Source organism: Ahaetulla prasina, chromosome 4 (assembly GCF_028640845.1).
Source record: "Ahaetulla prasina isolate Xishuangbanna chromosome 4, ASM2864084v1, whole genome shotgun sequence".
NCBI classification, from domain to species: Eukaryota; Metazoa; Chordata; class Lepidosauria; order Squamata; family Colubridae; genus Ahaetulla; species Ahaetulla prasina.
In genome coordinates this window covers 62,809,614-62,953,792 of record NC_080542.1, presented here as the reverse complement: position 1 = coordinate 62,953,792, position 144,179 = coordinate 62,809,614, and positions in this window count along the sequence as shown.

Sequence of the window (144,179 nt, the reverse complement as noted above, 5' to 3'; positions counted from 1 at the left end):
TATGGACCGTCTATGGGGGCTTTTTGAGTCCTTTGCCCCCCCTGGACTTTTGGAGAGAGATGCCTCGTCGGTGGAGCAGCTTGGCCCATTAGGCGCGTGTTTCGTCCTCTTTGTCAACTTGAAGGACGATCACGGGCCATGTAGGCACCTTTTTACCATCTTTGAGGATGCCCATGGGCTGGCTGCAAGGGGATCTTCTGAAGACCTTTGGTCCCCAGCTGGGGGAATTGAGGATGGTCCTGGACAATCCTAGCTTGTCTATTGTAGGACTATATCCTCTCCCCCCCCCCGCGCCCATAGACCACCCCTCGGGACTGGAGATGAGGGGTTGGAGCTCTGACTGAATCATGGCGGTTTGTTCATCTACCGCCCAAGACCTATATCCCGTCTGTCTTCTACTCGGAACTACTGGTGCGTCAATTTCCATCTTGACAGGTCCAGGATGGGTCTGTTTGCCGGACTTTTATCATGCGGACATTTACAGCGGCTGACCTTCTTGCCCTGCGAGATTCCCTCTCCCGGGTCTGGCCCCCCACATTATCGAGGGCCCATCTTGAGGACGGGTTTTGGAACCCCGAGAGATGGCATGCCAAAAATAGGAGACTCAGGGGATTTTTAATTAATTATTTTAATAGGGTTTTAAGGGAATTTTAATGGGAATTTTAAGGGAGGTGGGAACTGACGGGTCTGGGTTGGAGGGAGGTAGTGTCGGGTGGGGGTGGGAGGGTTAGGGCGGGTGAGGGGGGTAGCCCGTCGGGAGGGAAACCAGTTCCAGCGCATGCTCGTGGCGACTATCAAATGGGTTCGGAGGTTATGGGGGGGGAGTGTGTTCCTTTGTGTGAGGGTGAGTCTATTTGCACGGTAAGTGGGAGGGGCAGATATGGTGGAAGGGGATCGATCGACATAGGGGGTCACGCGTTCGATGTCTGCAGGCGATCGCGTGCCCTGATCCCCCTGACTTCTCCCGTTCCCCGGATGGTCAAGACCCTCAGAGCCTGGGCCTTCGTCTGATGTTATGCAACGCACGGTCCGTGGCCAATAAGGCCCCCCTAATACATGATCTGATTCAGGGGGGTGCCACGGATATTATAGGCGTTACGGAGACCTGGTTGGGCACTGAAGGGGGTGTGCCCCTGGTCGAGATGTGCCCACCGGGTTTCCGTGCATTCCATCAGCCGAGGGCCCAGGGTAGGGGTGGAGGGGTGGCGGTTGCTATTAAAGAGAGTCTAGAGCCGAGGGAGACCACTGTACCTCAGATTGCCGGGTGTGAATCCCTCTTTGTGAGGTGGGGTCATAGATGTCAGATGGGCTTGCTGGTTGCGTACCTGGCTCCTTGCTGCGTGACAGCTGCCCTGCCTGAGCTCCTGGAGGTGCTTGCCGGGGTGGCAGTGGAGACCCCCAGACTTTTAGTCATGGGGGACTTTAACTTGCCATCTGCCGGCTCGTCATCGACGGTAGCTCGGGAGTTCTTGGCCTCCATGACGGCCTTGGACCTGACTCAAGTAGTGGATGGCCCCACTCACATCGGGGGAGGCACACTGGACCTGATTTTTGTCTCTGGTCAGTGGTTGAGAGATCTGGACTTAAAGGAAATAGTCATTGAACCTTTGTCATGGTCAGATCACTCTCTCCTTCGCCTGGACTTTCTGACCGCTACCCAACACCGCAGGGAGACGGAACCATTACGGTGGTACCGTCCCAGGCGCCTGATGGACCCAGAGAGGTTTCGGACGGAGCTTGGGCCACTTCCTGAGGGTCTGGCTCACGGCACGGCAGAGGAACTAGCTGCAGCCTGGGAACGGGCTGCGGCTGGGGCTTTACACCGTGTCGTGCCTTTGCGGCCTCTGACCCGGCGCAGATCCCAACCGGCTCCTTGGTTCTCCGAGTAGCTGAGGGGGATGAAACACCGGAGAAGACGCCTAGAGAGTTCCTGGAGGTCCAGCCGTTCAGAGGCTGATCGGACACTAGTTAGATCCTATACTAGGACCTACCTAGTGGCACTGAGGGAAGCGAGGCGTTCCTACGCCTCCTCCCTCATTGCGTCGGCAGATAACCGCCCAGCTGCCCTGTTTCGGGTGACCCGCTCCCTCCTTCACCACGGGGCGGGATGACCCGCTATGGGACGTGCTGAGGAGTTTAACAGTTATCTATACGAAAAAATCGTTCAGCTTAGGGACGGTCTGGACCAAAATTGTGGCGATTCAGACGGGGTATCTGAGGGCGGTCTTGGTGATGTTGTTTGGGATGAGTTTGACCCTGTGACTCCCGAGGACATGGACAGGTTGCTGGGTAGATTGAATGCCACCACGTGTTTACTGGACCCGTGCCCCTCCTGGCTGGTGCTGGCCACTCAGGAGGTGACACGAGGCTGGCTCCAGGGATTACGAGTGCTTCCTTGTTGGAGGAGTCTTTCCGGCCGCCTTGAAAGAGGCGGTGGTGAAACCCCTCCTCAAGAAGCCTTCCTGGACCCGGCTGTTTTAGGTAATTATCGTCCGGTCTCCAACCCGCCGCGCGAAGGTTGTAGAGAGTATGGTGGCATATCAGTTTCCCCTGCACCTGGAGGAAACTGTCTATCTGGACCCGTTCCAGTCCGGCTTCCGACCGGTTACAGCACTGAGGCGGCTTTGGTCGCGTTGGTGGATGATCTCTGGAGGGCCAGGGATAGGGGTTATTCCTCTGCCCTGGTCCTATTAGACCTCTCAGCGGCTTTTGATACCATCGACCATGGTATCCTGCTGCGCCGGTTGGAGGATTGGGAGTGGGAGGCACCGTTTATCGGTGGTTCTCCTCCTATCTCTCCGACCGGTCGCAGACGGTGTTGACGGGCAGAGGTCACCCGCGCGCCTCACTTGTGGGTGCCGCAGGGGTCGATTCTCTCGCCTTCTGTTCAACATCTATATGAAGCCGCTGGGTGAGATCATCAGTGGCTTCGTGTGAAGTACCAGCTGTACGCTGATGACACCCAGCTGTACTTTTCACACCGGGCCACCCCAATGAAGCTATCAAGTGCTGTCCCGGTGTTTGGAAGCCGACGGGTCTGGATGGGGAGAAACAGGCTCAAGCTCAATCCCTCCAAGACGGAGTGGCTGTGGATGCCGGCATCCCGGTACAGTCAGCTGAGTCCGCGGCTGACTGTCGGGAGCGAGTCATTGGCCCCGATGGAGAGGGTGCGCAATTTGGGCGTTCTCCTGGATGCACGGCTGTCTTTTGAAGATCATTTGACGGCCGTCTCCAGGAGAGCTTTCCACCAGGTTCGCCTGGTGCGCCAGTTGCGCCCCTTTCTAGACCGAGATGCCTTGTGCACAGTCACTCACGCCCTTGTGACGTCTCGTCTGGACTACTGCAATGCTCTCTACATGGGGCTCCCCTTGAAGGGCATCCGGAGGCTGCAGTTGGTCCAGAATGCAGCTGCGCGGGTGATAGAGGGAGCCACTCGGGGCTCCCAGTGACACCTATCCTGCGCAGGCTGCACTGGCTCCGTGTGGCCTACGGGGTGCGCTCCAGGGTGTTGGTGAACGTCTTTAAAGCGCTCCATGGCATAGGCCGGGTTACTTACGGGACCGCCTGCTGCTACCGAATACCTCTCACCGACCCGTGCGCTCTCACAGAGAGGGACTCCTCAGGGTGCCGTCGGCGCGACAGTGTCGTCTGGCGACACCCAGGGGAAGGGCCTTCTCTGTGGGGGCTCCCGCCCTCTGGAACGAACTCCCCCCAGGACTTCGTCAACTTCCGGACCTCCGAACCTTTCGCCGCGAGCTCAAAACTTACTTATTTATCTGCGCTGGACTGGGTTAGTTTCTTAAGTTATGGGTTTTTAATGGGTTTTATCTCCAAATTTTAATTGTGGCCAATTTAAATAAGTTTTTTACTAGTATTTTAATTGTATTTATAATGTATTGTGCATTTTTTACTTGGCTGTGAACCGCCCTGAGTCCTTCAAGAGAAGGGCGGTATACAAATTTAAATAATAAATAAATAAATAATAAATATTGCCCTCTTTGACCCATATAAGAGAGTCCATAATATTTATAATTACTTTGCTTTAATTCCCCATAATAACAACCCCTAATTTGCCAATTAAGTCCATCCTGGCCAAATTGCAGCTCCCTTCTTGCAATACAAAAATTACACCATAGCCCAGGCTCTTTTTCTTGGGATCTAATTATAATGGGTACAAAAATTCTAGCTTCCACTATATGCTCACCCATTCCTTGTGCCCTAATTTTTCCTTGTCCAATTTTCAAACCTTTTGGTATGAAGTTCAACATGAATCTGGTGGCTCCAGAATCAACGAAAATGATGTCTTCATTCTCTAGTCCAACTTTCAAATTATCGGGTTTCTGCAAAGCCAAACTTAAAAATTAGTCCCCTGACCCACCCACCCCAATCTTAAAGATTCATCAGTTGAGTTAGCTCCTCCTGTTCCTTTCTTTTAGGACATTTGTTTTCCTTCCTCCTTTAAAAAGGCACGTTTTTTTTTTTATTAGGGAGTTCAGAGAAATTTTCTTTTAGGGGTTTATAGACCCTGGTGCCAAACTCCTCCTTGCCTTAGACCTCTCCCAAGACTCCTTATTGGTTTCCTGATTACTCCTCCCCATCCTCTTTGCTGGCCTGTTTGCATCAATTGAGCCATCATTTTTATCTTACGTTTATCTGTCTCCTCTTCTCTCTTTGCATAAAATTTCTGAATCTTCTATTGTTTTAGTTTTCCATGTGTCAAATTTCTGTGATTTTATCCTAATGTCTTCCCATGCTTTCCTTACAAATTGATATTTCAAAAACATTTGGTGTCCTGGATTATCAGGGTCCAAATGTCTACTTTTGAAGTTTGCCTTTCAGTCTCTCTAGCCATTCGGTCAGTGTTTCATCCTTTCCTTGTTCTAATGACAATATCTTCTGAATATTAAGACTCTGAGGCACTGCATTTTTAATACTTTCTCTTAAGTTTCCCCTATAATCAGCCATAGCTTTCCTTTCTGCACTCCTGTTACCATCCCACCTTGGATCTGCATCAGGATCACAGCCCGTTCATTTTTTTGTGGAAACTTTTTCTTACCTGTTCTTAGCTGCTCACCTAGCTGCTCATTCTCATCTGGCATAAATATCATATTGAATATAGACTATATCTCTCTACATGAATATTCCATTGGTCCTAAAAACATTTCTATTGAGTTTTCTATTAATTTGGTCAGTTCATTCTTGAACTGTCTGATTTCAAAGGCTGTTAGACAGGCCTCCAGGTAACCCAGATTGCCTTCTCCCATAGGAACCTGTCTAAAGGGTGCCATAAAGATTTGTCCCCTTTTCTGTTGACTTGTGACAATTGGGGAAAAAAAGCTTCTGTCATGTTCTTTTTCATCTCCTTCTCTAAATCCTGGTTATTTTTGACTAATTCTTTGGTTTCCTTGGGTAGGTCCTCAAGTGCAGATGGCTCAACTTTGGACCCTATAGGTACAATATAATCTTCCTCCTGTTTTGGGGGCCAGGATATGGAGGAAGGTTGTCCAAGGATTCCTATTTGGACATCTGCATCAGATTATCTTGTGGTCCCACCCAAGCAATGATTTCTTCCTCTTTGAACTCTCATTGCCCATTAATACCCTTCTGGTAACTAGATACCTCCTGATATCTTACCTGTTGGGCGTAGTCAAAGTCCTCCTTTGACTTGGCTGATTTTCCCTTAGATTGTCTCTGGGTCAGCCTTAGGTCTCCAATTCCCCTTTGTTCTGACAGGGGCGATATGACCTTTAGGGCTGGGAAAACTTACCCAGGTACTCACTCCCCTTCGGATATCCCCAGCCGCCAATGTTGGAATGGATGCAAATTCCAAAGAACCCCCAAGGCTATTATGTGAAGACCTTTTGTTTCGTTAGTGCAATAAGCGGGGAGAAACTATCATAGCCTGGTTCCCTCCAAAGTTCATCATCTCAAATCAATATTTTTATACATTCCTGGCTACCCATAGCTGAGATACTATGAGGTTACATTCTTTCCAACTTCCTTCTATATATTTCCTGCTACCCTCCCCAAACATTAGACTGGAGGAAAAAGGAATAATCATGCTTAGGATTTGATTCCATTATACATTCAGATAGAGGCATAAAACTCAATAGGACTGCCAACAAAAGCTGCACTATATCATTATTTACTAGCCTATAATTGATACAAGATATTCCTTGCTACATATATTGGGCTTAACTTTACCTAGGAGAGGAATAAGATTATCAGGACAATCACAAAAATCTGAACAGATCCAAGTATGATGGCCTCAGAAATATAGAAAACCCTCAGAACAAATATTTTGCTAGAAATATTCTGGAGAAGTACCTCAGTTTCAGACCTGAGATGGGAATCTGTAGAAAAAGGTCTTTTCTTGGTACAGAAGTAATGCATGTCATGTAAATAGAGCATCAGGCAGTTGTAAACAGTACCTAAAAGTTGTTTATGGTTGACAAAAATGGGGGATTGAAGGAGCTATCAGCTCTTGCAAGAATGCACACACGTACCAAAATGTGCAGATGCAGCACCTTATACAAAACATATTGTCAGTTATTGCCTTATTTAGATAATATTTTTGGTGTAAAGGTGATGATATTTCAATTCAGTTTTAAACTGAACATTTAAACACAATGATGCAAGAAATCTTCATTAAAATTTATGGAATCTGCCTAAAGCACTCTGAAGTCTGCCTTTGCAGATTAGTTATCCAAATCTGCGACCAGATACTTTTAAATGTTTACTTGCTTGCCTTTTGAAAAGCTTGATTGCCATCTTGTGGTTATAAATTTCAACTACAGTAATAGTTTCCTAGTTAGAGGAACAACATACATCAAGTATAAAAACATTTAATACTACACATTAACCAGGTACAGTTTTATAGTTATATAAATATAAATATATAATTTATATAAATTTAATATAAATATAATATAAATTTATATTTATATAAATATAAAATTGTACCTTGTTAATGTGTAGTATTAAACCATCCATTGTATCGCCCATCCATTGCATGGATGATCACAGTATATCTCCTACCACCTTTGCAATTATTGTTCTAATTAACTGGGCCATCATAAATGTCAATTTGCAACAAATACTGCCTATTTTTATTTTACATTTTTCTTTATTAATTTTCAAGATAATATAGTTTATAGTTTCTTTACCCTAATATCATACAGAAGATGGCATATCTATGTCAGATAATACAGGAGTGAAGAAAAATGAATCTGATAAAATGTCTGTATATATTTGTTTGTGGTGTGTATTTCTCTTTCTTTGCCTTTCCCCCACAAAAAGAATTAGTATCATAGTATCAGATTGTAAACCCACATATTATATTCTCTATTAACGCTGTCATTTTTGAGATAAAATTGTTGGGCTGGGGTAGGGGTCTCCAAACTTGGCAACTTTAAGACTTGTGGACTTGAAGTTCCAAAATTCATTAGCCAGTCCTTTCGGGAAGTTGTTCCACAAATCTTAAAGTTGCCAAGTTTGGAGACACTTAGCTAGGGAACCCTACATGATTAATTCACAAGGGTGAATTGTGGTTGCTACTACCTTGATAATAAGTTAGGTTGTCCCTACTGGTTTTCAGGTTCTGGAAAATTTCTTGAACTTTTTTCTGTTGTTGCCCTTTTACTTTTATTTTTCTCTGTCTCTCATGATATGAATACATAGCATGTCTTTTTCTCCTATTTTCTTGTTAACATTGGTGTTATCTGAACTGTAAATAAAGTATGGTATATTTTAATTTATAGCAAGAAAGTATATTTTCTTTGAAAAGAGTATTTTCTATCCAGACGAGTTTTCTATGCAGAAGAAAGCTCTAAAAAGTAAGTGCTGTAATTCCAATATAGATAATCTAATATTCTCCAGATGTTTTAAATAACAATATCTTAATAGGAGATGGTTAGTCATATTAACTGGGATTGATGAGTGCAATGCCTTCACTCTACAAAATACTTTACAAGAGAAAGTATTTTTCATCTTTAGTCTTGCTCAGTGGTGGAAACTAAACTATTAAAATTCTTCCTAACCAGACGTGGTATTCAGCTGGTTCAGACCGGTTCGGGCAAACTAGTAGTGGAAATTTTGAGAAGTTCAGAGAACTGGCAAATACCACCTCTGGCTGGTCACTCCCCTGCCTGGCTGCTTGCCAACTCACCACTCACCCTAGCCCGTCCGTTTGCCACTTACCCCACCTAACCTCTCACCCTACTCAGTAACTCCTCATTTCACCTTTCCAGCATAGCACACTGTGTGGATCCTCACTTGTGTTAACCACACAGCCTCTGTGGCTTGCCTGCCTTCCCGCAGGGACCCAACTGAGAGGTCCTGATCTGCCTGACAGTAAGTAAACCTGCAAGTCATGGCCAAGCTAGCTGCCCTGCCCATCATTCCCAGCGTCCAGCTTGCCTGGTTTGCTTTGCTGCCATGGCTACATCCCACAGAGGGCTGTGACCTAGCTAGCTGCCCCCCTCCACCATCCCCAGAGCTTGCCTGGCTTGCTTCGCTGCCAGGTGGCTCCACCCCACGTGGTGCTGTGGCCTAGCAAGCTGCCCCCCCCACTGTCTCCAGCTTCCAGATAGATTGGCTTGCTTCGCAAGCTATCCATGTCACATGGGCTGTGGGGCTTGTGGCCTAGCTAGCTGCCCCCCCTTTTGAATCCTTGAATTTATTTTTATTTATTTATTTTATTTATTTTATTTTATTCAATTTTTATACCGCCCTTCTCCCGAAGTACAGCCAAGTAAAAAATCACAGTATAAATATTAAAAGAAATTAAAACAAACATATTATAAGGTGGCCAAATTTAAAACGATTTAAAATATTAAAATATAAATAACCCCAATAAAATTTTAGGCCAGTCCCGCTTGAATAAATAGGTGCATTTTCAGCTCACGGCGAAAGGTCCGAAGATCAGGCACTTGACGTAAACCAGGGGGAAGCTCGTTCCAGAGCGTGGGAGCTCCCACAGAGAAGGCCCTGTCCCTGGGTGCCGCCAGCCAACATTGTTTGACGGACGGCACCCTGAGAAGGCCCTCTTTGTGAGAGCGTACGGGTCGGTGGGAGGCAAATGGTAACAGCAGGCGGTCCTGTAAGTACCCGGGTCCTAAGCCATGGAGCACTTTAAAGGTGGTAACCAAAATCTTAAAGCGCACCCGGAAGACCACAGGCAGCCAGTGCAGACTGCGCAGGAGTGTTGTTACATGGGAGCAATGAGTTGCTCCCACTATTACCCGCGGAGCTACATTCTGGACTAACTGCAGCCTCCGGGTGCACTTCAAGGGCAGCCCCATGTAGAGAGCATTGCAATAATCCAGGCGGGAAGTCACGAGGGCATGAGTGACCGTGCATAAGGCATCCCGGTCAAGGAAGGGGCACAACTGGCGCACCAAGCGTACTTGGTGGAAGGCCCTCTTGGAGACGGCCGCCAAATGATCGTCAAATGACAGCCGCCCATCCAAGAGGACACCCAAGTTGCGCACCCTCTCCGTTGGGGCCAATAACTTGCCCCCCACAGCCAGCTGCGGCTGCAGCTGACTGAACCGGGGTGCCGGAATCCACAGCCACTCCGTCTTGGAGGGATTGAGCTTGAGTCTGTTTCTCCCCATCCAGACCCGTATGGCTCTTGAAGATACGACCTGGCTCTTGCCTTGCCAACAGCAAGTCGCTGCTGATTGGCTAAGATGTGAGCTGGGTCCCAAGTGGGAAATCTGAGATGTTGTCATTGGAGCAGCTATCTGACTGCCGAGTATATAAGAGCTGTCAGATGGCTGTTCCGGGGCTTCACACCAACTAGTTGCAGTTGTTTCAGCGCTAGTTGCGCTGTTTAATAAAAGGTTTAAACATTGCCGCCTGCCCTTGCCTCAGTTTGTTGTCCACCCACTCAGTATTTAATACTGGTGATGAAGGGTGGGATACTGAGGGACAAGGCACAATAATAAACTAAGAAGTCACAGCCCTGCGAGGATGGCGTCTCAGCCCACATTTTGCCTGTTCGAACCTGCCGCTGAGAACTGGGACACGTTCATCGAACATTTTGAATGCTTTCTTCAAGCCGGTGATCTTGCTGAATTGTCCAGCTCCCATAAACGAGGGTATTTTCTCAGTGTGTGCGGCCGTGAGGTCTTCGGAACCGCAAAAGCCCTCATAACCCCCCAGCTGTTAAGGGACATGCCATGGGATGTCCTCATGAACAAATAAAAGGACCACTATGCCCCTGCACCCTCTCGCCTTGCCTGACGGCATGCTTTCCGCCAGTGGCTCCAAAGGTAAGGGGAGTCTGTGGCTGACTATATGGCTTCCTTGCGAGTAGCTGCTGGACCATGCGAGTTTCGCGACCTGGACGATGCCCTGTTAAAACAGCTGGTGTGTGGAGTGAAAGACTTGAGACTCAAATGGCCCGAAAGGAAATAAGCTTGTCGGCAGCCCTTGACGAAGCCCAAGTAGCAGAGATGTCAGACAGATCAGTGAGTGAAATCCAAAGTTTTCACATTGCATATGCGCCTCCCACGGTTAAGGCACTTGCTGTCCACCATGGGGATTCTGACCAGACAGACTCCTCAGATGAGGGTGACAGTGTGTGTTGCCTCAAGACAGTGCCACCCAAAAGAGGGACTTTAGTGTCCAAACAGACTCTGCTCAACTGTGCCGGTTGCGGCGGAAGCCACAACAAGGCTGACTGCCATTTTAAAATGGCTACCTGCTGCCATTGTGGTAAAAGAGGCCACTTGGCTAAGGTGTGCCTGGCTACCCTATCATCCCAGGATGCCTGGCAGGAGCCCGCCAAAAGCACAAAGAAGAAAAAATTCCTCACGCATCATGAGGAATGCTTTGTGGTCAGCCATTCCTCTGCAGTTCTATCCAATGCCAACATGATTTACTTCGCAGTAAATCTTGAGGGCGCAATCTGCAAAATGGAGGTTGACATTGGATCCTCCAAGTCACTAATTTCCTGGGCCGTCCTGAAGCGCCTATTGCCAGACACATCGGGACGTCGCCTCAAGCCTTGTCCGATTTGGCTGAAGGACTACCAGGGAAATGAAATTCCGGTGTTAGGCTGTGACTGCTTCACAGTCAGTCGTGGCTGCTTCACTGGGCGCCTTCTCTTGATTGTTGTCAAGGGCAGTCTTCCTACTCTTCTAGGACTTGATTGGTTTGAGGCATTGGTTTGTCTTGGGCATCAATTCCATGATCCGTGACACTTTCGATGAAGTGACCCAAGTATTTGCTGATGTATTTGATGACTGGCTCAGTGAATATAAGGGACAACCCATCTCATTCAATTTGGACCCCCAAATCTCTCTTATTCAATTGAAGCCTCAAAGGGTGCCCTTTGCCTTGCGTCAGCGAGTTGACCTGGAGCTGGATAAGCTCATCTCCCAGGGAGTTTTAGAGCCCGTAGATCACTCTCCCTGGGAGACTCTAATTGTAATCCCCCTTAAGCAGAATGGATCCATCCAGATCTGTGCTGATTATAAGGGGACCATCAATTGGGCTTTGCAGGCCAATCCCTACCCGGTCCCTGTAGTGCAACAGCTGTTGCACTTGCTGTTACAGGGGTCCATTTTTGCTAAGCTCGACCTGGCTCAAGCTTATCAGCAGCTGCCGGTCAATGAGGCAACTGCAATGGCCCAGACCATTGTAACACACCGAGGGGCGTTTAAATGCAAACGCCTTCAGTTTGGGGTCAGCGTTGCCTCCAGGCTATTTCAGAGCCTGACGGAGCAATTGCTCCACGGCCTTAAGAATGTCATCCCTTATTTTGCTGACATCCTTATTTCAGCCTGAAGCCCCTCTGACCTACTCATGAAACTCAGAGCGGTCTTGACTAGGTTTCGGACCGCTGGTCTTAAACTAAAGAAAGAGAAATGCAGGATAGGTGTTCCCCGGGTGGAGTTCCTGGGATTCCTTATTGATTCCCAGGGCATCCACCCTACCCCCTCTAAGGTTGAGGCCATCAGGAGAGCCCTGGCTCTGACCAATAAGGGCGAGTTGCAGGCTTTCCTGGGCCTCCTTCATTTTTTTTTTTAAATTTGCCCCACAAGGCTTCCCTGCATCGACTTTTGGATGCCAGGGCTCCCTGGCATTGGGGCTTCCTTCCGTGAGTAAAGGAAGTACTCACGTCTTCCGCTGTCCTTATTCAATTTGACCCCCATCTGCCCATTTCACTGGCTTGCGATGCCTCCCCGTATGGCATCGGGGCTGTTTAAAGCCATATTCTGCCCAATGGCTCCAAGGCTCTAATTGCCTATTATTCCAGGACACTTTCCGCTCCTGAACAGAATTATAGCCAGTTGGACAAGGAGGCATTGGCAGTGGTGGCAGGAATCAAAAGATTCCATGAGTACCTTTACTGCGTTTTTTTCACTTGATCACCGACCACAAGCCCCTTGGCTGGTGGTCGCCAAATACCTCCTATCTTGTCACCGCGCATGTCCTGTTGGACTGAGTTTTTGACGGCTTACAACTACCAACTTCATTACTGACTGGGCAAGGTGCTGGAGCATGCTGATGCCCTCAGCCGCTGCCCCCTCCCCTTGCCCACGGTCGACCCTGCCCCCACCACCTCTTTCTTGCTTATAGACGAATGGCGCGGTTCCATCTCGGCCACTGACGTTGCTAGACACACCATTTTGGATCCTACCCTAGCCCAGGTCCTCGACTGGGTGCACAGGGGGTGGCCGCAATCGGCGGTGCCGGTGGAATTCCTGCCCTTCAAGCACAGAGAGCATGAGCTGTCAGTGCTGAAAGGATGCCTCTTGTGTGGGGAAGCCAGGTAGTGTCACCGCCTAAACTAAGGGCGCCAATTTTAAACAGCCTCCATGATGCCCACCCCGGCATCGTACGCATGAAGGCACTCACCCGCAGCTATGTGTGGTGGCCCAAACTGGACCAGGACATAGAGCTGTGGGTTTCGAGGTGCCAGGCTTGTCAACAATCCAGGCCAGTGCTCCCGGCGACCCCGGTCAGGGACTGAGAAGTTCCCTGGTTGCCATGGTCATGGGTCCACCTGGACTTTGCCAGCCCATTCTTAGGCCAGAGCTTTCTGGTGTTGGTGGATGACTACTCCTGTTGGGTGGAGCTGGCATGTATGCCCTCCACCATGGCAGAGGCCACCATTAGAGTCCTAGAGCAGCTGTTCGCTACCCATGGGTTGCCCGACATGGTAATGTCGAACAATGGACCCAGTTTGTCTTAGCACCCTTCCAGATCTTCCTGGCCAAACATGGAATTCGCCATACCCAACGGCCCCTTTCCATCCGGCCGCCAATGGCCGGGCAGAGCGAGCTGTGAGGGCAGCCAAAGAAGTTTTGGGCTGTTTGGGACCCACCAATTGGCCCATCAAAATTTGCCAGTATGGCGCAACTTTCTACCCTCGTCCCATCACCAAGCCCAGCTGAACTGTTCATAGGACGCCAAATCCGCACTATCCTGGATTGTCTCCATCCTACCTATAGCCCAGAAAACTCCCCTAACTATTTGGAATCCCCGAGGTCTTTTGCCTGCGGGGACTCAGTGTTTGCTCAAAACTATGGGTCAGCACCCAAATGGGTGCCCAGCCCCATTTCTGAACTAACCGGGCCCTGTTCTTACAGAGTCCACCTGGAAGATGGCCGAGAGTGGCGCCAACACATAAACCAACTCCAACGACGGGCGCCACTCCCCCAAGACACACAACACGATCGCTCCTTCTCTCAGCTGACCGAGGACCTACCTCCGGCCGAGCCTCCAACTTCTCAGCTGACCGAGGACGTACCCCTGGCCGAGCCTCCAAATTCCCTGGAGGGATGCCAACCCTCGACAACCGGAGCATTCTTGGCAGGGGATTTACCTGTAGAACCGGGATCCATGATGTCGACAGGTCCTCCCCTGGTGGTGACAACAGAAGCCTCCACAACTCCCCAGGAACCGGTGATGACTCCTCCTCCATTGGCTGCCGCCCCTCCACTGCGAAGATCTGGGCAGAGCCGACAAGCGCCTGCGTACTTGTCGGATTATGTGTGCACAGTCTGGGAGGGGAGGGGTGTTGAGTCTTTTGAGTCCTCAAAGATATGACCTGGCTCTTGCCTTGCCAACAGCAGGTCACTGCTGATTTGGCTAAGACGCGAGCTGAGTCCCGAGCGGGAAATCTGAGGCATTGTCATTGGAGCAGCCATCTGACTGCCGAGTATATAAGAGCTGTCAGATGGCTGTTCCGGGACTTCACCTCAACTAGTTGCAGTTGTTTCAGTGCTAGTTGCACTGTTTAATAAAAGGTTTAAACGTTGCCACCTGCCTCGCCTCAGTTTGTTGTCCACCCACTCAGTATTTAATAGTTTGGGAATGGACCGGATGGTTCTTCTTATCTGTAAGAAGTCCCATCCGGAAAGCACTGCAGCGGAGATCTTGCAGCTGATTCTTCCATCCCTTGCCGAGCCTTGGTTGCTTGCAGAGATGCTCCATGTGGTCTCCGGGTCAGCAGCTGCTGCTCTTGCTGGGAGAGCATCTTGTGCAATTTAGCAACTGTGAGCCACTGCTTTCCTCTAAGTCCCATCCGCTGTGGCACAGAGAAGCAGCAGCCATGTTGAATGCTACTTCTTAAGGTATAGAACTTATACCTTATGAAAGAAAAGGAGGAGGAGAGCTAAAAACTGGGGTGAAGGCCTGTTTCAAAATTTTGTTTTTTAATTCCTCTTGTTAATGCCAGAAGAGAATCACAAAGGAGAGATGAAGCGATAGTGCTAAAATGCAGAAATGTCATTAATTTGTATTTGTTTATAACTCTTGATCCCAAACAGAGATCCTCAGTCTCAGGATCTTCTTGCATTTTTTAATTATGCACTTTTTCTTCTTGCATTAGTTAATTCTTGCATTTTCCCCTTGGTTTCCCCTCCAGAAAAGGAGGAGAAAAAGAAATTATAGCTGTTTGATAGATTTTCATTTGAAAGGAAATGATTCTCATCCTAATTCTTCAATGGTTACATTAGCCTTCTTTCCCACTAAATGTAATAAATATTATTACAGAGACAGATTGGTTCAGTTGGATTGTTTGCTTCCAATTTGATTTGCTGCATTTTCTACTGATTACCCATTAATCAGTTAGTGAGTGTGATTTGCCAACTTTCTTTATTACTAGAACTAGGGAGACAATAAGTTTTTAAGGGAGAGCAGAGGAGATAAAACCACTGCTAATTCAGAATATAGTAATAGTGTATTTAATTGGAAGTGGGGGGTGACATGTCCATTTTTAGAAAGCTGCAATATTGTGTATTTTATAGTAGCTGACAAGATTCAAGGAATGACTTTGATGTATAGAATCTAAACTTGCTAAACACAAAAAGCCCACAATTTTTGAAATTGGGTGGGCAAAAAATGAGGCACAACCACAAATGGTTTTTTTTAAAAATTTGCATTTATATCCCGTCCTTCTCCGAAGACTCAGGGCGGCTTGCACTGTGTTAAGCAATAGTCTTCATCCATTTGTATATTTTTTTACAAAGTCAACTTATTGCCCCCCCAACAATCTGGGTCCTCATTTTACCTACCTTATAAAGGATGGAAGGCTGAGTCAACCTTGGGCCTGGTGGGACTTGAACCTGCAGTAATTGCAAGCAGCTGTGTTAATAACAGACTATCTTAGCAGTCTGAGCCCAGAGGTTCTTATAAAACTGTCTAATCAAAGGAATTATTTTTGCCATCTCTGCTAATTCAGCCAATTTCAAAATCCATTCTTCAACAGTCAGCATCTCTTTTTCTTTCCAGTGTTTGGCAAATACAATCCTCGCAGCTGTCACCATGTGAAGGAATCATACCCAAATTGTTTTTCAATTGACTTGTCCATCATACCTAAAAGAAAAGCTTCAGGTTTCATTAATATTTGTATGATAAATATCTTTTGCATTGCCATTGTTATATTTATCCAGTATGCTTTCACATATTTGCAAGACCACCACATCTGATAAAATGAACCTGGATTTTGACTATATTTCCAGCACTTAGTAGAAATCCCTTCACACATTTTCACTAGTCTATTTCCTGATCAAATACCAGTGATATATCATTTTATAAAAGTTTTCTTTCAAACTATCATTTAATATAAATTTTAGTCTATTCATCCATACAGTCTCCCATTTGTCTAGTATTATTTTGTATTCATTTTTTGGCCCATTTTACCATATACTCTTTAACATATTCAACCTCTAGGTTCAACTTGACTAACATTTTATATATTTAGAAATCAAGTGGTCATCTTCAAAAACATAAATTAACGTTCAGTTCAGATTTAGTTTCTGTGAAAACTTTATATTTTTCAAAAATTCTATAATAATTAAACCAATAACAAGCAAATCCTTCACTTATTAATTATTGTCTTTATCTTAAATTCCTCTTTTTCAATTATCAATAAGTCTAATATGTCATTCATTTACATTCATTTTTGTTCTATGTAGTATTTTATGAAGTGGTAGCCAAGTGATAGCTTTATCAGCTATCTTCTTTACGTTCTTTTATACTTCCACTCTACACATTCAATCAATTGCCTTATAACATGAATCCTAAAACCAGAGTTAACTTTTACTTTGTCATACCACAGATAGGCATACCACCGAAATCTCAAATCAAGACCTTTGGGGTCTAACAGCCTTGAAATTTATGAAAAAGGTTATTCAATCTTTTAACCATAGCAAACAACAAACATCACAATATAATCTAAGATCTGGTAAACTCAGACATCCTCTATCTTTAGAATCTTGTAGCAACTTATACCATATTTAATTCTTGGTTTTCTATTTTGCCAAATAAATTTAGATATATCTTTCTGCCACTGTTTGAAAGCGAAATCTTTAATCAGTATCAGTATAATCTGAAATAAAAATAATACTCCAGGTAGTACATTCTGAATTTCTTCCAATTAATTTCAAATCTAATTTTGCCATCTATCTAAATCCTATTTTATCTCCTTCCATATTTTACCGTAATTATTTTTGTAAATCTTAGAACTTTTCTCAGTAAGAGTCACTGAGAAAAAGGCCTTTTTCACAACTTTAAAGCTGGCTTTAAATTCCAATTTCTTCCGACCTTTCACATTTATGTTCTTAGTCAGCATTGTCTAGGTATTGTCTTTTATTTATTTATTTTTAAATCCACCATTTCGTCAAACATTTTGAACTTCCTTATAATATTCTCTAGTGGTCTTTCACATTCGATACCAAATCATTGGAAAATGCATGTAATTTGTAATTACGCACTTTAATTTGTAGTACTTTTGTTCTGTTATCTTGTCTAATATCTCTATTTAATGGTTACAACACTAGAATAAATAATAAAGGAAATAAAAGACATCCCTGTCTTGTTCCGTTTGGATTTCACATAGTTTTGTAAAATCTTTATTCACATGATCCAAGCTTTCTAGAGCGTATAGATGAACTTCAGACCCTGTATAAAGCCCAATCCAAATTCCATCTTTTCCACTACTTTAAACATAAAGCCAGTTCAAGTTGTCAAACATTTTTCTGCATCCAGAAAGATTATTTCAACCTGTTTATTGCTACATTGTTGTAAATATTCGATTATATTCAAAATTACTCTTACATTAACTTTTAGTTGTGTTTTAGGTAAGAAGCCATACTGATTTTCATGTATATAGTCCTGTAAAAAATTTTAAAGTCTTTCAGTTAAAATATATGTAAAGAGTTTGTAGTTATTATTAAGGAGAGAAATTGTCCTGTAATTCTTCACAGAAGTTAAATCTTTGGGTAGACTTAAAGAAATGTAGGCATCCTTCCAAGAGTCCAGTATAGGGTTCCCTTGTAGAACATTAAATACTTCATTGAAAAAAGTAGTTGATCTTCGAAAGTTTTATAAAATCCACTGAGTAGGCCATCTGGTCCTGGAGCTTTGTCTGTTTTAGCTCTTTTTAATTGCTTCTGTTATTTCAAAAGTTGTTGTTGGATTATTCAAAATTTGCTTATAATTTTTTGATAGTTTAGGAAGGTCTTTAGTTGTTAAATACTCCTTCGAAGTAATCTAAACAGATTTCTTGCTGTTTATATAAATTGATATAATAATTCCAAAAAAAGTCTGAATGTCTTTGATAACCATATAAGTTTTATTGCCCTGTTGCTTGGTCATCATCTTCTTTTCTGCCTGTTTATTTAATTTGTGTGCCAAACATCTCCCTTGTTTATTTGCATGTTCAAAAGGTGTTGTTTTATATATTTAAGTTTCTTTTCAATATATGAAACAGAAAAAAGAAATTTGTTGTTGCAATAATTTTAATTGATTAAGTATGTTAGAATCTTCTGGTGAATTCTGGAGTTTGCTCTCCTTCAGTTTAATTTATTGTAAATTATTATTTTTTTAAATCAATGTTCCTCTTACTTGTGTTGGAAGAAATGTCCTTCTGGGTTCAGTTTCAAGTGGGGAGACAGACACTGGAAATATGGTGGCTATACAATGTCAACTGCATACAAGAAAAATCTGTACAAGACGTTTTATAGATGGCATTAGTCACCTGAAAGACTGGCAAAAATGTTTAAAGATAAATGATCTAAATGTTGGAAATACCATCAGACCCTGGGATTGTATTATCATATGTGATGGACGTGTGTAGAAGCAAAAAAATACTGGGCAAGAATTCGTATGTGGTTGGAACAGATTTATTTATTTATTTATTTATTTATTTATTTATTTATTTACATTTATATCCCGCCCTTCTCCGAAGACTCAGGGCGGCTTACAGTGTGTAAGGCAATAGTCTCATTCTATTTGTATATTTACAAAGTCAACTTATTGCCCCCCCAACAATCTGGGTCCTCATTTTACCTACCTTATAAAGGATGGAAGGCTGAGTCAACCTCGGGCCGGGCTTGAACCTGCAGTAATTGCAGGCTGCTGTGTTCTAATAACAGGCTTCTAACAGCCTGAGCTATCACGGCCCTTTATATAGATGACGCAGCAGCATTTTTTTTTTGTTTACATTTATACATTTATTAATATAAATATACATTTATATTGATTTAAGATCTGAGATATTCCTGTTGGGGATTTTACCAGGGAATTATAGTAAAGAAAATGTATATTTGATTATTCATGTAATAATTGTGGCTAGAATTGTATTTGCATAGAATTGGAAAGGGGAAGAGATTCCTGCAGATGAAAATGTGATTAACAAAATATTGGAATGTGCAGAAATGAATAGATTAACACTTGCAATTAAAGGAAAGGAAGAATCTGATTATTACAGTATATGGGATTTATTTTATCAATGGTTAAAGAATAAATATGAAAGTAATGTATAATAAAGTTAAATAAGTTAAGAAGAGAAATGTTATAATAATAGATATCTTAAGTATTAAGCATTAATATTAAGATATAAATAATGAATATGGTGGTGAGCTTTAATTGTTACAGCACAAAAAAAATTGTACCCAGACGACACACTGTTTAATGAATGATGGGATGTTTTGTACTAAAAGAAAATAAAAAATTTAAAACGTGGTTGCATAGAAGTCAGAGAAAGAGACAAACAAACCAACAAATACCCCATCATTTTCCCTTTTCTTTTAAGTACCTTTATTTAGCCAAATTGGTTTTCCAGCTTCATCTTGTCTCTGAGCAAAGTCCACTTCTTTACACAACCTTTTTTCTTTTCCTTTTTTCCTTTGTCATGCCCAACTGGGAAGGCAATTGCCTCTTTTAGTCCCAAAGCAAGTCTTCATCCGGGGAGCCTACTCTGACCCTCGAGCTACAGCTTCCCATGTTCCCCTTCTGATGTGGGGCTCATTTTGGCTCTGCCAGGTCCAGGCGAACTGAGTCTCTTAATGAAACAACTGCCTTGCCAGCAGTTTTCGTATCAAAAAAAGAGATCCGGGAGGACTCTGGTTCCTGTAGGGATTCTCCTGCCCAGCAGTTTTTTCATGAAAAAAATGATCTGGGAGGATGTTACTGCTCCCCGCAGTAAGTACAGACACCTCCTGTTACCAGCTTTTCCTCGCTCACAGTTTTCAGACTCAGGAGAGTCCTGAAGGACCTCTGTTTGCTTCCAGAGGTAAGGGCCCTTTCCTCTCATGGGCTTTGCTCAGTGACTTCCCCACTGTTTGTCTGAAGTTCAACTCTCTCATTTACTTTTCTATTCCATTTTCACACACTCTCTCTCCTTTCCCTAACAGAAGGTCCTGTGCTCTGGCATGGCCCCTATACTTTCCAGGCTTTCTTGGTAGAACACACAGAGGAAGCAAGATCCAGCTGTGATTATGATAAGGATCCCATCACTCACACACATGCAAGCATAGACACATTTCCCATGCTTTCCCATGCTTTAAAATTAAAATTTAGAGGTATTCACCTTCTTTCCAAGCAGCCTTTGAGCTCAAAACCCCTTTAAAACTGAGTTCCAAATGGCCAAGGTCCAGGAAAAATCCACCCACAGACTCAATGGGGTCTGTGCCAGCAATGGAGGCTTAACTGGGCCAGGTCCATTGGTTAGGTTAGCTTGGAGTCCCAAATTTGGAAGAAATGTCCTTCTGGGTTCAGTTCCAAGTGGGGAGAAAGACACTGGAAACATGGTGGTTGTTTGGAAAGAGGATTTTAATGGTGGACAGGATCACATGTCTTGAAGATGTTGGGTGAAGAAAAAAAAAAGGGGCAGAGATTCTGAGAGTGCCTGAGTTTTATTTCGTCTCTTGAATTTGAGCTTGTATTCTGATTGGTTGTCAGACTCCCATCTGACCATGCAGGGGCAACTCTGTAGGCTGTCCTGAGTCCCAGGCTGGGTTGAGTCTTGCTGGGTAATGTAATCTTCCAAGGTGCCATGTGGTGAGATGGGTAGAGGGCTACTCCTATCATTGTCCTGAGGGCCATGTCTTAATCCCATCACCATGGAGCTGAAAGGGGAGGGGGCAGGGAGCTTCAGGAAACTACTTTGTCTTTAAAAAACATTTCTCCTTTTCTCATCCAGGGAAACATAATATTCTGCCTTTTTAATATTTCCTAAAATATTTCATTCTTCTAAGAGAGGGGTGGGTGCTAACTTCCTTCACTTTTTTTATTGTATTATATAAAATGCCCTCATATAATACAGCTTTACAAGCATCCCAAACTGTTGTCAAATTGGTGCCCTTACCTAAATTATTGATAAAATAGTCTTGAAGTACCTATTTACATTCTTTAACAATCTGTGGTCTGTGCAAAACAGATCCATTTAATTTCCATTTAAAAGACTAAGGACCAAATTTAAGATTTAAAGACACTAGATTATGGTCAGAAAAAGCTTTTGGAACAATAACTTTAGTTGCTTTGTGAAGTAGATTTTTGTAATCCAACTCTACATATAATTTCTATATAATCCCACCAAAATATATTTTATTCCCTGGAATTCAATTTGCACAATTACATATCTGCCTTGACCGACAGCAAACAATAAACGTGGATATAATTGGGGTTTTATATATAAAACTATCATTATTTTTTCTTTGAATTAGAGAAATAAATTCCAAATCCAAGGTGTTATTTGTTAAATCCTTTTTGTCAGTCTCTTTAATATGAGTTTCTTGCATACATATTATATCATATTTCAAGTTTTTGAACTACATACTTCTTGCATACATGCTATATCATAGTTTTTCAAATAATGAAATAACTTTTCTGTGGTGAATTTGCCCCATTAACATTCCATGTCAAAATCTTGCAATCCATCTGTTATGAAGAGGAAGTTCCAGGGATTCCAGCTGAGGTTCTCATCTCCTTCTCCTTGATAAGCATCAGACTTTTTTTTTATTCTTTTCTTTCTGATCTTTATCTTTTGAAAAATAGTGTAATTACAATCCATGTTTTTTTCAAAAACTCTTGTGTTTTAAGGACTGAATTTAGTCTATACCCGTGATGGTGAACCTGTGGCATGTGTGCCACAGGTAGCAGTATAGCCATATCAGTGGGCACGTGAACTCAGCTCTGGCACGTATGTGTGCACCGACCAGCTGATTTTCGAGCCTTCTGGGCCCACCAGAAATAGGGAAACAGGCTGTTCCCTGCCTCCGGAGGGCCTGGGTGTTGGTGGGGAAGGCCCGTTTTTCTCTCTCACTTTGCTCCAGAGACTCTTTATGAGTCTGGGGAGGGTGAAAACGGCCTTCCCCACCTCCCAGAGGCCCTCTGGAGGCCAGAAATGGCCCATTTCCCAACTTCCAGTTGGACAGGAAGTAATGTATTTTGCTGTCCCCAGCCTCCAGAACCTCTCTAGGAGTCCCTGGAGGCTTGGGACAGCAAAAAACACCACTTCCTGTGCTAGGCATGCCAGGAGAGGGGGGGGGTTGTGGGGGGGGTCACACGTGCATGGGCGGCGCACATAGAATTATGGGTGTGGGCATGTGGTGTGATACCTCTCTGTCCCTACCTCCTGGCACACAATGGCAAAAAGGTTAGCCATCACTGGTCTATACCGTTGATTTCTAAAGGTAAATACAACCCCTTCCAGCTTATCCCAGAAAAAGCCAGTATTATTTTGTTTCAGGCGATCTGTCAGGGATAAATATTCTTTGTGTTTCCTTTATTTTGTAATTGGAATTTATCTGAACGTTTGCAGTTCTTTCCCAAAAACATTAAACGTTAAAAAGGAAGTTGATTGAACTAAAAAGTAATCCTCCTTTGCTACAAACCAGTGGTGGGTTTCTACTGGTTCACCCCAGTTTGGGCAAGTAGGTGGTGGAGGCAGTGGGAGGCTCTGCCCACCTGCCTGGATGTCATCATGGATGCTCTGTGCATGCACAGAAGTGCCACGTGTGCACTCCCGGTTTTGAACTGGTAGCTAAGGTAAGTGGAATCCACTACTGCTACAAATTTTTTTGAGGTTAGATCACCAGATAATAGTTGACACTAAGAAACCTTTTCTTATCTCCAGCTATCCTTCTGTAGCTTATCTTTCCAGTTTTGGAATGTACAGAAATAGGATAAGAAATTCTCCTACATTCCAGTCTGTAACGAGCCTGAATATAATTTCAAAAGAGAGAAAATAAATCAAAGTATCAAAGTAAATCAAATACAAAGTAACTATGTTAATTAACAAGTTACAAAATTCACGTCATGTGCCCCTCAATTGTCCCACCAGTTCTTGTTTGTGGGCAAATGGTATTTCTTGCAAATCTTCCAATGCACCCTTTTTGCTACGTTGTTTGTAATCAGTCTGAGCAATCATCTTGCAGCCGCTAACTAGGTGGTCCCCTATTTCTTCAGCTTCTTTGCATAGGTAACACTTGTTATCTGTTGCTGTGCTCTGAATTTTGGCTTTGTATGCATTTGTTCTTAAGTCATGATCTTGTGCAGCCAGAATTAGCCTCTCTGTCTCTTTCTTCAATTTACTTGCTCTTAGATATTACCAGATCCTTTTATTGTCTGCTTTCCTTGCTATTTGTTTTTTTTTTTTTTGTACTGGCCATATAATGGTTTGTCTTCTCATGCCTTCTTTCTGTTATTCATTGATTTTTCTTGGAGAAGAAAAAGTTTGGTCTCTTTAAACCTTCCTGGTATACTAGTTTCAGTGCATCTTCACTATCCTTCAGATATTCTTCCTAGGTTGTCAATGTATCAGTGTGGTATATGTTGAAAGAAAAATCCTGTTTGGTTCCAACCCGGGAGAAAGATGCTGAAAATAAAATGGAGGCAGATCTCATGGAAAGAAGGTCTCTGTTTATTTGGTTTTCCAGAAACTTTAGTGACAGCAGCATGTTTCTGAGGTGGCTGACAAAATGGGATTGGGATAGGTGGGCTTTTATACATTTTGGGGGGCTTTGTGATGGAGATGCCTGTTCCTGTGTAAGAATATGTCCTTTAATATTTTAATGCCTGTTGCCAGATTCCTATGGGGTCATGTCAAGATCATGGCTGGCTCTTCAGGCAAAAGAGAAAATGCAAATCCTGGGTGTTTGTCTGAGATAATTTTGTCATCTTGCTTGTTGTTTATTTGGAGTCTCTTTGCTTATGAATAGATTGGCCCAGTCTTTCTGAATGGATACAAAATCTTCATTCCTAAAGACCAGCCTCTTCAAGCTTCTGTTGCTTGTTGTCCTAATCCTAACCATATGGCAAGAAGACTGGAGCTGCTTTCTGCCTTTAAGAACATGTTTTTCCATTTCTCTTTTGGGGAAATACAATATTCTGTCTCTTTGAAATGATTACATATAAAGAACTTTTGTATGCTGAAGGAGGTAGATTGCAATTAAAATCATTACAGGTATTAAATGAAGAAGGGAGGAATTATACTTGGTTTCAATATGGGCAAATAAGTGCTAGATGGAAAGAAGATCAAAAAATTGGTATAATGCAAAGGGAGGAAAATTTAATAAAGCAAATTAGAAATCAGACCCACGAGCATATAAAGAGATTGTATAATGTGTTGCTTGAAATAGATTCGGAAAAGGATTTGGTAAAGGATTGTATGATAAAATGGGCACAGAATATTCAGGAACCAATAATGTTGGAAACATGGGAGAAAATTTGGGTTAGAAATGTTAAGTTTACACAAGCACAGAATTTAAGGAAAATTTTTATAAGATGTTTTATAGATGGCATTTAGATCCCAAAAAATTATCATGTATGTATCCTAATATCCAAGCGAAATGTTGGAGGTGTGATTGTGATGATGCTACATATTTTCATATTTGGTGGACTTGCAAGAAAATTAAGGTCTTTTGGATAAGAATTTGGTGGATTATTCAAAATGTACTGAAGAAGAAGATAAAGTTCCTGCCACAATTTTTCCTTTTGGGAATTATAATGGATTGTACAGGGATTGAGACTAAACTGATTTTGAACTTAATAACAGCAGCAAGACTGTTGATTGGACAATACTGGAAGAAAGAAGAGATACCTACAATAGAAGAATGGATATTGAAAGTTATTAACTTGGCTGAGATGGCTAAAATCTCAGCGTTTTAAAAGACAATACGCAGGAAAGATATTTAATTGAATGGAAAAATGGATTGATTATCTACAAAACAGATATCAGATTAAGAAATATCAGATTGCCTTTGAATAATTAGAAAGTTATTTTATGTAATGGGAGGGGTTGGGAGGCGAAAAGCTTTGGATGTGGTTATTTGGATTGGACTTTACCTTGTGATTGACCCGGGAAGCCGGGGGTGGGGGAGGGAGGGGGATGTTTTGTTTTTTTTTTTTTTGGGAGGGAGGGGGAAAAAAGGGGGAAAATGTTTTTGTTTTTTTTAAAACTCTTTCAATAAAAAAAAAAAAAAAAAACAATATTCTGTCTCTTTTAATATTCCCAAAATATTTCATTCTTGGAAGGGGGGCTCTCACACACATATTATTATTGTTACTGTCATTATTATCATTGTTAAATCCACATTACATTTTTACAAATCATATTGAAGTAACAAAAATAATCCAGTGGAAAGAATTAATACACATAAAGTTACGCAATACAGAACAGCCATAAGAATAAAACAAGAACAATGTTAGCAATTATTTAAGAATTATAAACAAAATTTCTAAAGTGGATGCTATTAATTCTTATAATTAAGGTACTGTATTTCCATACTTTTCTTTCTTCCATTTAAGAAAATTCATTAAAGTTTATTGTGCCACAAGATGGTGGTATGAATCCACACTATCGCAAACAATTTAGTATAAAACACAGAAGTAATCAGACTTGCTTTAGTATTGCAGAGGCTGTCTAACCAAATTATTTGCTACAGAAAATGCACACATTTCTATAAAGAAGATATAGAAATATTATTATGGCAGAAATATTATTCACAAGATTTTGCTATCTTTTGCCTTCATCAATATTAGGTTCTAGGAAAATGTTAGGTATTAAGATAGATACACTGAGGATCCTGCTTTTTGCAATATGAAATTTGCAAAATTAATTGCATGGTGTGGATGCAAAAACAAATTTTAATTATCATATTTTCTGTTTGCAATATAGCCCTATGTATGTCATTTACATGAAAGATTAAGCATTTTCTTAGGCTGTTTCTCATTTTCCCCCTTATACTTTAATAAAATTCCCTCTTATCTTTCATATTTGCAAGCTGAAGGCATTGAATCTTATTTAGCCTTCCATCGTTTAAAATTCATTCTATGCCTCAGTTTATTTTTGCTACCCTTCTATGTCTCATTTACATTTGTGACAGTAATTAAATACACTCAGAACTTAAATGGGATAGAAAAGCACTCCAATGTTTAGGAAAATATTATTATGGAAACATATCTTCATATATTTTGCTATATTTAAAATTCCACTTTAAGCAAAGTTGGCATTCCCACCCCCACATCATAAAAAACCCCCAGCCATTCCAAAATACTGTTGTTCACCTTGAAATTTAGAGAAATTCATTGAGTTGTTCAAGCTCTTCTATAATTCATGATATAGAAAGGCAGCATAAGGGAGAAAACAAAAGCCCCAAAAATATAATATAAATGGAGCTGCTGATAGTATTTTTGTACTGGGTTGCACTTAGTACTTAAAAATTCCTTGTAAATTATTGTACTTGTTTACCATTTTATATTTCAGTATTTTTATTATAGTAACTAACCAGAATTAAAGACAAAATACAGTAAAAAATAAAACAAGATAAAATATTACAATTGGTGATGGATTCATTGGTAGATAATGAACATATATTTTTAAATGTTTTGTATTAAATATAAATAATATGATTATTTTATGCTATTTGGGTTTTTATGGTTTATTGATTTTTTTTTGTTATGTTATTCTTAGAAAAATTTCCCTCAATGGGAGAATAAAACACAGCATCCATGTCAATAGATTCCATATGGTATGAAGAAGGATTTGTTAATCCCTGAGGAATGGGCTCCAGAACGAGTCCAAAAGCTTGGAAGTTTAAACCTCTGGTCCTCATGACTGACCTAGGATTTGGCAAGGATTTGTTAATCTCCAGGATATACCATGACTGTGAAATAAATTCACCCCATTTTAGGCCACAAGAGCAACTTTTCTTGGCACCACCCAAAACTACAAAACCATTATTGTGAATGGGGCCAAAAAAGGTACAAAAGGTATATGTTGAGCCTCTGCAAAATGTAGCAGTTGTATTGTGCTCTGATTCACTGGGTGCTTCAGACACTGCAATTAGATTATCTGGGGTATTTTTTAAACTCGATTACATAGAATCAGCTCAATAAAGTAGAACCACCAAGATTGTGCTGATCAGTGGGGGATTCAAATTTTTTTTAGTACCAGTTCTGTGGGCGTGGCTTGTTGGGCATGGGTGGGTGGGTGGTCATGTGACTCAGTGGGTGTGGCCAACTTGACATCACTCATTGCAAGGTGGGGCGGTGCAGGCAGGACAGTGCTGCAGAGACAGGGCCATTTCTAAGTACCATTCTTAGGCCTTTCCCCCCCCCCCTTGGGCTCACAAAATAAAAGCCCATCTAAAGAACGCCACTGCCTGCCGAGGTGGGGAGGAAAAGGAAAAAAGCCCGCTTGGTCTGTATCATATATACTCACCAGCACAATGAAGAATTTCTCTTCCAGCTCACTGGTTCAGACATTGGGAGCTTGAGGAGTAGATTGAGTACCCAGACTTGCTGCTGTGCTGCTCCAAACCCGGCTCTGGCTGCAGCATCCAATTTTCATCCACGCTTGTGCGAGGAAGCCAGGGAGCTTAGCGGCAGTATATTACAATTTGCATGCCTTAACAAGCCCGCTGGTGGCCTCAATGCACCTTTCTTCCCCACGGAAAATTTTAACCCGTGTGGGTGGGCACTGGGGGAGAGGGGAGTGTGGGCTGACTGCGCAGGGAAGGTTGATGCTTCCAGTGCCCATGAGGAACCCAGACTTGGAGCAGTTTTGGAACTTGTTAAGGAGGACTGCTCCTCCACCCCAGCCATACGTTTTCAAGCCTGGCTGCTTGGAGTGAAAAGCATGCAATATGCATTTCCATCTGCCATTTTTCAGGCCACTTTTTGGTCATTTTTTGGGTATTTCTGAGCCTTGAAAACAACTGAAAATGGCCAAAGTTGCTGCCTTTTGTCAGTGCGAGCAGCCTCCAGCCACACTTTTTGCCGGCCAGAACTGAGCCACCAGCAGCAACTGGAGGCTGCTTGTGCCAGCAAAGAGCAATGGCTGGAGGCTTCTCACACTGAAAAAAAAGGTGGCAGCTGCAGGCAGCTCATGACAAGGGGGGGGGCAAGATGCGGGATAGTGGGGAGCTGAGCGGCAACAGCTCAGCCATGGCTTGCCTTCCTCTCTGCCACCAGCAGCAGGAGGAAGGTAAGGTCACGGGATTAAGAAAAAGGTGGTCATGGGGGAGGAAGCGGGGAAATTGAGTATGAGCCAGGGCCTCTGAAGGAGGGGAAATGGGGCAATGTGTGGCAAAGGGCAAGCAGGTGGCATGCAGGAGGAGGCCCTGGGGCAGCCAGAACCAGGGACTGATGCGTCTCCCAACTCAAGGCAAAGGAGAGTGGGTGGCATGTGGGAGGAGGCCCTGGGAAGGCCAGAGCAGGGACTGATGTGCATCCCCCGACCTGAGGCGAAGGGAGAACAGGCAGCGTATGGACAGAAAGATGGCGATTGGTGATAACCAGGCCCAAAAGGCGGCTGTGTCCACCCCAAGACAGCTCTTCGGCTGAGCACCTTACCTTTGCAGGCAGCAGTGGTGATCAGAATGGGTGAGGTGCGGGTATCAGTTGGCCCATGTGGCTGGCAGGGTAGGCCATGATGAAGGCAGGCAAGCATGTTGGATGGTGGGAGGCAGCTAGTTAGGCCACGATTTTCAGGCTTACCTAGGCCAACTGGCCACTCAGTTGGGCCGCGAGCACCATGTGGGAAGGCAGGCAAGCTGGCTGGCCCACAGAGACAGTGTGATCAATGTAAGAGAAGAGTCAAACAGAAGCAACAGCTATGCCGGCGAGGCAAGATGAGAAGAGACTGGGCGGGGTGGGTGGGCAGGGTGAGCAGCAAACAGCAGGGAAGGATGAGTGGCAAGCAGGTGGGCAAGGCAAGCAGGTGAGCAGGTGGGCAGGGAAGGGGGAAGGGCCAGCCAATGGTGGGATTTTCTGGCTCTCTGAACTGCTCAAAATTTTTCACTACCCATTCACCCGAAACGGTGTGAACCAGCTGAATACCACCTCTGGTGCTGATCTAAAGAGGAAAGAGAGAAATGTCATACCTGATTAAAAGTCATCCAGAATTATAGGTTAGAATGGAAACAAAACAAAACAAGAAAAGAATGCGGAATTATTTGAGTAGTGTACTAATAAAAGTATGTGAACCTATCCATGAAGACATCAGGTGCTGAGCAGTTTGATTATTAGATTAAAAGATTGACAAACTTCACTCCCAAATAAACAGTGTTAGTTAGGGTGGTCCTGAACACCAAAAAGGCCAGTGAGATCAGAAGAGAGTGAAGTGCTTATTCTTATCATTACAATAATATCTTATTGTTTTATTGTTATATATAGAAAGGTTTGGGGAAAATTGTGATATACAGGGGACATAGCAGTTGGGGTTACCTAAGAAAGGAGAGTTAAGGGCTGGGATTGTGAGAGGTCTGCTCCTAAGGTGATCCCCTCAGAATGTCTGGGAATATGAATGAGAGTGATTAGAGGGAAATGACAGAACCCTTGATTCTTCAATAAAGGAGGTTCAGGGGAAGAGGTAATGTTTATCAGGGGGATGTTGGGCAGGATCATGTAAGGCAATAGCACAGTTGTGACGGGCAGGGCTTGTCATGGGAACAAGGGGTCTGGATGGGGAGAAACAGGCTCAAGCTTAATCCCTCCAAGACGGAGTGGCTGTGGATGCCGGCACCCCGATTCAGTCAGCTGCAGCCGCGGCTGGCTGTTGGAGGCGAGTTATTGGCCCCAAAGGATAGGGTGCGCAACTTAGGTGTCCTCCTGGATGATCGGCTGTTGTTTGAAGATCATTTGACGGCCGTCTCCAGGGGGGCCTTCCACCAGGTCCGCCTGGTCCGGCAGTTGCGCCCCTTCCTTGATCGGGATGCCTTATGCACGGTCACTCATGCGCTCGTTACCTCTCGCTTGGATTACTGTAATGCTCTCTACATGGGGCTCCCCTTGAAGTGCACTCGGAGGCTTCAGTTAGTCCAGAATGCAGCTGCGCGGGTTATAGAGGGAGCTACACGTAGCTCCCATGTAACACCGATCCTGCGCAGGCTGCACTGGCTGCCTGTGGCTTTCCGGGTGCACTTTAAGGTGTTGGTTATGACCTTTAAAGCGCTCCATGGCTTAGGACCTGGGTACTTACGGGACCGCCTGCTGCTACCACACGCCTCCCACCGACCCGTACGCTCCCATAGAGAGGGACTTCTCAGGGTGCCGTCCGCCAAACAATGCCGGCTGGCGGCCCCCAGGGGAAGAGCCTTCTCTGTGGGGGCGCCCACACTCTGGAATGAGCTTCCCCCGGGTTTACGTCAAATACCTGACCTTCGGACATTTCGTCGCGAACTAAAAACACATCTTTTTATCCGCGCGGGGCTGGCTTAAATTAGTTTTAAGAGGAAATTTTATTAATTTTAAATGGGGTTTTTAGCATGGAAATTTTTAATCTCAGGCTAATTTAATAAGTTTTTAAATGGTATTTTAATCTGTATATTGTATTGTTTTATTTTTTGCCTGTACACCGCCCTGAGTCCTTCGGGAGAAGGGCGGTATAAAAATTAAATTAAATAAATTAAATAAATAAATAAATAAATAAACCAGAGGGTCATTGCAGGGGGCCATTGCAGGGGAAGACACCCCCAGTGTTTAATATCAGCAATGTATTCTGGCTTCTGAGCTCATCCCGAGTCCCTGGCAGCATACCCCCAGAGCCCTGGGTTTGGTTGCCCCTGCTGAATGCCAGGTCAATCAATAATAAAGCTCCTCTTGTTCAAGATCTTATTGAGGAGGAATGAGTCAACATGGCATGAATTACCGATACCTGATTGACTCAAGAAAGATGGGGTTCCCCTCTTGGAGATGTGTCCACATGTGTTTTAAGTTTGACACCAATCAAGAACCTAGAGAAAGGTAGGAGAGGTGGGACAGCAGTCTCAGAGAATCTCTTTTGGCTTTCAGTGGCCTTGCTTACAAGTCTCTGATTGTGAGACCCTGTTTCTGAAGTTGGGCTCACAGGATCAGATAGTATACCAGCCTCCCTGTTGTGTAGCAACTTCCCTGCTTGAGATGTGGGAGGCTGTCTCAGGGCTAGTGGTGGAGTTCCTCCAGGTTCCCAGAAATTCCTGGCCCCTATGGCGGCCATGAACCTATCCCAAATTATTACTGGCCAACTGAGGACATTGTCACATACCAGATTTGATCTTCTTGTTGGAACAATGGCAATGGGACCTGGTGAAAATTGGACACTATATTCTCTAAAGTCCTTGTTATAAAGTATACTTTATAAAGTATAAAGTACATTTATACTTATTCTTGGCTTTAAGAGGACACTTGGTTTGCTAGATCTTATGTGAAGTTTGCTAGATCTTATGTGACTCCGACAAGACCTGTGTTTAATACACAGAATCATCTATTATAATGTCCTTCCTGTTAAAGACTACTTCAGCTTCAATTGCAATAATACAAGAGCAAACAATAGATTAAAACTTAATGTTAACCGCTTCAATCTTGATTGCAGAAAATATGACTTTTGTAACAGAGTTGTTAACGCTTGGAACACACTACCTGATTCTGTCTCTTCTCAAACTCCCAAAAGCTTTAACCAAAAACTGTCTACCATTGACCTCACCCCATTCCTAAGAGGACTATAAGGGGCGTACATAAGAGCACAAAAGTGCCTACCGTTCCTGTCTTATTGTTTCCTTTCATTATATATATACACTTATATGTTGTATAGTTGTTCCATGCTTATGCTTATATATACTGTTGTGACAAAATAAAATAAAATAAAAAATAAAGTGTTGGCCTTTCAAGATTTTATTGATAACCGCCTGTAATTTACAGGACATCGAAGATGAACTCCTTGGGGCAAATAGTGGGAATCAAACCACAGTGGCGGAGCTTAAAAAGAGCAAATGAATGCTCCTTAGTAAACTAGGTTCTCGAATGGTTGCTCTAAGGGGACTGGTCATCTGATCTGCATCCTGCCTGTGAATCTGAGTATTCTTTAGTAGTTTCACAGTAAGTAGAAGTGCTCACTATTAGGCTAGATAGCTACTGAAAAGAACATAGCATTTTGTAACGCTATTTGGTGCTAACCCAAAATTAATGATATTGGAATCTGTCCATCTCAGGATGAATGTTTTGGTTTCCTCATTGATGGATATGTTTAGAATAGAGCACTCAAATTTAATGGTTGGTAGACAGTTTTCATTCAGGCTGGTAAATGAGTGCTAATTAATCAGAAAAACAAGATATCATTGTTTTTACCCTAGTATAGCAATACAATCCATATGTTTATGTCTGGTAACAATAAAACAAAACCATACTTCTCTAACTTATTATGCTTTTTTTGGTAGTTGTTTTGGTCCCGTAGATGCCAAGGAACCATAACACAATTAAGAATTAATCATTTATAACCACTTTTAGGAATAGAGCTAGGGCCAAATCAGGTCATGTATAATGTATAAACAGTCGATGTGCATAATTTATTCAAGTTTGGTAAAGGAAGACATTACATACCCTTAAGTCTTGAGATGGCCACAAAAGGTAGGATAAAAAACTTGGCAGAAGGATAATATTTGCAATCAAGTTCATGAAGAACAGTTTTCATTTTTATTGTTATTAAGATATTTTGTAACATTTTATGATGACCTTTTGGGACAAATTGGTTGATAAAGGTCACAGGATTTTACCAATGAAATCCGGGGTAATTTGGCAATAGAATTATATTTCAGGTCTCTTCAGGATTAGGGAATCAGACAAGGTCATTGGTAAGAGTGCAAGGATTTTCTACTGAATGTAAAAAAAATAAATCTGCCCTCTTCCCTTAGCCAAATCAGACTAGGTATGTAATTTAAAAGAGAGATTGAGCATATTTTGTTTAAACTGATGATCTGCTATTTTCCTAGGTAGGCTCTTTTATAATATTTATCAGATACTTTTTTTTCCTCCCAAAGAAAAATAATAATTGATAGTGTTGATAGTGTTTTTATACCTTTTTTTACTCATTTTGTTGTTGTAATGTTGTTGTATGACTGTGTGTGCCATTAGCAAGTCAGTTTAGATTTTCTCTAAAAAAAAATTGAGAGGAAGCTATATATTCTTAACTTCTTACATCTACCTAATCTTCTCTTCAAATTATGATTGATTGAATGTCAACTTTTAATTTTTAGGATTAAGAAAATACTGATCAATTCTTTTCAGTGAGAACATGAGCTTAAAATAGAATCATGTCCCACACAAGTTCTGGCTGAAATTCAACACTGCTACTTACATAAGGCCTATGTCTATTTTTTCCTATCATTTTTGAAGGCTGATCCATCTCATTTCAGCTCCTGAGATTCTGAAGGTGGATTGGGTCAGGCTATAGGAGGGGTTGCATGCTGAATATAGTGCTCACCAGAAGCTACTCTAGTGCAAACAAAGAACATACCATGTCCCTTGTCTTAATCAGAAAATGTGCACTCTCTTAGGTTCTGAACTAACCATTAGAAATAAAGCTAGTAAGAGAAATAGAAAGCAGAAAGAAAGAAAGAAAGCTTATTGCTTCTGAGAGATGGGTATGCCGCTTACAACAAATGGGGAGAGTTTTCATTCAAACCAGGTTATTAAAGCAGGCATTGGAGAATCAGAAGTATGATAATCATGTAACATGGATATGTATGGAACTATTATTTATTATGATTGTATAGAGTTAACTGGAATGATTTTATGATTGTTTTTTGCTGTGTGGATTTTTATGTTTAGATTTTCTTATGTTTCTAAGTCACTTGGAATTATCCAGCTGAAGATGGCAAAAAATACCCCAGATAAGTAAATTATTTTTGGTAAATAAACCACATATTCATGGAGGGAATATATATTTTATTCCTTCCCCTTGAATCACTTTGTGGTTTAATAATGCAAGCCATTTTTTATTAAATCTGCCATCCTATACCCAACATTTGGAAAGCCAGGTTCTGCTTGTCACAAGCCAAAACAAAGGGTGAGTGATGAAGGAATAACACCTTCTTAAAAAACCTTGGTCCAGCCGGCCCAGCTGGTAGCACCTTCTAAGTTTTCCTATTGATGGTGGGTTTCAATTTTTTTTTTACCACCAGTTCAGTGGGCATGGCAGGGGAAGAATACTGTAAAATCTCCATTCCCACCCCACTCCAGCAGAAGGTTACTGCAAAATCCCCATTTCTTCCTGATCAGCTGGGACATGGGAGGCAGAGAATAGATGGGCCAGTCAGAATCTCCGAACTACTCAAAATTTCCACTACCAGTTTTTCAGAACTGGTCAGAACCTGCTGAAACCCACTTCTGGTCCCTATACCCTTTATAGGAGTACTAATACCTGACATTAGGTATAAAATGCCTTCAATGACAGATGGAGTACCTTACTCGTATCAATGGCAATTCCTGGTCAAATTTTGGGTCTCAATACTAGGTTATTCCCCAGAAGCGACGCACGTCGCCCTTGCCCAAGTGATGTGGGAAATTTGTGAGAGCTATCCACCTTCGGATGGGGCCCGCTAAAGAAGCCAGTCTCCAGTGGTGAAATGTAAAATTTGTTACTACCAGTTCTATGGGCGTGGCTAGGTGGGGGAATGTGACTGGGAAATGTGACTGGGTGGGTGTGGCCAACTTTTTTTTTTTTACTTTTAAAGGCGGAAGAGTCCAAAGAGATTGTAGAAAAAATGCTTTTAAAGGATTCCGACGATCCTCTCTGAACCGCATGATCATCAGAGGCTTTTTTTTTACTTTTAAAAGCATTTTTTTGGTTGAAGAAAAAATGCTTTTAAAAGTAAAAAAAAAACAACCTCTGATGATCGTGTGGCTTAGCTGGGCATGGGGGGGGGGTTGCAGGGATTTTTGCTACCATCGCTATTGGATTGGGAGATCTGGTCCGAACCGGGAGCATTTCACCCCTGAGCTAGTCCATCTATGTATTGTGACCATCAATATTGGAACAATAACCAGGAGAAGCTGAGAACTGGTTGAAGCTTTGAAGGCCTGCCATATCAACATTGCATGAATCCAGGAGATGAAGTGGAAAGGAACAAAAGCTCGAGAGATCAGCAAAGGATACAAACTATATTATAATGGAGAAAACAGCACTTGGAATGGCTTTGGTATTGTGATCAGCAAGAAGCATTTTTATTATTATTGTTACAATTGTGAAATACAAAAATGTAGATCAAAATGATAGTGGAAAAAATAAAATGAATTACAATGATTAAATGTGTATTTGCATTGCCAGCAAGGAAAGAGTCCAGAGTTTGGGAAGGTTCATAAGACCTTGTGGGCTATATTTGTAGCTTTTATTCAAATCAGCTCCACAGATCAGAAATTCTTCTTTCCTAAATGGTATTGGATTGGTGTTGTTAGTGTTGTGATGTAATCCAGAAAAAAAAATTAACTAGAAGTGCAGATAGTCCTCAACTTACGTCCACAATTGAGTCTAAAAGTTCGATTGTTGAGACATTAAGTGAGTTTGCACCATTTTATGACTTTTCTTGCCATAGCTGTTAAGTGAATCCCTGCAGTTGATAAGCTAGTAAGCTGGTTTTTAAGAATCTGGTTTCCCCATTGACTTTGCTTGTCAGAAATTTGCAAAAGGGGATTCACATGATCCTAGGATACAGCAAAGGTCATAAATATGAACCAGTTGCCTAGCATCTGAATTTTGATCACATGATCATGGGAAAGCTGCAAAGATCATAACTATGAGAAATAGTCAAAAGTCATATTTTTCAGCTTTGTAACTTTAAAATAGTCACTAAATGAACTGTTGTAAATTGAGGACTACCTGTATTACCTCTATCCACTTGTATTGATCTTATCCTTTGTTTTTACTCTCAAAAAAAAAAAAGGAAAAAAAAGGGGAGGATCCATTCTGAAATGTTTCCCATATTATCAGGGCTGACACCTTTTTCCATGCCTGCAGCTCTCCTTCCTGTCACCAGAAGTCATTCCCACATACCGTTACAGTCTATACAATTTCGTCCCAGTTCTTCCAGACTCAAAAACCCAGTTTTTGTAGGCATTAATTCGACATAAACAGTAAACAAGGCTGGCATTCATTTGAATAATTTCTTTTTTTACCATCACATATTTAAATGAACACATTTTGCAGAATATCAATACTATTAAGTGAATAGTTGCCCTTGGGATGTCTGATATGTAAGTAACATTAAGGGCCGGTTTAGCTCACGCTGGTAAAAGCCTGTTATTAAGAACACAGTAACCTGCAATTACTGCAGGTTCGAGCCCGGCCCAAGGTTGACTCAGCCTTCCATCCTTTATAAGGTAGGTAAAATGAGGACCCAGATTGTTGGGGGGGCAATAAGTTGACTTTGTAAAAAATATACAAATAGAATGAGACTATTGCCTTATACACTGTAAGCCGCCCTGAGTCTTCGGAGAAGGGCGGGGTATAAATGTAAACAAAAAAAAAAAACATTAGATAGTTTAGACGGATAGAAAATATTGAATACAACTGGTTCAGACAGCAATGATAAAAATTTATCATTACAAAGGAGATGGCAAATTGAATAGAAAAGCTGCAGAGTCATGATGGATGGCCATAAGCAAACAAACAACAAAAAAAACAAACAAATAAATATCGACCTATTAAATCCAACCTAGTTGGAATGTTTGGTCAGATGGCAATTGCTAGCTGAGCACTGCTGATTTCAAAAAGTTATGCAGTGTCAGGCCATGAGTAGTAGTTGAGTTAGAGAACACAAACTTAATTTGCTAATTTTCTGCAGATTAAACTTTTGATAAACAGCAGAAAAAGATTCCTAGTAACTTAATTAATGTAAATATTAGCCGTATCAGATAACAAAGAGAATAACAGAATTGGAAGGAACCTTGAAAGTCTTAGTCCATCTCCCTGCTCAAGCAGCAGACCCTATTTCAGACGAATCAGTTCAGTCCAGTCTCTTTATGTACCCACAACTTCTGAAGGCAAGCCATTCCACTGGTGTGGATCTAAATGTAGGTCTTTGCCAAGAAAAAGTTATCAGTAGAGATAAATCACTTACCTCACATGATTCTGAGTATGTTCCAAACTTTTAAGCCAGGGATGTCAAACTCGATTTCATTGAGGGCCACATGAGGGTTGTGTTTGACCTCAGGTGGCTGGGTTGGGCAAGGCCAAGGTGGGTGTGGCCAACCTGTTGTCACTCATATCAGGGGTGCCTGTGGGAGTCAGAGTGCTTTGCTAGCAAAAACGGGCTCCCAAACTCTGTTTTCAGCTGTGACGGCTTCCTGCAACACTCTGCCAGTGAAAACAGAGCTCAGGAAGCTCCCAAGTCCCATTTTCACTGGCAGAGGCACCATGGGCCAGTCCTTCACTGTTTTCAGGGCAACTCTGCAGGCCAGATCTAAGCATCCCATGGGCCGGTTTGACACTCCTGTTTTAAACAAACCAATTACTTATCTGTAATTTTAGTTCTTCAGGTAATTTGAGAGTAAATCAAAATATATGTCAACTCGTGAAGCATTCCTGACCTACTCTTGAGTTGCCATAGGCTGGGGGATGGGAAAACCGAGTCTCACAGCTGCATCGAGGAACTTGCATTTCAATCAAAGCACATTCTAGCGGCAATGTCAAGGTCATCTCCAGTGGGAAACACAGTGGCCGGAGGGAGTGACTTCTACAACCCGTGAAATTGCTTCATTGGGGAATGTAACTGATGACACAACTTGGGGGGAGGGGGAAACAGGGTCAGAGCCAAGGTGTGAATTAAGTGAGGTCAGAGTTGGCTTCACTTAGATCGTGCTGACATGAAGACCCTAATAAATAACTGGATTTCTTTTGAAGCTTTGCTTGATGCTCATGATTTAATTAGGGCATCGGTCAGAACCCTGACAGAAAGCCAACTCTCCTAAAACTAATCAAAATGACCTGAATTCCTGAGTCCTAGGCTCTCCATTCACTCCCCAACACCTGGGGTGCATGGAGAGAAACTCAGGCTACCATGACCCAGAGCAGGGCAAAACTTGCCCTCACCCAGGGAACTCCAGGAGCCAGCAGCCCAGTCGGAACTAACTGCAGCCATCTCTGGACATCAAAGCTGAGACGCCCGCTCCAGTGACCCAAATGAAAAGGGATGAGTATTGGTGAGAAAAAGTCCCTGAAGCGGCTGAGGTGGAGCTCCCCCACCCTAGCACCCAGGGTTGGGAAAAACCCCTGAACAAGCTAGGAAGAGTGGAATGGATGAGGGACTGGGAACAAGTCAGGCTCCCAAAAAGTCTGATGAAACCCTTGGGAGGAGCCTTAGAACAGCTGAGGGAGAAATTTGACTGAACCACCATTCGTGATGAGGGGCTGTTCTGCCACCCAAAAGAGATGGGGGTTGCAAATGAGCCCTTTGAAGTGAGGAGACACAGACAGGAATGCAGCCCCCCTTCTCCACCCACCAGAAGGAGAATGAGCGCGAGGCTGCTGCTGGTGGCTCCTCTGCATAACAGGCAAGCTGCCCAAGGCGGCTGCCCCCTCCCCTCTCTATGGACTAGAGCCAAAGGAGACTGCCACACACACCAATCGCAGACATACAGGGGTCAACATGATGAGGGAAGAGCAGTACTGAGTGAACCAGCCTGATTCAGGGAGAAATTCGATAGGGACTCAGATCAACTGGCTCTATTCCTTCTCTCTGCTACAGTCCATCTTGAGCGCTACGGACACCTTTACCCATTGCACAGAGCACATCCATGAATTCAGGAGAGTCGTGGGGAAGTTACCCCAGGGTTGAAATCTAATTTTTTTTGCTAGCTACTCTGTGGGTTTGGCTTGGTGGGTGGGTGTGTCCTGTGACTGAGTGGGCGTGGCCAACTCAATGTCACTCACAGCCATGCCCACTCAGTCACAACCCCCCCCACCAAGCCACACCCACAGAACCCAGTATGGAAAAAATTCTTTTCCCTTTCCCTCACCACCTGTTCTCCCTTCACCCAGGCCCCGGAGCCACCACCTGCCTCAACGGGTACATGAATGGTACATTCCCCAACTCTGGCCTTTCTCCAGAGCTGCTCTCCACTCACCACCCACTCGCCGCCCGTTCGCCCTTCGCTTTTGGTCAGGGGCCGGGGCCCAGGGACCCTCCAGCTGCCCACTCTTCCTTTGCCACGCGGCATATACTTATTTTCTTCCATCGGCTGGCTGCCGGGAAAGGCAAGCATCCAAAAGTTACCGGAGTTCCTCTCCTTGAATATGCCACCTTGTTCTATGTGCTGGCTGCGCAAGCACACACCCAACCTGCCGCTGATAAATAAATGAAATAAACGGGTGTGCGCTTGCGCAGTCGGTGCATGGAAAACACAGCAATAGCGGCGGCAGATTCAAGGAGAGAGACTCTAACTTTTGGACTCTTGCCTTTCCTGGCAGCCAGCTGCTGGAAGAAAGTAAGTATATGCTGCGTGGTGAAGAAAGAGCAGGCGGTGGCTCCGGGACAAGGCTGGTGTCGGGAATGGTGTATTCCCCGAACCGGTTGAGGAAGCGACGAGCAGGGGACTGTGGAGTGATTCGGGGGCATGGCCAGCAATTGCTACCGGATTGGCGAACCAGAACCAAACTCCGCTACCTACTCGCCCGATCCGGTCTGATCCGGTAGCATTTCACCCCTGAGTTACCCCCTTTGCCAGAGTGGCTATTAGTTCACTTTTTCAGAATGAGCCTGGATAAGCAAATTGCCCAAGTAACCACCTATCAGGACATTCCTAACCAACTCTCTGAGTGTTTCCAAGTAGCCATAAAAGTTGACTGTGGATTGTATCCCAATGACAATCAGAAGCAATCAGATAGAAGAACCAAGGAGAGAAGACAACCAGACTGGAAGCCATCTGGCCAATGCGAGGCCGCAGCAGCACAGTCCTCCCCAAGACCAACCCTCCCATGAAGCCAGTTGAAATGCTTACAGATGCGGAGGGATGGGCCACGACCCCAGTTCTGAAAGCCAAGTGAGACCCTAGGCCCTAGGTGTGCTGTTGACATGTCTCAAAAAGTCCTCCAGGATATAGAGATTCCTTCCCACCCAGCCATGGGGGGGGGAAACTCCAGCCAATGACAACCAATCACCAGATCCCTATGAGGATGAAGGTGAAGATGACCCAATGGTGAATGAACCAATCACCAATCCACCTCTTAGTCTTCCAATATGCCTCACAGCCCCCAAAACAGGGACCAAGGGTACTTTTCAAGCCCTAATAAACTCACGCTGCACTAGATGCTTGATTAACCTAACCACAGTCTTGAAACTGGGGATTAGAGTGAAGAGACTGGCCCACCCAATCAGGTTTGAACAGGTCGATGGATCCCTATTGGGGGGAGCCTATATTTCCTGACTGAACCAGTGAGGCTAAAGCTAGCGGACCACTGGGAAGCAATTTGATTCATAATAGCCCCTAGAATGACAGATACAATCATACTGGGGCTCTCTTGGCTAGACAAGTGGGGCCTGACAACTGGTGGCAAGAGGGCACCCAGAGGCTGAGGGTAGCAAGGGGGCCCTCGGACCCAGTGTGGTGCAACACATCCACTTGAGGTGGCAGAGGAGATAGTTTCAATACCTAATCAAGTGGAAGTGCTACCCCTTATCAGAGGCATCTTGGTTAAAGAAAAGAAACATCCCAGCTGACTATCTCATAGCTAAATTCCCTTTTTTTGGTATAAACATTTTGAGTAAAGTATTGTCAGAGTATATCATTTACAAAAGAAAAATAAAGAGAGAACAAAAGGAAATATTAACACACATACTGGTAACAATAGTAATAATGTAATAGAATAGTTTTAGCTAAATTTCTCTTTGTATTAGCTTATTTATAATTCTGTTAATTGTACTGGCATATTTATAATTATAAACCATCTTTATATTTAATTCATATAGAGCAACTATCTTCATCTAATTTCTACCTCTTATCTCTGACCACTCATAAAATCTATTCCAAATCAAGTAATATTCTTGATCTTCTTTGTATTTTATCTTTAAAGTCAATCTGTCCATCTCTGCACAGCCTAATATTTTCTGAATTACATCCTCATCTGATGGAGTGTTCTCATTTTTCCAATATTGTGCAAATACAATCCTTGCTGCTGTCAGTACATGCAAAACTATAAATATAGTCCCTTTATCAAAACCCTCTGGCATTATACCCTACAAAAATATTTCTGGTTTCAGATCTATATGTTGCTTAATTGTCTTTTCCAACCAAGTATGTATTTTCTTCCAATATTTTCTTGCTTTCATACAAGTCCACTACATATGATAGTAAGTACCTGGGGTCTGATTATATTTCCAACATTTGGCAAACATATTACTAAACATTTTTGTCAATCTTGCCTGTGGCAAATGTCACCTATAAAACATTTTATAAAGCTTTTCCTTATATGCAGTAGCCATTGTCAATTTATAGTTCCTATCCCAAAGTTTTTGCTATGTATCCAATTCTATAGTGTAACCAAACAGTTTTGCCCATACAATTTATTTATTTATTTATTTATTTATTTGATTGTTATACCGCCCTTCTCCCGAAGGACTCAGGGCGGTGTACAGGCAAATAAAAACAGACAAGACAATATTATATAAAATTGTTTCTTTGACTTATTCCTCGTTCATTTTAAAACTTAATAAATAATTATATATTTTTAATCAGTTTATCATCTGTCCCTAATAAGATCTTATCAAGTATTGTTAGTTCTTCATAAAAACCCATGTTTTTACATCTTTCTTGTATCTTGATTGTATTTGCAGATACGGCAAAATAAATCCACCTCTTGGTTTTGTAATTGTTGTCTAGTTTTAAGCTTATCATTCTCATTTAAAATGCCTTTATAAAATACAATTTTTTCCAAGTTAATAAGATTTGTATATAGCAATGCTTCCATTGTGGAGAGCCACACTGGTATTTTCATATAGTTTTGTAATTTAATTTTTCCCCATATAATGAAGCAAAGCATTCCTCACATAGTATCTTTGAAAGTATCTATGCATTGTACTCCTTCCATACCATAAAAAAGCATGCCATCGTAGTTGAAGATCATGTCCTCTAATAGTAGTAATCTTCTATGTTTCAAGTTTATCCATTCTTTAACCAATGTAAATACTGTAATGTATTTGAACTTTAGGAAGGAAGTTTGGGTGGGAACAAGCACGTTGCTGATTGGTTGAAGCTCCAGCTAAAACAATATTTAAAGAGGGGTTTTGCCTGTTGTTTGCTGCTGGGACCACAATAAACTAAAGAGCTGTTGTCACTCATACCATCTCCTGCCTCTTCATTGCCCGAACTTAACATTGGCGATGAAGGTGGGATGTTGAGGCAGTGAGATAGGAAAAGAGCTGAAGGAGTAAAGAATTCTTAAACCCAGCCAGTATCGAGAGCGGACACATAGCGATGTCGAGCTATACACCGCCAGCGCCATTTGACCCAGCCAAGGAGAAATGGGGGTCGTACATGGCTCGTTTCGAGTGTTTCCTCGAAGCAAATGAACTGCAATGAGTCTCAGATAATCGGAAACTTGCTTACTTCCTGAGCCACTGCGGACCAGAAGTCTTCGATACCGCCGAGTCGCTGTCGGAACCGACGCCGATACAATCGGTACCATGGCAAACGCTGCAAACGACACTGCGAGCACACTACGCACCGGTGCCATCAAAGTTTGTTCAACGGTTCGAGTTGAGGCAAAGGACACAGCGAGAGGGCGAATCGATAAGCGTGTACATGGCCGCATTAAGGAAAGCCACGAACCACTGTGAGTACAGAGATTTGGAGGACTCCCTACTCGAACAACTCATTTGTGGAGTCAGGGACATCTGACTACAAAGGCGGCTGCTATCCAAAAGCAACCTAACCCTGGCGATTGCATTGGATGAGGCCAGAGCACATGAGATGTCCACCAAAGCGGCGGAAACCTTACAAAAGCCGAACACGCCGAGTGCCGGGGCGAAAACAACGCCGGTCCACAGCGAGGAAGTCCAGGCCGAAACAGACGGTGAGGAAGAGGAAGAGGTTTTCCACACCGGGAGGTCGGAGAGAGGCGACCGGGACGAATGTGTGAGTTGCGGGGGCCAACACCAACGACAAAATTACAGGTTCAAAGACGCAATTTGTCGGCGGTGTGAAAAGAAAGGACACATAGCCCAGGCCTGTCGAGCCTCCCAACCGTCCCACCAGAAATTCAAACCGACCAATCAGAGCGCCGGAACAACGAAGCGGCCAGGGATTGGTCCATTCAAAAAGGGTGCGAAGTTAAATCAGACCACTGTAAGAGTGGGCCACCCATCGACACGACTAGAAAAGAAGATATTCACCAAGACATACATTGAAGGAGTGCCGTGCAAAATGGAGGTGGACACCGGCTCATCAATCACGATTATGTCTTGGGACACCATCGCGAGGGACCTGCCTGACATTGTGAAACGCCAGCTGCAAACCCAAAAGCTGAGAGTGCAAGACTACCAGGGAAACCGGATCCCTGTTTGAGGAGTTACGTCCGTCCGAGTGAAATATGGACAATTCAAGAAAACCCTGCCGATCACCATCATAGATGGAACCCTACCGAGTTTGCTAGGACTGGACTGGTTCAGAGCTTTGGGCATGGAAGTAACCGGGGTTCACAGCAGTGGAGTCAACCTGAAGGATGAACTGCTGAAGGAATTCGAGGACGTCTTCCAGGACTGCCTGGGCAAGTACATGGGGACCCCTATTTCGTTTAATTTGGATCCCCAGGTGGCCCCCATTAGGTTAAAGGCTAGGAGGGTCCCTTTCGCCCTTAAGCCCATGATTGACAGGGAACTAGACAAACTAGTAAACCAGGGAATACTAGTCCCCGTCGACCATGCAAAATGGGAGACACCCATAGTGACCCCAGTCAAACCGGACGGATCAGTCCGGATTTGCACTGATTACAAGGCAACCCTCAACAAAGCGTTGCAAAAGAGTGCATACCCCGTTCCCGTAGTGCAACATTTGTTGCACTCGTTAGGGCAAGGACAGGTTTTCGCCAAACTCGATTTGGCTCAAGCCTACCAACAATTACCAGTAGACAACGGTACAGCCGAGGCGCAGACAATTGTAACACATCGAGGCGCCTTTAAGTGCACTCCACTCCAGTTTGGAGTCAGCGTAGCCCCAGGGTTATTCCAAAACCTAATGGAACGGCTGCTACAGGAATATCGGGGATAGTGCCATATTTCGACGACGTACTAGTGTCAGCAGAGAACTACAGAAGGTTTTGGGCATTTTCAGGTCTGCAGGACTTAAGGTTAAACTTAACAAATGCCAGATAGGAGTTGAATCTGTAGAATTCCTAGGGTACAGGATAGACAGAGAAGGTATCCACCCCAGGGAGAGCAAAGTGCGAGCCATTAGAAAGGCTCCGGCTCCAAAAAATAAGACTGAGCTACAGGCATTTTTAGGGCTGGTAAACTTCTATGTGGTTTTCTTGCAAAATAAGGCAAAAGTAGCCGAACCGCTTCATAAACTGCTAGCAAAAAAAGCTGTTTGGTTGTGGGGCAAAGCTGAAGCTAGAGTATTCGAGGGTGTTAAGAATCTCTTGTCCAGTGATAGTTTACTCATCCAGTATAATGGGACATTACCACTAGTATTAGTTTGTGATGCATCACTCTACGGGGTAGGGGCTGTCCTCAGCCATAGACTACCAAACGGATCGGAGGCCCCCATAGCATATTCCTCCCGCACGATGTCCGCAGCAGAAAGGAACTACAGCCAACTAGATAGAGAGGCCCTGGCCATAGTTTCAGGGGTTAAGAAATTCCACGAGTACCTATTTGGGCGGGAATTCAAAATAGTCACGGACCATAGACCCTTACTGGGACTTTTAGCAGGCAACCGACCAACACCGGTTGCACTTTCACTTAGGCTGACCCGTTGGACCATTTTCCTAGCAGCATATTCGTACAAATTGCTCCACCGCCCGGGCAAGGATTTAGGGCATGCAGATGCTCTAAGTAGATGCCCTTTACCAGAGACTCAAGACCCAACCCCGGGAATACCCGTTCTACTAATTGACTCTTTGGACTCTGGCCCAGTCACGTCTAAGGAAGTGGCTAAGGCATCTTACAAGGATATTATCATAAGGACTGTGATCAGTTGGGTACAGAGGGGATGGCCTGCTGCGCCAGGAGAACGTTTCAAAGACTTTGCAAAAAAATGTTCGGAATTGTCGGTACAAGGGGGGTGTCTGTTATGGGGGGATAGAGTGGTTATTCCGGAAAAATTACGAGGGCATGTGTTGGAACTGTTGCATGTGGGCCACCCGGGGATAGTGAGGATGAAGAGTTTAGCGAGGAGCTATGTATGGTGGCCACTGATGGATAATGCTATTAGCGACAGGGTAGGGAAATGCCAAGCCTGCCAAGACTCAAGGCCACTACCCCTTACAGCCCCCATAAGGGAATGGGAGAAACCCCAGGGCCCATGGTCCAGGATTCACATAGATTTCGCTGGGCCGTTCCATGGGCAGACCTTTTTAATCGTGGTAGATGCCTACTCAAAATGGTTAGAAATCATACCTATGAAAACCACAACAGCTGAAGCAGTTAGCACAGTCCTGAGGCATCTGTTTGTAACACACGGGCTGCCCGATACCCTAGTATCCGACAATGGCCCACAATTCACGGCAACCCAGTTCGAGGGGTACTTAGCGGAAGAGGGCATCCGACATGTCCTCTCGGCGCCTTTCCACCCAGCAACGAACGGACTTGCAGAACGTTTCGTTCAGAGCGCCAAGGAAGCGCTATCGAGGATAAGTCCTGGAGATTGGCAAACCAAAATTGATACCTTCCTGGCAGTCCAACATAGAACCCCTTGTGTGGCAACCGGCCACAGCCCATCAGAACTATTGATGGGTAGGAAGCTCAGGTGCCCCTTGGATCAATTAAACCCAACATACAACCCTGATGGGTTTAGAGGTATAAGGGAAAAAACCAGAGAAATGACAACAGGTGACCCCGTATGGGCACATAACTATAGTGAAGGCCCAGCGTGGTTAAAAGGAACAATTATAGGGATAACCGGGCCGAAATCATATGTAGTAGACATGGGGGACGGCCGAGTATGGAGACGCCACATAGATCAATTAAGAAAAAGAGCACCAGAAACCAAACAGCCAGACCCTGACTACCCAATATTTGAACCAACAGCTAACTCAAACCCGAGGCGAGCGGAGGACTTATCTGAGTCCGAAGAAGTCCAGCGACGCCAACCGGCTCCTCCTGAACACAGCAGGGACGACTCTGCAAATAATCCAGGGCCGGACGGCCCGGAGGAGGAGCTGGGAGGAACAAACAGTCCCTCCGACCAGCTCGACTCACTCCCAGGGAATGAATTGCGCAGGTCAGAAAGAGTTAGGAGACGCCCTGTCTACCTGCGTGACTACGTGGAAAAATAACATGCAAATTCTATGTAAATATTGGTACAATGCATTCTGGGAGGGAAGGAGTGTAATGTATTTGAACTTTAGGAGGGAGGTTTGGGTGGGAATAAGCACGTTGCTGATTGGTTGAAGCTCCAACTAAAACAGTATTTAAAGAGCGGTTTTTCCTGTTGTTTGTTGCTGGGACACAATAAACTAAAAAGCTGTTGTCACTCATACCGTCTCCTGCCTCTTCATTGCCCAAACTTAACAAATACTGATGCCTGATAGTATAGCTCCCAATCTAGTAGTCCAAAACTCCCATTGCTTTTAGATTCCTGTAGCATTTTCAGTTTTATTCTTGCTTTTTTCCCTTGCCAAATATACTTCAAAATTGTTCTATTTAGTTCTTCAAAGTATTTTTTCTCTATTTTTATCAGTATCATTTATAGTAAAAAAAATAATTTTGGAAGTATATTCATTTTTATAGTGGCTATTCTCCCTATCAAAGATAGTTGTAACTTCTTCCATTTCTCCAGATCCAATTTAATTTGTTGCATTACTTTTATATAGTTATCATCTTTAATTGTTGCACATCTTGTTGTTAAATAGATGACTAAATATATAACTTTCTTTACTATCTGCAGATCTATTTTCTCTGTCAATTCTTTTTGTTGTTGTTTATCTGTAAGGTTTTTAATTATTACTTTGGTTTTTTCTTTGTTTATTTTCAAACCTGCCACGTCTCCATATTCTTCAATTTTCTCTATCAATTAAGGACCAGTTTCTAGTGGTTCTTCTAATATAAAAACTAAATAATCTGCAAATGCTTGTAATTTATATTTTTCTTTTTTGATTTCTTTTTTCTTTTATTTCTGGATCTTATCTAATACTTCTGGTTAAGATTTCTAGTGTTAATATGAATAGTAATGGAGATAGTGGGCAGCCTTGTCTCATTCCTTTTTTCATATTAAAACTTTCTGTCACATCTACATTCACCATCACTTTAGCTCTCTGGTGTGTGTAAGTTTTTGTCATATTTGTAAATTTTTCACTAAAGTCCATGCATTTTAATTGTTGCAACGTAACTTGCCAATTTACATTATCAAATGCTTTCTGGGCATCCGAAAAGATTAGTGCTAATTGTTTTTCACTATGTATTTCATAGTACTCCAATGTAACCAAAATTATTCTAACATTGTTTCTAATTTGCCTCTTAGGTAAAAACTCATTTTTATCAGAATGTATAAATTCAATCAGAAATCTTTTTAATCTTTCAGTGATTATTGAAGCAAATATTTTACAGTCTGCATTTAATAGAGATATTGGCTTGTAGTTCTTTATTTGTGTTAAATCTGAGTCTTCTTTTGGGATCAAAGTAATGTAGGCTTCTGTCCACACATCTGGCATCTTGGCTTCTAATAGGACCTCATTATACCCCTCTAACATTGACAAACTCAATGCATCTTGCAAGTCTTTATAAATTTCTGCTGGTAAACCATCTGGGCCTGGTGGTTTATTATTTTTTTGTCTTTTGATCACTTCTGTTAATTCTGCCATTGTTATTCTTTCATTCAACATATACTTCACCGTTTCTGAAACTTTTGGTAGATTAGTTTTTTCCAAGTAATTTTTTTTGTTTTGTTTACATTTATACCCCGCCCTTCTCCGAAGACTCAGGGTGGCTTACAATGTATAAGGCAATAGTCTCATTCTATTTGTATATTTTTTTACAAAGTCAACTTATTGCCCCCCCAACAATCTGGGTCCTCATTTTACCTACCTTATAAAGGGTGGAAGGCTGAGTCAACCTTGGGCCGGGCTCGAACCGGCAGTAATTGCAGGCTCTGTGTTCTAATAACAGGCTTCTCTACTGCCTGAGCTATCCCAAGTATTGTATTATTTTTACCATATTGTATTTTTTCATAGTCATATAGTTTCTTATAAAACTCCTGCATATAGTCTCATTCGTCCCATGGGTGCTCCTTCTACTTGTTTGTATTTTTGTCCATTATAGATGAAGTATGTGTTGGATAGGCAGTGGTTGGTCAGATCTAGGATGTGCTTGGGGGGGGTTATATTTGTTTTGGATAGCTGTCAAGGCTTCTTTGATTGGCACTTGGGTGAAGAGGGATATGACATCATATATATATATATTATACATGACCTGAGTATAACCCATAAAATCATCTGCTACAATGTCCTTCCTGTCGAATACTACTTCAGCTTCAATTGCAACAATACACGAGCACACAATAGATTTAAACTTAATGTGAACTGCTCCAATCTTGATTGTAGAAAATATGACTTCAGTAACAGTTAATGCCTTGAATGCACTACCTGACTCTGTGTCTCTTCCCAAAATCCCCAAAGCTTTAACCAAAGACTGTCTACTATTGATCTCACCCCATTCCTAAGAGGTCTGTAAGGGGCGTGCATAAGAGCACCAGCGTGCCTACCGTTCCTGTCCTAATGTTCCCTTTGATTGTATCCAATTCATATGGTTATTTCATGCTTATACTTATATATACTGTTGTGTTTGACAAATAAATAAATAAATAAATAAATATTTTTTCTTTTCCATTTGGTATTGTAATGTACCTTCCTCATCCTGCAATTTTCTATCCATTTCTTTGCTTTTTCATTCTTCAGTTTATAGGCTAACCATCTTCTAGGTTTATTAGCATGGATTAATTAGTATTTTTTTAAAAAAAATATATTTTGCTCTTTTTATTTTTTCTGCCAGTTCACCTTTTCCCATTATATTTAAATTATGTTTAATCATCTCCATTTGGTTTTTTAAGCATACCTTTTGTGGTTCTTTTTGTAACTCTATTTCAAGTCCTTTATTTTCTTCTTCCAAGGTCTTTTGATATTGCTTCTTTTTCTTCTTTTTCTTCATTATATAGATTATAGCTAATTCTCTAATATATGCTTCTGCTGTGTCCCACACATTCTGTAATGAAATCTACAAGTGACTACGTGATACTGGAATTCAATATAATGCAAACACAAGCAACAGAATATAATCCAATCAAGGTCTTAAAACTTAAAGGAGCTGATTTTAACAAATTCAGAGAGATCCTAAGCAAAATTTCATGGATAAAAATCAAAAAGGAGAAAACAAGAAGCATGGGAAATACTGAAAGATATGATCATAAAAGCCCAGTCCAACAGCATCATTAAAAAAAACACCTAGAAATCCAAGACGAAATCAGCATGATTGCACAAAGATCTCTCTGATAAAGTGAAAGACAAAAAGGATAATTACAAAAAAATGGAAAGAGGTATACATAACTAAGGCAGAATGTTGGCAGATAGCTTGTATCTGCAAAGATGAAGCCAGGAAAGCAAAGGCTCAGAACGAACAAAGTCTTGCAACAAAAGTCAAAGATAATAAAAAAAAAGTTTCTTACAACATATAAATAAGAAGGCAAAAGTCAAGGAAATAGTTGGTCCAAGAAACAGTAGAGAGAAAGCAGAACCGCTTAACTCATATAAAAATAATTAAAACACAGATTTGGGAACATCTAGAAACAAATAAAGTAATAAATAGTAACCAACAAAGGTTTGTTAAAAACAGATCATGCCAAACCAATCTTATTTCATTCTTTGACAAGTAAATGAGCAAAATGCTGTGGACATAGTATATTTAGACTTCAGCAAGTCATTTGACAAAATAGACCACAACCTACTTCTTGATAAGGTAGAAAAACAGTATCACCACCAGACAGTGCAAAGAAGAGCAACTAAGATGTTTAAAGGCCTGTAGACTGAAACATATGAAGGACGGTTGTGGGATTTGGGTTTGGCTAGTCTAGAGAAAAGAAGGACTAGTGGGACATGTATTCCAGTATTTAGTGGCTTCCAGAAAGAGGACAGGAATTATTTATTTTCCAAAGGACCAGAGGGCAGGACAAGAAACAACAAATGGGAATTAATCAAGGAGAGAAACAACCTGGAATTAAGGAGAAACTTCCTAACAGTGAGGGCAATTAATAAGTGAAACAGCTTGCCTTCAGAAGTTGCAGTTGCTTCAACACTGATGATTTTTAAGAAGACACTGGACAACCACTTATCTGAAATGGTATATGGTTTCCTGCTTGAGCAGGGGATTGGACTAGAAGACTTCCAAGGTCCCTTCCAGCTCTATTCTGTTTGATTGCTATACTCTGTGAATATTACCTTTCAACATTAGAGAAATAGGAATTCATGGGTCATGCAGATTCCTACATGTTTTCTCCCATCCCCAAGCATACATACTTCCACATTTTTAAAAGTTGTTTTGGCTGCATCTCATAATCAGAATTTTGTATTGTTGAAATAACATGGGCTACCTGCTATGTCTCTTCTTCTAGGATCCATCATAAGAATGCATAATTATTAATCCATCATAAGAAAGCATAATTATTAATTATGCCATCAAATATCATTTCATTTATAATGGCAAATATTAAGAGCAAAGTTAATATAAATACGTCAGTATTCATGTCATTGTTATTTTATGGTTCTGCTGGTTATGAACTCAGCTACTAGAAATAATGTAGATTCTGCCAGAGATATTTAAAAGAAAGTGGTGATACTATGGAGTTTTCTACCAGGTGTTTTTGGGCCCTGGACCTGCATCCTGTTTCTAGGTAAAGTGGCTTAATTCTTCTTGCAGAAATGATAGATAAAACATTTTAAAAGGAGGACTTTAGAAACAAATTCATTTTTTTTCTGAGAAAGCTTATATGCTTTTTGTAAAGCTGATCCTATACTAATAACAATAGCTAGACTTATGTACAGATTCATAGTGATTTATAGCAGTGGTCTCCAAACTTCCTAGCTTTGCACATCAGCTGTGGGGGGAGAGGGATGGTTCTGCATGAGCGGTGAGTTAGCATGCAGGTGCAGCTCACCTGCCATTTGTACAAATGGAGCTATGCTGGCCCACCGCTTCTTTGGCCCACTTCTCTACTCAAGGCCCGGTAGTGGGCTGCAGTGAAGGAATTGGTGACCCTGATTTACAGCACTCTCTAAGCAATTTACAGTGTCAGCATATTGCCTCCAACAATCTAGGTCCTCATTTTACTAATTCCGGAAGGATGGAAGGGTGAGTCAACTTTGAGTCAGTCAGGATCGAATTCCTGGCAGTGGGCAGAGTCAGCCTACAATACTGCATTTTAAGCACTTTGCCAGCATGGTTCTTCTAGTGCACCACCATGGCTCCTATGCTGGGAGGATAAGATCAAAGGCAGCTGCTGGATCATTATTCAGACTGGAAAACAGAAATCTAATGGAATTAAATTGAATGAAACAATTTAAAAGTAATTGTTGAACTTCATGCTCAAGTGAAATATCCAACTGATCTAAGGAGAAGAAAAATACTCCTTTAAAACTTGTGAAATTTCTCAAGGGGCTTTTTCTTATATCTCCACAGAGAGACTTAATATAGTAGGAGAGAATTTAATTCATTCTGGGATTATTTTGCAGTCAAAGCACATCCAGCAGATAGATTAGTTGAACTGTTATGCATAGAAATGTTAATCCCCTTTAGGTATATAAAACTGAAAAAAAATTGGCTTGAGATTCATGAATGTTTTCATGTAATGACAAAAAAGCGCTCAATATCTCTAAGGGCAGATTTAAAGTGCTAGATAAAGCAGTTGAGCACAGAGATGTTTATGTACAGAAATAAATGCTAGAAATTGTGTACGATGTTGCAAATCCATTTCACTTTCATTTTTTTCTCCAAAATCTCCACCAGAATTATGCTATTGTGTCATATCCGCCAGGAAGAAAGCTATCAAACAGAACATTATTACTGAAGGAAAATGATTTTTATTCAAACATCCAATGTTTGTGTACTCCCAAATTCTCTGAATGCCCATTAGATTCCTACAGGTTTGGGAAAGCAATGCAAAGCAGAGAAGGAAATTTTGTCCAAGCATTCTACTTGGCCTGCTCATTCAATAGGATACAATCTAAGATGTAAAGATTTTTTGGCAGATTTCTATTATTTCTTATGAAATGGAATATATCCCGTTTGGTATATGGCAGGGAGAAAAATATTATATATAAATATTTTAATTAGAAGATCTTTGGTACCAGTACAAAAAATACAATCATGCACATTCCTTAAGGTACACTGATGAGTGCTTACTTCAGGCTTATGGGAAGACATTCATAACAGAAAAACAGAGTAGGAAGGGACTTTGAAAGTCTTCTAGTACATGCTTTGCTCAAGCTGGGGGCTTTATACCATTCCAGACAAATGCCTCTCCAATCTCTTCCTCAAAATCTCCAGTGATGGAGGACCTACAACCTCTGGAGGCAATTCAGAATAAAAGAATAACAATTGGAAGGGACTTTGGAGGCCTTCCAGAACAACCTTTGCTCAAGCTGGGGATTCTATACCATTTCAAACAAATGGTTATTCAACCTCTTTTTAAAAAATATTTCAGTGTCGGAGAACCCACAACTTCTGGTGATAGAAGAGTCCACTGACTGATTGTGCTCACTGTCAGCAAATTTCTTCTTAATTTCTTCTTATTTCTTAATTAATTCTCCTTAGTAAGTTTCCATCAGTTACATCTTTTCCTGCCTTCAGATGCTGACCCCCTTCTTCAGTGTATCTTGGCCAAACTATTGATTCTGTATGCTACCTATATATATATTGTTGTGACCAAAAATAAATAAATAAATAAATAAATAAATAAATAAATAAATAAATAAATAAAATAATTTGGATTTGTGGGCAGAGACAGGGAATGGATACAAAGTTTGATTTCCAGGTGCCCCTTGTTTGGTTCATATGAGGACTGTGATTCTTGAACTTCAGGCACTACAGTTCAGATTTAAATTATGCATTTGTGTGAAAGAGAGAGAGAGTGGGAGAAGATTGTGCTGAGTGACAGACATTCAACCTGCGGCATTGTTATTAACAGCTAATGCCTGCATTTAATTCCTTTCTCAAAAGGAGCTTTTTCATACAGCGTGCAGAAAACCAAGGATTTTTTTTTGCACACGCGTGTGTGTGTGTTTGTGTTTGAGTTTGTGGGTGATTTTTTATTGCACCAAAATGGTTTTAAAATTGTGGCAGAAAATTCCCTTTGGCATTTCAGCCTATCGGCAGGCCAAAATACCATTGGCTGAGGGAAATGCATTTTGGCTATAAAATGAAACATCTTTCTGGAGAGCTGTAGATAAAGGAATATGCCAAATCCCTTTCTTAAAATTAGTGATGCCATAAATGAATTTTTTTGATATGAGCAAGGCTTCACAATCGAGATCAAAGAATAGATAATATTGCCCTGTGCTGCATTAGTGAGGAGACATGGAATATTGAATTCAGCTGTGGTCACCATGATACAAAAAAAGATGCTAGATCCTATAAAAATGCAGAGCAACAAAGATGATAAGGGATCTGGAGACTAAACTATATGATGAACTATGCATAGAGAAGGATTAGGGGTGACATAATAGATATTTTCCAGTATTTCAGGAAAAGTCACAGAGAAGAGGGGTTTTACTAATTCTCCAAAGCACTTGAGACAGAACAAGAAGTAATGGGTGGAAATTTATTAAAGTTCGATCAAACCTCGAGCTAAAGAAAAATTTCTTAACAGGGAAAAGACTTAATAAATGGAACAATTTGCCTCCTGAACTTGTGGATGCCATTACTGGAGATTTTCGGTAATAAACTGGACAACCATTTGACCAGGATGGTTTAATGTTTCCTGCCCTGAGCAGAGTGTTGAACTAGAAGACCTCTGAGGTCCCTTCTAGATCTATGATTATATGATGAAACTAACCCAGAGGGTCCCAAATGAAAGTCATATGACTGCAGCAGCATCCCAGCAGTGCAGCAGTAGCCAATAGCACTGAAGCGGCCAAAAATTTACCAAATTTCATTTCCTCTGGAGTCACAAGTCCTGTATTTTGACACATTCTGAAAGTTAGCTCATTTGAAATACCTTGATTCAAAACTTGTTTGGACCAAGGTATTTCCCTATGATGCATCATTGAAGGTCATAACAACAAGATTTTGAGTAATATGCATATTTTCTAAACTATACTGTATTAACAATAGAGGCCTTGTTTACCAAGCACTGAACCTAAAGCTATGACATGATTTTATCTGATAAATAAATAGCTGTTTTATTTATGATAATAATAGCTGTTAACACACACATTTTATTTCTACTCCAATGATGGAACTAATCTGGCCAATTTTCATGCAATGGAATTAAGTTTTAGTGAATATGGATTTTCTTATTGGTTGTGACGTTATATCATCTAAATTATATGAGTAATCAACATCCCATTCTTTGACATTAATATCTCCTCTGAAAGCAACTCATTTGATTTTGAAATCCCTTTTGGGACAACACATTGAAATGGAGATGCCATCTGTCATCCTGACTGAGACCAGCTCCATGAATGGAGTGCCATCATTGCACTGTTATCACAATCAAGGAGCATTGAATGTTGAGGAGTTAATTGCCCTGAGTGCCAAAGGCTTCCGCTTTGGTAAGAAGCAGATTTCAGAACTAAAAACAGACATAAAAAAGCATTTTTTTGTTTGTGTCTTTGTAATATTCTTGTTGCTCCTAATCTTCCCAAAAAGGATATGGACACAATCAGCTTTGTTACTATTAATGCTTTTGCTTAGCTATGGAGTTTTATTGCTTTTGTCATGGAACTGAAGCTGGAATTTGGATTGGTATAGTCACAAAGTGAAGACCTGGCAATCAGAACTTAATGGATTCATATGCTTCAGTTAGAGAATTGTTTGTAGATGTATGTTCACCATTTGATAAAACAGCTTGGTCAAGTGATGACTAGGAAGTGTGTGTTTACAGTTTAATGATTTCTATTTGATTTGCCTATTGCTTAAGAAATGCATAATTTTTACTTGTGAACAGTCCACAAGTTTTCTCTGAAAGGTAATTGTTACTTCACTTTCAATTAGCACAAAATGCTGTCTTTTGTCTCAAATAGACACTGATTTCAATATTTACCATGGCATGGCTGCATAAAGGACAGCAGAATTTTAATTTTAAATTGGTGCCTTATTGTCCTTCTTTCATCTTTTAAGTAGGGGGAACAACAGTAGTTGATGAATACATGCAAACATTGTATATTTTAATAAGACTGTGGTTTTGGATGGGGAATTGGATATCTGATCCTACTTCTGGCTGCCAAGTAAACATATGCATCCTTTCCTCTGCAATACTGAGAAAAGAAGAAAGGGGGAAGGATCAATGGAATAGCATGAATTGTTTGTGGAAGGAGTCAGGTTGCAGTGAACTGTTCCTTAACCTCATTCCCAATGCTGCAGGGAAAAATTTATACTTTTTTTGAAGCTTCTAACAAAAATGAAATTGATCCAAAGAACCAGACCAAGAAGGAAGAAAGAACGTTGCTACTTTTTCTTTCCAATATACTGTTACAACCTTGGGCATATTTGAGGTTCTAGTATTGACATTGTAAAAGGAACAATTTGTACTTAACCAGGCACCTAAAGGTAATCTGGCATTAGAAAGGGAACTAAGAAAGAGGAAGGTCTATTATGGTAGCCAGCACATTTTAAAAAAGGACAAGACAAAAGAAACAAAATAACTTTTAGGCAAGCTGACAGATTTTTACCCTCTTTTTTGGGGTAAAAAGGTGCGTCTTATATTCCGAAAAATACAGTAATGGATGGAAAGTTATCAAAAAGAGATCTAAGAGAACTACAAAGAAATTTCCTGACAGTGAGAAAATAAATGGAGCAACTTGCCTCCAGGAGTTCAATCTGTGTTCCATCAGTGAAATTTTTAAAGAAGAGGTGGGACAGCTATTTTTATGGAATGGTATAGAGTGGGTGTTGGCAACCCATGTGACTCTTTCATCCCTTGCTGTGGCTCCTTGTTGGCTGAACCCACCACTGGCTGGTCCCACCCTTCGTCCTCCCTTCCCAGTCATTCCTTGCCTGGCCTGAGAAGATAAGGGCAACATGGAGTATGGAGACTCGTTCCATATTCCAGAGTGGGAGTGAAGTGCCCCTTTACTTGCTGGATCTTGCGGATGCTTCTTCCCACTCTTGTTGGTGCTGCATGCACCTCGGTCACTTGGGGAGATGTACAACTTGCTCTCATACTTCTTGGCCTGGTTGGGGCCAATACCGCTGCTCTTGCTGCCTCCATGGTTTGCCTTATGCAGCACAGTTAAATTTAGCATGCTTCACAATGGGGAAGATGGTATCCCCCTCTTCCTGGAGCTCATTACTATGTGAAGTATTGATCACAGCCAGGTCGACCTGAGCCAGTTTCTTGGGGTGGAGAGCAAGTTACTCATCTCCTCAAGTGACCGAGGTGCTCACAGCACAAACAGGATGCCATCTCCCACCATTGCCCTTACCTTCTCAGGCCAGATGAAGAGTGACTGGGAGGGGAGGGTGAGGGGCGGGGCTAGCCAGTGGTGGGTTCAGCTGACAGGGTGCCACAGCAGGGGGACAAGAGAGCTTCATTTATCTAGGAACCTGAAATGACTCTTGATTTAAATCATATGGTAAAAAGCACCCAAAGAACAATATCAGCAAAAAAATCCCACCAACCCTCGCCTGTTTTGGCAAATAGTTCAAGAGGGAACACACACACACACACACACACACACACACACACACGAGAGAGAGAGAGAGAGAGAGAGAGAGAGAGAGAGAGAGAGAGAGAGAGAGAGATGAGGCAGAGAGATGAGAGAGAGAGATTAGAGAGATTAGAGAGAGAGAGAGAGAGAGAGAAAGGGATACACACACACATACATACACGAGAGAGAGAGAGAGAGAGAGAGAGATGAGGCAGAGAGATGAGAGAGAGATTAGAGAGAGAGAAAGAGAGAGAGAAAGGGAGAGATAGAGGGGAAAGAGGGAGATATAAAGGTTGACTCAGCCTTTCATCCTTTATAAGGTAGGTAAAATGAGGACCCAGATTGTTGGGGGCAATAAGTTGACTTTGTATATAATATACAAAAGGATGAAGACTATTGCTTGACATAGTGTAAGCCGCCCTGAGTCTTCGGAGAAGGGCGGGATATAAATGCAAATAAAAAAAATAAAAAATAAAAATAAAAAAAATAAAAAGCATTTCTCTGATATTTCAGGACGTCTCTTCTTCTTATCAATCTCTTATCTTATCTCATCAATAAACAAAATTATAAAATTTAATCATTCATTTCTAATCAACAAAAGTTTATAAAGAGATAAAAATAACCTTAATCAAATACATTAATTTTATATTTCTTTGCTTTTAATATAGTAACATCTCTTCCTCTAAAAATACATCAAAACAAATTTCATCTCATCTCATCTCTTATCTATTATCTATAAATTTATAAAGACTCATTGTTCTAGTAAAAAATAAATCCATTAAACATTAACAGATATATATTTTAACCTTGATCCAATAAACTCACTAGTTTCCTTTAAAATATTTATCTTTGATCCCCTCAAATGTTCCATTGATTTCTTAATATTTTCTCTTTGTGTCCTTTCAGAAACTCCTTCACTAATTTAACATTTTTTTTTGAAAAACCAAAATAAGAACTATACTGGTAACTCTTTTTCTATTTATTATTTGAATTAAATGTCTTCATTAAGACATTTAAAATAATTTATAGCTTTATTTGCAGTGTAGCAACATTTTCTATATTTTTGTAGTCTTGCATTTTAAAGTTCAATTTCATATCCACATTCAGATCAGCCTCAGTCTGTTTTTTGTCCAGTAAATTCTGTTCCACTTCTGTAGCCTCTTTTAAATCCAGTATTATAGTAGAAGACAATCATAAGAGTAATTTCTGTGTTCATTGTTCCCAAATATCTTTGAATTATTCCACCATCAAATAATATTCTTCATTGCATTAATAAGCCTTTTCTTTTTTAATTGTAATCTTTAGTTCTCTATGGTTCTCTGTAATTAATCTTTCAAGTCCCCTCTTATTATGTGTTTTTCTCTAATCAACCTCATTTTCTCATGAGAGGATTACTTAGAGCTAGTTTCAAAATTTTGTATATATTTTTGTAAAATTTTAAACAACCCACAGAAAATATTTTTTTCAAGTCAGTTTATAACTTTCCAAAATGAACGTTTTAGCCATTCTTAAGTCCTTAACCTTCTATGAAACTTTTTATATAAAAAAGGATAATGAAATTTGCTTTTCTGAAGGTTATTAACATCCAAAAAGCCATTAACAAAAACTGACTTCCTGTGAACACCATATTGAGTTGATCCGTTGCTGGCTTCTGCTGGTGAGCAAGATGGCTTTTGCGAGGCGGATTACAACAGAATGTTGGATCTGAGCCAGCATGGTCTCTCCAGAACAAAGGAGAAATAGCAGAGATTATTCACGTCTCTGGACAGCCGTTCTTCATGACAAGGCTATAGAAACTGCCATTTTAAAAGTTTGTTTATGAGTGGAGCAGCTAAGAGTTGGAATTACCATCAAGCTCACACATGCAGCCTTTATTTTTTATTTACTGCATATTGGAGAGATTACAATCCTTTGGGCAAGGTATTATTGTATTCATCAGTGAATTTCTGTCCTTAAAAAATGACAGTTTAAATTAGATTAAATTATAAGTTTTAAAAATATATACTTTTTTGGACTATTTATTTATTTATTTATTTATTATTTATTAAATTTTTATACCGCCCTTCTCCCGAAGGACTATGCAGCAAAAGAGTGCTTAGTAAATGGATTTTGGAAAATTAATAATAGATTAAGAGTTTTGAATTATTTAGAAGATATTTTCTCACAGGAAAATAAAAATTGGATTTGGCTCTTTTATGACAAGGGTATCTTGAAGACTGGACACTAGAGGCATGGGATAAAGAAAACAGAGCAGAAATCCCTAGTGCAAACCTTTCAGACAAATTTTGGAGATGAACAAATATCAAACAACAAAACTGAGCTAGATAATTTTTTTTCTTCTGGGTAGACTTCCATTAAAATTTGGAAGGTTTTTTTTTTAGAAATGATAAAAAGATATATTTCACTTAATACAAAAGAAATCTGTTAAAGTTCTGAAGGGTTTTCACTTTGAAACATATATTAGCAAGTAAACTATATCTGAGACTTTTTTGACGGGGTTAAAGAATATCTTTTAAAAAATCAGGAAAGATTAGTTTGTTTGAATATGGTTAAAAGAAGAACATAGTTATATTTAGTTGTCCTTACTGACTTTTTTTTAAAACAAAGATTGTTTGACAAAGCATTTAGATATTGTTTTTCTTATCTAAAAAATGAGATACAGGGAGAAGAGAAATTATTGTATTTTTCGGACTATAAAATGCTGTGGACTATAAGATACACATTAGCTTTAGAGAAGGGGAAACAAAATCTGCCTCTGCCTCCCAGCATCCATCCAGTATTCATTTGGCTAGTCCTTGAAGAAAACAGAAAACAACCTGGTCAGCTTCAGCATATCATTGCAGCCCCAGCACATGGCTTGTCAGGGCTCCGCTCTGTCAACTGAGCTGAGCTGCTGCTGTCTTCAGGAAATGCTGGAGCTTTCACTGCTGAGCAGCTGATTAGCCATTAGATTTGCATCCTGGAATACCGCCAATCAGCTGTTCTAGCCATTTGCTGCTGCCTGTTTGCCACCACCCATTTTCCACCTTCTCAGCCCTTTGCCATGGTCAGTCAGTTTGCCATGGCCCATTCACAGCAGCCCTTCACTGCCATGGCCCATTTGCAACTACGGCCTGTTCACCTCTGTGGACCATTTGCTGTGGCCTGTTTGTTGTGGCTTATTCGCCACTGCCTGTTCTCCTCTGTCTGTTTGCCGTGGCCCATTCACTGCTGCCGCAGCCCATTCACTGAGGTCCACTCACCGCCGTTCGCCATGATTGGTGGTGAATGGGTGGTGGCAATAGGCAGCAGTGGCAGTGGTAGGTAGTGATAGGCAGCGGTAATGGCAGTGGTCCCTGCCACCTAGAACAATTGATCAGTGCTGCCAAACCCTTCCCCCCTGCTGCAATACTCTATAAGACACACAGACATTTCCACCGACTTTTGGGGAGGGGAAACATGTCTTATAGTCCGAAAAATATGGTATGTTTCATTTAGAGATGGTGATTAGCTATTAAAATAATTTTTATCTGTTGGAATGAAGGGGAAAATTGCTTCTTCTTTTCTTTCTCCTTCCCTCTGTTTGAAGGTGCTGAACTCTAACTTTTTCCCTGGTTCTAATAACTGTAAAATTCACCCAGGACTGCTATTTACTTTTTATTTATTGGGGGAAGGGGAATTATTTTGGTATGAAACACTATTGGGTGAAATCAGTGTGTTAACAACCTCTTTCTGTTGTAACATTGATTTTACTCTCCATGTCATCTTCAGTCCATTATTACTTCCTTGGAAGGCCCCCTACTTTGTTTTGCTTTTGCAAATTATATTATTTTTATTTTAATATTTTCTGCTGCTTTGATATTGGTTTTATTATATGTTCTTTTCTTTATTTCTGCTGGTATATTTTATTTTCTATTTGTATTTTATGTTAGACTGTATTTGAGAATAAAATATTCTCTTAAGGCTAACAGTCAATCAAAAAATACAATAAAATCTCCACAAATTTTGCATAACTAAAGTTAGCTTGACAAGGTCAATATAATTATAATGGCCAAACTGGATTTTTGTTTTTTTCAAAATCTTGATTAAATAAACCAACTTTATATTTCTTCCTTTTACTTCTAAAAGTATTAATCTTTACTTCATTCAAATGTTTTCAAAGGATTTGATTTCTGTGATTTCTTCTTTACTCCATCACACAGAGTACTTCCAGGTTTTAACATGCCTCCTTTTAAAATTAATAGGAAAACAATATATTACCCTTTTAAATTTTAAAATGTCAACTATTTCTTTTTGGATCCAGTGAAACATCCTTTTTAAAGTTCTCTTGGCTTGTCAGTTGCAAATCCAATTTTGATACCACCTCTGTCTTGTCAGATAACATTTATTCTACATCTGTCATTTCTTCAATAACATCTTTTTAGATGTTACTTTTTAGTAATTCCTTCAAAGTTTTGGAAAATGTTAAAATAGCTTGGTGCCAATTCTGTACTGTTTGATGGGTGGCATAAGATGACAAGATGTATCTTGGATGTTTAGCATAATGATACAGCAAAATTTATTTATGTTTTTGAACTTTGCTAAAACATTGTTTCATTCTTTTTAGTGTTTTAGTGTTGTGTTTTGAATTGATTGCAATGTGAAATTCAAGGAAGCACCTGTGAATTATATCATCTCTGTCCCAAAATTTGTAACCATCAAATGTTTTGGGAATGCTGAGGTGTTTGGGCTGATAATTTTCCTGACTGACTGGTTGACTTGATTGTTTCTGAGCTCATATCTGTCACTTCCTTCAGAACTGTAGGATGTAATTCATCTAGTTCTGGTGATTTGAATTCATCTAGAGTGGACAGATGTTCTCTTGCCATTTTCTTGCCTTTTTTACAGCTCTGTTTTGGGTCGGTTGAGCTATTTTTTTCCCCTTTTGCATGAAGACAGATGCAAAGAATGAATTAAGCAGCTTTGCTTTCTCTCTGCTGCCTGTTACTGCCTTGCCATCTTCTTCCATCAGTGGACTGATTGTTTCCTTGAGTTTTTTTAACATGTTGAAAGAAGGTTTTTTTTTTTTTCAAAGGATCCAATCTGAGTTGGTCACCAGGATCAGATTTTTAGATTTCTAAGCTTTGGAACACATCCTGGAGCCCATTCTCAGGGAATTTCTTTCTCTCCATGCATTCTGAAGAGAAAAAATGGAGGATGGGCTCCAGCACAAGTCCAAAATCTTAGAAGACTAGAGTTTTAACTTTAAAGTAGCCAATATCAACAAACTAAGAGAGAGAATAGGAAGGGTTCTATGGATGGAATCTTAGAGGAAATAACAGTACAGGATTGTTTGACTACTCTGAAAAATGAAATATAGAGTATGAGATAATGAGATAATATTATGAGATAATAAAGAATCAACTAAAAACAATATCATTGAGAAAGAAAAATAAGAGACTCCAGATGAGACCATAGAGCAAACAAGCAAATTGACAAACAGGAACAAAAGAGGGCAAGTATAAATAAATAGAAAGAGATGCATATAACTAGAGCAGAATACCAGCAAATAGCCTGAATCTGTAAAGAAGGCTAAGGCTAATGAACTAAGATTAGAATGAGGATATAGAAAGGGAATTCATAAAATCTGGAGATGACACCAAGCTGAGAGGAATTGTCAAAACTTTGGAAGATAGACTCAGAAGGATCTTGACAGACTTGAGCATTGGGCCCTAGCAAACTCAGTGGTGAGAAAAGTAAGGTCCTGCATTTAGACAGTAAAAACCAAATGCATATGCATAAAATAGGAGGTACCTGGCTCAACAGTAGTAATTGGGAGAGGGACTAGATGTCCTGATAGATCACTGCTTAAATAGGTCTGCAGTGTGTGTTGCAACTACCAAAAAAGCCAAGTTCTAGATTGCTTCAACAGAGAAAACACCAAGTTCACAGGAGGTAATAGTACTGATTTATACTGCACTGGTGGAACCACACTTCTTTTTAAATTTTATTTTGTCACAACAATATACACAAGCATCAACATAAAATAACTACATATCATATAAGCATATACTGTATATGAGCAAAAGTATGCAATAACTATATTAATTTGATATAATGAAAGGAAACAATAGGACAGGAAAGGTAGGCACTTTTGTGCTCTTATGCACGCCCCTTATAGTCCTCTTAGGAATGAGGTGAGGTCAATAGTAGACAGTTTTTGGTTAAAGCTTTTGGGATTTTGAGAAGAGACCACAGAGTCAGGTAGTGTGTTCCAAGTGTTAATAACTCTGTTGCAGAAGTCATATTTTCTGCAATCAAGATTGAAGCAGTTAACATTAAGTTTAAATCTATTGTTTGCTTTTGTATTATTGCGATTGAAGCTGAAGTAGTCTTCAACAGGAAGGACATTGCAATAGATGATTCTATGAGTTAAGCACAGGTCTTGTCGGAGTCGGCGGAGTTCTAAGTTTTCTAAACCCAGGATTTCAAGTCTGGTGGTATAAGGTATTTTGTTGTTTTCAGAGGAGCGGAGAACTCTTCTTGTAAAATATTTCTGGATTTGTTCAATTGTGTTGATGTCAGAAATGTGATATGGGTTCCATACGTAAGGTAATGTCCATCAAGCTTGTACTTAGTGTTTTGGTTCTTTTTTCCAATATGTAAGACTGAGCATTTCCTGGTTGAGATTTGGAGTTGCCAAGTTTTAGACCAATCGGATACAAAGTCAAGGTCTTTTTGAAGGGTAGTAGTATTGTTGGTGGTGTTAAATAGTTTTACATCATCAGCAAAGAGAACACAATAACTAGAGATATGGTCACAGAGATCATTTATGTATAGTATGAAGAGCGTTGGTCCAAGAACGCTGCCTTGAAGAACGCCACTCTTGACAGGAACAAGGATTTGATAGAGCATTGCCAGTTTTGACCACTTGTTGTCTGTTTGACAGGAAAGCAGTTATCCAATTGTGAAGAGGTCCTGAAACATAGGATTTTAGTTTTAGGAGAAGTTTATCATGTACTACTAAGTCAAAAGCTTTGCAGAAGTCTATGTAGATTGCATCCATTGCTTTGCCTTGATCAAGATTAGTAGTCGATATGTTTTTGCAGGGGAGAAGTTGTAAGTTACATGATAATTTTTTTCTAAAACCAAATTGTTTATTAGAGAGTAGGTTGTTTGTTTCTAGGTGGAGGGTAATGGATTGGTTGATGATTGATTCCATTACTTTGCAGGTGACGCAGCATAGAGAGATTGGTCTGTAATTTTCAACTAGGCTGGGATCTCCTTTTCTGAAGATAGGAATGACTGTGGCTAGAGCCCAAAGTTTGAGAAGGGAATTAGTTGTGAAAGCTTTATCAAAGATTATGCTTAGGGGTTCTGCTATATTAGTGGAAAGTTTTTTTAAGAAGTATGCACATAGTCCATCAGGCCCAATAGATAAAGATGGTTTCAGTTTGTGAAGAGCTTTTTCAACATTATCTTCTGTGAAGTCTATATGTGTTAAGTTGTTGTAACTCATTGTTGGTACGATTGGTGAATATCGGATATGAGCCATCACTGTTAACCAAGACTGAGCCAAAGAATGTGTTAAAGAGGTTTGCTTTAATTGTTTCATCATTACATTCTTTGCCGTTAGATTCTTTTAGTGTTGGGATGGATCTTCATTCTTTAAGTTTATTGTTCACAAAATTATAAAAAGCACGATTGGAATTTGTGTGCAGAAGGTCTTCTTCTTGCTTGGTGTGGTAAATGGTGCATTCAGTTTTTATTTGGTTGCAAATATTTCTGTAGCGGTTTTGGAAATTAGCTTGATGAATACTTCATCAAGTTCTGGTCACCATGATTTTTTAAAAAAAAGCTAAGAAAAAAAGAGTGCAGAGCGCAACACAATAATAAAGGGTCTGGAGGTTAACTCATATGAAGCTTGTCTTTCGGAGTTGTGGATGCTCCATTGCTTGGAGAACCGTTTGTCTGATATGGTGTAAGGACTCCTACCTTGGGCAGGAAATTGGAGTAGAAGACAATTATCATCATATGCCTAGAAGATTCAGCTGTGATATTAAAAATAGAATTGAAATTTTGCTTCTGCATCTACTTATCAGATCTGTTTTGAGTCATTATTTCATTAAGCATTCTGCCAAATATCCTAAATCTGGATCATTTTTCATCATCATCTTTGATCCTGGTTGCTAAGTACCAATCTTTTTTTTTATCACCTTTTGCTGGCTGGCACTTTAGTCTATTTGTTTAGCTTCTGAATGTCTTAGAAATAACTCTCAGAGTAGGTCTGAAGATAAAGGAGATGCAAAGATAAGTCATGATTGGATCTTTGCATTTAAGTACCACATTGTAATACATATTACAAATATCACAGTGGGTGTCTACTAGTGACATGAAATACTGCATGAATGCTAACAAATAATGGTTCTATATTCACGATTGCAATATAATTATTGATATCTGATAAGGGGATAGCAAATGGAGAAAGGAAAATCGTACAGGTAGACATATGTGCAAGATCATAAAATTTCCATAAATTGTTTCCAATATAGTTTCTGCTATGTCAGAACAATCAAAAATAGTGAAAACAATACTTTCACAGATAAATGAAATGGTACCCCTCCCTGAGGGTTTAGATGAACTTCTATTAGTTCCAGTCAGCATGGCAAGGAATTCTGGTAGTTGTAGTTCAGGTAGTATCATGTTACATGGAGACCAGAATATTTTCATTTCTTTAAAGCAAACCTTCAGTTCAACCAATAACCTTAGGGAATTTTATGAACAAACTAAAGTTGCTATTAATATGAAGGGCTAGATGTATATAGTACTACCTTTGTTAGTCAGAACTAATAACATGAAGAATCAGTAGCAAATACCATTTTTCTCCTTACATACATTATCAAAATGAATTTTAATGTGGAGAAAAGCAAAGTTTTACATTTAGGCAGGAAAAATCAAAGGTATAAGTACAGATTAGGTGAGATCTGGCTCAAAAACAATAACTGTGAGAAGGAATCCTAGTGGATGATCACTTGAATATGAGCAGCATGTACCAGCAGCCCAAACAGTTAATGCAATCCTTGATTGTTAAAACAGAGGATTAGAATCAAGATAGCATGAAATATTAGTGCTGCTTTATAAAACCCTAGTAAGACCACACCTGGAATACTGCAACCAATTTTGGCCACCAAAAAGATATGACTTTGGAAAAAATTCAAAGAGCAACTAAGATGATTAAAAGCTTGGAGATTAAACCATTTGAAGAATGGGTATAGGATTTGGATTTGGCTAGTCTAAAGAAAAGAAGAATTAGGGGTGACATGATAGCAGTATTCCAGTATTTGAGGGGCTGCCACAAAGAAGAGGAGGTCAAATTATTCTCCAAAGCATCGGTGGGAGGACAAGAAATAATGGTTGGAAACTAATCAAAGAGAGAAGCAATCTGGAATCAAGGAGAAACTTCCTAACAGTGGGGACATTAACCAGGGGAACAGCTTGTCTTCAGAAATTGTGGGCTTTCAATTACTGGAGGTTTTTAAGAAGAGACTAGATAGTCATTTGTCTGAAATAATATAGGTTCTCTTGCATGAGCAGGAGTCAGGACTAGGAGACCTCCAAGGTCCCTTCCAGCTCTATTCTATTCTATTCTATTCTATTCTATTCTATTCTATTCTATTCTATTCTATTCTATTCTATTCTATTCTATTCTACTCTACTCTACTCTGTTCTATTCTATTCTATTCTATTCTATTCTATTCTATTCTATTCTATTCTATTCTATTCTATTCTATTCTATTCTATTCATCTGCATTAAAGTCAAATGGGTTTATGGAGGCTCATTTTGATTTTCCTAAATGGGAAAATGCTGTTTGATATCTGTATATTTGGGCATTTTAAAAATGATCAAATTGCTATTGCATTGTATGACCATGACATAGGAATGAGGAATGATTGTTACAGAATACCACATGCTTCAGCCATCTTATAGATTGGTAGGCATTCCTAAATAAAAATATCTATATTTGGATGAAATGGACAATAGGAATAAACTGGAGAATTATTATCACCAATTGTGCCTCCAATGTCACTTTCAACTCTCCAGCCTGGAGAGAGCTCTTAATCAACCTGTAATAGTCTTTGGCTGAAATACTTCAGTCCCAAACGTTGTAAGCAGAAAACTTCCAACTATAAATCCAACAAGGTAAAATAAGGTAATTGATTTGGCAGGGCAAGCAAGATAAGGAGTTCCAGAAGTGAAGTAGCATGACAATAAATCAAACCAGATGGGAGGATGCCAGGAACTCAGATAAACAGTGAACACAAGATGAACTCAGTATTAGTTCCCGATAACCGCCCCTCCCATTTGCCTCTCCTTTAAACTCCATCCCCAGGTGTGACTTGTGAAGGGAATCAGGGCCCTTTCCTCCCTCATAAGCCACGCAACCCAAGTTGTTCTCTTCTCCGTTCTTCCCTGCGCTGCCTAGGATGAGAAGGGAGTGAGCCTTGGTCTTCATCTGAACCCCCTCTCCCTTGTTCTACCTCTCCTCCGATCTGCCCAACCTGACTTTGTCCTTTCCTAGTTTCTTCCACAGCCATCGAAGCCAATCTCTCACTCTTTGTCAGCTGTTCATCTTCCCCTTCAGATTCAGACTCTGATAGGGGCATGACAGGTATTTTTTCAAAAGGACAAGAAGATCAAGATGATTGAGAATCTCTGATGCACAAGGTTCTAGTACTGTAACCTTATAACTAAGTGGGATTAGTGTTCATACTCTGGCATTCAAGGGATGACAATGGGGCACCAGAGTTGAATTTCCTAGATTGCCATCCTAAGCCTTCTTGATTTCAAGTACAGATAGTTCTTGATTTACAACCACAACTGGAACCGGAACTTCCGTCAGTAAGCGATGTGATTATTAAGAGAGTCACTTGATTTTGTGACCTTTTTCTTCTATTGTTAATCAAATCTGTCGTCTCCCATTGTCTTTATTTTTTTATTTTTTTGAAATGCTCTGGGAAGATCACATGCGACACTGAGATGCTCTAACCATAAAAAATACACGCCAGTTTCCAAGCACCCAAATTTTGATCACATGACCACAGAGACACTGCAACAGTAATAGGCATAAAGACTGATCACAAGTAAGCTTTTTTCAGTGCCATTGCGATTTCTATTTCTGTCTCAACATTTGTTATTCCTGGTAAAATGCATCAAGCAGCTACAATTTAAGAAGAGATTTGCACTTTCTGCTTGGCCTCTTGCCAGCATGGGTCATTTTCTCCATTCTGAATGAATGACCTCCTCCCTGTGCTACTTCTAGACCATGGCAAATGTATCCCCAGACATGTTTCTGATCTTCAGTGCAAAACTGCTTTTTCTGAGCCATTTTAAGCTCTTCAAACTACACGGACTCCAGCATTTCCATTCCTGCAACTGTGAATGTGCAGTGTCTCTCAAGCTCCTTACCCTCCAGCTGCTGACTGCTATCCTGGGCAGCTATTTAGGCCTGAGCTTTAGCCTACTATGTTTTCTACTGCTCAGTAGTTTTTTAAAATATAATTTTACAGTTGATCCAATATTGACCCATTAAACCAATAAAGCATACTCAACTTTTGAACCTCAGGCACTCTTGAACCTTGATATCTCCCACTGCGCACCCTTTTGGATTTTGCATGCTCCCTTTGCTTTCCTGTCCTTTGGATATAGAATTGCAAAGTTTCCTTCCCTTCCCTTTATTTTTTAAAATTTCTTTGAATTGCAGTATATCATTGCTGCTTTTTTGTTTTTGTGAAGCTGAATAATCAGTTCTTCTTTGCTACATAGTTTCTATTGGAAAGGAAAGGCGATGAAGGAATCTATATGCAAAAATTTCTGAGAAAGAAAAAAAAAAAGCCACAATGAAAAGGAAAAGGAAAAGAAAAAAGTGGATGATGGATAGAGAAGCCATCCTGGCCACACAGATGGGCAAGAAGCAAAGGAATGTAGGGTTCCAGTGACCATATTTTGAACTGAGCACCACTAACACTCAATTGCGCCCACTGCAATTAGGACTGGAACTTGGTTTAAGAAAATCCTGGGAACCATGCAAGAACACTTCAGCTGCAGTGCAAAATTCTTCTCTACCTTCTGCTCCGAAAGAAATGCCTGGTTAAAGAAATGCCACACATGATATAAAATGATCCTTCCTTCCTTCCTTCCTTCCTTCCTTCCTTCCTTCCTTCCTTCCTTCCTTCCTTCCTTCCTTCCTTCCTTCCTTCCTTCCTTCCTTTTCAAAAGTGGACTCACATTGTACAATATATTTTCTTTTCTTTTTTTTAGTAAAGTTTTTTTTTAGACACAGACAACATACAAAACTGAACATTTTCTGAACAAAATATCTGTTCATTCAGAAGTGGCATGCCGCGAGCAAAGCATGCGTGCATGTGTGAGTGAACCAGTAGCAAAGGTAAGTGAAACTCACCACTGAATCAATCAATCAATCAGAATAGAGCAGGAAGGGACGTTGGAGCTCTTCTAGTCTAACCCCCTCCTGCTCAAGCAGGAGATCCTGTACCATTTCAGATACATGGCTGTCCAGTCTTTTCTTAAAAACTTCCACTGATGAAGCATCTACAGCTGAAGGCAAGCTGTTCCAATTGTTAATTTTCCTCACTGTTATAAAACTGTCTCCTTAATTCCAAGTTGCTTCTCTCCTTGAGTAGTTTCTATCCATTGTTTCTTGTCTTGCCTTCTGGTGCTTTGGAAAATAAGTTGACTCTTTCGTGGTGGGTTTCAAATTTTTTTACTACCAGTTCTGTGGGTGTGGCTTGGTGGGCATGGCATGGCTTGGTGGGCGTGACAGGGGAAGGATACTGTAAAATCCCCATTCCCACCTCATTCCAGGGGAAGGTTACTGCAAAATCCCCGTTTCCTCCCAATCAGCTGGGACTCAGGAGGCAGAGAATAGATGGGGATGGGGCCAATCAGAATTTTTACTACTGGTTCTCTGAACTACTCAACATTTCTGCTACCAGTTCTTCGTAACTGTTCAGAACCTGCTGAAACCGACCTCTGGACTTTTTTTCTTTGTGGCAGCTTCTCAAACATCAGAATACTGAATTCATGTACCCACTAGTTTTTCTTTTCTCTAGGCTAGCCATACCCAATTCCTGCAACTGTTCTTCATATATTTTGGTATCCATGCCTTTAACCGTCTTAGTTGCTCTTCTTTGAACATTTTCCAAAGTCTTTATTGTAATGTGGTGACCAAAACTAGGTGAAGTATAGCACTGTGCTCTTACTAAGGCTATATAAAGCAATATGAATACTTCACATAATTTTGATTCCATCCGTCTATTTATACAACCAAGGATTGTATTAGCTTTTTGGGCTCTGCAGCATACTGCTGGCTCATGTTTAAGTGATTGTCCACTAGGACTCCAAGGTCTCTCTCACAGATACTGGTTTTGAGCCAGTTTTTGCCTAACGTGTACTTGTGCCTTTGATTTTTTTCCTGCCTAGGTGTAAAACCTTGTGTTTCCTTGTGTTTATCCACATTAAATTTCATGCTATTGGACAGGGCCCATTGTTCAAGATTTTTTTGGATCTTGAACTTGTCTTCCTGCCAACTTCCTGCCAGCTTCCTGCCAGTGTTGTCTGCAAATCTGATGAGTTCCCCTTCTATTCCTTCATCTAAGTCATTTATTAAGAGATTGAAGAGTACTGAGCCTAAGATGGAAACTTCTGATGCCCTACTGTCTATTTTCTTCCATGTAGACCTAGTACATTAAGGACTATTCATTGAGCACAGTTTGTTAACCAGTTACAAATCCATCTGGTGGTGATGCTGTCTATTCCACATTTTTCTAGTTTGCCAAGAAGTAGGTTGTGGTGTACTTTGTTGAATGCCTTACTGAAGTCTAAGTCTACTATGTCCACAGCATTTTGCTGGACTACTAATTTAGTGGCTTTGTCAAAGAATGAAATAAGATTGGTTTGCATGATCTGTTTTTAACAAAACTATGCTAGCTACTATTTAAAACTTTATTTGTTTCTAGATGCTCACAAATCTGTTTTTTTGATTATCTTTTCCAAGATCTTTCTAGGTATCAATGTTAGGCTGATTGGTCTGTAGTTTCCTGGGTCTATTTCATCCCCCCCCCTTTTTTTGAAAATGGGAACCACATCAATTCTTTTCTAATCCTCTGGCAGTTCCTTGGTGCTCCAAGAATTTTGAAAGATATGGTTTTGCCAGCTCTTTCAGAACTGTGGGTTCTCCCAGTGATTTATATTTATCAAGGTCAGACAGGTGTTCTCTTACCATTTTCTTGCTTATTTTAATTTTTATTTCTAATCTGTTCTTTTACAGATATGATTTTGGTAGATTGGGCTATAGTTTCTTTTTGCATGAAGACTGATGCAAAGAATGAGTTAAACAGCTCTGCTCCCTCTCTATTGCCTGTTAATTCCTTTCCACCTTGTCTCTTAGTGGACTGACTTTGTTAAAAAGTTAAAGAGGTCTAATAATTATTCTTTCTATTGCAAAGTGTCAGTTTACAATAGCTGACAAGAGTTCTTGACCTTTTATTCTCTGTTTTGCAAAATTCATCACTATCTTCCCTATTTTGAAATGTATCTGTTTTTCTGTGGTTTATTTTTTTTCTCTTAGCTCATTAAGGATTTAAAAGTTCTAAAGTATTAAAATGAGTAAACTTTTTTAAATTTTTAATTGAATTTTTTTAAAAAAAATGAACAAAAATTAAAAAGTTTAAAAAAGATGTTTAAAAAAATTGAAACAGAAATTTAAAATTGAAAAAAGATTTAAAAATCAAAAGAATTTAGAATTAAAAAATTTTATTTAAGAGTTGAAAAAAGATTAAAATTTGAAAAAAGAATTTAAAAAAGGAATTCGGAGATTTTAAAATTTTTAGAATTTACAAGAGTTCTTGGCCCTTTATTAAGTCAAATGCACTTCTATTTTGTTGGAAACCTCAGGCTGTTTTCTAGGAGTTGCTTTGCTCTTAACTCTCTACTCCCTGCCTTGAAAGTTTATCCCTTTCCCTCCTGTCTATAGTTGTTTTATAGTTATCCTTTTCTTCCTTGCTTTCTTGCCCTTCTGTTGCCTGGCCACTGCTGAGGTTTTCAAATATGATGTGCTGATGTGGGTACTCTGCTTAGCTGGTCCACCATGCTGCTCTCAGATGCTGCTGGTCCATCGCACTACTCTTAGTCGCTGCTCTGGTCACTTCATTCCTCTACCACTTAGCTCCGCACCCACTACTGCTCAAGGTCTGCCGTGCTGCTCATATCCACTGGTCTGCTGCTACCTAGCTATATTTCACGCTGCTCTGTGCCCTCTGTTTGCCTTGCACTGCTGCCACTCAGGTGTCAAGCTGGGTTGCTGGGCTGCCTCTCTGTCTCCCAGCTTGACTATTGCTCCTTCTCTCAGATGGGTTGCTGGGCCACCTCTCAATTGGCAGATTGGGCTGCCTCTCAGTTGGGCCACCTCTCAACTCTTTGCTGTAGGAGTTCAGGTTCTCTTTTTGTTCCCTCCTGTAGCCAGTCTTGATGTTGACCTCTTGATATAGTTTGTATTCTCCACATGTATTGACAATGACAGATGAATAAAATTTGCAAAGTAAAACAAAATCTCAGTTTAAAAGAAAAATAATAATGTCTCAGCTGAGAGTTAAAAAAAAAGAAATGTCAGCTTGTTGTTAGTGTAAAACCTATTATACAAATGTATATAGATAGATATAGATAGATATAGATATAGATATAAAAGATAATACAAGGTAGTCCACAAAATGCACAAAATATTTAAAAGTATCTAAAAATATTGTAAAAATATATTGCAATCTTTGACTAATTGTAATCCACAAAAGAAAGTAGAATGATATTTGCAGTTCAGGGAAATTAGATCAGTTCAGAACAATTAAAGTTTACCATCTAGGCAATAAAAAACTATGATCCGTCCATAAAACTTTACAACAGCTGTGAACAACTTTTTAAAATGTTCACTCAGTTTTCTCAGGATATTTCAATGTATTTTAAAATTGTATTCAATTCATTGTTATTTAGTTAGTAAAGACTCTTTATAAATCCTTATAAATATGCAGAGAGAGAGAAAAAGAAAAAAATACCCTTGCAAACACATTTGCACTTTATTCATTAGAGAAAGAGAGAGCGAAAAAGAACACTTAGGCAAATATCTGTATGTAATTCATTTTGCAATTATCTCTGTGTAAGTATGCTCTGTTGATGATAAAAAAAACTATGCAGTCAATATTGAAGAAAAACAGTTCAGTCTATATAAATAATTTTTTCTCAATTCCAAAATATTTTATCAATGGTGATATTTTCTCAATGTCATCAGGAGAAAAAAGGAATTACAATTTAATTATGCTACAGAGCGGAATTCACCAGAATAAACTTTGCATCTAAATAAATGTTCGATTTCCAAGAGTTCGCTTCTAAGTCCAGTTTTTTCTTACAGTATATTCACTTTTCCCCCTCTGTGGTTGCAATTCTGTGCATGTTTGGGATTTTTTAAAAAAGGCTTTTAATTAGATTATTCAGGAGAGTCCTGCATGTCTGCTCTCTCTGTCTCTTGGTGGAAAATAAATATATATATATATATACAATTTTAATTTAAAAAATTATTAATAAAATTGTATTAATATAAGTTTATATTAATATATAAAACAATGAGAAAAACATTTGAAAGAAATAAAGTAAACAAAAAAAAACCTATACAATTAATGTACAATCTATCAAACTATTTTTCCTGCCTCCAAGCAATACTTTCAGACTTGTTAATGTTTTTTTTTGAAAACCTCAAATTTACAGATTATGAAAGTAAGACAAAGTAAAGGGACCAGGTTATCAAATAAAGTTCCTCAAAATGGACATTCCTTGTGGACAGATAAATTGGAATAGATAACCTGATGCAATATTAGGTAGCTTAGCTTCTGGATGTCGTTCTCATAATGTTAAAATTAAAATATCATATCATTATGAGAGATTTTGGAAGTCATATTACCCATTATCAATATACCATTTTCTCCCGACAAAGTATAACTAAACTATGAGCCTTTATAGCAATGGTGCTTTCTCCTTGTGCTAAAATCTTCTGTAGTGTAAGCTGCAAATTGAGAGGAGTGTTTTTTCAAACCCTAAAGTCCTTTCTATTTTTGGTTCTTTTAAGCTCTTTAACCTGCTATCCTGCATTAATTCCAGCCAATAGAAATAAGCTTGATTGACACAACCCAGTTTCATTTTCTAGACAATTTTCTATGGTACAGAATATTGCTATATGTTTTGGAAGTGGAAGAATATTGCTATATGTTTTGAAAGTGAAAAAGCAAACTTTTTTTTAAACAAAACAAAACCAGCAACAAATACAAGACAGTTTTCTTTGTATACTTAAAATCATCTATACAGCAACAACACAATTACAGGTATTTCCTTTAGTACAGCATATTAACAAAAATGGTCATAAGACTGAATGCTGTCTTTTTAAAACTGTTCTTCTCTGTTCATTGTTTTATGGTGCTCAATCCATAGAATTTAAATACTCATATTGAGCTATTATTTTGCTTCAGGCAGCACAAATTCACAGGAACAGAAGAAAAAAAAATGGAATGAGTTGAAGTGTTAGACCTTCCTGCTGCCCTTACATGCACTGTAAAAATGCTATTACTGAACCTTTTATATTTGATCCTATCCAAAATAAAGAAAAGTACATCCAATGAGTAATCCAAATGGATTTTGCATGTGGAAAAGGTGGAGGCGGGGAAAATAATTTTCCTTCCTCTCCCTTGGGCAGATTAATGACCTGTAAATTGCCAAATTATATAAAAGACAGCTTTCCTTTTCAATTTATTTGGAAGAGAGGATTGTGTATCAAACAAACAAATCAGAACCTTATTTTCTGTTTCAAAATTGGACATATATTGTGTATCTTTGTGGGGAAGGGAAAGAGGAACCAAACCATATGAGAAGAAGAATAGAATTTTATAAGTCGTTAACTTTAAGCAGGTAAAGGATCCTCTTTTGCTTTTATCCTGATGATGAAAAATGCTTTTCTTCCGTTTCAAGTGAACTTGAACAAAATCCTCTTGCTGTCCTATTATGTCATCATAGAGAAGTTGTGAAAAACATAAAATGAGCACGAACAGAACTTGAAGGAAAGCAACAGAGAGTCTATTATGTTTGTTTGTACAGGTTCTGTAAGAGTTGATTGTCTTGCAGTGAAAAATAAAATATTATAAACATAGATAGAGCGGCTCACTCAAGTAGCCTATTAGGTAGGGGAATAGAAGAAAGATATGCAAAAGAGGTGAGCACTGTGTCTACTGTGTCAGAATAGGGTTTATTCTTGAAAATTTACCATACCTGATATGTATTTGTATAAACCTTTTTTGACCAATAAAAACTTTTTGGAAAAAAAAAAAAAAAAAAAGAATAGGGTTTATTCTTGAGACTCACTGACCCTAAATCAAATTGCTGGCCTTCATGCCTAAGGCAGGCCTAGAATTCAGTCCCTTTTTATAGGCCACACCCTTTATCACTAATAAAAGGAAGACCAAACATACTATCAAATGCATTATTCTTTTAAAGTGACAGATATCACACATCTATTGATTATTTTGTTTGGTCTAAGACCCAGCCTAGAAAGTGGGAGATTGTGAGTTCAAATCTCACCTTAGCCATGAAATCCAGTTGGGTGATTTTGGACCAGTTACTTGTTCTCAGCCCAACCTACTTCATAAGGTTAGTGTGAGGAAAATAGAAGGAGGAACAAGATATGTTTGCTGCTATGACTAATTTACAAACAATGCTACTGCTTTTACTATTACTATTACTACTAAGAGCTGAGGTGGTGCAGTGGTTAGAGTGCAGTACTGCAGGCTAATTCAGCTGACTGCTAGCTATAATTCTGCAGATCAAATCTCACTGGCTCACAGTTGACTCAGCCTTCCATCCTTCCGAGGTGGGTAAAATGAAGACCCAGATTATTGGTGGCAATATGGTGATTCTGTAAACTGCTTAGAGAGGGCTGTAAAAGCACTGTGAAGCGGTATGTAAGTATAAGTGCTATTGCTATTACTATAACATTGCTTTCGGAAGCACCTCTTAAGGGGCTTCTAGGTTGAAAGGATCAGCTGGTGACATCACCCTTACCCAAGGGATATCTGAGGGGACTCCTTTCATGTCCCCAGTATTTTCCCACTGTAGTGGTACCTATTTACGAACTCACATTTGCACTGCTTTCAAACTGCTAAATTGGCAGGAGCTGAAACAAATTAATGGAAGCTTGATGGTTTGTGTTCTTGGGTTAGAACTGCTAAGCTGTTGATCTCTCAATGGTTTCTGACTCAATGTCTTAACCATACGAACCTCCCCGTCCCTTATAAACAATAATAAAGTTATGATAAAAAAACAAACAAATAAATTTTAGCATAGTTTGAATGCAGAGGTGAGGTGGGTGGTCATAAAATGCAAATGAAATAAATAAAATAACAAATAAATTTCATTCTTAATTAGAGAATTCGTATCATCCAAAGAGTCTCTTCAAACAATAGCAACTATTTGTTTATGTACTGACAGATGTACTTATTTAGGACATACACAGACACTCCTTTTGATTTACATCAAAGTAGTTTGGGAAAAGCTGTTGAGATTTTTGTAATTTTTGATGAGCAGTAAAGATACTGCAGTTCTCAGGAAAACTTTTACATTCCTTTTAGTTTCCAGTGAGAGGAGAACTGCTGATAGACGCAAACCCAAAGTTCCCTTAGGCATGGCAAATGAGGTGTGTTGGTTCTGGAATATGGCCAGTAATTTTAATTGAAAATAATATAGCTGAGGGGAAAATAGGATATTCCAATGAGGCTAATTTTCCAATGAGGCATTCTTCATGCAAAACAATTTAAACTAATCTATTTGGCTTCATTGTTTTGTCTGTAATAATTTATCTCCCTACCTTAAATAATGATACAAATTCTACTTGAGGAAAACTAGGTGGTTATCTCAACTATCTGTGCCTTAGTTTCCCAAAATAGTGCTGCAGGTTTATGTGTCTGGTGGGAGATGTAAAAAAGATGCCCAACTGAATTGAGTATTGGAGTTTCCCTCAATTGGCTACATTTTATTCCAAGAATTGTTTTGCATCTCAGAAATGATTGTTCTTATTTGACTTTCATTGTGATATAATAAGTGTTTTCACTTAGCAATAGATAAAATGAATCCAGTGTGATTTATGATGGGTAGGCATTTTTGGTAAATAAATAGAAACAAAAAACCACAAAATTATTGATTTGTGAATTAACTGTTTGAAAACTGGAACAATAATATCAATGAGCTGTATTTTGTTCTTCTGAAATCTCAAAAACCTGAGAAAATACTGAATACCTATGCTCCAAAAACAGTTTCAATATAATAATAGAGTTTGAAAATTTATATTTTCATTTTATATTAGAAGCTACAAGCTAGTTTCCAGTAAAGTGCTCAAATAATAATAATATCTTTCCGCCTCAGGATAGAAAATGCAATCTAAAAAACATTTCATAAAGATTTCCTTTGTATGCAGTAGATATTGTTAATTTATAATTTCTATCCCATAATTTCTGCCATTTATTTAACTCAATCAAATAGCCAAAATTTTTAGCCCATACTATCATTGTCTTTTTTTACTTGTTCATCTTCCATCTTAATACTTAACAAATGACTATATATTTTCTTTATTAATTTTTCATCTGTCCCTGTTAATATCTGATCTAATTCTGTTAATTCTTTATTTAAACCATACATTTTAGCATCCTTCTCATATCTAGATTGTATCTGCACATATGACTACCATGTTATCTCAATCCATTGAACACTCAGTTCCTGCTTAGTTTTAAGTCGTCCCTTTTCATTTAAAATATTTTTATATATGGTAACCTTCTCTATATCAATAACATTTGGATAAATCAGTGCCCCCATTGTGGAGAGCCAGACCAATATTTTCAAATAATGTTGTTTAATTTTCTCCAGTCTATTAATAATGCATCCCTACACTGTATCTTTGGAAATAGCTATGTATTTTGTTTTTTCCATACCATAAAAAAGCATGCCAACCTAATTCAAGATCATGTCCCTCCAAGGTCAATAGTCTTTTGTTTCTCCAGCCAATCCATTCTTTCACCCAAGTAAGTATCAAAGCTTGATAATACAATTACCAATCTGGTAGACCAAAACCACCTCTATTTTCAAACTTATCCTTGCTTTTTTCCCTTGCCAAATATATTTTAATGTTGTTTTATTAAATTCTTCAAAATATTTTTCCCAGTTTTATTGGTATTGTTTGAAGTAATCTTGGCAGGATATTCATTTTATAGTAGTTACTCTTCCCATCAATGATAATTGTAGATTTTTTCACTTCTCCAAATTCTTTTTAATTTGTTGCACCAATTTATAATAATTATCTTCTTTAATCATTACACACCTTGCCATTAGTTGAGTTCCTAAATATTTAATTTTCTTGACTATCTGTATACCCATTTTCCTTGTTAGTTCTTATTTTTCTGTGTTTGAACATTTTAACTATTATTTTTGTTTTTTCTTTGTTTATTTTCAGTCCTGCAACTTCACCATATTCTTCTATTTTCCTAATTAGTTTAAGTTCATTTTCTAACAATAACAGCAAATTTGAAATTGTTTGGAGACTTTGGTGGTGTCTTGATTTGTGAAAATACTTGTTAAGTGGAAGTTGGTGGGAGATTGAGGAAATACTAGAAGATTGTTGGGTTATTGCTGATTATTTTTTTAAAATGTTTAAATGTTTTGAAGATCTTAAGCTTTCTCGAAATGACTAGCACTTCAAATTTACGCAAAGTAGGGAGTAAAAATACATCTGTGCCCTCATCATCATCATAATCTTCAGCAGCTGCATTCAGTCCAGCAAGTGAAAGATCTTTGGATAGCATGTTGCAGCAGAAAAAAATAAACATAATGAATCTGATGCAAGCAGAATTGAAATTAATGTTCCAAGAAGTCATTTCAAGAAGTCACAACAAAATATTTTGGAGACATGAAGGAAAGAATGGAAAAGATGGATGATAAAATGGAGAATATTCAACAGACAATAACGAAAAATGAACAAAGGATGCAGAAAATAGAAGAGAAATCAGAACAAACAGAGAAGAAAATGGAAGAGATGAATGATAGACTTACACAGGTAGACAAAAATCTTGAGAGAATAGTAATTATGTTGGAGTTGGATAAAGCTGAATACTTCTTGAAATTCCAGAACATTGAGAAAGAAAAAGGGGGAAATCTTGCAGAGATAATGGCAGAATTGCTGGCAGATGCTGTGGAAGGGGACAAGCAAGAGATCTTTGCTGGGATGGATGAAATATTTAGAGTATACAAAAGTTACGCATCAAGAAATAAATTACCTAAAGAGATACATGTGAGATTTACCAAGAAGGCACACTGGACCTGATTTTCATCTCTGGTGGCACACTGGACCTGATTTTCATCTCTGGTCAGTGGCTGAAAGATCTGGACTTGAGAGATATAGTCACAGAACCTTTGTCATGGTCAGATCACTCTCTCCTTCGCCTGGACTTTCTGACCGCTACCCAACACCGCAGGGAGACGGAACCACTACGTTGGTACCGTCCCAGGTGCCTGATGGACCCAGAGAGGTTTCGGACGGAGCTTGGGCCATTCCCTGAGGGTCTGGCTCACGGCACGGCAGAGGAACTAGCCGCAGCCTGGGAACGGGCTGCGGCTGGGGCTTTAGACCGTGTCGTGCCTCTGCGGCCTCTGACCCGGCGCAGATCCCAACCGCCCTTGGTTCTCCGAGGAGCTGAGGGGATGAAACGCCGGAGAAGACGCCTAGAGAGTTCCTGGAGGTCCAGCCGCTCAGAGGTTGATCGGACACTAGTTAGATCCTATACTAGACCTACCTAGTGGCACTGAGGGAAGCGAGGCGCTACGCCTCCCTCATTGCGTCGGCAGATAACCGCCCAGCTGCCCTGTTTCGGGTGACCCGCTCCGTCCTTCACCAGGGGGAGCGGGATGACCCGTTGCAGGGACGTGCTGAGGAATTTAACGGTTATCTATATGATAAAATCGTTCAGCTTAGGGACGGTCTGGACCAAAATTGTGGCGATTCGGACGGGGCATCTGAGGGCGGTCTTGGTGATGTTGTTTGGGATGAGTTTGACCCTGTGACTCCCGAGGACATGGACAGGTTGCTGGGTAGATTGAATGCCACCACGTGTTTACTGGACCCGTGCCCCTCCTGGCTGGTGCTGGCCACTCAGGAGGTGACACGAGGCTGGCTCCAGGGGATTACGAGTGCTTCCTTGTTGGAGGGAGTCTTTCCGGCTGCCTTGAAAGAGGCGGTGGTGAGGCCCCTCCTCAAGAAGCCTTCCCTGGACCCGGCTGTTTTAGGTAATTATCGTCCAGTCTCCAACCTTCGCTTCGTGGCGAAGGTTGTAGAGAGTATGGTGGCATATCAGTTTCCCTTGCACCTGGAGGAAACTGTCTATCTGGACCCGTTCCAGTCCGGCTTCCGGCCCGGTTACAGCACTGAGACGGCTTTGGTCGCATTGGTGGATGATCTCTGGAGGGCCAGGGATAGGGGTTGTTCCTCTGCCCTGGTCCTATTAGACCTCTCAGCGGCTTTCGATACCATCGACCATGGTATCCTGCTGCGCCGGTTGGAGGGATTGGGAGTGGGAGGCACCGTTTATCGGTGGTTCTCCTCCTATCTCTCCGACCGGTCGCAGACGGTGTTGACGGGGGGGCAGAGGTCGACCCCGCGGCGCCTCACTTGTGGGTGCCGCAGGGTCGATTCTCTCGCCTTCTGTTCAACATCTATATGAAGCCGCTGGGTGAGATCATCAGTGGCTTCGTGTGAGGTACCAGCTGTACGCTGATGACACCCAGCTGTACTTTTCCACACCGGCCACCCCAATGAAGCTATCAAGTGCTGTCCCGGTGTTTGGAAGCCGACGGGTCTGGATGGGGAGAAACAGGCTCAAGCTCAATCCTCCAAGACGGAGTGGCTGTGGATGCCGGCATCCCGCACAGTCAGCTGAGTCCGCGACTGACTGTCGGGAGCGAGTCATTGGCCCCGGCGGAGAGGGTGCGCAATTTGGGCGTTCTCCTGGATGAACGGCTGTCTTTGAAGACCACTTGACGGCCGTCTCCAGGAGAGCTTTCCACCAGGTTCGCTTGGTGCGCCAGTTGCGCCTTTCTAGACCGGGATGCCTTGTGCACAGTCACCACGCCTTGTGACATCTCGCCTGGACTACTGCAATGCTCTCACATGGGGCTCCTTGAGGGGCATCCGAGGCTACAGTTAGTCCAGAATGCAGCTGCTGGTGATAGAGGAGCCCTCGTGGCTCCCAGTGACACCTATCCTGCGCAGGCTGCACTGGCTACCTGTGGCCTTCCGGTGCGCTTCAAGGTGTTGGTGAACGCCTTTAAAGCGCCCATGGCATAGGGCCGGGTTACTTACGGGACCGCCTGCTGCTACCGAATACCTCTCACCGACCGTGCGCTCTCACAGAGAGGGACTCCTCAGGGTGCCGTCGGCGCGACAGTGTCGTCTGGCGACACCCAGGGGAAGGGCCTTCTCTGTGGGGGCTCCCGCCCTCTGGAACGAACTCCCCCCAGGACTTCGTCAACTTCCGGACCTCCGAACCTTTCGCCGCGAGCTTAAAACTCACTTATTCACCTGCGCTGGACTGGGTTAGTTTTTTAAGTTTATGGGTTTTTAATGGGTTTTATTTCTAAATTTTAATTCTGGCCAATTTAATAAGTTTTTTTAATTGTATTTTAATTGTATTTATAGTGTATTATGTATTTTTACTTGGCTGTGAACCGCCCTGAGTCCTTCGGGAGAAGGGCGGTATACAAATTTAAATAATAAATAAATAAAATAAAATAAAGAACAAAGATACTTCAAAGAGCAAGAGATAACCCACTGAAATATAAAGGAAGAGAAATAATAGTTCTGAAACAAGTTCCTAGAAGAGTAAGAGTCATGAGAAAACAATACCAATTTCTGAAAGAAAATTAATTAAGCATGAAGCAAATTTCAGGTGGTTGATACTCGAGGGAATCCTGATGACCTGGTTGGATCAAAGATATAGACTATACTATATACTATACTATATAGGTGGGACTCCGTCTCCTCCCTGATTTCCGGACCTTTAAACGTGAGCTCAAGACTTTCTTTTTTCACCAAGCGGGGCTGGCCTGATTGATTTTAGTATGGGTTTTTTTAGCAGGTTTTAATAGGGTTTTAGTTTTTGAAAAAAATTTAGCTAATATTTTAAGTATACAGCAGTTGAATCAGATTTTTAAACTTGTTATAGTATTTTAATTTGTTTAGGATTTCTGTTGTTTTATTGGCTGGACACCACCTTGAGTCTTCGGAGAAGGGCGGTATAAAAATATGAATAAATAAATAAATAAATAAATAAATAAATATACTATAGAGAAAGGAGAGCAATTTTAAGATGAGCAATTTGGATCATGTGAGGAAAAAAGAAAGAGAGAGGAAATAGATGACAAGGAACAAGAAGAAGCATCAGGAGGAGGAAATGTACAACAAAAAGAAGATGAAACAGAATTAAAGGAGGGAGCAGAATGAGAAGTTGCAAAGATAAAAGAACAGAGAGAAAGAAGAGCAACCAGAACAAGACCTATCTTTAAGTAAAACTATGGAAAATGAAATAAAACTACTGTCTATTAATATAAATGGACTGAATTCTTCTATGAAAAGAAAAAGGACTTTTAACAAATTAGGAAAGTTAAAATTAGATTTTATTTGTCTTCAAGAGGTCCACATCAAAAAACAACACAATAAATTATTGGAATATCCTAAAATTGGGAAGCTATACTCCTCATTAGCCCAACAAAAGAAAAGAAGCGTGGTTTGATATATTAAAGAAACAATAAAAAGCAAGACAAATTTTTGCAGATGGAGAGGAGAGAATATTGATGGTGGAGGTAATAATGAACTATATTTTGCTATTTTTAATTGCTAATTTTATATTGGCCTTTAATTGATAACATGTGTTAAGATCCCTTTTCAACTTTCATATTTTCCTAATTTCAATTTTAAGAAAAATATTGCTTAATTGGATTATGCATTATTTGAGCACTTTACTGGAATCTAGTTTTGCTTCTACTTACATAAAATCAAAATACAATTTTTTCACATTGTCAAACTCTGTTAGTGGATATGTAAAAAACAAAAAGGCAAGTGTATAGTAGTATAGTATAGTAGCTACATTCCAAAACGTGGTATAGTAGTTTAAGGTACAAGGACAGAAAGTGGCAGACTGTGAGTTCTAGACCAGAAAGCCAGCTGACTGACTTTGGGCTTCTCTTTCAGCTCTGGGAAGTAGACAATGGCAAACTCAATCTTGCCAAGAAAACTGATTTGAAGGCACCCAAAAAACAAACAATGGATATGTTTCTTAAAGCAACCAAGGTGCAGTTTTTTCAAAGATGAAAATAGCATTTACAGTTCTACAATAGTCAGTCATAAAGAAAAGGATTTAGCAACTAAAACAAAATGAATAAGAAAATTTTGCAGCATATACAGTGGTGGGATTCAAGTGATTTAACAACCGGTTTTCTGCCCTAATGATTTCTTCCAACAACCAGTTTGCCAAACTGCTCAGAAAGTTAACAACCGGTTCTCCCGAAGTGGTGCGAACTGGCTGAATCCCACCACTGAGCATATACCATTATCCCTCAATGCAACATTTTGCCATGCTTAGACTAAAGCAGTTCCAGCACTTTGTGAGACATCATGATGGTACAAACAATTATTTTGCAGAAGTGATTAATACATTTTAACAAATTAAACTGAAACCACAGCCATTTTAATCTAGATATTATGTTGAAATTATTCAAATAGTTTATCATAACTATTTTGAGTTTTGTTCTTGCCATATTAAATCCTGATGCTGCCAAAAATTGTCTAAATCAGGGGTCTCCAACCTTGGTCCCTTTAAGACTTGTGGACTTCAACTCCCAGAGTCCCTCAGCCAACAAAGCTGGCTGAGGAACTCTGGGAGTTGAAGTCCACAAGTCTTAAAGTGCCCAAGGTTGGAGACCCCTGGACTAAACTGTATTCAGACTAAGATGTTTTTAAATGATCAGTAAAGCAAGCAACTTTAACTTGGTGCTATCCAAATATGTTAGAATTCTATGTGTAGTTAACAACCTGGAATTCTTTGTGTGATTAACAGTTTAAGCAGAGCTGTTTTATTTTAACTTTACTGAAGGAAAAGAACTGAAATGAACCTATTTTATCATGATTTCTCTCACTGCATATACAGGTCTATAAAGTCTCTGACCTGGGAAACAATTCTTTGTGGTACCCACCAAGTCTGTAGACAGCACTAAACTTGTACTGAAGTACTTCATATCAGGAATGAGTTTCTGCAAGTTCTGACAGGTTCTGGAGAACTGGTAGTGGAAATTTTGAATAGTTCGGAGAACCGGTAAATACCACCTCTGGCTGGCCCCAGAGCGGGGTGGGAATGGAGATTTAGCAGTATCCTTCCCTTGCCATGCCCACCAAACCACACCATGACCACCAAGCCACACCCACAGAACCGGTAGTAAAAAAATTTGAATTCCATCACTGCTTCATATTGAGAAGATGATCTGTTTTAATTTCAAATATTTTGGGTAGCCTGGGATATTTATGGAGAGAGGGGGAGGGGGGAGAGAGAGAGATCTACTATATAAAATGTATAAAGTGTCATATGAGACATATACATACATATTTACATATAGATGTCCATTTCTGTTTTTATCTTTCTCCGTTCTTCCTGAGTATATTTTGCCAGCCATTTATAATTGCATATATCTTGATTACAATCTTTTTTTCTTTAATCTTAGGGAAGTCCACAGGGGCGGTTCAAAAAATGACTTGGCCAGAACTGCCCTGGTTTTTGTTTTCTTTATGTGCTTATATAGCTGTGACCACCTCTTTTAAAAAGCAGCTGCAGATGCTTCTATTTGAATTTACCTGAAAAGATTATCAAACTCTTTAGCATTGTATCACAGGAAAAGTGTGCTAATAGCTGCTTATAGTTTTATTACCTTGTTTCTTCACCAGGGACTGCTACTTACGTCATTCTAATCAAGCCAATGGGAAGGGCAAGATGCAGTCTTGAATGTATATGGCTCAGTCCATCTTTCCCTGAAAGATGCTATGAAATAACCCATTTCTAGTCATGTCAGCATATGATTGTGTCACAGTGGTAGCAGCTGCTTCCACTGAAAATAAATTTTGCATCTCTGTCAGGAATCAGTAGCTGTGGAAATGGAAAAAGCACAACAGGATCAAATTCTTCTGGGAGGGGGGCATGATTAAAATCTGATTAAATAGTTCTCCGTTGAAGTAAAATAATATGTAAGTACCTACAGACTAATAAGAAAAAGATGCTTTCAAGTACTCCCTTACCTTCATTTTTCTTGTGGAAGTGAAACAAAACAAAATGAATCTTTCTCTTCCTGTATCTTCCTATTTAAAATGCTGTGTATGGTACACTGAATAGGCTAGAACCATGATGGCGAACCTATGGCAAGTGTTGCCCTAGCTCAGCTCTTCCCCACTGGAAGTCGGCAAATGGGCAATTTCTGGCTTCCAGTGGGCCTTGGTGGCGGAGTGAGGAAGGCCGTTTTCCCACTCCCCAGGATCAAAGAAAGCCTCTGGAGCTTGTGGAGGGCAAAAAACGGGCCTACCAAACCCATCATGCCATTGTGTGCCAAAAGTGGGGGGACCACAGGGGAGGGATTGTGAGCGCATGCACCAGAGGGTCGGCGCATTGAATTATGGATGTGGGCACACAGATGCATGACCCCCCTCTCCCCCCGCTTTTGGCACGCAACAGCAAAAAGGTTAGCCGTCACTGGGCTAGAAAGATTAAGTCATCAAAGTGCTTCAGCATATGGCAATCCAGTCTTGGCTGGAACTTGTTGCAAGATGCCCATCAGTCTTAAATAACAGAAGGACAGACATTTAGAAGTAGTTTCTTATTTTTCTTCTTATAATTGTTCTCCTGAAAGAAAAATAGCAACCAATAAAATATTTTTTGCTTTTTACTATTATTGTTTTTAATGCTTTTGGTTGTGGTGGTGTTCTGTGACTGTAATAAAAATTGATTGAAAATAAAACAAGAAAGCTTCATATTGGAATCCTTGTCTTTTTTTTTTTTTGTTTGTTTACATTTATACCCCGCCCTTCTCCGAAGACTCAGGGCGGCTTACAATGTATAAGGCAATAGTCTCATTCTATTTGTATATTTTTTTTTACAAAGTCAATTTATTGCCCCCCCAACAATCTGGGTCCTCATTTTACCTACCTTATAAAGGGTGGAAGGCTGAGTCAACCTTGGGCCGGGCTCGAACCTGCAGTAATTGCAGGCTTTGTGTTCTAATAACAGGCTTCTCTATTGCCTGAGCTATCCCGGCCCAAGTCATCCTTGATTTCAATTAATGTTTGAGGTGCTAATATTTATACCCAGAGTACTTGAGGGACACTGTATTTCAGGACAGCCATCTTTTGAAGGAAATTAGACCAGGACTGCTTTAATTAGGATGCTTTAGGATTCCACTGCTGCCATGACAACCATGGGTCTGTTGCAACTGATTACTGTCACAACACATGTGGCAGGTCATACGCTGCCTCTCCCCCCACCCCATTCCACAAGAGGATGATAGCCTGACAAGCAGGAGATTTTATGTCTGTTCTTTTATGCTTGTGAAACTATTGCTGGCTGAAATTTAGGATTTTAGTCTAAATTTTCTTCTCTGCAAAAGTAGGGGACAATAAATTGGATTGCCCCCTAAAATGGATGCTTGAGTTAGAAAGTCATCTTACCTGCTGTTTTTCCTCTCAACATTGCTCAAAAGATTGCTCTGTTCTCTTGATGTTTAAAAAGTGCTTTCCAATGAATAGCATCGTTCCAGAGGAAGAAGAGTTCATTTTGGTATTCCAGGGCCAAACATTTGCCTTTGTTCAACATTTGCTTGAATGGACAGCACCAACTATTAATCTTTGCTATAAATTGACAAAAATGCTTTAAAATCTTCACTCATTCTTTGAGATTAATGGCAATAATTCCAGTTTTCCTTCAGAAATCCCTATACCGACATATCTATGAGTTCATCATCTACTTTTAATTCAGGACTACCAACAAGACCTCAGTTATCTTTTGAACACCACTCTGGTCATCAATGGCCTTACATTTACTAAATTCTCCTACAATTGTTCACCATGTGTGAATAGACCACCACAAATAATTGGTAACAGGTAATCCTTGACTTACAACCATTCATTTAGTGACCATTTGAAGTTACAATGGCACTGAGAAAGTGACTTATGATCACTTTCCACTCTTATTACCATTGCAGCATCCCTTTGGTCATGTGATCAAAATTCAGGCACTTGACACCTGGCACGTATTTATGACAACTACCAAGCTTAGCATATTTTGGGCTCAATTGTGGTTGTAAGTCAAGGTCAAGTCAAGTCAAAATATTTACTTTACGTAAATACTAACTATTTACGTATTTAGAAGAGTCTAACTGACTTTTCTATCATGCTTGCTTATGGAATGACTTCAAATATTCATTTCCAGTCTACTGTACCACTGACCAACTGAATATGTTTTCCCCTGCTGTTCAATTGAGCCAGAAACAAAGCGTAAGTAGGGTTTATATCACTTTCTGATACCTAGTTCTCATCTGGGTTTGTGTATCCAAGTTAGTGACAACGAAAAGTGCTGTTGAAGAGCTGGAGTTTGAGGAAAGGGATTTCCTGGGGGTATCAATGTGACAACTAAGAACATTATGTGGAAGAGGTATCAGAGCACCAGCACTTCCCTAGGAGCAGCAGTTATGGAAACATAATTCTCTGCCAAGCAGGCTACAGTAGCAAAATTCCTTCAATTATAATTTCAATTACATGCATTATACCAGTAATAGGTTGATCTATTTTGATGCTTTGCATTTAAGACTGACCAGTTGATCATTTAAAAATAATTTTAAAAAGAGGATGTGGAAACAGGAGTTTTGGTCTCTTGTGCAATCAAAAGGACTTGACACGTATGCAAAGAGGCTAGAAACCAGGTTGAAAGGCTAATCCCATAGGAAACCAGCACAACTATCAATCTTTTATTATGATCACAGATAAATATTTTAAAAATTAAAACATTAAAATATAATGAAACAGAACAGAGCAAGACATAGTAGTATGTTAGAATTAGTGATGAGATCATTGATGGGTGGTCAAAGATTGTCCAACTAAATCAAACTTGAGGCGACATATTGTTGTCACATGATGTATCACAACTTTTTCTCCCTTTGCTAAAATGGGGATGGGTGTGGCCAGTGCGTGACACATCTGCAAGTTGTGTGCAAATCCAAGGCTGCAAGTTTGACACCCCTGAACTAAATCATTTCCAAATTAAATAGCCACAATGGGAGGGGAGTAGAAAGCAGAAATCCCTGTCAGTGCGTTTGGGTGGAAGGAGATAATAGAATAGAATAGAATAGAATTTTTTTTTTATTGGCCAAGTGTGATTGGACACACAAGGAATTTGTCTTGGTGCATATGCTCTCAGTGTGCATAAAAGAAAAGATACTAATCTTGTTCCATTCATCAGAATAAATGTAGAAGGAAGTAATGATCAGATTGCTGATCACTACTTTGTGCAATAAGACATTTTACTAAGTTTCTTCCTTTTAGGACTTTTCTTTTTACTGCTGAAACTGCAGAGTCAGTACAGATTGTACAAAATTTATTCTCCAAACAAATAATCTGAGCAAAGGGCTTCTCAAAATAACCATTTGGCTAAGGATGACCTTAATCAATGTTAGCATTGTTGTTGCTGTTTGAGAATGTTGGAATTTGAGTTCTGGGCTTGTCTTTCCAGCTGGGAAACAAGCCTCAGAAATATTGCCTTAGCAGAAATAAAAGAGATTGAAGCCAGCTGCTAGAAAGGAGGTCTGGTTTATTCAGAAGTGAAGTGATTTAGGTTGTCAATTCTGGGAGAGCTGACAACCAGGTCTAGTAAGTAAACAGATTTGTTTATGGTTTCTGGGCTTTGTATTTGAAATATCCAGATTTGTTGTGCAATGGATGTTTCCCCAAAAATAAGACCTGGTCTTATATTTTTGGGGATCCAAAATAGGACTAGGGCTTATTTTCAGGGAAATATAATTTCAGGGTGATCAGCCTGGCTGGGTTCCTCCCAGCTGGGCAGCCCAGCCAGAGACAGAAAGTACTGGGCATGCACAGAAGAGACAGAAAGTACATGGGGACCAATGGTATGCAGGAGCAGCTGCAGCCCATCAGTCCCACACTCTTGGGCTGTGCAGGCTGTGCAGCCTGTGCAGCACAGGTGAGTTGATTCCCTATCCAAGCAGCACAGGGAGGTACAGCAGAAGGAGACAGAGGCATGGGGAGGAAGGCAGGCAATCTGGATGCACTGTGCATCCCACAGGAAAGGCGAAAGTTGGTGGGCCAAGCGGGTAGTGGCATGTGGGAGGCTTATCTATGGGCAGTTGCAGAAGAAGGCAGAGGTACAGGCAGAAGGTAAGCAATCCCAAAGTACCACACGAGCCGCAGGCAATCAGAGAGATGCGAAAAGAAGCCTCACGTGGCCAGCCACCCACTCTGGCCCACCAGCTCTTGGCTTTCCTGCAGCCTGCATGACATGTTTGGATTTCCTGTCTCCCCCCACCATTCCTCTGCCTCCATCTGCTGTTTGGACAGTTAATCGATTCACCTGTGCTGTGCGGTCTGTGGATGCTGCCAGATATCTTGCACATGCTCTCCGCCTTCTATGTTGGCCATGCCACTCCCTTAACTAGGGCTTATATTTTGGGTAGGGCTTATATTATATTTGGCGCATTCTTAAAAATCAGGCTAGGGCTTATTTTCAGGGAAACATGGCTTGTGTGTTTTTTAATATTTTAATTGTGATAGGCTAGCTCCTACTGAGGTTGAGGAGTCACATCCTGCCCTCCCAGATTTTAATCCCTTTAACTTTGGCTTCTTGCAAAACCTGTAACTGGCAATCATTCTATTTATGAATAGGCTATAACCTGCAACCTGCAGCACTTTCTTCCTCTGAATGGAGTTGTTCCAGATGCTTGGTATCGAAAGTGGTTTCAATAACCACTTCACTTTTGCGAATGAGAGCAAAAGTATTTCATTCATGGACACTTAACTTGTTGGAAAAACCACTCAGGGTGGTTTTCCTAGTTAGTAAAGGAGTGTGGTTTGATTTTCTCCTTGTGGAGTCTTTTCTATTTCTTGGGGTGTTTTTCCTTTTTAACTGATTTTCTGGGGAGGTGGCTCCCTACAAGAGAAACAAAAGAACATTATTTATGCTTGCTTCTGTTTTATATTTAACCTTACCTTTAAATTTCCCTTATGGCAAACTAGCAGCAGAGTCAACACAACAGATTGCTTCAAACAAAGCCCATTCCTCTGAAAGCAGGGGTAATATTTCTGATATCAGGAAAATGACAGTTTTCCATGGCTGGTAGAAAAGGAAATGCTGCAACAGCAGCTAAAAGCAGAGTGCAAGCACAATAATAATGGCAGCAATTTATGGAGACCCATAATAATATGGGATATTATTCAACAGCCTCTTGACTCTGTGCCTGTGCTGGCTGTCTTAGGTTTGACCATGAGATAAAAGCAGAACAATGTCATGTATGAAAGAATAGTGTATTTCACTAAGGATTATGATTGAGACTAAAAATGCACTCTTCAGCTTGAAAGTAACTCTGGAGTGCTGCATTTCTCATCCCTTTCAAGTTGAAAAAAAAAAAGATCTGTCAAAGCATTATTTCTGAAAAAGAAAACTATAATAGTAGCAGGCTAGTTTATTTTTTAAGTTTTTCCATGAACGTATATCTGCCTCCTTATTCAAATTGATAGGGTTTAAGTAGGTTAGGTGGGAGAGGAAAGCAGCTGCATCAAATACTATATTCTTATTTCCATATATCAGCAGAATGTCGATGCGTGAAATATTATAAAGCTAACAAAGATAACAGCTTGGAAATTAGGCCAGTAGAAAACACAGATATCGGATTGGTCTCTTTATCAAAGCACATTAATCTAGGTTCTTGTGTCAGGTTGTTTTTATTTTCCTCAAAATAGCATTACTTTCTGTGCATCCACATGTGTGCTCAGGGAAGCCTTGGTGAATTGAGCGATAGATTTGGAGAGGCACTTAGCACACTTTCTGAAGCATCTTCCAAAAAAAAAAAAAAAAAGGAGGGGGGGGGGAGAGTAGGCTGTGCATGGGTATAGCCAGAAGCAGTTTCCAATAAAACCTTATAAGTCTTGCAAATGAAGCAGCTGCTTTAACAGTGGACATTGGAACTGTGGTACAAGAACTGTATACTTAAAAATGTAACTATGAGAGGATGGCAGTTCAATATTAAAATGCTAAAGTGCACTTGTCTATCTTACTTTTAATTTTCATTTTTTAAATGTTATATTTGAACTATTTAAAATTGAAACATTTTTGGTTGCTGAAAATTACGTATGTCAAATAAAATCTTGGTTATGGTCAAAGATTAGTATGGGGATGGTGGGACACAGACAATTAAAAAGCATAAAAATATTGTTTTGAAAACAAGAATATATAAAAAACAACATTTAAAGGGAATCTAGAAGAAGAAGAATGAGCATTATGTGAGTGTAAGGGAGCATAAAAGTTGGTATGTGGCAGACTAAATCTATCACTTTCCCTCTAGTATGACAGACTAGATGGCCATTAAGACTAGTTTTATGGCATTATCAGACAGATTGTTGCTGTACAGAACTTGGTAACATTTATGGTATCTGTGTCCAGCTAGAGTACAGCTGTTATTTCAGTCTAAGATGATACAAGGCACACTGACCTATTGAAGCCACTTTGTTCTGCAGTAACAAATTACGCCCATGCCAAAACAGGAAATCAAAAGAAAAGAGAGAAAAATAGGTCCCTCTCTTTTTCAAGAACCTATATTCTAAGTATACACACTCGCACACACACACACACATTCCTGAAGCCATCCCAAAACCCCAAAAATTTTAACTTAAGACTGTCTACTGTTGACCTCACCCCACTCCTAAGAGGTCTGTAAGGGGCGTGCATAAGAGCACCAGTGCGCCTACCATCTCTGTCCTAATGTTCCCTTTAATTGTATTCATTTTATGTATTCAATTCATGCTTATACTTATATATATTATCTAATATGTACTTGACAAAATAAATAACATGTTTTGCAGCTGCATGTAATGAAAATACTTAAGCATAGGGGCACAGCATATATGTGCAATCCAATGCATGACTTCAAAATAAATTTGAAATGGTTAAAAATACTAGAACACTTTTTTTTACTTGCACAGACAATCCAATAAGCTTCTATCTACCTTTTCTTACATATTAGACTTCTTCAGCTTTCCTTTAAATAGATATACCTAATCACCGAAGAGCTTTATTGCTATCTCCTCAGCTATCCTCAAAGGGCAGTTTAGAGAGATTCCCTATCTAGGGAAGGAAAGTTCCTGTGACTCTGGACACACAGAAATAATAAAAGCAAGCTTGTGTTTTACCATGTCTATATTACAGACATTAATTCTAGCCACATCTCATCATTATTACATATATACCAGCATTGGGTTTCAATTTTTTTTCTACCGGTTCTGTGGATGTGGCTTGGAGAGTGTGGTTTGGTTGGCATGGCAGGGGAAGGATACTGTAAAATCTCCATTTCCTCCCGATCAGCTTGGAAGGCATAAAATAGATGGGGGGAGGGCCAGGCAGAATTTTTACTATTGGTTCTCTAAATTACTCAAAATTTCTGCTACCGGTTCTCCAGAACTGGTCAGAACCTGCTGAAACCCACCTCTGATATATATCCAATGTGCCCAGGAGAATCGCACATGAATTCCTGCAAAATCAGAAAAGAAGCGTCTTTAGAAGTGGCAATCCATTTGCAAAAGACTATCTCAGAGAAGATAACTGGATGCCTGCCTCATGCCCCATTTGAAGGACCAGCAGACACTTTTCAATTTTCAGTGGTATTTTAGGATCAGCTAGATCAGTGGTTCTCAACCTTTATAGTGCTGCGACCCCTTTAATACAATTCCCCACGATGTGGTGACCCCAACCATAAAATTATTTTCGTTTTGAATTTATCGCGCCTGAAGCCGTATTGGCTAGCGATCTGAACTGCTTGCGATTGCTTTGAGGACAGAGGCATTAAAGCGGAGACTCCTCCCCTATTAAGTTTATCACACCTGAGCCAGATTAGGCTAGCGATTGGGAGTGATTGCAGCTGGCTTGAGAGGGAGACATCAGAGAAAAGGTTTCTCTCTTTTTTAATTCATCGCGCCTGAAGCCAAATTTGGCTAGCGATTTGAAGAGCCTGCAGCTGGCTTGTGGAGTCAACCATTGGAGCGCGATTTTTCAACTCACAAGTATACTTCCCATATTTCCGATGGTCTTAGGTGACCCCTGGCAAATCGTCATTCAACCCCCAACGGGGTCCCGACCCACAGGTTGAGAACCGCTGAGCTAGATTGTTTTGTTGTTATTGTTGTTGTTGTTTTGTTTTTTGAGCTTTATCCACAATTTTATCTTAGCTATTGTAAGTAAAACACATTGCTGCTGGGTTATTATTTCTTTTTATGGTGTATTTTATTTTAATATCATGCTTTTAAATACATGTTTTTAATGCATTCATACTGTAATTTTATAGACATGAAACAAACCAGACAGTTATTGATGATAGGTGATTTAAAGATATAATAAATAAATACATAATGTCATGATCAATTACCACCTTAGATATATGTTCTGTTTTCTATTGGTGTAATCAGACTGAATCTTGTCTTATTGGCTAGCTATGTCCTTTGAACAAAAAGTATACAATAATAACATGTAAAAACTTCTTTTTGTTTTCCATGAACTGAATTATCCTATTGATGATAGACAATAATAGGTGTAGCAACCTTACCTTCAATGCATGGTACTGCAGACTCAAATCAGTACCAGTTGAAATATCATTCATTGTACACAGGTTGCTGAACTCAGGCTGGATATGGTGGAGCTCCAGATCTGAATTGGTGTACGCTGGGAGGTCTTTTGTGCCTGCTGTGGGTAGCCTCATCACACTTGCCTTAGTCACTCTTCCAATATCATTTTAGACAGGATTGCAGAAAACATCTCTCATCCTTCTCTGCAGCACTCACTGCATCTTTTATTTATTTATTTTATTTATTTATTTGTCACAACAGTATATATAAGCATGAAATAACTGTACGATATATATATAAGCATAAGCATGAAATAACTATACGAATTGGATACAATCAAAGAGAACATTAGGACAGGAACGGTAGGCACGCTGGTGCTCTTATGCACGCCCCTTACAGTTCCTCTTAGGAATGGGGTGAGGTCAATATTAGATAGTCTTTGGTTAAAGCTTTGGGGATTTGGGGAAGAGACCACAGAGTCAGGTAGTGCATTCCAGGCATTAACAACTCTGTTACTGAAGTCATATTTTCTACAATCAAGATTGGAGCAGTTCACATTAAGCTTAAATCTATTGTGTGCTCCTGTATTGTTGTGATTGAAGCCGAAGTAGTCTTCAACAGGAAGGACATTATAACAGATGATTCTATGAGTTAAACTTAGGTCTTGTCGAAGGAAACGGAGTTCTACGTTTTCTAAACCCAGGATTTCAAGTCTAGGGGCATAAGGTATTTTGCTGTAAACAGAGGAGTGGAGAACTCTTCTTGTAAAATATTTCTGGACACGTTCAATTGCATTAATGTCTGAAATGAGGTATGGGTTCCAGACAGGTGAGCTATATTCGAGAATTGGTCTAGCAAATGTTTTATATGCTCTGGTTAGTAGTGTAATCTTTCTGGAGAAGAAGCTACGCAAGATCTTCTTCTCAAGCACAAAATCTGCAAGAGGGTATCTCAAAGCAAATGAGGCCAAGTAACATTGTTGCATCACTTTAATGTTAGAAGTGAGAGGACAGTATTGTTTTCATGAAGCAGATTTAATAAGGAGCTTTGTCATCATAATGAAACACCTTTCAAAGCTTTGCACAATTTTAATGACATGGAAAAGCTCTTTGGGGAAGACTTTCAATTGCCTAGGCATTGTAATGGAAAAGCATCCCTCTGGCAGCCACCACAACTGTCCATCTGATAATGCAGTACAAAAGCAGATTCACCTCTGTGCTTTACTGCATGCATTCAATCTAGAGTTGTCATAGCATAGCCCTGATGCAACAACATTACAACTTGTGGCTTTAGTACTATTTTAATATTTTATGATAATGCAATTAGTTCTGGATCTCTGATAGCACAACTGCTTTCTGCAAAAAATAGTAAGGGAAATAAAACATAATATTTATGAATATTTTACATTACTCTCGGATCAAAACAACAGGTAATTTTAACAATTTTATTCTGCAGCTTAATACATTTAGGGATGCATTCTTATGGAGCCCTGTTGTATCAGGAATTTTTTTTCCCCCATGTCATGATCCACATAAAGACATACAGTTTCTGTTTGTTTCTTTCCTGACTGCTCAGTATTTCCAAATAAGTACAAATTTTTGGGACTGGCTGCAAACAGCTGAGCAACAATAGGCCAGTCAGCTAGTGGTCGCCAACGTCTGGCTGCCTGGAACTACTCTTTTCAACTCTGAACAGGAAGTAGATTTCTGGCAGATATAGTCTCCAAAATGGAGAATCAAAATCCCTAAGAGAAAAACTAGAGATCCCAGCAGTCCAGGGAGAAGAAAAGAAGACACAGCTTGGGGAGAAGGAATTTAGAAAAAACTGGGGGGAAACTGCTGCTCCTGAAGTAAGTATTGAAGCTGCATCCTGGGCTATAGGCTGCATTCCTGGTGCCATAAGAGAGAGAGAGATAGGAGAGACCAGGGAATTGGGGGATTATATATTATGATGTCAAGGTTCTGGATTTCTTGGTGTGTGTGTGTGTGTGTGTGTGTGTGTGTGTGTGTGTGTGTGTGTGAGAGAGAGAGAGAGAGAGAGAGAGAGAGAGATATTTTTTGGTGGGAAAATTGCTGCTGCATTCTGGGTAGTGGACTGCATTCCTGCTGCATAAGACAGGTGACAATTCTAGAGAATTCACTGTGAATCCTGGGTGAGCTGCAGTTTCTTGAAACATCATCCCTGGCTGGAAAGGTGAGCCCCATAGGCCTTTTGCCAGGCCTGCAGAGTGGCTGCAGAACAGTTTCAGAAGCTTATTTGTGTCTTCTACTGAGAGCACCAATGAAAATCTGGGCATCTATGCCATCTAACCACTGGCCAATGGATAGGGAAGAATATGCCTTAGTTAGGCCCTTGGCATTAGAGATATTGGGAAAATTTAGCCTAAGTGACATTACTCACCATAAACAGCAGTTTCTTACATTGCTGTATTATTTATATTCTTTCTTTGCATGCTAACTACATTGGCATTGGTTGCTGTTATTTGGAGATTTAGTCTTTAATCTTTTTTTTTTATTCAAAACGTTTTACAAAAAAAAAATCCCCCCCTTTCCCCCCAACCCCCCTCCCTTCACTAATACCCTCCCCCCTCCCCCCTGACTTCCCAGAACAAGCACAAGGTATAGTTAAAAATAAAACAAACATATGCTAAGAAAATTTTCCCTCAAAACTATTATACCAATTTTCCCTCTCTAGCTCTGACTTCCTCCTAACATAACCAAAATCCTTCAAAAAAAATAAAATAAAAAATAAAAAAAATAAAAATTAACAATTAACAGTAATAAAATATATAAATCAATAGAACAAATTAATCCTAAAGTATTTAAAACCAGCTAAAGCATAAAAATCCAATCCAATTCAAAAAATATCTCCCTTATAGCTTCTATAACCATATAATTTTCCCCCCAGGTCTTTCTTACATAAGATCTTTTGAAAATATTCTATTTAAAATTCAGTGCAACACATTATAAAATTTCAATACAGAAAATTACAATATCTATTCAACTTTAGTCCTTCCTCGTCAAAATCCAGTATAGATCCAAATATCTAGTCTTTTATGATAGATATAAAACATATAATCAACCCATTTCTTCCAGATCTTCCTCAGAAATTGTCTTTCCGGGACACTAATATTTTTGTCTGTTAATATTTCAAAAAAAACCTTGTTTCAAGGATAATACTTTTGTCTCTTGCCATTTTTTTGATGCATTAATCTCTGTCTTTCCTTCATTATTCCTTTTGAAAAGTCAGTCACAATATTTCCTAATAGCTCCTTATGTCCAAGAATCCACAAATTACTGCCATATATTCCATCAGTCCAGTCTTGGAAAACATTAACCCCTGTGAGTTTTTCAATTCGGGAGACAGCCTCCTGTAGCACAAATTCAGGCATTTCATCCAAACTATTTAAAAAATACTTCTTTACATCAACTTGTTTATTCACGATCATATCTTCATATTTATCCACTTTTGTTTGTATCTCCTCCATTCTATTTTCCAAGTGGTTGCACTGGTTAATTTCTGCCAAGCTCTCATCCAAAACGTCCCCATTTTTTATCAATTCGTATTTTTGAATAATTAAAAACATACTTTCTGTGTAGTCCTGTATAAAGTCACGAATCCATTCTTCTGAAAGAACCTTCATGACAAAGTTCCTGCTGAAAATCCCCTTGTGAAATACTTAAACAACATAACATAATCCAACAATCCACAGTCCAACACAATAAGATAAAATCTCCATTCAGTTTCGATTCCACAGCAAGGCTCCCTTTGATGTATCATTCTGCCTTCAGTTGCTCTCAAACGCCATTTTAAGCAATTATAAGAAGTGGGGGGGGGGAATTCTCTTTTTTTAAAAAAGCTGGAAGTCAGGAAATCAAAAATACTTGCAAACCAATAATTGTTCACTCATGCTTCTTCCGCCTGCTTTTAGAAATCCACAAAAAGAAATCAGTTGTTAGCAGAAGTGGACACCTTCCTCTTTTCCTGCTTTTGCAGAAGCACAGTGAATACTGGAGATTAAGGGAGGATTCAAAGGGATTCGACCTTTCCGGACTTTGCATAACAAAAACAAAGCCCCCCTTGCTCTTTCTCTCTCTTTCAACCAGAGAGGGAAATTGAAGCCGGGAACAGCTGTTCGTTGCTGTTTTCACCGGCTTTTACCATATTCAGTGCGGAGTGCCATAAATTAGCACCCAGCGAGAAAGGTGGCGCCACCCGGAAGTCCGAGATTTAGTCTTTAATCTTATTTTAATCCTAAGGGTTATTACTTTAATTAAAATCCCACCAGCCTCACAAGGTGTGTTAGTATGTTGGGTCAGGAGAGCTAATCGTCTGAGAAGAGTGACGGAAGGACCTAGTCAGCAGCGACTACTTCGGGGTGAGCACCAAATTTAGAAGTGGAATCAAGTTATACTTTGTTCCTGCCACAAATATTTTAAAATATATGATATTTGAACATTATTTACAATATTGTAAATTTATTATAATATTTTATTTATTTATTATTTTTATGAATAACTCAAGGCAGTGAATACATCTACCACACCTTCTTCCTCCTATTTTTCCCACATCAACAATCCTGTGAAGTGAATTGGGAGAACTGGGACTTTAGACCATGGTCTAAAGTCACCCAGCCTCCTGGTTTCTAGCCTGGTGTCTTAAACACCAAACTAGATTGGCTGTTCAACATGTAACCTACAATCAACAGTGGAAGAATGGATTGTGATTGTGAAAATGTCAGAATGTATAGAAATGCCAAAATTGATCTGAGAGATTAAAAAAAACCCTTATAAATTGCTTAACTTTAGTGTCTTCTTAATTTTTGCACCTTTCTTTGTTTCTTTCTTTTCGATTTGTCTTTTATAGAAAAATAATTACAGTTAAATATATATATATAACCCTTGTCATGTTATGGACTGAAATAATTTATTTTACCAATTAATAGAATACATTATGATATTATTCCAATTGATTTGCTGATATCTCTAGGGCAAAAAAGTCAGTTACATTATCAGAATTAATTAGATATTCAATATGCCTTTCCCAATATATAATTTCAATTCTGTAATTATCAAATTCTCATTTCAATAGTGCATATAACTAAATATTCATAAAAATGAATTGATTTTCAAATTTCCAACAAGAATTAACTTTAGACCTGCATTTGGTATAATTCTAAACCACATCCTTACATGGCCATTTAAAAATACACAAGTGATGTGTTAACTCTGGTAGCATTTTTCCTTTTCTTTCTTTTGCTTCATACACTTAATATTTTCTCTAATTCTATGACTGTCTATTATAACAGTGAGAAACCTCTGATGGTGCGATGATGAGAAAACCGGGGAGCCACATGTGGCCTGCAATCTTTAGATTGCTAGCCCCTGATTTCTTTCCTTTATTCATAAGAAAAATAGCCAACTCTTTTTTCAAGCTATTTGAGGATTTTCTGTCTTTCAAAGAATTTTTTTCATCATTTGAGATCTTTATCATAACTCAGCTCTTGGTATACATTGTCACATCTTGCCAAGTTAACAATATGCCATCTTATTCCATTTAATTGACTGGTTGGTTGCTTGTCAAAATGTTCTATGCAAGTCTTAGAATATTGCACACAGAAATCAAGACAATTATAAGTGTGAGAGTTTTTATTAATTCAAGTGTCTTCTCTTTCTTGATGACTATGCATCTCCCTCTGTCCTTCTCTATTTCATTCTTGCAAATTGTTCTTGCAAGTTTATATATTTCAGAGATTTTATTGGTATGATATAAATCTTTCATTAATAGCAGTGACAGAACAAAGGACTGGTATTTTAGCTCAAGTTTTGGCAGTTCAAAAAATGTTTGTCTCTTGTAGCAGTGCTGCAGTTGCAAGATTGAAGAATTTTGAAGCAGGAGGGATGATTGGACTGCAAAACAGTTGGATGCCAATGAAATCTTCTGAGGTTAATCCAAAAGTCAAATCAAAGGTTTTTTAAGAGAAGGAAAAACTTGGAGCAAAATATCATGGGGGTCCAGGTCAGAAGTAGGAGAATTGTTTCCAGCAAAAGAAGGTAGTCTGGAAAATGGTATTTTATACTAGAGTACCTAAATACGTTTAATGAGGGAAATTAGGTCCCTTCCTCTTGAATAGATGCACTAACCTCCATGTTCATTTCTTTTTAGTTGGCAACATGATTTAGAGTTTGACATTCTCCCAAAAAACAGCTCTGAGTCCTTATTATAGGGATCAACGATCAATTGTGTCTGAGTCAGACCAATCACTCACAAATGGCTGGCAATTTGAACTATAGGCTAGAAGTTCATTTGGTTCTCCTTTTTAACTTCCAAACTTTCCACTCATTGGAAAAAGAATGTTTTGAAGATGTTGATTGACCATTGGATTACCAATAATTTCTTTTCTCCCGTCCTCCTACAGGAACCCAGGATTTTACTAATCATTGATCAAGACTGAGTTAGTCATATGAACATCTTCCCAAAATGGGGTGGGATGGGATAAGATAAAAAGATGCTAGATATTTTTTTAAAAAGGGGAAAAAAACCTAGTTATTTTCTGAAAAAGTTAATTTTGAAAGAATTAACATAATACTATTTAAATGTGGGTAGAGATGAAATTAATGCCTGTATCAGTAATCAAGAGAAAACATAGATATTTCTAGATCGTTCTGCTGATGATGTAAAATGCAAGCAAGGAAAGTAAGAAACAAAGAGTGTAAATGAATATGAAAGTGCACATAAATATAGATGAGCAAGATTTTCATGTGAAGGGAAACCAGATGGTTTATTTTCTCATTTTACTGGGGCATATGGAAGGGTTGTGATCCATCACATATTGGATGGAATACTGAAAGTACTTACATACTTTCTTTACACTTCAGGTTCAGACACATTTTAAACACTTCCATCAAGCATCTGATGCTCTTGAATTGTTATCTGGATCAATCTTAACATTTTGAGCCTCATCTCTCATCAGCTGTCTCAGAGCATTATAATACAACAGTAGCATGCCATAGGGAAGATAAGTGCCAGAAAGGAAGATTAGATTTATACCCTTGCAATCTGTTTTTCAAAATGCATTTTTCTCTGTGTTATTGCTTTCTCAAAGAAAGAAATGCCCTAAAGAATTTGTTTGATTTTACAACCTGTTTCTTCTAAAATTTCCCAAGAGTAGAGCTTCTGGCCAAATATACAAACTGTATATTGTTATCTGGAGATAGCAGATTCATTTTATTAAATTATTATTTTCTGTGTAATGTTTAAAAAAAGTATGTAAAAGCACTGTGACTTTTTAGGACTAATGATATATATATATATCATACTTCTCTAACTACTTCATGTGCCCAAAATCTAAGGTATTTTTAAGCTTATAATTTTCTCTGAGACATGAAAAAGGGCCCACTTTCATTTACGTATGTCAATTCTTTTTAATATATATATGCTTTTAATAATTTAACTAAGCAAAAAGTATTTTTTTTCTTGGCTAAATTAAAATTCAATATCACAGAATTAATTAATTAGGTCTGTTCAAAAGAAACAGATCTAACCAAGAAGTGGTAGTGTTGCATTGTATGTTAGAGATCACTACATCGCTACAGAAATGCCCGAAGCTAAGAATGAAAACCTACTAGAATGCATATGGGTCAATATAAAAGGAAAAAAGAATGACATTGTCATGGGTGTATAGTCCACCCAACCAAGCAGAATAAATATACAATCTTTTGCTAACCAGTTAACAAATACATGTAGGAAATACACCATAGTAGTTATGGGGAACTTTAACTGCCCCTTCATCAACTGAGAGCTAAATTCTGCATCAAGTGGGAAATTCAACAGGTTTCTGATCAATCTGGCTAACAGCTTTGACATTCAGAAGATAGTGAAGGGAACTAGAGGGACAGCTATACTGGATCTAGAAGAAATGATTGGGGGGTTAAAGTTGCTAGAGCTTTGAGAAAAGTGACCACATCATAATAGAATCCAATATAATGCAAACAATAGAACTTAATCAAACCAAGTCTTTAAAAAAGCTTATTTTAAACAAATTTAGAGTTTGGGAAGCATTCCATAGATGAAAATCTTAAAGGGAAATCAACTCAAGGAGCTTGGAAAACTCAACATTTCTTCTCAAGATGGCTGCTGCATGGTAAGAGTTTCCTTTTTCTTTTACCAACATTTGGCAATTCTGGTCCCTGGTTTTGAATGGAAGCACTTAGAAATTTCCGAATATGACTTTGGACAATTGTGGAGCCAGTTGAGAAGGTCTTGAAGATTTCAATTCCCTCTGGAAGTAAGACACTGGGTATATACAACTTCTTGTCAGCAATTTCATTCTTCTTAAATATGCATAAGTATTAATTTTCATTTTTTGAATTTATTGTCTCATTTTTCTTTTTCCTTTAAAAATTGATTAGTGGTTGAATGCTGATTTATTTTTTTATTTTTATTTTTCATATATGCTGTTCTGGATAAGTTCTGTCTCCTATATATGAAAGCATGGCAGATTGTGAAGGCCTTTTCGCCACTGGATTTCTTTTTCTTTACCAACATTTGGCAATTCTGGTCCCTGGTTTTGAATGGAAGCACTTAGAAATTTCCGAATATGACTTTGGACAATTGTGGAGCCAGTTGAGAAGGTCTTGAAGATTTCAATTCCCTCTGGAAGTAAGACACTGGGTATATACAACTTCTTGTCAGCAATTTCATTCTTCTTAAATATGCATAAGTATTAATTTTCATTTTTTGAATTTATTGTCTCATTTTTCTTTTTCCTTTAAAAATTGATTAGTGGTTGAATGCTGATTTATTTTTTTATTTTTATTTTTCATATATGCTGTTCTGGATAAGTTCTGTCTCCTATATATGAAAGCATGGCAGATTGTGAAGGCCTTTTCGCCACTGGATTTCTTTTTCTTTTTTTTTTTTATTCAAAAAGTTTTACAAAAAAATTTTCCCTTTCCCCAACCCTCTCCTTCACAAACCCCTCCCCTCCCCTGGCTTCCCGGAACAAACACAAGGTATAGTTAAAAATAAAACAAACATATGCTAAAAATTTTTTTCCCAAAACTATTATACCAATTCTCCCTCTCTAGCTCTGACTTCCTCCTTACATAACCAAATCCTTCAAAAAATTAACAATAAACAGTAATAAAATATATAAATCAGTAGAACAAATTAATCCTAAAATATTTAAAACCAGCTAAAGCATAAAAATCCAATCCAATTCAGAGAATATCTCCCTTATAGCTTCTATAACCATATAACCATATAATTTCCCCCCAAGTCTTTCTTACATAAGATCTTTCAAGAATATTCTATTTAAAATTCAATACAACAGATTATAAAATTTATAAAATTTCAATAGAGAAAATTACAATATTATTTAATTAATTACAATATCTATTCAACTTTAGTCCTTCCTCATCAAAATCCAGTATATCCAAATCTAGTCTCTTATAATCACAAATTGTCTTTCGGGGACACTAATATTTTTGTCTATTAATATTTTAAAAAAACCTTGTTTCAAAAATAATACTTTTGTCTCTTGCCATTTTTTTTGGTGCATTAATTTCTGTCTTTCCTTCGTTGCTCCTTTTAAAAAGTCAATCACAATATTTCCTAGTAATTCCTTATGTCCAGAAATCCAAAAATTACTGCCGTATATTCCATCAGTCCAAAAAGAGAACTCTTGGGAAACATTAAGCTTTTGAGTCTTTTCCATTTGAGGGACAATCTCCTGTAGCACAAATTCAGGCAGCTCATCCAAACTATTTAAAGAAAACTTCTTTAGATCACCTTGTTTCTTCATGATCAAATCTTCATATTTATCCACTTTTATTTGTATGTCCTTCATTCCATTTTCCGAATAATTGCACTGGTTAATTTGCTCCAAACTCTCATCCAAAACGTCCCCATTTTTTATCAATTCGTATTTTTGAATAATTAAATACATACTTTCTGTGTAGTCCTGTATAAAGTCACGAATCCATTCTTCTGAAAGAACCTCCATAACAAAATTCCTGCTGAGAATCCCTTTGTAAAGTACTTAAACAGCGTAATATAATCCAACAGTCCACAGTCAAACACAATAAGATAAAATCTCCATTCAGTTTCGATTCAACAGCAAAGCTCCCTTTGATGTATCGCTCTGCTTTCAGTTTCTCTAAAACGAAACTGAAGGGGGGGCGGAAGTCAGAAAATCAAAAATACTTGCAAACCAATAATTGTTTCTCACACTCGTTCCACCTGCTTTTCGTATCCACAAAAAGAAATCAATTGCTAGCAGAAGTGGACACCTTCCTCTTTTCCTGCTTTTTCAGGAGCGCAGAGAATACTGGAGGTGGGGGAGGGGTAAATAAGGGGATTCGACCGTTCAGGACTTTGTATTACAAAAACAAAGCCCCTAGGGGAATCTACCCAATTTCTCCCCCTTGCTCTGTCTCTCTCTTTCAACCAGAGAGAGAAATGAAGCCGGGATCAGTTGTTAAATCCGGCTTTTACCATATTCAATGCGGAGTGCCATAAATTAGCACCCAGCGAGAAAGGTGGCGCCACCCAGAAGCCCGCCACTGGATTTCTGTATTTGTTGAATTTGCAAAATATCTGGAATTTATTTCTATTGAAATTTTCTTATTTATTTATTTATTTATTTATTTATTTATTTATTTATTTATTATTAGATTTTTATACCACTCTTCTCCCGAAGGACTCAGGGCGGTTCACAGCCAGATAAAATAGACAATAATATAAATACAATATAAAATACTAATTAAAAAACTTATTCAATTTGCCCTAAATTAAAATAAATTTAAAATCATAAAACCCATTTAAAAATTAAAAACCATAAAAAATCTAAAATCCTATGCCAGTCCTGCGCGAGTGAACAAACCCTGTTCACTCTGGATTATAACCCTGGATTGAAATAAAGAGGAACACGTGTTCTTTACATTTTTTGTCCCCTGATCAAGTTTCACAGTTTAAAATGGCTGAACAGTGGATAACACTTAAGAAAGGAGGGTGAGGAAATGTGCAGCTCCTAGCTGAATGCCTCTTTCAAAAGCCTGATAATGATAATGATTCTACAAAATATGTTAGGGCATGAAACTTTGGATAAAAATACACAAAAGAAGTTTGATCCAGTTCCAGACCAAAGAGATAATTTGTATGGCTAGAGAATAATGAAGTGGATTCCATCTGTTGTTATAAAGTTTAAGTCTGCATCTTTCTACAACATCAGGATTTTGACCGAAAAGGGAAGTGACAAATTCCTTTCTTTTACAAAGATTGAGGGAGACTGGATGGATTTATTATAGTTAATTGATAACCACTTCTATTTGGACTTTGATCAGAAGGTAGACTTATTTTTATTTTATAATATTTAATTAAAAACAATTGATAAGAGATGGCATTAAGAAGCAAACGTAGATATTTGATCCAGGATGAACTATTTATAATTTTGGGGATGACTTGGAATAATGCTCTTGTAAACTTTCTACAAGTGGATTACAATAACTGTTTGTTAATAGAGAGTTTTGAAACTTTGAAAAGTGGAACACCACTTTTGACAGGAACAGGATTTGATAGAGCATTGTCAATTTTGACCACTTGTTGTCTGTTTGATACGAAAGCAGATATCCAATTGTGGAGGGGTCCTGAGATACTGTAGGATTTTAGTTTTAGGAGAAGTTTATCATGTACTACTGAGTCAAAAGCTTTACAGAAGTCTATGTAGATTTCATCAATTGCTTTGCCTTGATCAAGATTTGTAGTCCATATGTTTTTGCAGTGAAGAAGTAAGTTACATGATAATTTTTTTCTGAAACCAAATTGTTTATTAGAGAGTAGGTTGTTTGTTTCTAGGTGAAAGGTAATGGATTGGTTGATGATTGATTCCATTACTTTGCAGGTGATGCAGCATAGAGAGATTGGTCTGTAATTTTCAACTAGGCTGGGCTCTCCTTTTTTGAAGACAGGGATGACTGTGGCTAGTGACCAAAGTTTAGGAAGGGAGTTGGTCATGAAAGCTTTTTCAAAGATTATGCTTAGGGGTTCGTCTATATTAGTGGAAAGTTTTTTTAAGAAATATGCACATAGTCCATCAGGCCCAATAGATAAAGATGGTTTCAGTTTGTGAAGAGCTTTTTCAACATTATCTTCTGTGAAGTCTATATGTGTTAGTTCGTTGTACTCATTGTTGTACTCATTGTTGGTACGATTGGGGAAAGTCGGATAAGAGCCATTACTGTTAACAAAGACTGAGCCAAAGAATGTGTTAAAGAGGTTTGCTTTAACTGTTTCATCATTGAATTCTTTACCGTTAGAATTTTTTAGTGGTGGGATGGATCTTGAATCTTTAAGTTTATTATTCACAAAATTATAAAAAGCACGATTGGAATTTGTGTGTAGAAGGTCTTCTTGCTTGGTGTGGTAATTAGTACATTCAGTTTTTATTTGGTTACATATATTTCTGTAGCAGTTTTTGAAATTTGCTACATAGCCCTTTTTGTTTCTTCTCCAGAGGGATTTTTTTTTTGGGATTGAAGCTTTTTTATTGATATGGGTAATTTGCTTTTTCTGGTTTTGGTGGTGGTTTGTGGTATGTATAATTTAATGACTCTATTGACTTCAAATAGGAATATAGGATATATCTATTTTTATTTATTTTATTTTATTTATTTTGTCACAACATCATACAAAAGATTATATAGTATATACACATATAAACATATATAGGAAGAAGAAAAGAAAAACAATAGGACAGGAACGGTAGGCACGTTTGTGCGCTTATGCACGCCCCTTATGGTCCTCTTAGGAATGGGGTGAGGTCAATAGTAGAAAGTTTTTGGTTAAAGCTTTTAGGATTATGGGAAGAGACCACAGAGTCAGGTAAAGTATTCCAAGCACTGATGATTCTGTTGCAGAAGTCATATTTTCTGCAATCTAGATTAAAGCGGTTTACATTAAGTTTAAATCTATTGGTTGCCCTTGTATTATTGCAATTAAAGCTGAAGTAGTCTTTGACAGGAAGGACATTACAATAGATGATTCTGTGAGTTAAACTTAGGTCTTGTCGAAGGCGACGGAGTTCCAAGTTTTCTAAGCCTAGGATTTCAAGTCTGGTGGGATAAGGTATTTTGTTGTTTTCAGAGGAATGGAGAACTCTTCTTGTAAAATATTTCTGGACACGTTCAATTGTATTGATGTCAGAGATGTGGTGAGGGTTCCAAACAGGTGAGCTGTATTCTAGAATTGGTCTAGCAAATGTTTTATATGCTCTGGTTAGTAGTGTGGTGTTTTGGAAAAGAAGCTACAAAATTAGGTTTACAACTCTTAGAGCTTTTTTGCTATGTAGTTGCAGTGGGCTTTGGCACTTAGATCATTTGACATGAAAACTCCAAGGTCTTTAACGGGATGGGGTCATCTGTAAGGTAATGTCCATCTAGTATGTACTTAGTTTTAGGGTTCTTTTTTCCTATATGTAAGACTGAGCATTTGCTGGTTGAAATTTGGAGCTGCGAATTTTTAGACCAAGCGGTTAGATGGTCAAGGTCGTTTTGAATGATAGAAGTGTTGTCTGTGGTGTTAAATAGTTTGACATCGTCAGCAAAGAGAACACAATTACTTGAGATATGGTCACAAAGATCATTAATGTATAGAATAAAGAGTGTTGGTCCAAGGACGCTGCCTTGAGGAACGCCACTCTTGACAGGAACAGGATTTGATAAAGCATTGCCAATTTTGACCACTTGTTGTCTGTTAGACAGAAAAGCAGATATCCATTTGTGGAGGGGTCCTGAGATGCCATAGGATGTTAGTTTAAGGAGAAGTTTATCGTGTACTACTGAGTCAAAAGCTTTGCAGAAGTCTATGTAGATTGCATCTATTGATTTGCCTTGATCTAGATTTGAAGTCCATATGTTTTTGCAGTGGAGAAGTTGTAAGTTACATGATAACTTTTTCCTGAAACCAAATTGTTTGTTGGAGAGTAGGTTGTTAGTTTCTAAGTGTGAGGTAATGGATTGATTGATGATAGATTCCATGACTTTGCAGGTGACGCAGCAAAGGGAGATCGGTCTGTAGTTTTCGACTAAGCTGGGGTCTCCTTTTTTGAAGATGGGGATGACTGTGGCTAGTGACCAAAGTTTGGGAAGAGAACTGGTAGTGAAAGCTTTATCAAAGATAATACTTAGGGGTTCAGCTATATTAATGGAAAGTTTTTTTAAGAAATATGCACATAGTCCATCAGGTCCAATAGAAAGCGATGGTTTTAAGTTGTGAAGAGCTTTACCAACATTGTCTTCTGTGAAATCTATATGAGTTAAATCATCATAGTCATTGCTGGTTCGTTTGTGGAATGTTGGATATGTGTTATCGGAGTTAACAAAAACTGAGCCAAAGAAAATGTTGAAGAGGTTTGCTTTGACTGTTTCGTCATTGCATTCTTTGTTGTTAGAATCTTTTAGTGGTGGGATGGATCTTGAGTCTTTAAGTTTATTGTTGACAAAATTATAAAAGGCACGATTAGAATTTGTGCGTAGAAGGTTCTCTTCTTGCTTGGTGTGGTAATTTGTGCATTCAGTTTTTATTTGGTTGCATATGTTTCTGTAGCGGTTTCTGAAGTTTAGTCTAGTAAAAATCTAGTCTAGTAAATCTAGTAAATCTAGTCTAGTAAAAAAAAGGACTAGAGGTGACATGATAGCAGTATTCCAGAATTTGAGAGGCTGCCACAAAGAAGAGGAGCACAACTTATTTTCAAAAGCTCTAGAAAGAAAGATAAGGAACAATGATGGAAACTAATCAAGGAGAGAAGCAATCTGGAATTAAGGAGAAACTTTCTAACCATGAGGACAATTAACCAATGGAACAGCTTGCCTTCAGAAGTTGTGGATGCTTCATTACTGGGGATTTTTAAGAAAGGAGTGGACCTGTTTGAAATGGTATGGAGTTTCCAGCTTGAGGAGTAGGTTGGACCAGAAGACCTTTAAGGTCCCTTCAAGCTCTATTCTGATTGATTAACTTTCTAAAAAAATATTATCCTCCAGTTTATTCTGACTTTGCAAACATGGAAAGAAGTTATGTGAATATTCTGATCAGAGGAGTAGCAAATCTTTATAACAGTTGGAGACAAAGGATAATGTTGCTATTGAGATAGAGGAAGACAGAGGGGTAGGGATTCACTCCCATTGATTCATCTAACAAATCTACCTTCAATAAAATGGATGAACTGCTCCTTCTAAATCAGAATAACCCTGATTTTTCTAACTCAGCAGTTCTCTGCTTTATAGAAACTTTGGTCAGTGAGAATCCATGATAGTATAGTAAGGTTTCCATTTCAAAGAGCAGATTGAGTTACAGAGACACCCATGAAAAAAAGAGAAGGTGGAATTTCCTTCTGTGTTGATATCTGCTAGTACAAGGTTGTCACAGTACTAAAGAAATTTTGCAATATGGATTTGCAAGAGCACTGTTCATCAAATTGTAAATCCTTTTATGCTCCATGAGAACTTTCCTAATTTATTTTAATTGTAGTTGATATACCACTTCAGGCTTGCAGAAACAATACAATGCAGGCTCTAACAGAGGGATCCCCAACCCTGGGCTGCTGCCCATTATCAGGCCATGGCCTATTCATAACTAGACACTCATGTGGCCCAGTTCCCTTCCCTCCTGCCAGGTTGCCATGTCACAAAGGTTGGTGACTGCTGCTCTAGCAGACCAAATACTCGTTCAGAAATATCCAATCTTCCTACTCATTGTCTTAAGGGAATTTAATAGAATTAACCTCCCTTAGGAGTTGCCCACATATACACAACTTGTCAGCTGTCTCACTAGCTGTCATGTTAAAAGGTACTTATTCCTTTTTATCTCGTGCAGCCATAGATCTCTCTGATCATTGCATGATTCCCATGCACCAATTCCCATCTACAGGCAGAAACATAAAACTGCAAAGCAGAATGGTTAAGTATTGGACTGAAACAGCAAATGCAGAGTTTCAGGCTTGCCTCAACTGCACAGATTTGAATGTTTTTGAATCTCCTTCAGCAGACGCAGATGAATTTACTGATACTGTGATATCATATGTTAGCTTTTGTGAGAACATGTGAACCTACCAAAAGTTTGTGTTTATATTACAATAATAAGCAATAAGTCTTTGTTTACAGCCAAGCTCAAGCAATTTTATCATGCCAAAGAGGAAGCCTATATCTAGGCTAATCTGCAGTTAGGCCAGGAATGTATTAATAAGGAAGATCAGGGTAGCAAAGAGAAGCTACTCTAAAAAGCAGTTCTTAGCTAATGAATCCGCAACTATGTGGAGAAGCCTGAACAACATCATTTATTTATTTATTAATTTATTAATCGAATTTGTATACCGCCCTTCTCCCGAAGGACTCAGGACGGTTCACAGCCAATTTAAAAACACAATATAATACAGTTTAAAAACAATATAAAATTTATATAATTTATGGCTGAAATACTAAAAACTAACAATAAAATAAAACTAAAACCCCATTAAAACTACATTTTTTAAGCTAGCCCTGCTCGATGGAATAAAAGAGTCTTCAGCTCGCGGCGGAAAGTCCGGAGGTCGGGGAGTTGTCGAAGCCCCGGAGGCAACTTATTCCAGAGGGCAGGACCCCCCACAGAGAAGGCCCTCCCCCTAGGGGCCGCCAGTCGACATTGTTTAACTGACGGTACCCCGAGGAGGCCCTCCCTGTGGGAGCACACAGGCTGATGGGAGGCTGTTCGTGGCAGTAGGCGGTCCCATAAGTAGCCTGGTCCTAAGCCATGGAGCTCTTTAAAGGTGGTAACCAACACCTTGAATTGCACCTGAAAAACCACTGGAAGCCAGTGCAGGCCGCGCAGGAGAGATGTCACATGGGAGCCACGAGGCACTCCCTCTATCATCCGCGTGGCCGCATTCTGGACCAGTTGGAGTTTCGGGGTGCTCTTCAAAGGGAGCCCCATGTAGAGAGCATTGCAGTAGTCCAGGCGGGATGTAGCGAGGGCATGGGTGACTGTGCAAAGGGAAACCCGGTCTAGAAAGGGACGCAACTGGCGAATCAGGCGGACCTGATAAAAAGCCCCCCTGGCGACGGCCGTCAAATGATCTTCTACAGACAGCCGTGCATCCAGGAGGATGCCTAAATTGCAAACCCTCTCCGTGGTGGCCAACGACTTGCCCCCAACAGTCAGCAATGGAGTAAGCTGGCTGTACCAGTAAGCCGGCATCTACAGCCACTCGGTCTTGGAGGGGTTGAGCCGAAGCCTGTTTCTCCCCATCCAGACCCATACGGCTTCCAGACACCAGGACATCACTTCGACGGCCTCGTTGGGGTGCTTTGGGGTGGAAATGTACAGCTGGGTGTACATTGGCCACAGCAGATCTCCCTCCCTTACTGAAGAGAACTGTAAATTGGCAGATGACCTGAATATGTTCTACTGATTTGAGAGATCGCCAACATCTATCCCTACCAACCCCACATCAAATACACCAACAATAGATAATTCTCCTGTACCTATCTCAATCCTCCACCCCACCCTTACCTCTTTGGTAATCCTAAAAAAAGATGTGCAGGTTTTATTTCATAGGCAAAAGATCGGAAAAGCTCCAAGCCCTGACAGAGTGACTCCTTCTTGCTTGATAGCCTGTGCTGAGAAACTAGCTCCCATATTCATTCAGATTTTTAATGAGTTACTGGAGATGTATTTCCAGTTCTTGTTCCTAAGAAATCTTTCATCAGGGAGCTGAATGACTTCAGGCTGGTTGCTCTGACATCCATGGTTATGAAGACCATTGAGAGATTAGTGCTGGCCCTAATGAAAGTTATCACAGATCTGCTGATAGATCCATTGCTGTTTGCCTACTAAGCAAATAGGTCATCAGACAATGCTGTAAATATGTCAGTATGCTACATTCAACATCTTTAATCTCGAGAAACCTAGGCCCTTTTTATAGATTTCAGCTCAAGATTCAGTATCATCATTCCAGAAATTTTCTATTCTCAATTGACCCTGCTTACTTTACCTGCTCATACGTAAGGTAGATAATCAGTTTTTTGGCAGATATGAAGCAACAGGTGAGACTATAAATGCTTTGAATACGAACTTCAGCCATTAAAAGATATAATGAATGATATATTACAGGGAGAAAGCTACCTCAAACTTGGGAAGAAGTTAATGTTGCGTTATTACAAAAGGAAGACCAAGATGTCATGAGGATAAAGAATTATATGACTATAAACTTTTTGCTGCAATTTTGGCAAAAAGATTAAGGAAGGTTTTACAGGCATATATCCATGAAGATCAATCTGGCTTTCTGCCAAAAAGACAGTTAAGGAATAATGTGATTTAACCATTTCATGTAAAATTCAAAAGGGTACGAGACAAGGATAAAATTTGTTGTTTATTTTTGGTGACAGAAGCTTTGAACAGAGATATCAGGCAAGATGAGAAAATAACAAGAAGTATCAAGAAGGAAGTTTGTAAATTGAGGGCATCCGCTGATGATTTGGTTATATTCTTGCAAGACCCAAAAAATAATGTAGAATATATGATAAGGAAATTAAGTAAGTTTAGGGTTTTAGCAGGTTTTAAAATAAACAAACACAAAACAACAATGCTTATTAAGAATATGACCTCGAAGATTGTGTTATATTGACTAAAAAAATCTGGTTTTAGGGTTTAGAAAAAGGTGAAATATTTGACAAATATTGACAAACACAAAACTATCTCCACTCCTATGATCACAACAAAATACCTTATGCCACCAGACTTGAAATCCTGGGTTTAGAAAATTTAGAACTCCGCCGCCTTCGGCATGACCTGAGTATAACTCATAAAACCATCTGCTACAATGTCCTTTCTGTCGAAGACTACTTCAGCTTCAATCGCAACAATACACGAGCGCACAATAGATTTAAAGTTAATGTAAGCTCCAATCTTGATTGTAGAAAATATTACTTCAGTAACAGAGTTATTAATGCCTGGAATGCACTACCTGACTCTGTGGTCTCTTCCCAAAATCCCCAAAGCTTTAACCAAAGACTATCTACTATTGACCTCACCCCATTCTTAAGAGGTCTGTAAGGGGCGTGCATAAGAGCATCAGCGTGCCTACCGTTCCTGTCCTAATGTTTCCTTTGATTATATCCAATTGGTATGGTTATTTCATGCTTATACTTATATATACTGTTGTGTTTGATAAAATAAATAAATAAATAAAAATATTTCAAAATAAATATGTGTCTCCCTGGAGTGATATTAAAAAAAACTTATTAGGATGGGATAAACTGCATTTATCACTGTTGGACAGAATTTCTGTAATTAAAATGAATGTCTTACCAAAGATGCTTTTTTTGTTTCAGAAATTATCAATACTTGCAACTGATATTCCATTTAATCAATGACAGATAGATATTTCTAAGTTTATATAGCAAGGGGAAAACACAAGAATTAGACATAAACTTTTACAAGATACTAAAGAAAGAGAAGGTTTAGGTTTACCAGATTTGAAATTGTATTTCGATGTTTTCTCTTTGGACTGGCTAAAAGAGTGGGTGAACTTCTAAAATCAGAGGCTATTTGATTTAGAGGGTCATGAATTAAGATTTGGATAGTATTACAGTCTCAAGAAAGCTCACGGACAGCCGATTCAACTGACCTCTTGTTTATTCAGGATTAACAACAACAGGAACTTTTCAAACTGCTCTGAACGGAGCCGAAAGCTAAAAACAAGGTCTGACAGAACTTTCGCGACGCGAGGCTAGCTGTCAAAATGCCAGCCAATAGGAACTTCCTTAGCTTCCCGCTCTCTCTGTTGCCGGTGCGTCAACTGCTCCGATTGGTTGTGAGTCATCCTGGTTGCGGCCGGTCATATGTGCGAGGACACAACACCCCTCACCCCTCGGATCGTGCAGTCATAGTCAGCCAAATAAGCCGGCTGACGACGACTACGACTTGAACGTCGGAGTTCAACAGGCGGCATGGAACTGGAAGGCACCTGACTGTCTTTGTCCTGAACTGGAGTCTCTAACAACGGACAGCGATCATCGGCGTCAGGGCCTGGAGTATCTTCAGGTAAGAGTTCCAACGAGAATGAATCAGTGGGGTGCGAAATGTTGTGTCTACGTTGATTTGTGTTTTTATTGGTCGGAAAGACCGGCCGGGCCTGGCTTGCTGGGGACCCTGATGGGGTGCTACGTGATGTGTTTTCTGTTTGTAATGCCAAATCGGGCGTCTGTTTATCAATATTGGCTGTGGGACCCCTGGGAACAAAAGGGTCAGTCGTGAGGTCTGCAGGTGTCTGCCTCAATTGCTCTGTCGGGCGGACAAGGACGTCTTGTAGGGGCTTCACTGTTGATTGGTTGTCCCCATCGGTGGCCAGGCGACGCCTTAGTTGATTAATGTGGCACCTCCAGATGCACCCGTCTGCCAATTGGACCCTATAAGAATATGGCCCAGATAAGTGAACCACGTGTCCAGGTAGCCACTTCTCTGTTCCCCCAAAACTCTGTGCATACACTGGGTCCCCCAGGACAAACTGCCTAGCCTGGCCACCCAGTCCTGGAACCCTTCCAGGGGTGTATGAGGGGTGTAGCCTATCTAGTATGGTTCTAAGACGGTGACCCATCAGCAACTCTGCGGGAGTCTGGTTTGTCACTTGGCAGGGGGTGGTGTGTTGGGCCAACAAATACTGATTGACTTTCTGCTGCCAATCAGAAGTACTCAATCACCCCAATGCTTCCTTCGCTGACCGTATGGCTCATTCTGCAAGGCCGTTTCCGGCCGGGTGGAATGGAGCCACGGGGGCATGTCGGATGCGCAAACCCGCTAAATACACTTGAAATGCTGCTGCAGAAAATTGGGGCCCATTATCCATCACTATTACATCCGGCAGCCCATGGGTAATGAACAGTTTGTCTAATATTCTAATAACAGAATCGGCCGTGGTGGAGGTCATTAGGAACAGCTCCACCCACTTAGAGTAAGCATCCACTATAATGATAAAAGTCCGGCCTTGGAAGGGGCCAGCGAGATCTACGTGGATCCTTGCCCACGGCCCTCTGGGGGTCTCCCAGTCTTGGACCGGTGCCGCAGGGGGCGCCGCACAGGAAAGCTGACAAATGTGACATTTACCTACCCAGGTCTCTATTTCCCGGTCTAAGTTTGGCCACCAAACGTAGCTTCGTCCCAGGGCCTTTATGCATCCAATCCCCGGATGAGCTGCATGCAGGCACGCTAGTATTTGTGGCCTTAGGGATACTGGAACTACGACACGGCTACCCCACAATAAACAACCAGCTTGGGTAGACAGCTCGTTCCGCCTGCGAATGTATGGCAGGTACTCTGGTTGCACATCTCCATCTGGCCAACCCCTGCGAACCCAATCTAGGACTTGTGCCACCACGGAGTCCTTTCTCGACTCCTTGCAGATATCTAGCGCAGAGAGCGGGCAGCCCGACTCTTCTATCAGGAGAACGGGCCAGGACGGGGCCGGGTCGGAAATTGAGATGGGCAAGGGACAGCAACTAAGTGAGTCTGCATGGCTAATATCCCATCCTCGTCGCCAGTATTACAGTCTCAAGAAAGCTCACGGACAGCCGATTCAACTGACCTCTTGTTTATTCAGGATTAACAACAACAGGAACTTTTCAAACTGCTCTGAACAGAGCCGAAAGCTAAAAACAAGGTCTGACAGAACTTTCGCGACGCGAGGCTAGCTGTCAAAACGCCAGCCAATAGGAACTTCCTTAGCTTCCCGCTCTCTCTGTTGCCGGCGCTTCAACTGCTCCGATTGGTTGTGAGTCATCCTGGTTGCGGCCGGTCGTATGTGCGAGGACACAACAGATAGCACAGTTATTTATGGCATGACAAGGTTAAAATAAATGTTGATTTTAACATTTTGTTAGACATGCGATCCTAAGACTTTGGAATAAATATAAAACAAGATTTTCTGTAAAGATATCTCTCGGAAGCTATGCTCATCAAAAGTGTGCATTACAAAAATGTTTTTCCTATGTCAACTTAGAAAGTTCAAACTGCCCCAGGAACTGCTGATACAGTTTTACAAAGGAAGTATTTCAGGGGTAAAATCCAGCAGGTTCTGACCGGTTCTGGAGAACTGGTAGCGAAAATTTTGAGTAGTTCAGAGAACCAGCAAATACCACCTCTGGCTGGCCCCAGAGTGGGTGGGAATGGAGATTTTGCAATATCCTTCCCCTGGAGTGGGGAGGGAATGGAGATTTTGTAGTATCCTTTCCCTGGAGTGGGGTGGGAATGGAGATTTTGCAGTATCCTTCCCCTGGAGTAGGGAAGGAATGGAGATTTTGTAGTACCCTTCTCCTGCCACACCCACCAAGCCACGCCCACCAAGTCCCACAATGCCCACCAAGCCACACCCATAGAACTGGTAGTAAAAAAAATTGGATTTCACCACTGAACTATTTGTCATAGAATAGAATAGAATAGAATTTTATTGGCCAAGTGTGATTGGACACACAAGGAATTTGTCTTGGTGCATATGCTCTCAGTGTACATAAAAGAAAAGATACGTTCATCAAGGTACAACATTTACAACACAATTGATGGTCAATATATCAATATAAATCATAAGGATTGCCAGCAACAAAGTTACAGTCATACAGTCATAAGTGGAAAGAGATTGGTGATGGGAACTATGAAACGATTAATAGTAGTGCAGATTCAGTAAATAGTCTGACAGTGTTGAGGGAATTATTTGTTTAGCAGAGTGATGGCCTTCGGGAAAAAACTGTTCTTGTGTCTAGTTGTTCTGGTGTGCAGTGCTCTATAGCGTCGTTTTGAGGGTAGGAGTTGAAACAGTTTATGTCCAGGATGCGAGTGATCTGCAAATATTTTCACGGCTCTCTTCTTGATTCGTGCAGTATACAGGTCCTCAATGGAAGGCAGGTTGGTAGCAATTATTTTTTCTGCAGTTCTAATTATCCTCTGAAGTCTGTGTTTTTCTTGTTGGGTTGCAGAACCGAACCAGACAGTTATAGAGGTGCAAATGACAGACTCAATAATTCCTCTGTAGAATTGGATCAGCAGCTTCTTGGGCAGTTTGAGCTTACTGAGTTGGCGCAGAAAGAACATTCTTTGTTGTCCTTTTTTAATGATGTTTTTGATGTTAGCGGTCCATTTGAGATCTTGCGATATGATAGAACCTAGAAATTTGAAGGTTTCTACTGTTGATACTGTGTTGTCAAGTATTGTGAGAGGTGGAAGTATGGAAGGGTTTCTCCTAAAGTCTACCACCATTTCTACGGTTTTGAGTGTGTTCAGTTCCAGATTGTTTTGGTTGCACCACAAGGCTAGTCGTTCGACCTCTCGTCTATATGCGGATTCGTCATTGTCTCGAATGAGACCAATCACTGTTGTGTCATCTGCGAACTTCAGTAGAAGTCATATGTAGTTATAGAAGTCATATGTACTTCTATAACTGTCTGGTTTGGTTCAGCAATCAGACAGGACAGGTATATACTCCAACAGAAAGAATAATTGCAATTAGCCTGCCTTTCATAAAAGAGTTATATATTGTGCATATTGTGAAAGAGGGCTGAGAAGATATCTGCAGATCCTTCACATCCTGAAAATAAAGTATTTTAACTCTTCCTCTTAGGACACCACTAAAGGGCATTGCATGGCTAAACAAGTAGACACAGGGGCAGTTTTTTTCCCTTCAGGCCATCACTCTTCTGAACACCTAATTCTCACAGTTCTTTCTAATATCTATGTGTATTTTCTCAGGAAGTACTATGGCTATAGCATTATTATATATCCTTACTATCTTTGTTGCTCTCCCCTCTTATTAATATTATTATTGTGATGATTAATCTATTGCTCTGCATGTACACTGGGAGCTTCTTCACCAGACACACATTCTTTTTGTGTTAATTACACTTGGCCAAATAAAGTATTCCATTCTATTTGAGAAAGAGTTCCTCACAATCTTCCATATGCAGCCACTGGCACCTTCATAGAGACTGCTGAATCTGAGCCCAATTGCTTGAGCCAAGTTCTGCCCTTGATTAAAAATTATATCAGGACCTTTCTCTTTCCAGCTATATTAATCCTGAGATAAAGGAATCCATGTTTATAGAAGTAGGAAGAATATGTTGGTTTTAAGTCTGTTATGGTATGCCATCACCAATATCAAAACACATAGGACCTATAAAGATATAATCATTTTTGATTCATTAAGAGTGGATATTTCAATGGAATACATTTTAAATTCATGTAATAAAAAAATTGAGATAATTATGAGCATACAAATTAATATAATACCAATATAAAATATTAACGCTCTCAAGTTAATTTTCCTCCTTTAATTTCAACCATGATCTCCATTGCATTTAAGAAAGATCATTCTTCTTCTGTTTCTGTCATGGTTGCCTTAAGAGGTCAAGAATTTTTAAAGATTCCTGATCTATGAAATGTTGACACAAAGTAGCAGAGTTTTGTAAGACAGGATTCACAAACTTCAAATGCATCACTGCTAGAATTCAACTACCCAGAAACATTTTTGCATTCTAAATGGGTTTCAATAAAAAAAAAAATTCTATTAAAAAAAAAATAAAAAAAAATTCACTGCTAGAATTCAACTACCCAGAAACATTTTTGCATTCTAAATGGGTTTCATCTATTATTTTAAAGATGTTGTTAAAAGTAATTCCAGTAGTGTTATTAGCAAATGCAAAAACAATGCTATTTTTATTAAATTGATTTTTTAAAATAAAACAAGTCAGCTAAAAGTTCTTTTTCAAGACATTGCTCTATTCCTTCTCTGTATCAAGCCATTTTAAGAAACAGATGTCTCTGTGTTGACATCTCTATATATGGCCCTCCTAGTTTTAATTTTCTATCTTAATCTCCCAATATTTCTGTCATTTAGAAAAAGCCCTCAAGATTTTAGTTTTATTTATATATCCTAATGTTATATTGTGTTCAATGAAGGAGAAATATGAGATTCAAGCTAAAACATGGGGCTCCCCTTGAAGGGCATCCGGAGGCTGCAGTTAGTCCAGAACGCGGCTGCGCGGGTGATAGATGGAGCCCCTCGTGGCTCCCGTATAACACCCATCCTGCGCAGACTGCACTGGCTACCTGTGGCCTTCCGGGTGCGCTTCAAGGTCTTGGTGACCACCTTTAAAGCGCTCCATGGCATTGGGCCGGGTTACTTACGGGACCGCCTACTGCTACCGAATACCTCTCACCGACCCGTGCGCTCTCACAGAGAGGGTCTCCTCAGGGTGCCGTCAGCAAGGCAATGTCGTCTGGCGACGCCCAGGGCAAGGGCCTTCTCTGTGGGGCTCCCACCTTGGAACGAACTTCCCCCCGGACTCCGCCAGCTTCCGGACCTTCGGACCTTCCGCCGCGGGCTTAAAACATATTTATTTAATTGTGCAGGACTGAGCTAGGTTTTAAATTCATGGGTTTTAATTGGGTTTTATTTGTATATTTTAATTAACGGGCTTTCAAATAAGTTTCTTAATTGTTTTTATTCTGTATTTATATTTATATGTTTTTAAATGCCTGTGAACCGCCCTGAGTCCTTCGGGAGATAGGGCGGTATATAAATACGATTAATAAATAAATAAAATAAAAAAATAAAAGCTCCTAAGCAAATACTCTTCCCAGGAAAACTAAAACAAGTACAGCAATGCAATACTTAGAAAGCTAAGGAATATAGATAATATGGGAAAAGATAGTGGCAGGAGAGCAGTCTCTAATGATAGTAAGGATCTTTCAGGATTTAATGAGCTGCAAAGGATAATCATAATGATAATTGGCATTGAATGTGCCCTCTGACAGGGAAGGTGGTGGCTGGGTTCAACATATCCTGCAGGATAAGGGAAGCCAGGTGTTTGTAGAGATCCAATAATTAGTCGGTCATAAGACTGATTATCTACCAGATTCTCCAAACCATGCAGTCATGTTTGTTGTATAGTTGTTAAGGTGCTAGCTGAGAAACCAGGAGACTGAGTTCTAGGTCTCCAGTTACTCTCTCTCAGCCCAATCTACCTAGGGTTGTTTATGTGGCAAAAAGAGGAGACAGAAGTATTAGATATACTCACCACCTTTAATGGTGGTGGACTCCAAATTTTTTAACAACCAGTTCTTTGCCCTAATGACTGGCTGTATGGGACAGGCAGGGTTGGGGAGAGAATCCAGGGGTCACCAGTGGTGGGGGAGGAAAGAAAGACTGGGAAAGCTGGCTGTGAGAGAAAGAGAAGCTGGGTAAGCTAAGGACTCAGATGCTTCCTGAGTCCCCTCATCCTATAAGCAGCAACCTCACACTCTAGCCTTTCTGCTAGTCCTCTTCTTTTCATGGGATTGTCCAGCAGCGGAGACAAGAGGAGAAGGGGCAGTGGCAGCCACTAGCATTGAGGGGAGAGTGCCACACAGAAATGGGAGCACACAGAAATGCTGCCCCCTTCTCCCTCTCTGTCTCCATTGCTGTCCAATCTCGTGTGAAGAAATGGGCTAGCAGAGAGGGGAAAAGTATGAGGTTGTGCTTCTGGGAAAAGGGGACCCAGACACATCTGGGTCTGGCTCACCAGGTTTCTCTTCCTCTCGCAGCCAGATTTTTTGGGCTGTTATTTCAGGCAATTGTTGGGTCAATTTTGGCCAGAAAAATGTCCTGAAAACATCCCAAAAAACGACCTGTTTTGGGGTGTTTTTCAGGCTGTTTTCAGGCCATTTTTGGGCTGGTTTTTGACTGAAAAATGGACAAAAATGGTCCAAAAACAATCTGAAAAACAGCCTGAAAATGGCCCCCAAAACAGCCTATTTTGCCATTTATTGAGGGTTTTTGGGCTGTTTTTTGGGCATTTTTCAGGCCAATTTTGGGTGGAAAAACAGCCTGAAAAATGACCATTTTTTAGGCCATTTTTTTGCCCAGAAAATGCCCTGAAAACAGCCCAAAAAACAGGCAGGGCTGGGGCTGGCCAGTGGTCTGATTTGCCAGTTCTCTGAATTACATAGAATCGGAACAACTAGTTTGGGCGAACCGGTCTGAACTGCCAGCAGCCCATCTCTGCCTTTAATTCATACACACAAATACACTCTTACAAATATGAGCAACATGAATATCTGGTTTGATTCTCTGCTCTTAAGATTAATTACAGTGAAATCATACCATGTGCTAGTTGTGTCAGGAAGGCTTGTGGTTAGTTTGGAATAGTAAGTGCTATTGGAATGATATTGTAAGAATTGATAGTTGGAGTTTTTCAGAGCAGAGGTGTGCATTAGTCAACATCCAACTATTTCCCAGCTAAATACCAAAAAGCATAAGGGAACAATCTATGGGAAGTGGGAAGAACTTAAGCAGCAATTCAGCTACAGGGACTTCATCTTCATGAGAACAGCATGCAATCAACTATTTTAATTACCTCAATTTTTCCATTAAAGATTATTATCAAATCAGGTCTAATGGCTGAAAATTTGAAGCTGAGTTTGAGCCTAAGAGACTTGTGCTGAATGTCTAGAAATGTCTGCTGATTATTTTTCCATGATCTTGATAACCCTTCAATCTGAAACCTCACAGCATTTATTTCTTATTCTGGCTTCCTTCAGCTTCTCTAAAAACAGATCTGGCCACTCAAGATGCCCTTTTGGTCTATAAAATTACCTGAAGCCAAGGTGAGTTGAACCAGTTGGCACGATCTGTTTTTTGAAAATCCCTATTGGCGTTGTTTATAACTCTTTGTTTCTAGGTGCTTGCAAATCTGTTGCTTGATTATCTTTTTCAGGATCTATCTAGGTATTGATGTCAGGCTGATTGGTCTGTTGTTTCTTGGGTCTGTTTTTTTCCATTACGATACAGAGCATTGGTCACTCAGGGAGATGTGCGACTTTCTCTCTGCCCCAAGACACTGGCCCGGCCCAGCTGCAGCCAATGCTCCATGTTGTAATGGGCTCCAGGAGGAGTAGGGGATGCCATCTCCTCCATTGTGAAGCACACTAAATTTAAGCGAGCTGCGCAAGGTGCTGCAAGAGCAGTGAGCAGGCCATGGAGGCAGTGAGATCACTAGCATCAGCTATAGCCAGGCCAGGCCAGTGTCTCTGGACAGAGAGAAAGTTGTGTGTCTCCCCGAGCGACCGAGGTGCATGCACCACCAACAAGGACCAGAAGAAGAGACAAGTACAGGGCTGCTTCACTCCTGCTCTGGAATATGGAGCGAGTTTCCATCCACCGCCTTTGCCCCTACCTTCTCAGGCAAGGAGTGACTGGTAGGGGGAGGGCGAGGGGCAGGGCCAGCCAGTGGTGGGTTCAGCTGGCAGGAAGCCACAGCAGGGGGATGAAAGAGCTTAATTTATCTGGGAACCTGAAATGACTTTTGATTTAAATCATATGGTAAAAAACACCCAAAGAAAAGAAAGAACAAGATCAGGAAAAAACAACAACCAAAAAACCAACCCTCGCCTGTTTTGGAAATGCTTCAAGAAACACATGCAAACATACATACACATGTGCGTGCATGAGAGAGAGAGAGAGAAAGAAAAAAAAAAGAGAGAGAGAGATATGAAAGGGAGAGAAAGATGGGGGAGTGAGAGATGAGAGAGAGACAGAGAGAGACAGAGAGATGAGAGATGAGAGATAAGAGGGAGAGATAGATGAGAAAGAAAGAGAGAGGGGGAGAAAGAGAGAAGAGAGAGATAAAGAGAGAGAGGGAGAAAGAGAAAGAGATGAGAAAAAGAAGGAGACACAGAGATGAGAGGATCAGAGAAAGAGAGAGAGATGAGAGAGAGAGAAATAAGAGATAGAAAGAGAGAGAGAGAAAGAGATGAGAGAGAGAAAGTGGGAAAAAGAGAGAAGAAAGAGAGAGAGATGAAAGAGAGAAAGAGACAGATGAGAGTGAGAGAGAGAGAAGGAGGGAGGGAGGGAGAGGGAGAGGGAGGGAAGGAGGGAGGGAGAGAGAGGGAGAGAGATAAAGAGATATACTTGTTTCCCACAGAAAAAGCAACACTGAGAGTCACAAAACCTGGGTCGACGTGACTGGGGGAGGGGGCTGTGACTGGGTGGGAGTGAGTGATGTCAAGTTAGCCACACCCACCCAAGTTTTGTGGCTTCTGGTGTTTTCGTTCCTATGGGAAATGGGTCCAAATGGCTCTTTGAGTGTTTAAGTTTGCAGACACCTGTCCTAGTTGATATCAGGGTAATTAAAGTTCCCCATTATTACTGTGGTGTGTTTCCTGCATACATTTGTTAACTAATTAACAAACAGTTCATCTATATCTTCTGTTTGGTTGGGTAGTGAACTGTTACAGGCCACCCAATGTCATATGGCAATGTCAATATCAATGTCATTCTGTTTTCTTCTTACATGCATGCTAGGAGATATTCATCCTTGGTTTTGATGATGAACTAGGAATCCGAAGTTCTCTTGATGGCACTAATGCTTATGTCAGTGGTTCTTTTCTAAGATCCTTTGTTCCCTCATTGGATGTTAACCCTGGTTGTAAGTATAGATCAAAACACCACTCATGCTCCTAACTCCTTAACTTTCTCAGCTGGCTGTTCATAATCTTTTATTATTGTTTTCAGGTTCATTGTCATGTCATTCATCTACACGTGAAGGAGAAGAACGGAATAGTAATTTGTGGGGTTGATTATTTTAATAAGGTCCGCAGTCACATCTATGATTTTTGCTCCAGGGAGACAACATATCTCCCTTGATTGAATGTCCAGTCTACAGATGTTTTACCCCTAATAATTGAATCACCTACTCACCTTTTTTAAGGAAGTCTGGGCTACTTTTCTTCCTATCACAGGAACATTGGATATTGTCTCTTTTCTAGGAACACATGTTTTAGGAACACTATTTTTTAGGTACGTACTTTCTTCCGGGGGAGACTTCCGGGGGAGACTATGAACATGATTGCTCAGCTCCAGAGGGGCTGCATTGAAGTGGGCTGGAGTAGACTGCAGGGGCATTGCTTTTGGTTGCTGTTTTTTCCCTATAAATGACATATTTCCATTGGTCTTCCTCTATAGGTTCCATTATATGGAATAATTTCTTGTGAAAGTTGTTTATATCAAAATTGAACATAATGAGGAAGGGTCTTTTTGCTTAGGTTGGAGTTTTTCACTTTGTAGCTTTAGTTTCAGAGTGGCTAGAGTTATTGGAGCTAATGCTTTGTGCTTCCCTTATAAAGGTTTATCACTCAGGTGACTCTTAACCCGGCTCCTCCCCGCTCATTAATCACTGTTCCCTTAGATACTGCAATTAGGCATTACTCCTGCACGTTCCCAGCTCGCTGGCTACTCCTCCAGATTAGCCATCATTACAGCATTTTCCAAACCTCTCTCAGCCTCTCTGCCTCTCAGCCTCCCCCAACAACTGCTCAGTCAGCAGCTCCCAGCTGCAGTCTCTGTCCACTCCATTCAGAAAGCTTGCTGCCAGGCCGGGAGACGATGAAGAGGCAGGCAAAGAGGGATCTTCATGTTGCTTGATGGCCAGGAGGTAAGCTGAGGAGCCAGAGTGCCATGGGAGCTGCTGCTTTGCCAGAACCTCTGCACCCACTGGAATGGCAGCCCCGACAAGCGGCCACATGTTGGGGCTGACAGATACATTCTGCCTGTTTGTCCGAAATAGTGGTTATTGCAGTCCTTACATTGTATGTTGTAGATCAGCAGTCCCCAACCTTTCCACTAGGGTGGCCTGCCTAGCGGGCACGTGCCTGGAAGGAACACATGAACTTACATAGCTCAATTTGTGTGAGCGTCACGCATTCATGTGTCATCCACTCACATGAGCCAAAGGTACTTGAGTGGAGGACACTTGAGTTTGTGCACAAAACTCTATTTGCGTGAGTGGAGCTTCATGCGCATGCACTTACCCATTTTCCCCTTGACCCGGTAGTGAACTTTGTATTGGAACAATTCTGACCTTAACACAGAATATTCCATTCTATGAATCTGCAATCAGTCATCTTTATTTGGAGGCTTATATGTCTGAGACAATCAAAGCAAGGTATTTTGGGATCAGATTATTTGTTCATAAAAGATTTGGCATAATTGTACTTTAGTGCTTAAAGCAAACTTCCTGAAGCTACTCAGCTGTTGCCTAACAGACTTATCCATAATCTAATTTTAAAATAGAACTTTTAAATCTAACATTTTCATCAGATTCACTGTGAATAGGGAATGCCATTCAGCTTCTCTGAAATGTAGCAGTCTAAAGGAGGTGTTCTGCTGATATGATGACATAATTAGAAAAGGCATTTGGGGAGGTTTGGAGAAGTTCATGAACAAGAAGTGAATATCATTTCATTTCTTAAAATCCTAAATGCTCCTATTTTTTTTTCCTTATTTTTGGATCTTTCCGCCATATGAAGAATGAATTGCAGGAATTAGATATGACTAGTTTAATGAAAAGAAGGACTAAGGGGTATATGATAGCAGTGTTCCCATATCGAAGGGATTGCCACAAAGAAGAGGGGATTCTTTTTTATTTCTTTTTTATATTTCCTATCTTTCATTTTTTTCTTAATTTTTCTTTTCACATTTTTTTGTACTGTAAAATTCTAAAGAGTTATTTTGTCTTACTTTAAATCTCTGTTCATTGATTTGGCATAATATTGATCTGGGCCCAAAGAGATAGCAAGATCTTGGCTGATATTGAAAACTACATGAATTAATTAATTCAGAATATATCAGGGCTGTAGGCTAATTTGGGAAATTGGAAGAAGAAATGCCAAACCTCTTCTCAATTAAAAAACTAGATGGATAGATGGATGGATAGAAGGAAGGAAGGAAGGAAGGAAGGAAGAAGATTATCAATTTTGATTAAGAAAAATAGCAAGCATCTAAACTTTATAGGGCTTAATCTATAAACAAATACACACACACACACACACAGCCACACACAAACATGAATGTGTTCTGATAATTCTTTAAATTAAGTTCTTGGAAATCATGAATTCCTAAAGAGACTCTTTAGGAATTCATGATTTCCAAGAACTTTTTAGATGGATTCTAAGAAATGTTTCTTAAGTGTTCCTTAAATATTTAGCTTAGTGTTTAGGCATCTTTATATTTTTTCAGAGGTATTTTTAGACAGCAGTTTGATTTTGTCAGTGTTTGGATGAATATGTACTTTTGCAATAAAAAGTTTTACTATTTTTTTCAATTTGACAAATATCCAACTTCTACATACATGCCTCATTCTGTCATTCAAACAAAGCATTCAACTCTAATCCCTATTAGTTTATTAGTTTAATCTACACTTGTCATTTGGTTGTCATTTTCAAAAGATAGTACCTTGAATTTTGCTTCATTTATTTACATTTATCTTTTCTTGTTCACTTGAACTCATATTTATAGAGTATCACTTCTTTCATCATGATCAGTGCTCTGCATCATTATACTAATTCATATTGAGATAGATAACAATTCTGTTTTAATTATTATATCAGAGAGTTTTTCATATAATGAAAAACATATATTTTTGTCTTTTTCGAACACCTGGTATGTTGATCCTCGCTGTATCCTTAGAAGTTTTCTTAAGAACCTAAAACACATTCACACATACACAAAGACAGAATAGTCTTAAATGGGTGGAATTCATTGTGGGGCTGTGCAAATTCATTATGAGCTTTAAATAGGTTGTTCCATCCACTCCAGAAGTACCTTGTGGGGAAAAAATGTTTCAAACTTGGAACTCTCTGAGTTGGAACATTCTGTTTTCAATTTCAAATAACTGTTTTGAATTTGAAACATTCTGCACATACCTAATTTACTACATATTATTTCTCTGCCTTTTGCACAGCATCCAAATTATTTCTTTTTCTATAGCCACTAATACTGGATGTACTTTTTCCAAAGACTCTTTTGAAAGAGTCTTGAAGAAGTCTTGAAAGAAACCTGTAAGCCTGAGATATGTATTAGATAATAGAGCTTTTGAAAGGCCTATTATCTAATACATATATCATGCTTACAGGTTTCTGCAATTTATGTCCATTTGAAGATAAAGTTTTGGATGTTATTTTCTGGTAGTCATAAGCCCTTGTTCCTCATTTATAGAGACACACTTGGTGGACAGAGGCTGTATTTCATGTTTTATATTTTATGTTATTTTGTGACCAGGTACAGATGTCTCATATGCTGCAACTGCTGCAAAGTGACAATACAAAGAATTAAAGCCACAAATAAAAGGTTTGTTGATAGTTGAGGGATATGCCATTGTTCCCATTCTTTTTATGTATGTATGTATGTATGTATGTATGTATGTATGTATGTATGTAGGTCTTTGGTTGTTCGGGTTTTCTCCCATGTAAAATTGGAAGTGTCTTGGCAACATTTCGACAAAGTCTCATTCATCATCTTCAGGCTTCAGCTTCGTGCTTCTGGGAGCAATGTGTGATCGCAGCTGTTTCTTCCTTTTAACTGCTAGTGGGGGTTTATTTATTTATTTATTTATTTATTATTTATTTATTATTTAAATTTATATATCAGTTTGAACTGATTGGGTGGGAGCTTGGCTGTGCTCTGATTGGATGGGGGTTGTTGCAGGGGGATTTGAGCTGGTGAGCTGCATAGCTGTTGTTTGGCTTTGTGGTCGTGCTACATCTTCATAGTGGGTGTCAGTCTGCTGCATGTATGGATTGGAGGGGTTTGAAATGGCTAATGTTGCAGCTGCGGTCTGGCTTCTGGTCCTTGGTCGTGCTTCATGATCAGTGTGGGTTTGGGTCTGCTTTCTGGGTGGATGTGCGGTGGTGACATCCTGTGTGGACCTCGTGAGTGTGGGTCTGGTGTCATTCCTCGTGTTAGGGACTCGTTTGTCAATAAGGGCGGGTTTCCAAATGGCTGGTAGGCGGGAGGTATCATCTCGTTTGTTCATGCTGTGTGGGCGTTTTTCTATCTCAATGGCTTCTCTGATTATTCTGTTGTTGCAACACAGACTAAACTGAGCACAACCAAGCCCCCACCCAAACAGGACACACCCCCAGCCAATCAGAGCACAAAAAAACCCCCATCCAATCAGAGCACAGCCAAGCTCCCACCCAATCAGTTCAAACCCCCACTAGCAGTTAAAAGGAAGAAACAGCTGCGATCACACATTGCTCCCAGAAGCACGAAGCTGAAGCCTGAAGATGACGAATGAGACTTCGTCGAAACGTCGCCAAGACACTTCCAATTTTACACGGGAGAAAACCCGAACAACCAAAGACCTACATACAAACACCCGTGAAAACCTCAGAAAACAAGTATGTATGTATGTGTATATATTTTTCTTTTGAAAGAAAATAACAGTATTTGCAGAGCTATATGCCAATTATTTTCCTTGTGCAGCCATTTTTATTATATTTAGTGTCTAGTGATTTAGTACAAACACATTCTTACATCTAAGAAAAAAGGGGATTGGGATTCTATAGTTGGTTCATTGAATAGATAAAATAAATAGAATGCCTGCACAGTCAACTGTTATTTTGCCAAAATGGCACTCAAAGTGCTTACACCATTAGTCTACAGTTGTGATTAAAATTTCTGCATTTATTGTATAGGTTCCTGCAAGGGGCAAAACTGAGCATGAATTTCTTCTGATATATAAGTAGAAGAATTTTCAGCTCTTATTTCAGACTAGATAAATAGTTAAAGATGGAAGCAGATTATCATATGCCTCAACAATCATTAATCCTTGCAGTCTGAACTCAAAAAACTATCAGGTCTATTGATTTGTGAGTGATGCTCAAAGTTATACCTGGAAGAAAATTTCATTTTCCCATGCATTATATTTCATAAAGAATCAGAGTATGCGAACTAACTAATAAACTCAAATTAGAAATTGAAAAATGACAATATTAGATTTGAATTTGAAACGTTTAAAATATTTTCCAAATTGTCACCCGAAGAACTTAGAACGTTGTGTTGAACCAGGGCAGAAAATATACCATGGCAACTTAAAAAGGAAAATTTTAAAAAAGTTTGAAAAATAAACTCTTATTAAAAATTAAAGATGGGGAAAATCTGCACCATTGACCACCTACTTTTCTGAGCCAGAAGCCTTGCTTGGTTTCAATGACAAGATTAGATTTTTCTGGGAACTGTGTACTGCTTGATGCTCGTGCAGCTTTTTCTTAAATTTAATTTAATTTAATTAATTAATTAATTAATTAATTAATTTATTTATTATCTTAAATTTATTTATTTATTTATTTATTTATTATCTTAAATCTAAAATTTATTATCTTAAATTTTAAAAATCTAAGAATTATAATATGTAGTTAAGTTACAGTTGTTTAGTAGCAAGCACGTAGTATCTGATCCATTTATGTAGTGAAGAAGCATTCAATAAAGTACAAAACAGATAAGAAAGTAACAGAAAAAAAAAGTATTTTTTTATTTTCGATTAATAGGAAAGGGGGAAAAAATGACTTGTGACCCAACACAAACATTCCTCTAAATGATCCAATGGTAAACATTTACAAAGGTGAAACTCTTTAAACTTTTAATGGGGAAACTAGAACTCACCACATCACTAAAGACATCACTAAAGCTTATGCCCTATACAGAAAAAAAGTTGTGCTGTAAATATGTCTGAGTCTGTGAATTCCCTTCAAATCTCTGAAATAATTTAAATGTACCTTATTCAAAATTCAGAAAATTTTGACGATGAATGCAAAATTGAAACCTGGAGCTTTTCTTTTAAGGATGGCAGATAAATAGTTGAAAAGAAAATACGGAGCTTTGTTTTTATATATGACATCTGCAACAAGGTTGCTTATATGCCCAAAGATGGAAGGAGAAGGATGTATCTACAATGGAAGAATGAATTTTGAAATTAATGAGTTGGCTGAGATGGCAAAATTGACAGCTTTACTTAGAGACAATAATTTGACTTCCAGGTTGGTTTCTTCCAACCTGCAGACATTTTCTTACAGGACAAGGAAAAAAAATCAACTTTTGATTTTGGGATTTGGACCAGATTAGAGAAATATTGTAGCTTTTAAAATATAACATTATTCACATTCGATAATTTATTATCTGGTAGAGTAAAATGAAGACAAGAATATTTTATGAACTTGGATATTGTAGAATTTTTTTTAGTTGTTTAGAAAAAGATTGTTGAATTATTTTCTCTGTAGTGAAAGAAAGTTGGAAATCATGTTCATTATAAATTTGTTGTATTTTTGTCACTTAATTTGTTTTGTAGCAGCTTGTATTTTACTGTTTTATTTTGAAATTTAATAAAGATGTTATGACCTTGATTTGATTGAAAGAAGTGATTTAGTCAAATCAATCATCACATCAAAGCTTTGCATAATATAGTAAATATTAATAGGATAGGACAGTTATCATCAGTGTCATTCTTAGTTTCAGTTAAAAAGAGATTTATTTCCACTCAATGTTTTATAATTGATGATCACACCAAAGCTGAATACTTTATCAGTATTCCTCTGATATGTAAATGTTACAGATCAAAGAAATACTATTAAAAAATCAAACTTGAAGGAATGACATCAACATTAAGGTACTAGAAAGTACTAGAGTTAGCTTAAGAGTTTGAACCAAAATTCTGTAAATGACTCATTCAGCACTAACTTACTGTAGGTCATGATGTTCTGTCCTCATATTATTTAGTATGGGAAATAGACGGCCAAATTCAATAGAAATTAATGCAAAGCTTTTGAGAAGAATTATGCAAGGATCACTTAACCTGTTTCAAGGATGCATTAAATCTAGAAACTGGACTGACTTTCCTATGTCTGTCTAGAAAAAACTTACCTAGACTCCCCCCCCCAATTCTTGAAATGCCACTAGTAAGGCAGACTAGGGATGTAAAAATAAATTGTTATTAATATAAAAACAAGCACTAATAAATGAAAAACATGAGACAAAGTATAAGATATAATGTTATTTGCATGATCAATATAATGAATGATTGAATAAGGGAAAAGGAATTAAATTATTAAGATATCAAATTAGAGACCAAAAAGAGGACTGAAATATATTATGAAATGGTAGTAGAAAGGGAAAGGGAAGGTGAAGATCTAGAGAAAGGGGGAGAATGTAAGAATGACTCAATCAAGGATGGAAGTGAAGATGATGCATTGGAAAAAGATAATTAATCATCATGGTTACTTGGGAAAAAATGCCATTGCATAATCACTCCAAAAGCATCTGGTAACTATAAAGCTTGATTATATAATACATAATACGTCATCTCTCTTTCTTTCCCTCTCTTCCTTCAACAAGCATAGCAGGTCCTAGCGTCTCATCTTATTGCTGATCCAGGATTGCAATGGGAGACATCAATCATAAGGATCACTGTGATTTGAGCAGGGAATGTTCATTATTTAAATTCAATATTCCCTTATATCTATACTTTTCCATCTGACCAAGCTGCTAGATAATCTAGTCTAGAAAATTTTAAAGGTTATCCAGTTTTTTATTAACATTCAACCTCTGAAAATGTATCATGGAAAGAGTTGTGGATGTTTATAAAATATTTTCTGATTGCTCTGATATGAAATCTCATATGCTGCTAAGGTGTTGAACAAGGATCAAACTGGATGTGAATGGAATGGGAGAATCAAATTACTACTGATAAATGGCATCTCAATAAGGGAGCAGATATTTCATGAATTAAATTAAGATCCTACTATGTGTGCATTAGTGCAATAATCTGGGCCATACATTAATGGTAAATAATGCAGATGTATAGAGGAGAAAGGTTAAGTGTATCATATTTACAGATAATTATTAAAATAAGAAGCCAGAAGAATGGGGCTATGGTTCTTGAAATCTCAGGTCAGGAGCTATGTTTATTTTCTTTTATATATTTATACCCCATCTTTACTATTTTTATGAATAACTAAAGGCAGTGAACCTAGATAACCTAGATAATCACCTCAACCCTGTGTGGTGAGTTGGCCTGAGATTACATGCCTTGCCCAAAGTCACTCAGCTGGCCTTTATGCCCAAGGAAGCACTTCTTGTGGAAAATTACATATTTTACAAAACTAAGTGGATGGTCTTCTTAAAAACCTCCTTTTGGAGCACCCACAAGTTCTGGGGACAAGCCACTCCACTGATTAATTATTCTGTCAGGAAATTTCTCCTTAATTCTAGGTTGCTTCTCTCCTTGATTAGTTTCCATCCGTTGCTTCTTGGAAAAATACTGGCAAAATTTTGTAATAGCAATGTAAGAAAATTCAAATAAATACCTGAACCATTCTAAACATACGCACATGTATAGAAATGCATAATACAAGTTATAATATGCTTTTGGAAGGAAAAGTTACATATCAGAAAACTGGTTACATTGCATAAAATTATATATGTATATGCGTATAATATAGATGCATTTTTAAAATAATCACATGCATTCAGAAGCAATTGCAGAGAGAGGCAGAGAGACAGACAGAGAGACAGACAGAGACAGAGTCAGAGGGAGGGAGGGAGGGAGAGAGAGAAAGACAGAGAGGTGGGGGGGGGGGAACTCAGCTGCCAGGTTCATTGACAACAACTCCACCATATTTCTCAGACAGCTGACCTGACTTGAGAAGGCTCTTAGACTCAGATTTAGCTGTAGTCCCTAAAAAGACATGACATGGCTAGATAAACATTTTAATTGCATACTGCTATAGAGTTGCTTAAAACAATTGATTGAAATCCAGCAACATAAATGTTGATACTTATACTCACTGGACTGTCATTTTTGTGCTTCTTCCCCGTTTTCTCAATTTTTAATGAACTTTAGTAGCCTATAACTGCACAAGTTTCTTGATTGCATCATGCTGAAGTAGAACTATGTTTCATCTTGTTAAATTGATTTAGATAAGATATTGTGCTTCCTCTTAACAAAGATAATTATTTTTGAAGGTGGAGGTTCATTCTCCGAATTTGTGGGTTGGTTTCCAAATGTTTCATTACCAGGCTCGGTAACAAATGGAATGTAGGGTATGCCAATGTCAATGTTCTACTGCTTTGTATGGTTAGTAGGTCTTGAGATGGTGCGATGGTCACATCAGGTTTTGTGATGGGTCTTGTGATAGGTCATACGTGGGTTGTGTCAAGTGAGGTTCTTGTGATGGGTCAGGTATGGGTAAATAGCTGTGTCTTATCATTAATTTTTACATCCTTTACATCCTAACCTCTCTCTGAATTGCCTTGATCTTAACCACCAACTTCATTTTTTGGAGGTGTTGGTAGTAGTTATATATTGCTGCTTTCTTGATGATGTACCCAAGCTGTAATCCATATCAGTCCATTGGTTTGAATTATGGTAGTAGTAGGGATTGAAATCTCCTAGCATACTATTGAATGGTACTTTTCAATATTATGATAATCAGCTCAACGGTTGACTGTAGATAATTTAGCCATAATTTTATGCTTCATATCAGCTGCTGTGCTCTATAATGAAGGGCATGGCAGTGCCTCTTCAGGTATTGATTGCACATCCATTTGTTCTTCCGTGCTTCTTGAGTCTGATATGTAATGTCTATCACATGCTGTGAAGTTGAAGTGTTGGGTAACTAACTATTTCTCAGTTATTGTGGCTGTAGGTCTTCTATCCATTCATAGTTCCTCATATGTTTCATATATTTGATATTCATATTAATATATCCACTCTCATTAGATCTGCTGTTGTAGTAGCATTCCACCAAATCAAGGTTCTATTGTCTTGTCTATGTATAGTTTGTTCCTGTGACTCACTTATCATCAGATTGTTCTGTTCCCCAACATCTGGTATGGATCTTGTTCTAGTAATCCTTCAATTTCTATCAGATGCAGACTCTCCAGCTGCAGGATTGTGGCACAAGGATTATCTGATGAGGGTCCTAATACCAATGGCTACAGCCTGCCATCATCTTTGTGATAGGTAGCACAATTAGACTGCACAATTAGCCTGCATGATCACAATTAGACTGCAGGAATGGAAACAGATTGTCATGTCCCACAAGGATATCTGTATAAACAAAAGGCCAGTGCCAGATGCCCTTCCTGATGCCACATTGAGTTCACAGCAAATATTTTTTCTTTGTGCCCTAGGAGAGAAATATATGCCACTACTAGAACTAAACTCTCAACCTTCTGAGTGGGAGGCAAATGTCTTTGCCACTAGGCCACCACACCGCTCTGCCAACTCCCTGAAATGTTCCCTCTAATTTTTGATATCCCTTGTGAGAAAAAAAAAAATTGTGTTGTTTTCCAAATCAAGTACAAATTTGTGCACCACAATATAGTAACACGAATAATTGCAAATATATTTAATAGTGACATATTAACTAAACAAATTAATTAAACTTATTATTAAAATAATAATTAATAGTGACTTATCAGAGTCATATATCTGCTTTTGGAATGTGTACCCAGCTGTCTTCACATGCAGCAAATCCCTCACAGTTTAACCTGTTACTGTTAGGAATTATCTAAAAATTGGATTTGGAGAGAAGAGAAGACTTGTGAGAAGCAAAGTTTTACTTAGATGCAAACTCTGGTGAGTTCAGCTGAGCAGAGTGGCTGTCAGCATTCTGTTGGAAAGAGAGGAGCCTTTCCCTTTTGTTACAAAAGAAACGAATCACAGCAATTCAGCATTCATTATTTCTTCTTTTCTCCATATAAACTGTACTCTTTTTAATTTATCAATATTAACTGCATAGTTCTTTTTACCATTAACTATGCATACTTTCAAAAATATAATTGCAAAATGAATTAGATGCAAATCTGTTTACATAAGTGTTTTTCCTCCAACGATGTGCTGCATATTTATAAGGATTTATAAGGATCATAATCTCTGAAGTGTACTTCATATTTATACATATACCTGATACATCTACCACCCCACCCCCCACTATTCCTATCCTTTGTAATGAGGTCCATGCCACTATCTCCTCTCCAATTCTCTCCAAGAATTTCCAAATGAGATGGTTATACATCCACAGATCTCCACTGTCAGAGGATAGACAGACACCAGGGGAAAAAGATGATCCTTGAAATAGCCAGGACCTCTTCTATATAATAATTGTGCATTAATAACAATTCTAGAATATAAAGTATAGAACAATGCATTCATAATTAAACAAACAAAAATACACTATCCTTCTAAATATATTGTTCATAAAACTGATGTTTTCTAATAGTTTGAAACTTGACATAATACTATCTAATCATTAAGGTCTGCACTGTGGTATATTTCAAGCTGACCCATTAAAGATTTTCAAAGATGCAAAGTTAAAAAAACTGGACAATTGAAACATGAACTTTTCTTTCTCCAGCTTGTGGATGGACATATACTGTAGATGGTTATTATTTTTGTGAAAACAACTGACATGTTTTACCCTGACTTCTGCAAATTGTAGCCCTTAATTGATCTGTTGAAACTCAAAGAAGCATTTCAAAGATGATTATTTTTCCTGTCCATTAAAGCCATATTATGTTACATGGCACATCTTCTATTCTATTCTGAAACTAGAAGACTGCCAATATGGCTAATTGTGTTTCAGAAGGATTTTATATGGCAGACAGAACATCTATTGTAGACAATATCTCTTCCTCCTGTTATAAATAGCAGGAACATTTACAGAGGGAGTGAGGGGAATCAGAATGGTGTCTATCAATTGTATGATCGAAGTCCTGCCTTTTCGCTTAAGTGTTGAACCTATGAAAAAAGGAATGGCATTTTAATCATTCAATTTTGTCCATCATCTTGATGGCTTTCATCACTTCTCTGTGGCAACCTCTGAAAAATAGCATATTATGGGGTAAGAATGTAAACTACTGAAGAATGGTGTACTTGGAAGAGCTAGAATACCATTAACTCTTTATTTCCTCCAAAATAGGTTTTATATGGTTTGAGAAAGAGTCATAGAAATTGGTGAGAAGAGCTTTTTAATGAGACACTTTGAAATATACAAGCACTGAAGTTTAGGGCTACAGAAAACTTATTATTACTAGTAAGTGGGGAAATAATTATCATGGGAAAGGAGTAATATTAATGTGTAACATAATCTGGTTGTTATTTCTCCTGTAAATTTTTTTGTGTCATTGTAAGTCACAAATTTCTTGTTTTATCCAATTTAAAATAATGGATATCTTGATATTTGAAGTATGTTAGACTTATAAATCCATCCAAAAGATTGCTTTGTACAACATTTTTCATGCATTTCATTTTCTTTTCAAAGGAATCCCAGATATAGAAACTGGGATATAAACAAAGTTTTCCATGTAGTGGTAAAGATTTTGCTGAGCCTTGTGTACTATTATGGATTTAGAATTAATACTTCCATCTGTCATGTATAACTTAAATCATAATATATGATTTCTCCATTCAGATAGGCTTCTGTTATTGTAAAAAAAAATGCAGGCTTGAACTTCAGAGAAGTTCAATAAAATTGGCTCAGTTGGTTCTCTGTTTGTACAATTCATATCTCTTTCCAGACTTTCCAGTGGAACTACAGCTTTCAAATCGTGTTGTTTTTGTGAATTTAATTTATCCAGGGCTACATGCATCTGAATATTTTCAAGAGCCATTATCATTTCATCAAACTTTTTAAAAAGGCCTTCAACTAAAAATTGTTACCAATATTTTTTTTTCCTGGATATTAGCCACCCTTGCTTGTTTGTAATCTGATGTATTGTTCTATGTAACTTAGCCAGGAAGCAATGAATGCTGAATCAAAAACAAAACAAAACAAAAAGCAGAAAATATATTTTCAGGATATTTTGATCTGAGATTAAAAGAAAAATTAAAAAATGAACATCAAGTATTTTGCAAATTTAAAAATGCAACCCCTCTCCCCTGTGGTGAGAGTACAATATTAAAGTAAATCAAATGAAATTAATGTTATCCAAGGTCATGTTTCCTTATAGGAAAATGAAAACTATTCAAAACAACAATATAAATTAAAAGAAAAAAAAAGGGGGGGAGTTTAGGTACAGTCCAATAAGAGGTTAAATAATCAGGAATAAGATAGCCATTCACCTTTTAAAGATAAAAAGCAGAATGAAAATTCAAAAAGTGGAATTAAATCCAAGGCATGCTTAAGAAAATGAACTGATCAGAGGTGGGTTCTAATTTTTTTTACTACCGGTTCTGTGGGCGTGGCTTATTTTGTGGGTGTGGCTTGATGGTCATGTGACAGTGGGTGTGGCTTGCTGGTCATATGACTGGGTAGGTGTGGCCAACTCAATGTCTCTCATATCAAGGGGTAGCTCGCCTGGCCCCTCCCCTCCCAGCCATTCCTTGTCACACCCAGCCTGAAGGTATCTATAGTTCTGCAAAAATGTTGTTCACCTTTTTTCAACTTTATTATCTACATACTATAGATCAGGGGTCTCCAAACTTGGCCATTTTAAGACTTATGGACTTCAACTCCCAGAATTCCTCAGCCAGCTTTGCTGTCTGAAAATCTGAAAGTGGCCAAGGGTAGAGACCTATGATATAGATGCACTTTCATGGACCACTGAAAGGAGGAAATGGCTCACATGCTTTGCCCAAGAGTGTGATAGGCAACAGTCTTTTAAGGGGCTGCTAGAAAGAAGTGGGGGAAAAGTACTTTCCAAAGCACCAGAAGGCAAAACAAGAAGCAATGGATGGAAACTCAACAAAGAGAGAAACAACCTAAAACTAAGGAGAAACTTCCTGACAGTATGAACCTATATAGATTTCAGTCATGATTTCACATATAAAATAGCCATTCATGTAATACAACCTGCATATTGTTCAAAACAATCATTAGTATTATGGCTGATGTTTGACAGCAAGCCTAAAATCCCCATTCCCTCCCCACTCCAGGGGAAGGTTACTTCAAAATCTCCATTTCCTATCCACCCCACTAATCTGTTCTGGGAAGAAATTAAACTCCCCCCACTTCATTTCCCAAATAAAATATCCCAGATAATTAAGGAATAATCAAGCTGCTAGCAAGGAACCTGCCTGGAATTCCACATTCCTGCCAGTTGCATAAAGGAAACTTTGTAAGCAGAGATCATATAAAGTGGAAGCCAGAAGTTCGGCTCCATTTACAAGCAGGCAGAAAACTCATTCAAGACAGGATACTTCACAATGGAAATCACCCAAACCTTTTTAGAAACACAAAGCCCATGTTGCACAAACCCCAAAACTTCAAAAACATTGAACCATATAAGAATTCCTCCACTTATCCAATTTGTTGTTCAGCTGACCCGAAAGGAGCTTCTAGCCACTCTGTCATGACAGCGTTTTTCCTCCCCTCTTCTTTGCCAAGCGATCTCCTGGCTGAGAAGCGAGCCAGTTGGGAGGCTTCCTGGCTTCTCAATTTAAAGGGACGGTGTCTTGTTTTTTTTCCCTATCTTCTTCAACAAGTGAGTCTTGATTTTTTCCTTCTAGCCGATCACTTGGGAGTCGGGAGGCAGCAATAGATTGGGGGTGGGGCCAGACAGAATTTTTACTACCGGGTTCTCCGAACTACTCAAAATGTTTACTACCGGTTCTTCCGAACTGGGGATGTTATGTTATACCATAACATTAAAGAATTATTGGCAGGTAATTGACAAGCCTTAAAATTCCTATATGACCCTTCTAGTATCCAAATATTTATTATTTATTATTTATTTATTATTTGTTTGTTTGTTTGTCAACAGGTACAAGGAAACAAGTAACAGTATAGACATAGACATGGACACATGAAAAGAATTTGGCACAAATAAAAGGATATAAATAATCAAGACATAGCCATAAATACATAAAATGAGTACATATAAATGGGAACAGTAGGACATGGATGGTAGGTCCGCTGTTCTGCTTATGCATGTTCCCTTAGAGATCTCTTAAGAAACATAAAAGGTCCATGGTAGACAGTTTAAGGCAAAAGGTATAGGGGTTAGAGAGACTAACAACAGGATCAGCTGGGGTGTTTCAGACATTTACTACTCTATTGCAGAAGTTGTATTTCCTACAATCAAGATTAGATCGAATTACATTGAGTTTGAATCTATTGTTAGCTCTTGTGCTATTATGGTTGAAGTCAGTGGTGGGTTTCAAATTTTTTTACTACCAGTTCTGTGGGTGTGGCTTGGTGGGCGTGGTATGGCTTGGTGGGTGTGGTTTGGTGGGCATGGCAGGAGAAGGATACTGTAAAATCTCCATTCCCTCCCCAATCCAGGGGAAGGATACTGCAAAATTCCCATTTCTTCCCGATCAGCTGGGACTTGGGAGGCAGAGAATAGATGAGGGAAGGGCCAGTTAGAATTTTTACTACCGGTTCTCCAAAGTACTCAAAATTTCTGCTACCGGTTCTCCAGAACTGGTCAGAACCTGCTGAAACCCACCTCTGATTGAAGTTAAAGTACTCATTTACAGGTAGAACATTTTGATAAATAATCTTGTGTACTAAGCTTAGGGCAGAACGTAGACAGTGTAGTTCAAGGCTATCAAGACCTAAAATTTCAAGCCTGGTGGTATAGGGAATTTTATTTCGAGCAGAGGATTTGAGTATTCTTCTATTAAAATATCTTTTTTAAAATACGAAAAAGAACAAAACGAAAATAATTGTATATGGAAATTTAATGAACCAGCTAAGAAAAAACTATGAAGTATGAACATTTTGAATACAAAATAGTAGAAATGTATTTTAACAAAAGGTTAAGGTACTTGAAATACTTCCCCTGGGTCATAGAGATTCTTCATTACTGACAATTAGACATGTTTAACCAAGAATCTGTGCAAATATACTATTTTAGCATCTGCTTTCTACGGTATTTCCAAACTCCATATTGCTAATAATATACAGGAAGGCATGAAATTTAAATAAATAATGTTTTATGTAGAAAACTTACAAGTGTCATTTCTAAATCCTTAATACCGTATGAGCACAGTTTATGTTGTACAGTTATTAAGTGTTTAATTTGTAATTTGTTCGCTATTTTGAAGTATAAGTTGAAATTGAAAGGAGCTTAATACTATCTTATATTGAAAGGGTTTTGTTATAAAATTAGTTTCTTATAATGTTGGTAATTAAAAATACCAATATTAAAATATTACTTAATCTGCTATTTAAACTTTATAATGCTCTAATGATGACTCAGGATTAGGGTAACTACAGGTTGTTATATAATACTTAATAACTTTATTTTATTTTGCATTATGAGATAATATGAAATATCATACTTAATAATAACAGAGGTGGAAGGGACCTTGGAGGTCTTCTAGTCCAACCCCCTGCCCAGGCAGGAAACCCTACACCATTTCAGACAAATGGTTATCCAACATTTTCTTAAAAATTTCCAGTGTTGGAGTATTTACAACTTCTGCAGGCAAGCTGTTCCACTGATTAATTGTTCTAACTGTCAGGAAATTTCTCCTTAGTTCTAAGTTGCTTCTCTCCTTGATTTGTTTCCACCCATTGCTTCTTGTTCTACCCTCAGGTGCTTTGGAGAATAGTTTGACTTCCTCTTCTTTGTGGCAAACCCTGAGATATTGGAACACTGCTATCATGTCTCCCCTAGTCCTTTTCATTAAACTAGACATACTGAGTTCCTGCAACCGTTCTTCATATGTTTTAGTCTCCAGTCCCCTAATCATCTTTGTTGCTTTTGTCTGCATTCTTTCTAGAGTCTCAACATCTTTTTTACATTGTGGCGACCAAAACTGAATGCAATATTCCAAGTGTGGCCTTACCAAGGCATTATAAAGTGGTATTAACACTTCACGTGATTATTATTATTATTATTATTATTATTATTATTATTATTATTATTATTATTATTATTATTATTATTATTATTATTATTATTATTATTATTTATTCGATTTTTATACCGCCCTTCTCCCGAAGGACTCAGGGCGGTGTACAGCCAAAGTAAAACAGACAATACAATATACAATTAAAATACAAATTAAAAAACTTATTTTATGATTGGCCTAAAAAACTTTAAAATATATAAAACTAAAACCCCTTAAAATTAATAATCTTGATTCTATCCCTCTGTTTATGCAGCCCAGAACTGTGTTGGCTTTTTTGGCAGCTCCTGCACACTGCTGGCTCATATCTAAATGGTTGTCCACTAGGACTCCAAGATCCCTCTCACAGTTACTACTATTGAGCAAGGTACCACATATACGGTACCTGTGCATTTTGTTTTTTTGGCCTAAATGTAGAACCTTACTTTTTTCACTGTTGAATTTCATTTTGTTAGATAGTGCCCAATGTTCAAGTCTGTCAAGATCTTTCTGTATCTTGAGCCTATCTTCTGGAGTGTTGGCTATTCCTGCCAGCTTGGTGTCATCTGCAAATTTGATGAGTTCCCCATCTATCCCCTTGTCTAAGTCATTGATGAAGATGTTGAAGAGTACTGGGCCTAAAACAGAGCCTTGGGGTACTCCACTGCATACTTCCCTCCATGTGGATGTTGTTCTTTTGAGGACTACACGTTGAGTGCGGTTGGTCAGCCAGTTACAAATCCATCTGGTGGTGGTGCTGTCTAACCCACATTTTTCTACTTTATCTAGTAGTAGGTTATGGTCTACTTTATCAAATGCTTTACTGAAGTCCAAGTAAATTGTATCAACAGCATTCTTCTGGTCCACTAATTTTGTCATTTTGTCAAAGAATGCAATAAGATTAGTCTGGCATGATCTGTTTTTGACAAACCCATGTTGGCTTTTGGTTATTACTTTGTTTACTTCTAGTTGTTCAATGATTCGTTGCTTGATTATCTTTTCCAGAATCTTCCCTGGTATTGAGGTCAGGCTGATAGGTCTGTAGTTTCCTGGATCTATTTTTTTTCCTCCTTTTTTGAAGATGGGAACTACATCAGCTCTTTTCCAGTCCTCTGGCAGTTGCCCTGTGCTCCAGGATCTTTGAAAGATATAGCTCAGTGGTTCTGAGATTTCGTCTGCCAGTTCCTTCAGAACCCTGGGGTGTAACCCATCCAGTCTTGGTGATTTGAACTCATCTAGGGTAGACAGATGTTCACTTACCATTTTTTCCCCTATTTTAACTTCTATTCCTAATCTGTTTTTTGTGGTGCTGTTTTTGATAGGTTGGATTGTTTTTTTCCTTTTGTTTAAAGACAGATGCAAAAAATGAGTTAAGTAGATCTGCTTTCTCCCTGTTGCTTATCATCTTCTTGCCACTTTCTCCCAGCCAATTGTTTCCTTGACTTTTTTCTTGTTTTTAACATGTTGGAAGAAGCTTTTTTTGTTATTTTTTACTTTTGTCACTAGCCTTTGTTCATTGTGAGCCTTAGCTCTCCTCACTTCATCTTTACAAGCTTGGGCTATTTGCTGATATTCTGCCTTAGTTATTTGCCCTTCTTTCCATTTTTTATACTTGTCCTTTTTGTCTTTCAATTTGTTAGATAATTCTTTATGCATCCATGCTGGTTTCTTTTGAGATCTATTATTTTTCTTCCTCATTGGTATTGTGCTAGACTGGGCTTTTATAATCTCACTTTTCAAAATTTCCCAAGCTTCTTGAGTTGTTTTCCCCTTGAGGATTCTCATCCATGGAATCCTTCTCAAGCTCTCTCTGAGTTTATTGAAATTAGCTCTCTTGAAGTCCAAGACTCTAATTTGACTTTGTTCTACTATTTGTGTTTGCATAATGTTGAATTCCAATATTGCGTGGTCACTTGCCCCCAAGATTCCTATAGCTTCAACACCTTCTATCATTTCATCTCTGTTAGTGAGAATTAAGTCCAATATGGCTGATCCCCTTGTTTCCTTCTCTACTTTTTGAGAAACAAAGTTGTCAACGTTGTCAACAAACTTCATCATATGAAATGTGTAAGTAACAAACCATACATTGCATTTGTCATATGTTTATATACATGGTACATATTTTTTTATCATTTATGTAATGAAATTATGAAATTCACGATATGATTTCTATTGGATTCATGTTTATCACATTTTATGTTCCAGAAAAAAATCAACTTTTTATTCTATATAAAGTAAAATTGAATAGAACATTTAGGGGAAAAAAAAGCATGAACAAAATGATACCATTTATGCTAAATAAAGAGAGCTCTTTCCATGGAGCAATGTGGTGGGCTAGTGATGAAGACATTCACCTCCTACACAGAAAGTTGAGAGTTCATTCTTAGGAGCAGCAGATGTTTCCTTCCTAGAGTGTGAACAAAATCTGCTGCAAACTCCACATAGGCATCAGGAAGGGCACCTGGACAGTAAATGCTCAGCTCCATTCAGTTGCCCTGATTCTACCCAGAGGTTGTATTTATAAACCAAGTTATTTTCATGATATAGAAATATCTCCACACATCCACTTTCTCATTCATAAGAAAAAAAACCCTGCTATATTAAAATTAAAGCTTCCTTTTAAAAAAAGACTTCAGCGAAGACAGTAATTTCATATAAACAGAGATCAATTTCATTTCTAAAAAAGTAGTCAAGCAAAATTAAGAAAAAATATTTTTAAATCATTTTATTACTGATAATACTGATAAATTATCATTTTAAAAAGTATAGTGTTGTTTATTATTATTAATTACTACTACTACTACTACTATTATTGTTGTTGTTGTTGTTGTTGTTGTTGTTATTATTTTGAGTAACCTTAGGCAGCATGTGTATGCATCGTAACCCCAGCAATGTGGTTTTATCCTGAAATAACAATATTTTCCAAGCTAAATGAAAAAAGGCTGTGCTGCATTGGATTATGTTATCTGAAAGGGGTAATGCTGTCAGAGAGAAACCACAGCATTAGTTCTTCCAACTTGCCCCAGATCTTCTCACATTATGCCAATAGTTCAGGGAAACCCAGTATTCAAACAAAACTTTTTCTGAAGGAATGCAGTCCTGCGAGGTTTCTTGCCCCAGTTCAGAATTCTTAAGAAGAATAATGCTTAAGGCTCCTGGGAAAACTCTTCTAACTCATGTTTGGAAGCAAAAATCTGATAGTGATAAAAAAAGCTAGTTTTTAAAATGACCCCATTTCACTATGCTGGCAGTATAAAGAAAATGTGAGCCTTTTATTAACTCTCATTTATTTGTTTTTATTAAATTTGATGGCTGCCAAAAGCAGATGACACTGGGCAGTTTATACTTTAAACAGTAAAAGAAAAAAGAGTAAAGAAAAAAGGACTATGTACATCCAGCAAAAGAAATAAAACAAAACCATATATGTAGAACCTT